At 42.6% G+C, this 144,179-nt stretch overlaps 2 protein-coding genes across 6 annotated transcripts; both read right to left on the bottom strand.

Annotated features, from left to right (window-relative positions):
* Positions 1-41,569: 41,569 nt before the first annotated feature.
* Positions 41,570-70,017, bottom strand: TCAF2 (TRPM8 channel associated factor 2). 2 transcript variants are annotated; one of them, XM_030854088.2, is made up of 8 exons: positions 69,792-70,017; positions 66,823-67,456; positions 48,775-49,766; positions 48,398-48,495; positions 47,213-47,426; positions 46,634-46,873; positions 44,796-45,133; positions 41,570-42,123 (listed from the first exon to the last, which is right to left on the bottom strand). In XM_030854088.2, exons 2-8 carry the CDS (start codon positions 67,443-67,445, stop codon positions 41,869-41,871), a joined length of 2,760 nt encoding a protein of 919 aa, XP_030709948.2. In that variant the 5' UTR covers positions 67,446-67,456; positions 69,792-70,017; the 3' UTR covers positions 41,570-41,868. The 2 variants fall into 2 exon arrangements, with proteins under 2 accessions (XP_030709948.2, XP_060160955.1); XM_060304972.1 differs by lacking the exon at positions 69,792-70,017 and having other exon boundaries at positions 66,823-67,670.
* Positions 70,018-83,897: 13,880 nt separating this feature from the next.
* TCAF1 (TRPM8 channel associated factor 1) lies at positions 83,898-129,336 on the bottom strand. Of its 4 annotated transcripts, none has more exons than XM_060305189.1 (9): positions 129,192-129,336; positions 103,456-104,089; positions 93,663-94,657; positions 93,276-93,373; positions 91,932-92,145; positions 91,377-91,616; positions 89,989-90,326; positions 88,018-88,294; positions 83,898-85,479 (listed from the first exon to the last, which is right to left on the bottom strand). In XM_060305189.1, the coding sequence occupies exons 2-8, from the start codon at positions 104,073-104,075 to the stop codon at positions 88,040-88,042; spliced, it is 2,760 nt and encodes a 919-aa protein (XP_060161172.1). In that variant the 5' UTR covers positions 104,076-104,089; positions 129,192-129,336; the 3' UTR covers positions 83,898-85,479; positions 88,018-88,039. The 4 variants fall into 4 exon arrangements, with proteins under 4 accessions (XP_060161172.1, XP_030709943.2, XP_030709944.2 ...); XM_030854083.2 differs by having other exon boundaries at positions 88,044-88,294; XM_030854084.2 differs by lacking the exon at positions 129,192-129,336 and adding an exon at positions 113,200-113,340 and having other exon boundaries at positions 88,044-88,294.
* Positions 129,337-144,179: the final 14,843 nt, after the last annotated feature.

Raw genomic sequence — 144,179 nt, 5'->3', positions numbered from 1 at the left:
GAAACCTTTCCTCCTTCACTGCTCCCTCCCACTGGTGCAGGTCCTGTCCCTTTCCTTTTGTCTCTGTTTTTCCTTTTTTCTTTTGCCCTACCCAGGTACGTGGGGAGCTTCTTGCCCTTTGGGAGGTCTGAGGTCTTCTGCCAGCGTTCAGTAGGTGTTCTGTAGGAGTTGTTCCATGTGTAGATGTATTTCTGATGTATCTGTGGGGAGGAAGGTGATCTCCACGTCTTACTCTTCCACCATCTTGAGCTCCTCTCCTTGGCCTTCATTTTATATCTTCACATTAACTTCTCAGGATCCAGATATCTTTTGTCAAGAAGCAAAACTGCCCTATTTCTCAAGGGATTTGTATAAAAATTACTAATCAGAGCAGGTATGATACCAACACTAGACATGGAGAATAAGGAAGCTGGGTTTACATGAGGACAGCAGCTCACATGTTTATCTTCATTGATTCCACATTCTTACTAGACAGCTCTGAGCCAAGGACCTTTCATGGTAACTAGTTGCAACTTGGTGGAAAACATAACTTGTTGTTTTCCCTGTTTTTTTGAAGTTTAGTAATAAATACATGTGATAACTTTTGAACTAATTTTATCCCTTAGTTTGTGAAATAACATATTTACCAAATGTGAGTTTGAGGCTACACCCCAACCTCACTCAGATGGTTTAATACATTGAATATCACACCTGACATTTACAAGATGCTAAACAAACTATTAAATGAAACAAGCAAGCAAAAACAAAAATCAACCAAGAATAAATGAGAAGCCCATTTTATAATCATCAAATTGGCAAAAATTAGAATGCCAGATGATATAAGGTCCTGGTGAGGTTGTGGAGAAATAGGAACCCTCCTGCACTGTGAGTGGAGGTATAATTAATGCAGTTTTTATGGAGAACAACTTAATATTAGTGAAATTGCATCATGTTAATGGTCTGTGTCTGTGCAGTTTCACCTCTGAGAATATATCCCACACTTACTCTTCTGGAGAGACAGGAAAGATAAATTCTCAGAAGTTTACTACACCACAGTTTGAACCAGCAAAGAGCTGGAAATAACAGGAGTGCCCAATAGTAGAGAAATAGGTAGGAAAATGTGCCACATGCAAATAATGGAATACCATGCAGGGGGTTAGAAGTAATGAGCTAGAATTAACTATGTCTACATTAATAACTCTCCAAATATAATGATGAGTGAAAACAGTAAGAAAAAGAAATGTAGCATAATGCCAGGTATCTTAATTAAACACATGAGTGAGTACCTGAATAGAATAAGAAAAGAAGAACCTTGCATGACTGATAATGTAATTGTGCCGGAAGGTGATTATAGCCAAGTTAGCATTTTGCGTCACTCCCTGAGGCTTAGTTTTTCCCTTTATCCCCTGAAATGAGTGGGAATGGGAAAGGATATAATTGTTATAGCTAATTAATATCAAATAATGATTGATCCTTTCCTTATTACCGAGTCTTCTCATTTGAGGTCTATGGTATCACCAATTCATATCAGAAATTATTGTCACCATTGTTTACAAATTTCTAAGATTACTTTTACCATCTTTGATGATTTCTCATAATAACGACTTCGAAATGTGGGGATGAGGACAATATTTTCAGCCTCCTTGCAGTCACATAATTCGTTCGTTAATGAAGCAGTACTGTCGAACCTTGTCCCTGATTTTCCTATCCATTCACCTTCTGCTGCATTTTCAGTGACTTCGGCACTTAAGTTGTAATATACTAACCATACTTCCCATCCTTGACTATTTCCACCTTTTTGCTTAACTAGTAGTGAGGAGATGATTTAAACTTCATTACTATCACTAACACTCCTCTAAGATAACATCTACTAAACCTTTTAACTAGTTGCACCCTTTTGTAGTATGACTGCCTACTTACTGAAATTTCACCCATTATACTAGCCTACTTTCTGACCAGGCACCTCCCAACCTTTCCCAATACCAATGCCTGGCTAAACTTCAAGTGGGTTCCTACAGATGCTTAATAATAGTTTGCTCATTTGCTGATGAAATCTCCACAGTTTCCCTGTCCACCAACCTTCTTCTATTTTTCTTAAGCTTACCTCTGCTCACTTTATTCTGAAACATATTTCTTATTGATTATTGCCACTGTTGCTCTAATTCCACCATCCCCACTATATAATAGCTTAGAAAAGTTCCTGGAATACAGTAAATGCTCAGTAAATGTGTCCTGCTGTTCTTACTACCACCACTCCTACCATCTACTGCTATTCAGTCTCCTAGGGTCACCATATGTCAAACGATTATTATACATTAAGCCTAGTGCCAAGGATTTTACGTATGTTATCTCACTTAATTTAATACGTTTTTACTGAGAACACTGAAACCGTTCAAGAAAAATCTTTAGGCTGTTCAAAATTGATCTCAAAATTTGAGCCCTCCTCTTATCCTTTTTATCTCAGAAAAAGAGGTGTGTTCCTCCTCTCCAGGGCCAACACTTCAATGTGTATTTCATTCTCAGTCCTTGTCTCTCACTCCCAAGACCATGTGTTCTTGTTTTCTGACTCCAGATTCTTTAGTCTCTCTCTTTCCACTGGCTCCTTTCTCAGACTTCAAATATGCTCAGGTCTGCCTAACTCGTCTTGAAAATCCCCAAGTTTGAACTGATTTCTGTATAAGATTCTATTATATCTTTCTCCTTCAGTTTTCACTATCTTAACACCTCTTCTTGCCTGAATTCTATGTTCCTAGAACCCACCTCTATTATTTCTGAACTAATCATAGTTGGTAATGATTTCCTAGTTACCAAATCCTCTTCTAAATTTTTAGTCTCATAGATTTTTCTAGTGCATTTGCCCCTTTGACTGCCGTATCCTTAAAACTCTTCTTTCATTTGTATTACAGGACAGATTCTTGATTCTTGCATACCTTTCTGTGCACATTTCCTGGCTCTCCTTGCCTCTTAAAGGCCAGATGGTGAGCATCATATGAGGGTACCACCTGAGGGATGTTGGAAACAGAGCATGCACAGAAGGTCAGGGTTGAGGCAGCAGCAGAGTCATTATTCACATTGTTGCAGAGAAACCAAGAGGACACAAGAAGGTAGAGAAAGCCAGAAGGTTCATATTCCTGGCACCAATTGAGAGCTGAGATAGCTGCAGTTGTAGGTGAAATATTATGAATGTCTGGGCATAGTTTGTCAAAGGGTTTACAAAAACTGATGGAGCTGGAGGAAGGAAGGGCAGAAGGTGTGCAGGGAGCAGTTGGTTGCAGGTGTGCAGGGTGACAGGCAAGTAGGTTGGTTGGTGGGCAGAAGAACAGATGGAAAGCAAAAAAAAAAGAGATAAAGAGAAGAAGTTTTGGCACCATTTACTTACCTCCTCCTAGTGAAGTTAATCTTGGCTTGACCTTGCTCAGAGGCCTGGGGGTAATTATAGCACGAAGCAGCAGACTGGGTGATCATGAGAGCAAGGTGAAGACCTGGGTTGGTCTGATTATTGGCAGTGGAAAGAGTAGAACCTGGCAGAGGTACAGATACAGTAAGCAAGGCACTCGGACCATCATCATCCTTCCTCTTTAGTAAACATCAGCCATCCACACATTTTATAGCTTTTTATTGTAGAAAGTTTCATATATACTTAAAAATAGAGAGAATAGTACAATAAGCCTGCATGCATTTATTATCCAGTTCAGCAGTTATCAACATTTTGCCAATCCTGTTTAATCTGTCTTTGCCCCACCCCCTTTGGATATTTGCTTTTGCTGCAGTGTTTTAAAGCAAATCCAGAGCATCCTGTTGTTTCACACACAGATAATTGAGTGCACTCATTTGTTTCGTATCTAAGCACCTGCACACACTGGTGCATTTTCTGCTCTGGAACCATTATTCATGTAGCTCTTCAGTTACGATATTTGAGTACCAGAGGAGTCTTAAGAAGGAGTAGTAGCCTAAAAGCCCAGTGGGTTCTGCAAATGGATGTCATAAGGACTCTGGAACTAGTATCTTCTGTCTCCTTTAAATTTTGTGGCTTTAAGAGGCCCCACTAAGGACTAGACCTTATTCCATAAATTAAAGCAGGTTATTCCTTTCTTAAGCAGTCTTTAAAGTTGAAATTTGTATTTTGGGTAAAAAGGATTTTGTTATTTGAAAGTCTTGAGCTAGTCTGATAAGCAACATCAGAATCATCATTATAATCAACCTGAGTTATAGAGCAGCTAACTCTGGGAGATAAATAAGTACTAGAGATAAATGAGCCAAACTATCAGGAGACATATGAAGGAATATAAAGCATAATTAACAACACAGTACTGCATACAGTGCCTCCAATAAGCAGTACAAAAATAGGTGTGCTCAATAATTATAGTGAACTAACTATAAGTCAGCAATCAGAACATATAATTTAATAAAGGATTTTTTTCCTAACATGTGAATTTACTTACCTTAGAGATCCCTTCAAAAAAAATCACATTTCATGCTATGTTTGAATCATCTTCATTTAGAAGAATAAATCATATAAGCCCAGGGCCATGTGGACAGTCTGGGACGAGTGAGCTGAGCACTCAACAGGCCTAAGGTAGTTAGAGAAGGGTAGTGTTGAGCTCAAAGGTGGGCTTGATCTTACTTGGTCAAGAGCCAATTTAAAGGCCAGGAGGGATTTGTACAGGGTACTAGTGGAAGGTAAGTTCAGAAAAGGATGTGGACCTGAGGAGGTAGATGTCATAAACTGTGTTTTGTGGAACGTTAGTGCCAAGCAGATGTTCTTAAGTTTTCATTGAAAAAAGTGTTCTTCTCAAGTGCATTTTGAAATGCAAATTTAAAAAAATGTTTCCGGTCTTGATCACATATTCAGGCTGTTAGCTAATGTTCATGTAAATGGAGAAGAGATGACGGTAGGTAGCATTTCTTTCTTTCCTTATTTTAAATGAAGTGTCTAGTATCCAAAGAGCATGTGTTTCTCAACACATGGTTTGGGAAACACCAAGGTAAGGAATTGATCTTATCTTAAAGGATATGAAGAGTCATGCAAAGTTTTTCTGCAGGAGACGAAGTGACATGTCACCAGGATTAATCTGGTGTGGTTTTAAGATGGAATGAAAAGGGAGAAAATGGAGACAAAGAGAACACTATAGTAATAGTTGAAAGGTGAAGTCATGAGGGCCTGGATTTGAGCAGTGGGTGTGTGAATAAAAGAGAAAGTTCACATACGGGAGAACCTTCAGGTTCAATAGATAACAGGATGAGAAAGGTGAGGGTAAGGGATAAGTCAAGTTATTCAGAGTTTTTGAGTGTAGGCAAAATTTGTGACCGTTGACAGAAATGGAGGCATACGCAGAGAGAGAGCTAGTGAGCTGGAAAGGATGCTGAGTCAGAACTGAGCTGCACGTGGCCATTCAGGTGATGATGCACAACAGCTGCTCATGTGGGTGTAAAGTTCAGGAGAGGGAGGGCAGGGCAGGACATGGAAGCTTGGAAATTTTTGTGGCTGGATTTTGAGTGGCGGAAGGCTGGTAGTAAGAGTCCATGCAGATTTTATAGGCAGTGTGGTACCCCAGAAAGAATAGACTCTGTCTGGAGTTAGAAAATCTGGTTTCTAGTTCTATCTCTGGCACTTTGCAACTTTGGACAAATTATTTATCTTTCCTGAACCTCAATAGATAGATAGATAGATAGATAGGTGATAGATAGATATACAATAAAAATGTCTGTCTTGAAGGATTGTTGTGAAGGTTGACTTAGATAATGTTTGTACAGTATAAACTGTAAAGGGCGGTACCAATATTAGTTACTGCTATGAGTGTTAGAGTTAGCAAACTAAAATGTAAACTCCAGATTCAGAGATCAGTCCCAGAATAAGTGGGCAGTGAGTAAAGACCATTATAGTTCACGTCTACACAAGTGCCAGGGGCTTCCCTGGTGGCGCAGTGGTTAAGAATCCGCCTGCCACTCCCTGACTTCAGACTATACTACAAAGTTACAGTAATCAAGACAGTATGGTACTGGCACAAAAACAGAAAGATAGATCAATGGAACAGGATAGAAAGGCCAGAGATAAACCCACGCACATATGGTCACCTTATCTTTGATAAAGGAGGCAGGAATGTACAGTGGAGAAAGGACAGCCTCTTCAATAAGTGGTGCTGGGAAAACTGGACAGGTACATGTAAAAGAATGAAATTAGAACACTACCTAACACCATACACAAAAATAAGCTCAAAATGGATTAAAGACCTAAATGTAAGGCCAGAAACTATCAAACTCTTAGAGGAAAACATAGGCAGAACACTCTATGACATAAATCACAGCAAGATCCTTTTTGACCCACCTCCTAGAGAAATGGAAATAAAAACAAAAATAAACAAATGGGACCTAATGAAACTTCAGAGCTTTTGCACAGCAAAGGAAACCATAAACAAGACCAAAAGACAACCCTCAGAATGGGACAAAATATTTGCAAATGAAGCAACTGACAAAGGATTAATCTCCAAAATTTACAAGCAGCTCATGCAGCTCAATAGCAAAAAAACAAACAACCCAATCCAAAAATGGGCAGAAGACCTAAATAGACATTTCTCCAAAGAAGATATACAGACTGGCAACAAACACATGAAAGGATGCTCAACATCATTCATCATTAGAGAAATGCAAATCAAAACTACAATGAGATATCATCTCACACCAGTCAGAATGGCCATCATGAAAATATTTAGAAACAATAAATGCTGGAGAGGGTGTGGAGAAAAGGGAACACTCTTGCACTACTGGTGGGAATGTGAATTGGTACAGCCACTATGGAGAACAGTACGGAGGTTCCTTAAAAAACTACAAATAGAACTACCATGTGACCCAGCAATCCCACTACTGGGCACATACCCTGAGAAAACCATAATTCAAAAAGAGTCATGTACCAAAATGTTCATTGCAGCTCTATTTACAATAGCCCGGAGGGAAACAACCTAAGTGTCCATCATCGGATGAATGGATAAAGAAGATGTGGAACATATATACAATGGAATATTACTCAGCCATAAAAAGAAACGAAATTGAGCTATTTGTAATGAGGTGGATAGACCTAGAGTCTGTCATACAGAGTGAAGTAAGTCAGAAAGAGAAAGACAAATACCATATGCTAACACATATATATGGAATTTAAGAAAAAAAAATGTCATGAAGAACCTAGGGGTAAGACAGGAATAAAGACACAGACCTACTAGAGAACGGACTTGAGGATATGGGGAGGGGGAAGGGTAAGCTGTGATAAAGCGAGAGAGAGGCATGGACATATATACACTACCAAACGTAAGGTAGATAGCTAGTGGGAAGCAGCCGCATAGCACAGGGAGATCAGCTTGGTGCTTTGTGACCGCCTGGAGGGGTGCGATAGGGAGGATGGGAGGGAGGGAGACGCAACAGGGAAGAGATATGGGAACATATGTATAACTGATTCAGTTTGTTATAAAGCAGAAACTAACACACCCCATTGTAAAGCAATTATACTCCAATAAAGATGTTAAAAAAAAAAGAATCCGCCTGCCAATGCAGGGGACACGGGTTCGAGCCCTGGTCCGGGAAGATCCCACATGCCGCGGAGCAGCTAAGCCCATGCACCACAACTACTAAAGCCCGTGTGCCTAGAGCCTGTGCTCCGCAACAAGAGAAGCCGCCACAATGAGAATCCCGCACACTGCAATGAGGAGTAGTCCCCGCTCGCCGCAACTAGAGAAAGCCTGTGCGCAGCAACAAAGACCCAACACAGCCACACACACACAAAAAGTGCCAGGATCTGAGGAACTGAACTGGTATGGGGGAGTAATGTAGGGTAAGAGTGGGCAAATAGTTTGTAACAAGGAATTCTGTTAGCAATTATTAGAGATCTACGCACTGGGAATCTGGGGCAGGTGGGGGCCAGCCCCTGGGCGCACTATATGAGGGAGGAAATCTAAGCAGCAGGCCTGGGGTGGAAGATAAGGACGCCCACTCCCTTGGAATGCCAAGAGCTCAGCATTAGCAAGAGCAAGGCTGGCAACAGTCAGAATTGGTCTCAGAGTTTGGAGCAGAGAATACTTACGGGGGTCCTTCGATAATAAAAATACAACAATAATAATTAACTCTCCAGCGCTTACTGTGTGCCAGACTCTATTATAAGCTGTCCTCATACTGACTGAATCATTTCGTCCTTAGAGACAACCCTAGGCTTATCAGTCTTTTGCAGATGAGGAAACTGAAGCCCAAAGCAGTGAAGTGACTTGCCCAGGTTCACACTGCTGGTTAGTAGCAGGGTCAGGATTCGCAGGGAGCGGGCTGGCTTCAGAGTCTGCCTTCTACCTTGGGCCACAGTTCTAGTGTTAGAAGGGAGAGGAGGTTTCCTAGAGGGTGGAGAATCCATTCAACAGCCCACATTCCCAGGGTCTGGAGCTTTTTACTGCTAATCCCTGTTCTTTACACCTCTGTACTCTCCATCGCCGCCATTAATTAGTGTATTCACAGTCACTGTATTAGTCCTGTGACAAAGGGTGGTGGCTTTTCTTAGTCTACTGGATTCTCTGTTATGGAGGCAGAGCAATGCGGGGTGGGCCCAGGGCTCTGAGAAGGCTGGGTTTGAGGCTGGCCCCACTCTGTGTGCCCTCGGCTGTTACTTAAATTCTCCAAGCCCCAGTTTTTTCATCTGTTGCTTTAGACTAGTATTGTGTGTGAGGAGTCCATGTACAGGCTTTGGAATCACACACTTTGAATCCTGACTTGGCCTCTTATTAGCTGTGTGCTGTTGGGAAAATGATGGACTTTTCTGTTTCTCTGCTTCCCCATGTATAATATTGGGGTAATAGCAATCATACCTGTGCCAGAGAGCTGTTCTGAGGATTTAATAGAATATTAGCCCCGATACCTGAGGCTCAGTCAGTGTTCTCTATATGCCAATTTATAGGGTTATGGAGAGGGTGCAAAGTGCTCATTCTGTGCAGTGGTGAGTACAGTACATGGCACAGAGTGAGTCCTCACTAGACCTCATATGTTATTATCTCCTTGTTTATCCTAATGCTTTTACCACAGAACAACAGCAGTGCACGGCCCTCATTCTTTTCCTTGAGGACTGCACCTCTGCGTGTTCTCAGGGGATGTATCTCTTGAATGTAGACGGCCTGTAGGTAGGATTGAATCTAAAATTCAGTCTTGTTACTGATTCCAGAATACAGAGAGATATTTTTGTCTTCGACTGCTGGCCGCAGGGCAACAACTTCCCAGCTCCTTTCCGTGGTCTCACCTGGAGCGCTCTCCTGCCCTTTGTCGCTCTCTGAAGGCTTCGCAGCAGGGCCCTTAGCCCTCCAGAAGAGCCCCCACAAGGCGTGGCTCTGTGGCTTCAGGAGTGATGGCTGCCAAGTCTGCTACCTCCACTTGCTTTTGGCTAGATGACCCCTTGTAAGCTTGCTTCATGAATCTTACCACATACCCTACCTCACCCTCAAGCTCCTGGCAGGAAAAAGCACTTCTGTTTTAGCTGGAGTTTTATTTTTATCAAAGTTAAAAAATAATTATGTAAGACTGAAAACAGTATTTCCCCTACTCTGCCCCTGTCTGCCTCTGACTTCTGCTCCTCAGTATCTTAGTCTATTATTGGTTGATTTTTTTTTTCTTTTTTTTTTTTAGTTTTACGTATTTCTCAACTTTCTATTGTGGAAGATGGGAATTTGGCTTTCTTACACTCCTCCCCAACACAAACACACACAAGACAAACACACATACTTCCTTTCCCCATAGAATAATTATATCATTATCTTGGTATAGGACAATATTCACTGTATCTATTATTGTAATTATGTTAAGCGTATTCATGGATGAGCCGTAGATGACACTATTACCACCAATTGTTAAATTTCCTTTCTTGTAAAACTTTCATTTCCCCTGGAGTTAATAATTACCTCATTTTTGTTTGTTTGCTTAGCTCTCTCTGTGGCTATTAGTACTTCACCCCAGAGCACTGAGCCAATAGTGTAAAGCTCTGAGTACACTTAAACATAGCAGCAATATGTCAGGTTCACCATTGTCATGGAGACATCCCCCCTGGAGTGGAAAACTACTGCTCCAGCGTGGCTGGTTGGTCTTTGCTCACTGTATGTACATCTGTCTTCCTCGCATTGATGGCCCCTTATGCACATCCTGGAGATTACCTTCACTTTCTCTGGGGTCCCTGTTTCCTGGATGCCCGATTTTTCTCTCTCTCATTTATTCCCTTATTTGTTGGAAAATATCCCCCTAGAAACTTCCTTAATAAAAGGAATATGAGAAAATAAAGTTGTTGTTGTCTTTAACATCTGTTAATGTCTATCGGTCCACCCAATGGATTCATACTTTGGATGGGTATAAGATTTTGTGCTGAAAATCATTATTCCTCAGAATTGTGAAGGATCATTCTATTGTTTCTGGCCTCCAGTGTTGCTTTTGAGAAGTCCAATCCCATTCTAAATCTCAACCCTTTTCATATAACCTATTTCCGTCTTTCTCTCTGAAAACATTTTGTGTCCTCTGTCCAGAATAACCTGACATATCATGGCACTGTGCCTGTGGGTGGGTCATTTTAAAATTGAATCATGAGTACTTCAGTGGGTTCAGTCTTGAAACTCAAGGCTTTCGCTTCTAGGAATACTCATTTATTATGTGTTAGATAATATTCTTCACTTTCTTCGTTCTTTCTTTTTGGAACTTCTGTTCAGGACCCTCTGGACCACTCCTCTTTCTTTTTTTTCAGGTATGATTTTTCTCTAGTTTTTCCTGTATGTTTTTTTCTTTACTTATATAAGGGAGATTTTCTTGAATATCTTCCTAAACTTTCATTGAATTTTTCATTTCTACTGTCAAAGTTCTGATTTTAAAGAGCACTTTATTCTCTGTTGTTTCTTTTTCTTGTGTGATATGATGTTCTATTTGTTTTCACTTGATAGATGGAATATCTTTTGTAATTTCTCTGGGGAGATGCATTATATATATTTTGTAATAATTTTCTTTCTCCTGAGAATTTTTTGTGTGCATATTTTCTCTAATGTTAGAGGTTTTTAAAATGAGTGGTGCTTCCTAGCTTTCTGTCATATTTATGAGTCAATAAAACTGTTTAGAAGCACAATATGTACAGACAATTCTTGCTGATTGGTGGGCTTCAGCAATTGAGTGGTGCCTCTGCTACTTCGACAGGGGACCTCTCAATGTCACGATCATAAATTTCTTCTACTGACTTGTCAGTATACTCAGAAAGCAATTCACATATCTCTAGCTGGTAGGGTGTAAGTCTGGCTGCCAACATCTCGGGTGAAAGGGGTTTGAGGGTGAAATGGGGAAGAAGCCTCACTCAGTGTCTGTAAACTACCCCTGTTCTCGGATGTGTATGGAGTCCCTGAGTACAGAGTTCCTCTAGTTCAACCTCTTCATCTTCACCTGGGGTAGAGTAGGGGCAGCTCACTGACTGTATGGATCTCACTGCTTTTGTGCAGACTTTTTAACCAGACCTTATTTCTTCAGCTTTCAAATCCCGACTCTTCCCCAATTCCAGAGACTTTCTAGTAATCTGCAGCATAAATCTAGCCTTTAAGAGCTACTATATTTCCAGCTTGGTTTCTGTTTCCCTTGATCCGCTAAGTTGGTTACCCATCAATTTGTTTTGCAAAGACTAAAATTGTGTTGCTCTCATCACCGCTCCTGTTTTCTTGATCCCCTTGAAGATTTACACCTTTTGTAATTCCTTAATTGTCATTTTAGTGAGGTATGAGAGGAAGAAGAGGTAAATCTCATGCATAAATGGAAGTTTCTTGAGAAGCACTTTCACCATCTTCTGCAGGGCACGTGTGGTTACCAAGCATGGAAGATAGTTTTGTTTTTGTTTTTTTCATTTATTTTCCTTCCTGACAGCAGCCAGATTTGGTTTTAGGATTTAACTCCTTCATAGTCAGATGAAACAATAACCACTGGTCCTGCTCTCTCCAGTCAGGGGCTGGGCATGTGGCCCATACTGAGCCAGACTGATTCTTTCCCTTAAGATTTCAATCTTCAGAAGATGTAAGACAAGTCTGAAGATATTTGCCATTCATCCGTCCCATCCATGGCATCCTAACTAGATTTCTTCTTCTATTAGACAATTTCTGGTTTTCTTGCCTTCTAGATTTCAGAAATGACTGCTGACTTTAAAAAATGCACAATGTGAGAGTTTCTAGTTAAGTTTTATTTGGGGCAAAATGAGTAATATAGCCTGGGAGACAGCATTTCAGATAGCTCTGAACAACTGCTCCAAAGAGGTGGGGGAAGGTCAGTATGTATTTGTGATTTTGGTGAAGGGGGTCCACGCAATCAAGCACACATTTTTTGCAGAAGGTGTTTGCTGGTCATGAGGAGCAGACGTCACCATGAAAGATTTTAGCGCTTTTCTAGATACGAGGAGATGCAAGAATTGGGATCATAAAATGGGCCCCTGAAAATATCTATCCGAAGACCTGTTCTGCCAGTTTTTCCCAGAGGCGCCTCACTTCTGCTCTCCACCCTGAACTCCTTTCAGGGGTGTTGAAAATCAGCAGCTGCAGCAGCACATGATTTAATCCTTGTAGAGGTAGATGGCAAGTGCCCATTTGTAGTTGACACGACTTTTATTACTGTTGGTTTCAAATCTGATTCTATGGGCTTCCAGTCAATTTTATTAGCTTCTGATAATGTTTCAGTAATTTCACACTAGATTTTGTCATTACTCTAAGGCTGTGTAAAAGTTGCCATAACTTTGATTTGGTGAGAGGCTGCTTCATTACCCAACCCTGCACGTTTCCAACTCACTAAATTTTCTCTAAATTCTTGCAAACTGACCAGTTCTTTTCTCAGTTCAGCTCTTTTAGGTAGCACCTCAATAATGTAGCTAGTAGCAGTCAGCTCATCTTTCAACATTCTTCTGCAAAACATCTTTGCTTAAAGTTATAATTTTGGTAAGGAATTTTTTTTTTTTCCCCGGTACGCGGGCCTCTCACTGTTGTGGCCTCTCCCGCCGCGGAGCACAGGCTCCAGACGTGCAGGTTCAGCGGCCATGGCTCACGGGCCCAGCCGCTCCGCAGCATGTGGGATCTTCCCCGACAGGGGCACGGACCCGTGTCCCCTGCACTGGCTGGCAGACTCTCAACCACTGCGCCACCAGGGAAGCCCAATGTTATAATTTTGTTAATGACAGTTTCTGTCTTACAAATTATCACAGTCACAGTTTATGCCAAATTTCTTGCCTCTATATAATACACACCAGCATTTTTTCCAGCTTCCACCAACAGTCTCCTTATAGCCTAAAGCTAATGCCACATATTCCAAGTTTTTGTTATGGCAGTACCTCACATCTGTGTTTTAATTTGTGTTTCAGTCAGCTATTGCTATGTAACAAACAACCACAAATCTCAATGTTATGTGACAAGATTATGCAGTCTTCATCAAGTTCCCTTTACATTCTTGTGAAAAATAAGTTGATCATTTATGTGTGAGTCTATATCTAAATTCTACGCTTTTACATTGATTTATGTGTCTGTCCTTCCACCAACACTACACTGTCTTGATTAATGCAGTTTTATAGTATGCCTTGATCTGAGGTAGTCCTCCAGATTTGTCTTTTTCAAAATTGTTTCAGCTCTTACAGTTCTTTTGATTTTTTTTCAATGTAAATTTTAGAACCAGCTTCTCAATTTGTACAAAAAATATCCCACTGTAACATTAGGATTGCATAGAATCTATAAAACAGTTGATGGGGAATTGACATCATAGCAACATCAAGACTTTCAACTCACGAACAAGGTAAATCTCCTATTTGTTTAGGTCGTTGATTTCTTTCACCACTTTTTTGGAGTTTTCAGTACAGAGATCATAAACACATTTTGCTAAAATTTTTGTGTTACAGTGCACCAAATTATTTTGTATTTTTTGGTGTTATTACAATGTTACTGTTTGTAATTTTCCAGTTTCCATGGGTAATATATAGAATATATACAGAAACATGATTGATTTTATACTATAAGTAAATTGAACTTATATTGGCCTAATATCCATTGACCTTGCTAAACTTATCTTTTAGCTCTATTAGCTTCCTTGTAAATTCTTTGGGATTTTCTCAGTATACAACCACATCATCTGTGAAGAGAAACATTTTTATTTCTTCCATTGCAAACTGTATGTCTTCATGTCTTCAAGTCTCTTATTTATATCTACTTATTGCAATGAGTAGAACTTCCAGTATGATGTCAAATGAGAGTGGTGAGAGTGGACCTCCTAGCCTTGTTCCTGATCTTAGGGGTAAAACATTCGATCTTTCACCATTAACTATGATGTTAACAGGTCTTTTGTAGATGTTCTTCCTTAGTTTTAAGAATTTCCATTCTGTTATTAACTCCCTGAGAGGTTTTTTTTGGTGAATAGATGCTGAATTCTGTCAGATGATTTTCTGCGTCTCTTGGAATGAGCATATGATTTTTTCCTTCTTTTGTGTACTGATGTGGTGAATTAATTCAGTTAACTTTGGAATGTTCAGCTATCCTTGCATGCTGAGACAAACCTCGCTTCATCATAATGTCTTTTTTTACATGTTGTTGGTTTGCAATTGCTAGTATTTTATTGAAGAGTTTTGGATCTTTTGTTGTGAGGGATATTTGGTCTGTAGTTTTCTAGTAATATCTGTTTTTAATATCAAGTAATGCCAGCCTCATAAAATGAGTTGGATAGCATTCCCTCCTTTTTATTTTCTGGAAAAAATTTGTGTAGAATTGGTATCATTTTTTGCAATGTTTGAGAAAACTTGATGGTACAGCAGTCTGGCCTGAAGAGCTCTTCTTGGAAGGTTTTTTAACCACATATTCTATTTCTAAAATACATATCAGATTATTGAATCTATATATTTCTTCATATCCATTTCATCTTTATAGTTATAAATGTCTGTAGGATCTGCAATGATGTCCCCTCCTTTGTTCCTCTAATTGGTAATTTATATCTTTTCTCTTTTTTTATCTTTGTCGATATAACTAGTCATTTAATAATTTTTAATTTTTTTCCAATGGAACCAGCTCTTTGGTTCATTGATTCTTTCAGTGTTTTTCCATTTTTTATCTGTTGCTATTTATATTATTTCCTGGGAATTCTGGAACAATTTCCATGAATCAACACTCTAGGTCACTGTGTTTAAAACTTAAAATAAATTGTGACTTATAAGAAATACTCTTTACATCATATCTTGATATGTGTACAAAAAGCCTACATACATATAATTACAACAAACTTTCTTGTATTACGTGTGATAAATTTCATTTTTCCCTAATTTAATTCCCTTCGGTTCCAACCTGGCTATATTCTCTTTTGTTAAGAAAAATTTGTTCACAACCTGCTAACTATATTCACTGACCGCTAATGGTTAGTGATCTACAATTTGAGAAACTTTGCTGAAGATTATTCTGTTAACAGGTCATATATACCACACTTTGTGAAACTGGTTACTATTTCTTGATCCATGTCATTGATAAAAATATAAAAATAAGATAAGATACATTATCTAGTCCAACAGCATATCCCTAGAAATCTATTGAGAGGTTGAAACAGAGCCATTAATGAATATATTGATACTTTGCATGTGGTGGTTTATATATCCATTTGACAAACACTGAACCCAGGTATCAATTTAGGTAATGTGAATACAGCAGTGAATAAAGCAGTCCTTTACCTATGATATTTCTATCTTAGTGGGTAAAGTAGTTAATAAACAGAATGTATAAATAAGTATGTCAAGTGATAATAAATGCAATGACGAAAAGTAAAGCAGGATAAATGAGAAAGACATGGGATGCCATGCTATTTTATTTGGCAGAATTAGTGACTATTTCTCTTAAAAGAGAAATGAAGAAATGAGAAATAGCTGGGGAATGAGTATTCTAAACGGGAAAGAGCAAGTGCAAAGGCCCTGAGGCAGGATCAAGGAGCTAGAGAGGAGAATATTGCGGGAGGAGAGTGGTAGAGATGGGAGCAGAGAGGTCGTAGAGTCCAGGCCATGGACTGCTTTACAGGCCTTGGCAATTACTGGATTTTACTCAGAGAAAGGGGAAGCTACTGAAGTGCTTTTGCAGCTGAGTTACATGATCTTATACACTTACATGCTAAAAGACTCAGACTGCTGTGGGGAGAGTAGAACACAGGGAAGTAAGATGGGGCAAAGGAAGGTATTGCAAAGGTCCAGGCAAAAGGGGGTGCTGACTTGCGTTAGGAAGATAACAACAAAGATGGTGAGAAGTGATGAATTCTGCTTCTATCTAGTAGGTAAGGCTGACCATACCTGCTGATAAATTGTATGGGGGTTCAAAAGAAGGGAAAAAGCCAACCCCCAGTCCCTATCATTCCATTTTATGTATTTTTATAACATTAGGTACCATTTATAATTACACTATGTATTTTTTATTTCTTGTTTATTGTCTTCCTTAACCCATAGATTAGGTATTGCATGAGATTAGAAGCCTTGTCTATCTGTTCACAGCCATATTCGAGCACCTAGAAGAGTGCCTGGCACTAAAGATGCTTATTACATATTTGCTTGTATGAACGAGTGAAAGGAAGGGAATTTGACATCCATATTGAGTCCTAAATATATTTTGGCCTTTTCACCTCTTAATTTCACTTATAGGAATCTATTTTGAGGAAATCTTCACAAATACAAAGACTTATCCCCATAGACACTCATCAGAGCAACTGCTGCTAATAGTGGAAAATCAAACACATCCTAATTGTTCAACAAGAAGAAAATCTGGGGCACTTCCCAAAGGTTTAAGGAAGACTTTGACCACTTTCAGGGCAGGACAGTGGATGGCAGGAAACAGCTGTCTCTGCCAGGGCTTTAGCACCAGAGCCCAGCAGACCCATGGACAGAGGACCATGCCAGCTGGATGGCAGGGTGATGTTAGTTCACTTCAAATCATGCATTCTAATCACAACTCTTAAAATCTCGAGGGTTTAATTTTAAAAGTTTTACAGCAGGCTTCGAGCCAGTTCCTGGGGCCTCACCATGGGCCTGTGTGGAGGGACTAAGTAGGGGGAAGGAGAGCAGTAACTAAGGGAGAAGTGTACATATAGAAAAACACGAGGGAAAGTGAGTGCAGAGCTTCAGTTAAAACCCAGCTGGGCAATTTGCATCAGTGAGTCTAACTCTGAGAAGGAAAAGGTAGTCTTAGGAAATGCTGTGGGACTATGGGTTTGCTTGGCCCCTCAGAGGTAACACTTCCCATAGACATTGCCAGTATAGCTCATGGCAGGAACTCGGCATCTTCCTGTGGGAACTCATGCTGCTGTGCTCAAACTTGACACACTGGCATGTACCATTTTACTAATTACTGAAACCTACACTTATTCTGAGTGCTGAGTGCTGGGGAAAATGAATGAGATCTATAACCCCATTTTTTCCTCACCAAAGAAAGAATCCTCTTTAAAAAAAACTTGCACACAACAGAGTTCTAGTATCCAATCTTCAGTATATTTATTCCCAAATCAAAGAATTTCTGAGCTGAAAGGTAATCTGAGCTATTTTGCCTCTTTATTTTACAAATAAGGAAAATGATGTCCAGAGAGTACCTCAAGGTAGTAGAGAAAAGAAGAGAATGCTTTGTTTTCTGACCCTTATTTCAGCTCTCTCCCCATGATTCTGTACTGTTTACTCATTTTTTAATGGATTTACTTATTCAACAAACATTTACTGAAAATTTATGTGCAGTGCACTGGTTAGCCATTGGGGAAAGATAAAAAGGAAATGAATTATATTTTCCAGGGATGTGTACTCTGCGTGTACATGTTCTTGTACTCATTCTTTCTCTCTTCCCTCTGCCTAACTCGAAAACCAACTTTAGGTGCCCAAGACTTTGATCATTGGGAGCCAAATGCAGGACCTAATGCAAAGGGGAAAATGTAGTTACTATTTGGGCTTCCAGAGACTCTAAGATTTGGGTGGAATTCTTGGAGGAAGAGGCTGTGAAGTTGGCCTGGGGATCCTACAGTTGTGGGTATGTCTAGTATAGCACTTGGGGATCTTGGCTGGATAGCAACAGAAAAGAAAGCCTTGGCTAAATTTTGCAGGAAGGAAATTTACTAGAAGTAATTTGGGTACTTCTCATAACTAATGTTATATATGGAGAACTGGGCCTGAATACCCTAGGCACCAAAATCTAGATGTTTGGAAGAGCAGCAAAAATTATGCCACAAGAAGAGTTTGGTTGACATGTGGCTGCTGTGGTCACTGGTCACTGGATGCCACCAACAGAATTAATTCCATACTTTACACTCCCCGTGTGTCAACTACTAGCTACAGGGTTGAGGGGAAATATATACGTATCTGGCATTTTTAGCACGTGTGTTGTGAAGAAGAACCTTGTCTTACACGGTGACTTGGACTATTTGAGAAGACCCCAAACAAAATGAGGGTCCAAATGCAGAGCAGCCAAACAAGAAAAAAACCCAAAACTCTAAAAAAGTCTGTTTAAAATTGAATATAATTGAGTTGAGACCAAAGAGGCAATCTGTATAAATTTAGTCAGATTTCCACTTTTTCATCCATAGAAGGTTTCTAGGTATGAATTAATAAATATTTTGTTAACATAGTTTATCCTAGATACCCAAAGATATATTGGGAAGTAAGGTGCTATGATTAGGGGGAAAGCTCCCAGATATTTTACTATAATGAAAATAATCTCTGAGCTAATTAGATATCTGTAAAAGAAAAACTGTCTTTTACACATTAGTCTCTTAAACGTCAAGCATATAACAAAATTTAAATCCAATTGAATTAATAGAGAATCACTTAGGCTGACTTACGGATCATGTTCTATCTAATCTCTTTCCTTTTACTTGAGAACTACTTCATAATTTCCTATAAAACTAAATTTAATTTACTTCCCCCCCCTTTCAAGCACATGTCAAAATTTCTCGCTCCATACTGGATTATTCACATCTTCATTGTAGAAATATTCTCTAGTATTTCATTATCTTCAAAAACAAATTTTTTCTTAGTCCTTTATCCCTCTAGTTACCACCCTTTTTCTTTGCTTCCATACCAAGAAAAATGTGTCAAAAGTGTTTCGAATACGGGTTGTCTCAAATCCCTCACCTCCCATTCTCCTCGACCTGTTTTCTGACTCAGCCACCACCCACAAGGACCGACCCCAGAATTGTCTCCACACTCGTTTTACGTGATTTTTTCACGAGCATTCAGCAACATGAACCGTTGACATCTCCCCCCTTCTTTGCTATAAAAAACTATTTTCTTCTCCACAGTTCTGTGACACTGTAATAAATTTGGGTTTTCTTCTTATCTCACCAAGCTAGTCTTTCCCAATCTCATTTGCTTTCACTAAAATAGTGGCTTGCAGCATACTAGTGTTCTTTTTCTTAAGGAATTCAGTGTGGCCTAAAGCTTTGAATACCGTCTATATTCTAATGAGTTCTAAATTTATATCTTCAGACTGGACCTCTGCTCTGAAGTCTAGACTCATCTATCAAACTGCCTATCTAATAACTCCTCTTAATTTTGTACTCCAAACCTCTAACGTCTAGACTCATATATCAAACTATTTCATGTTTTCTCTTAATCCCATACTCTCATTTCCCATCATCTCAGTTAAAGGTATGAAAAACACTGAGGGCTCATTTGCAGCAACATGGATGGACCTAGAGATTTCCATACTCAGTGAAGTAAACCAGATGGAGAAAGACAAATATATGATATCACTTCTATGTGGAATCTTAAAAAAAAGATACAAATGAACTTCTTTCCAAAACAGACGTAAAAAGCAAACTTATGGTTACCAAAGCAGAAAGGGGGCTGGGGGGAGGGATAGATTAGGAGGTTGGGATTAATATATATATACACACTACTATATATAAAATAGATAACCAACAAGGACCTACTCTATTGCACAGGGAACTATACTCAATATTTTGTAATGACCTACAAGGGAAAAGGACCTGAAAAAGAATCTATCTATCAATCTATCATCTACCTATCTACCTACCTACCTATCACCTATCTCTAAATTGGTGTGCAGTAAACTTGAAACTAACACGATATTGTAAATCAACTATATTTCAACAAAAAATTAAAACAAAACCCACTGAGGGCTCAAGCCAAGACCCTAGGTGTCATCCTCGATCTCTCTTTACCTGTCCCCATCACATCCACTTCATCAGCTGTCTATTATATACAATCCCAAAATATAGAGGGTCATATTTTCTGAAAATAATGACTGTTTTCCCCTTCCTTTGCAGTCTGTTTTTCTTGTCCAAATGCATTAATAAAGACCTCCAAGGATATGCTGAAGGTAGCACTAAGAGTGAACATTCTTTTCACATTCTTGAGTGTAATGTGAGTGCTTCTGCTTTTTAACTACTGAGTATAATGCTTGCTAAAGGTTTCTGGCGCATACACTACTTGTTATAGGAAGTTTCTACTTCACTGTCTTACAAAATGTTTAATCATGACTGTGTCTTGAATTTTTCAAACTATTTTTTGTCACGATTGTAAAGTTTTTCTCTTACGATCTGTAAATTCAGCGAACGTATTAGGTATACTATAAATGCATCATCCTTGCATTCTTGAGATGGATCTGTTCCCCCAAGCGACCTTCTCTGGATTTGGAGAATTCCTGTGGTTACTCCTCTCTGTAAAGCACTTTGCACTGAGCAGGTTCTTGGTTTTCTTTTACCATGTGATACCATCTCCCTGGATCTTTTAGGGGATGCTGTGTTAGAATTTTAGAAAAGATCTGGTCTTCCTAGTAATCTCTGGCCAGGAGTCGAAAGAGGCTGGAGCCTGTGCTCAGTGTGCCATCTTGAGGACAGACAGGAAAGGACTGGGTTACTTTGGTTGATGATATAGAAAGATTTGGGGATCATCCTGACTTAGAGGAATGCCCTTGATCCACAGTTTAACAGCATATAGCGGGACTAGGGGGAGTGATGATTCAGAGAAAAGGAAAACCTCTCCAAAATTAATGTTGGCTGAAGTTCAAGTGAAGCGAGAAAAGAAACAGGTATGCGAAGAAGTGAAGACAGAGACCATAAAATGTCAAGACCTAAGAAATTTATTTTAAAAATGATTACGTCCCTTGAAAGTTTCCATCTTCATTCCCCACAAAAATTTTGCTAAAAACAAACATTCTCATAAGTACTGAATCTTGAATATATGAGTGGTTGGGAGGAGACCAATGGAAAGTTCCCACTCATCCAGTCTGACCACAAATATGACCAAAATTTTTGTAGCCGGGTATGAGGTGTAAAAAAATAGAGGAAAGGCTAAAGTCATGTTACTGCTTCCTTCTAGAATAATGGAAGAATTTCTTTGAATTTCAGCACATATCATAGGGCTCTATAAGATACTCATTGTGGACAGGCGTGGGGAGTCCTTAATCAGTCTTGTCAGCCAACAAATACCTATCCATAAAAAACTTCCGATGCGTCAGGAACTGTGCTATTTATTGGGGATAAAGTCTGAGAAATATAGACGGCAGCCTTGCCTTCACGAAGTGTGCAGTCTGGTGAGGGAAGAGAACATTAAACACGCATTAAGTGTGAATGTGATGAGAAGTATTGAGTGAAGCCTGGGTGGTGTGGCTGCTGGTAAGCAGCGTGCATGGTCAGGACACAGCTGGGCATGGCGTTTCCTCTAAAAAACGACTTTTAGATTGAGACCCAAAAGAGAAGACAAAGAACCATTGTCAGCCTTTCTGACCAGATTCCTGTCTTTCCAAAGCTGGAAAATAAAACCCAAATTCTTTGTCTAGCCTCTCTGTCCAGAGGTACCTTTAAAAACAAGAGTGTATGGTTTCAGAATCATGGAATTCTAGAGGCGAAGGCTTTGGTGACTGTCGGTTATCTTTACCATCAGTGGAAAACTGGCTTGTGTTACCACTGTCTCAACTCATGTTATACTGCAGCTGCCCACTGTGAGTAGAGGAGAGGGATGTGAAAGCAGGAGGGTCTATTCCAGGTAAATCCTTCCCGAGAAAAGGCAGGAGTCACATTGCTCCGATAGCAAACTGGAGAGGACTTAAAAAGGGGAAAAATTTTATTTGGACATTTCTGATGACAGGTAACAGGAACTCAGCTCAAACTGGTAGAAGCAAAAGGAAGCAATTTATTGATTCAAGGAACAGAAGAGTCTGGGTGTTGCCATGGGACTTGCAGCGCTACGAGATCTAGATTCTTGAACAGTGTCCTTAAGGATATAGATCTTCGTCTTTGTCATTGTTTTTCTTTGTGTGGGTTTCATTGTCCATCAGCCTCTCTTTATGCAAAGATGATATTACAAGGCAGCTCCTGGCTTAAATGGCTCATGGAACCTGTGATCTCAGAAAAAAAATTGTTCTTCCTCACCAGTGACTTCATTACTTATCGAAAAAGGACACTGCCTGGTTCTACTTAAGTCATGTGACCATCCGCAGTCCAGTCACTAGGTCCAGAGGATGTAGCACTCTGGTTGTCCATGGTCTCGTGCCGGCTCTTATGATGGGAAGGCTGTGGTCCCTTGATTGACAACCCCATTCCAATCATGGAGAAGGTAGAGGCAGCTCTCAAGAGGAAGCGTCATAGAACAGATGAAAAAGTGAGTAAGTCCACTAAAGAAAGGCGCATTTATGTATTCTTCTCCTTTGAGCTTACATTTGGCTCCTGTAACTAGAGGAAGAGTAGCTATGATCATCTGTTCTTACAGTTAATCCAAATCAACTGTTCTTACAGTTAATCCTTGCTCTGCCACTTGTTAGTTTGTCACTTTGAAATTTAAGCATCCTTGTGTGCCAGTGAAGATTATATATGCATCCATGGCTTAGCAGTACTCCATTCAGCATGGATTTGCAGCAGCATTAATCCTCCAGCACAGAAGATACTGACCAAAACGCAACCACGTGCCTTGCAAAGGTTTCATTGATATGCATGGAACAAGCCAATATATATATATTTTTAACATCTTTATTGGAGTATAATTGCTTTACAGTGGTGTGTTAGTTTCTGCTGTATGACAAAGTGAATCAGCTTTATGTATATATATATCCCCATATCTCCTCCCTCTTGCGTCTCCCTATCCCACCCCTCTAGGTGGACACAAAGCACCGAGCTGATCTCCCTGTGCGATGCAGCTGCTTCCCACTAGCTATCTATTTTACATTTGGTAGTGTATGTATGTCAACGCTACTCTCTCACTTAGTCCCAGCTTACCCTTCCCCCTCCCTGTCCTCAAATCCATTCTCTACATCTGCGTCTTTATTCCTGTCCTGCTCCTAGGTTCATCAGAACTATTTTTTTTTCTTTTTTTTTTAGATTCCATATATATGTGTTAGCATACGGTATTTGTTTTTCTCTTTCTGACTTACTTCACTCAGTATGACAGACTCTAGGTCCATCCATGTCACTACAGATAACTCAGTTTCGTTTCTTTTTATCAAGCCAGTATTTCTTTCGTTTGCTTGCCTTGGTCAATCTTTCTGACACTAACATCAAATTTTCTCAGATAACAGGCTTTGAATTGTCAGCAAATTGTTTGATCATTTCCCAAAGGAACCACATGGGGTGTCTGGTAGGCCGTGTGGCAGCTCCCATCTGTAGAGGTGAAATGGATGTGCGTGGTCCTCTATGCTGCAGGAATAATTCTAAAGAATTTTGTGAAGTAGTAAATCAGCACCCCCTCCCCTATGCATATGAAATATATCTTCATGAAGTTTAACCTATTATAACGTTAGAGCTTTAATTTCCAGGAACACGTTTTCCTACTTGGAACAGGACCTGTAATAGTTCCTAACTCAGGGTCGCTGCAATCAGGAAATGACTTGGTCCAGTTAAAGCACTTGCTGGCTGGCACACAGTGAGTTCTCTATCATGTAGTTGTTATTATTCATTTTCTTTTTCTTCTTATTATTTATTTATATTTATTTTTAAAATTTAGTTACTTATTTTTGGCTGCATTGGGTCTTCGCTGCTGCACGCTGGCTTTCTCTAGTTGCGGTGCGCAGGCTTCTTACTGCGGTGGCCTCTCTCGTTGCGGAGCACGGGCTCCAGGCACGCGGGCTTCAGTAGTTGTGGCTCACGGGCTCTAGAGCGCAGGCTCAGTAGTTGTGGCGCACGGACTTAGTTGCTCCACGGCATGTGGGATCCTCCTGGACCAGGGCTCGAACCCATGTCCCCTGCATTGGCAGGTGGACTCTCAACCACTGCGCCACCGGGAAAGCCCCCATTATTCATTTTCATCAAGTATCTGTTGACCAACTACTGTGTTCAAACCATGCAGACAAAAGATATTTGTGAAACGTATGAAATAATTTTAGGATAAAGAGAAAGGTGCTCTAAAGGGATCCAAGGAAAGACATTCCTGGGGTTAAGTCTTTGGGTCTGAGCAGTTCCTGTCACCCAATAAAGCAAATGTAAAACACTAAACAAATCAAGAAAGAAATCTCTTAAGATTAAAAAATAAAACTAGAGAAAACATGGTTGAGTTATGCAAATTACTAATTTTGAAAAATCAGTGTCTAATTTAATCTCTATGTTGCAAATGAATTAGGATATTCTGAACAAGACTGAGAAAAAAAATAAAGCTGAAATTTGGGTTGATTATGTGAGGATTAGATCTGTTATATCCAATGATCTGTTTTAAAGTGAACATTTCTACAATTCTTCACTCCTTTCTGTAGTGTGCATATGATTTCATGGGATTTTCTTGCCACTCAGGCAGACAGGGCAGGCTATCAGCCACTTCCTTCTGGACAGGCCAGCCCCAGGCCTCAAAGGAAGGAGCCAGATTCTTCTGCACCTTTTCAGAGAACTTCTTCACCACAGATTCATCTTGCCAGTGTTGTCTTTGGGGATGCCAGAGAGGGTCTGGTACTCAGGAAAGAGCTGGACAAATGCCTCCCACCCAAAGGCCTCCTGGAGCTGGGAAGAGAAGGAAGGGGCAGGATGAGGTGTCTGGTCTACAAAAGCCACGCCCCTCCCCACACATACTCACATAAAATTACATGGTAATGCTTAGTTGTAAGCTATCTTTTAACACTGATTTAATTCTCAACAGTGGCTCTCTCCTTCTCCATTCTCTCATATGCTCATTCCAGTGACTGGTGTCGTATCTTATTCTGCCTCACTCCAGTCTCAGAGATGGAGTCTGTGCTTGCACTTTACTTGGTCTCTAATAAATGGTAGTTACTTTTAGTATTTTTCTCCTAAGCTTAGTGGTAGATAAAGATTTTAATCTGACATAGATGAGGATCATCTTGTGGAGCTGAAAAGTGGAATCCTTCCACTTGAAAACACAGATACCACCCAGATGTAAAGATATTTTTGTTCTTTGTTGAAGACTCGACTCTTAGTAAGTCTGCCACATTGTCTTATGGAGACAGGCAGATGTGTAAAAAGAATGCATTTTTTTGTGTGGGTAGAGCTAGGATGAACTCAGACATAGGGAGAGATGTGTACTCAGAGTCAGTTCCTGGAAGGCCCTCTGAAAAGGATAGTTGGGATTATAGAACTTGAGAGCTAGAAAGGACACAATCCTGGTCCATCATTTAGGAATCTATGACCCTGGAGAAGCACTGCCTTGAAGACAAGTTAAAGTAGAATGTCTCAGCCAACACCACTATCATTCTTTCATTATTGCTCAGCTGAGATCACAGACTGAGCCATTAGGAGATATCTAATACTAATTATAATCAACTTATTAAGTTACATTAAATTTTAATTGATTGAATTGAATTAAATAACTGACAACCTGGGGTCATTTCAACACAATTGTAACATGGGGGAGCAAGTAACTAATATCTCAAAGGAACATATTCAGGGAAGGCTTCTTGGAGAAGGTGACAATGGTCTGATTTTGAAAGACGGACAGTTTTCTTGGTATATAAAGAAGGCAAAACTATTTCGGTGAGAAAGAGCAATATTTGCAAATGTACAGAAACATGGGCCGTGGCAGTGTGTTCTGAAAACCGTAAACAGTTTGGATTTGCTGGCGAATGAGTAAGAAGGCAAGAATCTGGATCTCGAGGCAGGAGCAGAAGGCAGAGCCCGCTACTAAAGAGTGTGGCATTCTACTGGAGGCACCAGGGAGGTACTGAAGTTTTATCAGCTGAAATGTATGGTTTTTTGTCAGCACCTTTAGAAGACAGGGCAGTTGGGGTCCTGGATAGAAGCAGGGAGACTAGTGAAGAGGCTATTGGAATAGCTTGGATGACAGACGCGCGGGACTTGAATTTTGACCATGTGGTGGGAATGGAAGGTGAGGGGTCAGGGAGGTGGCCGCCTGGCCTGAATCCAGCCCCAGAGCTATGGAAGTCCAGGTAGAGAGCAGTGAAGGGAGTCTGCCCCCAAGGGCTTTGAATTGAACTTGTAGGTCAAGCTTCTGGGACACTGACTCTTTCATGCATGTGCTCAGACAGATTAGTTATTGCTAAGGAAAATGGAACAGTCCAAATTTATTGTGCGGCCTGAAGTAATCTCGGAATCTTTGGAATCGTGAACATCCAGACGGCGTGCGGTAGTGCCAAAGGCGCGGGGGTCTGGAGTCAGAACACCACACCTGAGTTCTAGGTCTTCCCCTTTCTCTCAGTTTTAAGGTCGATGACAGACTGCTTATGCCCTTTAACCTTCAGCTTCTGCACTTGCCAAATGAGGACTGTGATAATACGTCCTTAATGTGTTTCACGAGGCTGGCAAGGATTAGATGGGGGAAATGGAAGGGAAGGCTTTGAAAAGCTGAAAAACACTACACATGTTACTTCTTTTATAATGGAACTAGGACTTATCCACACTTGGGGTTTGAGTAAGAAGATACCATTTTGAGAAACTTGCTACCAGGTCACTTTCCCCAGCCTGTGTCCTCGTAATGCATTGTTGTGGTGAGGTGATGTTCTTGTCTTCTGAACTATAAAGATAACTCAGGAGAAACCACTCAATTTTGTATTTGGCAAAGCTGCGAGTCTACCTCAGTTTTCATGGCCAGAACTGTGTTATCGTGCTATACTTTTCACAGTGATTCTACCCACTTTCATTTATTTCCACAAAGTTCTGAGGTGGAGGGGAGGAGTAGGACACACATCATTATCCATTTTAGACATGTGAAACCTGAGCCACAGAGAGACACCACCATGCAGCCGTCTCCCATGTCCAGGGGAGGCGGAGCGCCCATGGCTGGTGGCGGTGTTGAAGGACTTGTAGTGTGGTCCCCGTTTCCCTCCATTTCTGCTCTGTACCTGAAGATATGTTTCCAGAGCCAGTCAGGGGGGTTCCCTTGTCCATGTGCATTTTGATCCTCTGCTCCCGATTTTGAGGACTCAGACGAGAGTGGGCCTGATTCCCAGGGATGTCCAGCACTGTCTCTCTCACATAGACTGACCAGAGGTTGCACAGGGCCTCACTGGTATGAGGATGGATAATCCATCCAGAATGCTTCAAGTTGCGGCCCATCTCGTGGAAGAGACCCCAGTGCCTTTGGATCTTATGATCGTCTCATCAAGGAACACAGGCACTGACTGCACGTGGCACATGATGGGGTATCCAGACTGCACCCAACCTGAAGGAAGCAATGAGGAAGAAGAACTGAGGTGATGAACGATGTTCTTTGTAGATTATATCTCTCCCACCATCCCAGGAAGCCCAGAACATTTTAAGTAGTCCCAGATTAATCAGAAAAGCATCCAACTTTACCCTCTTGTCCAAGCTTATTTGTAATCTAGCCGGTCTCCTTCCCAGTTTCTTGGACTTCTTCATTTTCATCCCTACTTGACCCCAGGGGTATACGTACATGTAATGTGACTATTAGTGTCATCATTCCTTTTTTTTTTTTTTTTTTTCCATTTTTGCATGGGTGACTATTCCCGTGAATTGCTATGTGGGTGATGTGTTTCAGTGCCATGATGTCCTGTGTCTGCATTTGGGACTATGAGGGAAAACACTATAATTTCTCCCTTCTCTAATTTAGTCTTAATCCATTTTATGGAATCATTTTGAGAGCCTGAGGACGGCAATCAGACTTCCTCATTTTTCTCTAAATACCTACCTTTACTCCAGGGTTTATTTTTTAAAACATCTTTACTGGAGTATAATAGTTTTACAATGGTGTGTTAGTTTCTGCTTTATAACAAAGTGAATCAGTTATACATATACATATGTCCCCATATCTCTTCCCTCTTGCATTTCCCACCCTCCCAACCCTCCCTATCACACCCCGCTAGGTGGTCACAAAGCACCAAGCTGATCTCCCTGTGCTATGCGGCTGCTTCCCACTAGCTATTTATTTTACGTTTGGTAGTGTATATATGTCCATGCCACTCTCACTTTGTCCCAGCTTACCCTTCCCCCTTCCCGTATCCTCAAGTCCATTCTCTAGTAGGTCTGCATCTTTATTCCCGTCTTGCCCCTAGGTTCATCTGACCATTTTTTTTTCTTTTTCTTTTCTAGATTCCATATATATGCGTTAGCATACAGTATTTGTTTTTCTCTTTCTGACTTACTTCACTCTGTATGACAGTCTGTAAGGTCCATCCACCTCACTACAAATAACTCAGTTCCGTTCCTTTTTATGGCTGAGTAATATTCCATTGTATATATGTGCCACATCTTCTTTATCCATTCATCAGATGATGGACACTTAGGTTGCTTCCATGTCCTGGCTATTGTAAATAGAGCTGCAATGAACATTTTGGTACATGACTCTTTTTGAATTATGGTTTTCTCAGGGTATGTGCCCAGTAGTGGGATTGCTGAGTCATAAGGAAGTTCTATTTTTAGTTTTTTAAGGAACCTCCATACTGTTCTCCATAGTGGCTGTATCAATTTACATTCCTACCAACAGAGCAAGAGGGTTCCCTTTTCTCCACACCCTCTCCAGCATTTATTGTTTGTAGAGTTTTTGATGATGGCCATTCTGACCGGTGTGAGATGATATCGCATTGTAGTTTTGATTTGCATTCCTCTAATGATTAATGATGTTGAGCATTCTTTCAGGTGTTAGTTGGCAATCTGTATATCTTCTTTGGAGAAATGTCTGTTTAGGTCTTCAGCCCATTTTTGGATTGGGTGTTTGTTTTTTTGATATTGAGCTGCATGAGTTGCTTGTATGTTTTGCAGATTAATCCTTTGTCAGTTGCTTCATTAGCAGATATTTTCTCCCATTCGGAGGGTTGTCTTTTGGTCTTGTTTATGGTTTCCTTTGCTGTGCAAAAGCTTTTAAGTTTCATTAGGTCTCATTTGTTTATTTTTGTTTTTATTTCCATTTCTCTATGAGGTGGGTCAAAAAGGATCTTGCTGTGATTTATGTCATAGAGTGTTCTGCCTATGTTTTCCCTCAGAGTTTGACGGTGTCTGGCCTTACATTTAGGTCTTTAATCTATTTTGAGTTTAGTTTTGGGTATGGTGTTAGGGAGTGTTCTAATTTCATTCTTTTACATGTACCTGTCCAGTTTTCCCAGCACCACCTATTGAAGAGGCTGTCTTTTCTCCACTGTATATTCTTGCCTCCTTTATCAAAGATAAGGTGACCATATGTGTGTGGGTTTATCTCTGGGCTTTCTATCCTGTTCCATTGATCTATAGTTCTGCTTTTGTGCCAGTACCATAATGTCTTGATTACTGTAGCTTTGTAGTATAGTCTGAAGTACAGGAGCCTGATTCCTCTTTGTTTTTCTTTCTCAAGATTGCTTTGGCTATTTGGGGTCTTTTGTGTTTCCATACAAATTGTGAAAATTTTTGTTCTAGTTCTGTGAAAAATGCCATTGGTAGTTTGATAGGGATTGCACTGAATCTGTAGATTGCTTTGGGTAGTATAATCATTTTCACAATGTTGATTCTTCCAATCCAAGAACATGGTATATCTCTCCATCTATTTGTATCATCTTTAATTTCTTTCATCAGTGTCTTATAATTTTCTGCACATAGGTCTTTTGTCTCCTTACCTAGGTTATTCCTAGATATCTTATTCTTTTTGTTGCAGTGGTAAATGGGAGTGTTTTCTTAATTTAACTTTCAGATTTTTCATCATTAGTGTACAGTAATGCTAGAGACTTCTGTGCATTAATTTTGTATCCTGCTACTTTACCAGATTCATTGATTAGCACTAGTAGTTTCCTGGTAGCATCTTTAGGATTCCCTATGTATAGCATCATGTCATCTGCAAACAGTGACAGCTTTACTTCTTCTTTTCCAATTTGGATTCCTTTAATTTCTTTTTCTTCTCAGATTGCTGTGGTTAAAACTTCCAAAACTACGTTGAATAATAGTGGTGAGAGTGGGAAACCTTGTCTTGTTCCTGATCTTAGTGGAAATGGTTTCAGTTTTTCACCATTGAGGACGATGTTGGCTGTGGGTTTGTCATATATGGCCTTTATTATGTTGAGGAAAGTTCCCTCTATGCCTACTTTCTGGAGGGTTTTTATCATAAATGGGTGTTGAATTTTGTCAAAAGCTTTCTCTGCATCTATTGAGATGATCATATGGTTTTTCTCCTTCAATTTCTTAATAAGGTGTATCACATTGATTGATTTGCGTATATTGAAGGATCCTTGTATTCCTGGGATAAACCCCACTTGATCATGGTGTGGTGTATGATCCATTTAATGTGCTGTTGGATTCTGTTTGCTAGTATTTTGTTGAGGATTTTTGCATCTATGTTCATCAGTGATATTGGCCTATAGTTTTCTTTTTTTGTGACATCTTTGTCTGGTTTTGGTATCAGGGTGATGGTGGCCTTGTAGAATGAGTTTACGAGTGTTCCTTCCTCTGCTATATTTTGGAAGAGTTTGAGAAGGATAGGTGTTAGCTCTTCTCTAAATGTTTGATAGAATTCACCTGTGAAGCCATCTGGTCCTGGGCTTTTGTTTGTTGGGAGATTTTTAATCAGTTTCAATTTCAGTGCTTGTGATTGGTCTGTTCATATTTTCTGTTTCTTCCTGGTTCAGTCTTGGCAGGTTGTGCATTTCTAAGAATTTGTCCATTTCTTCCAGGTTGTCCATTTTATTGGCATAGAGTTGCTTGTAGTAATCTCTCATGATCCTTTGTATTTCTGCAGTGTCAGTTGTTACTTCTCCTTTTTTGTTTCTAATTCTGTTGATTTGAGTCTTCTCCCCTTTTTTCTTGATGACTCTGGCTAATGGTTTATCAATTTTGTTTATCTTCTCAAAGAACCAGCTTTTAGTTTTATTGATCTTTGCTATCGTTTCCTTCATTTCTTTTTCATTTATTTCTTATCTGATCTTTATGATTTCTTTCCTTCTGCTAACTTTGGAGTTTTTTTGTTCTTCTCTCTCTAATTGCTTTGGGTGTAAGGTTAGGTTGTTTATTTGAGATGTTTCTTTTTTTTAAATTAATTTTTCTTTCTTTTTTTTTTTTTTTTGCGGTACATGGGTGTGGTACATGGGCCTCTCACTGTTGTGGCCTCTCCCGTTGCAGAGCACAGGCTCCAGACGTGCAGACTCAGTGGCTATGGCTCTCGGGCCCAGCCGCTCCGCGGCATGTGGGATCTTCCCTGACGGGGGCATGAACCCACATCCCCTGCATCGGCAGGCGGACTCTTAACCACTGCGCCACCAGGGAAGCCCTGTTTCTTGTTTCTTAAGGTAGGATTGTATTGCTATAAACTTCCCTCTTAAAACTGCTTGCTGCATCCCATAGGTTTTGGGTCATCGTGTTTTCATTGTCATTTGTTTTTAGGTATTTTTTGATTTCCTCTTTGATTTCTTCAGTGGTCTCTTAGTTATTAAGTAGTGTATTGTTTAACCTCCATATGCTTGTATTTTTTACAGATTTTTTTCTGTAATTGATATCTAGTCTCATAGCGTTGTGGTCAGAAAAGATCTTGATATGATTTCAATTTTATTAAATTTACCAAGGCTTGATTTTTGACCCAAGATATGATTTTAAAGTCCATTTTGTCTGATACGAGAATTGCTACTCCAGCTTTCATTTGCATGGAATATCTTTTTCAATCCCCTCACTTTCAGTCTGTATGTGTCCCTAGGTCTGAAGTGGGTCTCTTGTAGACAGCATATATATGGGTCTTCCATTCAGCCAGTCTAGGTCTTTTGGTTGGAGCATTTAATCCATTTACATTTAAGGTAATTATCGATATGTATGTTGCTATTTCCACTTTCTTAATTGTTTTGGGTTTGGTATTGTAGGTCTTTTCCTTGTCTTGTGTTTCCTGCCTAGAGAAGTTCCTTTAGCATTTGTTGTAAAGCTGGTTTGGTGGTGCTGAACTCTCTCAGCTTTTGCTTGTCTGTAAAGGTTTTAATTTCTCCATCAAATCTGAATGAGATCCTTGCTGGGTAGAGTAATCTTGGCTGTAGGTTTTTCTCCTTCATCACTTTAAATATGTCCTGCCACTCCGTCCTGGCTTGCAGAGTTTCTGCTGAAAGATCAGCTGTTAACCTTATGGAGATTCATTTGTATGTTATTTGTTGCTTTTCCCTTGCTGCTTTTAATATTTGTTATTTGTATTTAATTTTTGATAGTTTGATTAATATGTGTCTTGATGTGTTTCTCCTTGGATTTATCCTGTATGGGACTCTCTTGCTTCCTGCACTTGATTAACTATTTCCTTTCCCATATTAGGGAAGTTTTCAAGTATAATCTCTTCAAATATTTTCTCAGTCCCTATCTTTTTGTCTTCTTCTTCTGGAACCCCTATAATTCGAATGTTGGTGCATTTAATGTTGTCCTAGATGTCTCTGAGACTGTCCTCAGTTCTTTTCATTCTTTTTTCTTTATTCTGCTCTGCTGTAGTTATTTCCACTATTTTATCTTCCAGGTCACTTCTCCGTTCTTCTGCCTCAGTTATTCTGCTGTTGATCCCTTGTAGAGAATTTTTAGTTTCATTTATTGTGTTGTTCATCATTGTTTGTTTGCTCATCAATTCTTCTAGGTCCTTGTTAAACGTTTCTTGCATTTTGGCTATTCTATTTCCAAGATTTTGGATCCTCTTTACTGTCATTATTCCTATTCTTTTTCAGGTAGACTGCCTATTTCCTCTTCATTTGTTAGGTCTGGTGGGTTTTATCTTGCTCCTTCACCTGCTGTGTGTTTTTCTGTCTTCTCATTTTGCTTAACTTAGTGTGTTTGGAGTCTCCTTTTCGCACGCTACAGGTTTGTCGTTCCTGTTGTTTTTGGTGTCTATCCGCAGTGGCTAAGATTGGTTCAGTGGGTTGTGTAGGCTTCCTGGTGGAGGGGACTAGTGCCCGTGTTCTGGTGGATGAGGCTGGATCTTGTCTTTCTGGTGGGCAGGTCCATGTCCAGTGGTGTGTTTTGGGGTATCTGTGGCATTATTATGATTTTAGGCAGCCTCCCTGCTAATGGATGGGGTTGTGTTCCTGTCTTGCTAGTTGTTTGGCATGGGGTGTCCAGCACTGTAACTTGCTGGTCGTTGAGTGAAGCTGGGTCTTGGCGTTGAGATGGAGATCTCTGGGAGATTTTCGCCGTTGATATTACGTGGAGCTGGGAGGTCTCTTGTGCACCAGTGTCCTGAAGTTGGCTCTCTTCTCTCAGAGGCACAGTCCTGATGCCTGGCTGGAGCACCAAGAGCCTTTCATCCACACGGGTCAGAATAAAAGGCAGAAAAGAAGAAAGAAAGAGAGAAAGAAAGGAAGAAAGGAAGGAAGGAAGGAGATAAAATAAAGTAAAATATATAAAATAAAGTTATTAAAAATAATTAAGAAAAAAATTAAAAACAAACAAAAAAAATGGACGGACAGAACCCTAGGACAAATGGTAAAAGCAAAGCTGTACAGACAATATCTCACACAGAAGCATACACATACACACTCACAAAAAGAGAAAAAGGGGGAAAAAAATACATGTTTTCTCCCAAAGTCCACCTCCTCAATTTGGGATGATTCGTTGTCTATTCAGGTATTCCACAGATGCAGGGTACGTCAGGTTGATTGTGGAGATTTAATCCGCTGCTCCTGAGGCTGCTGGGAGAGATTTCCCTTTCTCTTCTTTGTTCGCTCAGCTCTTGGGGTTCAGCTTTGGATTTGGCCCTGCCTCTGCGTGTAGGTCGCCTGAGGGCATCTGTTCTTCGTCCAGACAGGACGGGGTTAAAGGAGCAGCTGATTTGGGGGCTCTGGCTCACTCAGGCCGGGGGGAGGGAGGGGTACGGATGTGGGGCGAGCCTGCGGCGGCAGAGGCCGGCGTGACGTGGCACCAGCCTGAGACGCGCCGTGCATTCTCCCGGGGAAGTTGTCCCTGGATCCCAGGACCCTGGCAGTGGCGGGCTGCACAGGCTCCCCGGAAGGGGGGTGTGGAGAGTGACCTGTGCTCGCACACAGGCTTCTTGGTGGCGGCAGCAGCAGCCTTAGCGTCTCATGCCCGTCTCTGGGGTCCGCGCTGTTAGCCGCGGCTCGCGCCCGTCTCTGAAGCTCCTTTAAGCGGCGCTCTTAATCCCCTCTCCTCGCGCACCAGGAAACAAAGAGGGAAGAAAAAGTCTCTTGCCTCTTCGGCAGGTCCAGACTTTTCCCCGGACTCCCTCCCGGCTAGCCGTGGTGCACTAACCCCCTGCAGGCTGTGTTCACGCCGCCAACCCCAGTTCTCTCCCTGCGCTCCGCCCGAAGCCCGAGCCTCAGCTCCCAGCCCCGCCCGCCCCGGCGTGTGAGCAGACAAGCCTCTCGGGCTGGTGAGTGCCGGTCGGCACCGATCCTCTGTGCGGGAATCTCTCAGCTTTGCCCTCCGCACCTCTGTGGCTGTTCTCTCCTCCACGGTCCCGAAGCACCCCCTCCGCCACCCACAGTCTCCGCCTGCGAAGGGGCTTCCTAGTGTGTGGAAACCTTTCCTCCTTCACGGCTCCCTCCCACTGGTGCAGGTCCTGTCCTTTTTCTTTTGTCTCTGTTTTTTCTGTTTTCTTTTGCCCTACCCAGGTACGTGGGGAGCTTCTTGCCCTTTGGGAGGTCTGAGGTCTTCTGCCAGCGTTCAGTAGGTGTTCTGTAGGAGCTGTTCCACATGTAGATGTATTTCTGATGTATCTGTGGGGAGGAAGGTGATCTCCACGTCTTACTCTTCCGCCATGTTGAAGCTCCTCCTGTATTTTTAAGAAGTTACTTAGAATCAAGTCCCAGCAGAGTTTATTGTTGTAGTTGTTCGCTTATTTGTTTCGGTGAAACGCAATGAGCTGATTCTAAAATTTAAATGAAAGCAACAAAGAACCAAGAATAGTTGAATGTTCCTGAAGGAAAAAAAAGGTAGAACAAATATCAAGATTTTTTGTAAAAGTATTGCAAAAGCATAGCATTGTCATAGAGATAGAAAAATTAATCAACAGAAAGGAAGAGAGAGCATCCAGGAAGGCCCACCCATATACAGACACTTGACCCTGTAGATGAGGAGGGGGGGAGCTTTTTAATGAACAGTGCTATGATAACTGGGAATCCATGTTTTTAAAAACTGAAATTGTGTTTCTACTTCACACTACACACAAAACTCATTCAAAGATCTAAAATTGAAAGAAAATTTATAAAACGTTAGAAGGATACTGTAGAAAAAATATCTACATGAAGTATGGGTAAACAAAAAAATTAATTAAGATACAGACAGCACTAACCATAAGGAAAAGATTACTAACTTTGACTACATAAACTTAAGAAACAATGTTTATCAAAAGATACCCTAAGAAGAAGGGCAACCCAGAGTGGGAGAAGTTATCAGCTACACAAAGAACTGACCACAGTTATATACACAAAATATCATGACACAGAAAATCCAACAGAAAAATGCATGAGAGACTTAAATGGGCACTTCAAAAACAAAACCAAAAAAAATCTAAATGTCTAATTAATATATGGAAACTGTTCGACCTCATTAGTGACCTCTGTGCTGGATCTCTGAACATGTGAGATTTTGCATGAGCCGTTTAAAAGCAGTCTCTGTTTCCTACAGCTCTCTGGCTCTCCTGTACACAGGCCCCACAGGCCTAAAAGCCAGCTGTTTTGGGGCTTATCTTCCCAGTGCAGGACCCCTGGGCTGGGAAGCTCCATGTGGCGCTTGAACCCCTGGCTCTTTTGCGAGAGCCTCTGCAGTTGTGATTATTCTTTCATTCAAGGGTCTTCTCCCCGGGGTGTGGGTGTTGACTGCACTGCATTCCCACTCCGCCTACCCATCCTGTGGTTCCTCTTTACAGCTTTAGTTGTGGAAAATCTTTTCTGCCATACTTAAGGTCATTCTCATTGATAGTTGCTCTGTAAGTAGTGTAATTCTGGTGCGCTCATGGGAGGAGGTGAGCTCAGGGTCTTCCTACTCTGCCATCTTGGCCACACCTCCTACAATTATTATTTGAATTGTGCATATGTTTTACACAATTTTTTTGTGAGCATGATGCATTTCATAATAATAAGAATATTGTTGGGTTGCTTATTGTGACTCTAAAAACTCCAAATTTAGTTATTAGAGCACATTCTAACTTGTGTGGAAGTCATGACAATGTTCATAAAAATACTTTTCCCCCATTGTTAAAGTCTGTGTTGTAACAGCAGGATCATGGCAAGTAAAGATGAAAGTCCTACTTGCTTCTCAGTTGTGTCTTATTGCTTCTTCATTCAAATTGTCTGTCCCTAGCACAGATTCAAAGAATTTCCATGTTTCCTCTAAATTTGATCTTTAAATGTCTTAAGACTATATCCCAACTCCCAACCCCTACTCCAAGGTCTCATTATCTCTGGAGGGGTTCCCAAGAGGTTTGAGTATTTTTGCTAGGAAATCATAATAGCCTAGTCAAATTAATTTAAATCACTATTGCCTTAAACTGAGAACTGTGTACATCAAGGAGTCTTGCTTCAAGTAAAGACAAAGAAAAATAGAGTAGAATCTCCCTCAGTACTATCTGTTCTTCTTTGTCCTTTTCCACTTGAGTGTAGGATTTTGGTAACAATTAAAGGAATACATTGACTCAGATCCTTCTAAGGGCAACCAGCTGTTCACATTCATACAACAATTTCTTGCCACTAGAGGAATAGCTAGAGCTCCCTAGAACATGAGTTCTGATTAAGATATCCACTGCATAATTCTGCTTAGAATCTTTTCATATATATATACACACACACATTTTTATGTATATTTGGTTGGTATCAATATATGAGACTAAAATTGTACTTAATCTGTATATTTGACCAGCGCTTTTCAGATTTACTTGTTCTATATTAGTTTGGATCCAGTATACTAATTGTCCCGCACACTAGCGCTTGATCCCAGGTTCCAGATCATCGGAGGTGGTGCAGGAATTTTCTTTGTACCTAAACATTTGATTCTGCAGCCTTTCAGGATCTTTGGGCAGGACATAGATGTTGCTTTCAGTGCTGTCTTAAGCAGGGCCACAAAGTTCTTGACAAAAAGTTTGAGAACAGAGAATCAAAACTAAAGACCCATGAGGTCAGAACTCTGCTCTTAAGAGTAGTGTTAGAACTCCCTGGTTATGGATCCTATTTTGATGAGGTGATGAATGACCAAGATATGGATGAAACTCCTCATGAATTTATTTCCAAATGTACTTGGACATTTTTTTGGCAGAGGTCTTATTAGCCTTAATTGTCCTGTGGCTGGAGATATTTTCGTTACTCAATTTTTAAAAATATATATTTATTTATTTATTTATTTTTGGCTGCGTTGGGTCTTTGTTGCTGCGCGCGGTCTTTGTTGCTGCTCGCTTTCTCTAGTTGCAGTGAGCAGGGGCTACTCTTCGTTGCAGTGCGTGGGCTTCTCATTGCGGTGGCTTCTCTTGTTGTGGAGCACGGGCTCTAGGCGCGTGGGCTCAGTAGTTGTGGCTCGCGGGCTGTAGAGCACAGGCTCAGTAGTTGTGGTGCACAGGCTTAGTTGCTCCACGGCATGTGGGATCTTCCCGGACCAGGGTTCGAACCCGTGTCCCCTGCATTGGCAGGTGGATTCTTAACCACTGCGCCACCAGGGAAGCCCCATTACTCAATTTTTAATAAGTAGTTTGTAGCACTTGACGTCCTCCTTTGAGTAGCTTTTTCCCCCCAAAAATTGGCCCTTAGAGGCACCAAGCGGCCAAGTTTCCTTTTCTCTGTGGCAATGAGACAAATGGAAAGGCAGCCTGTACTGTGACCTGAAAAACTTGTAAACATCTTACTACTTCTTTTCCCCAGTGGGAGGTCACTAATTTACACATGTCCCAAAGCATTAGGCTGGAGAAGCCTAACCAAATCTTGAATGGGCTACCACTAGTTATAAGGCTACTAATCTTTGTACCTCTTTCTTACAAGAGCTAGTGTAAATGAGAGAAAGGTAATGTTTATTTTGGGAGAATATTTCTCTGTGGTCTGGATGGCCCCAAAGGTATATTTTGGGAAGCCTCTTGGGCTTGTTCTAATAATCATTTGTTTTATGAAAGTCATAAATTTAGTAAAAAGTGTTAACTAAAACTTCATATGTGTAATTGATAACGGCAGTAACTCTTTTGTATGCCAAGAATCTAAATCCATTTTAACAACGTTATGAGCTAAAGAGTAGATGAATTTGTTTCCATTCCAGTTGAAGCAAATTGATTTGGGTGGTTTTTTTTATGGATATTAAAAGTGAAGAGCATATTGACCAATCTGTTTCTTCATGGGAAGAGTCACATGAATATGTCTTTTAAACTAAAACTAAGACAGAAACAGAGTTTGCCTCCATGGGAATAATTACACTGTTACAATTGATGGTCAGGAGCTGTAAGGTTTTCTAGGTGGCCATAAGGGGGAGACAAAGAGCAACATAGGCGACCAGGGAATGTACAATGCCAGAGATTAGTCAAGATAGAAGATCACTTTAATTCCCTTTAGAAGTGCTTGTTATTTTATTTCAGCAGTATTTGCCACAAGTATGAGGTGTTGTGGTTCCATTTAGTGTGACCAACCACTAATGCTTTAATTTTTTGAAATTAATTGTCCATTCTTCTAATAAGTCGCTGGCTATCTCGTGCTCAGGGGAGATAAGATAGAGGTATAGTCCTTTTTAATTTCCTTTAAAACTTTAAAGTAGCCATTATTACTTCCCTGAAGTATCCTATGGTGATTTCTTTCCTTAGAAAATTATCCAATTTGCTAGAAATTTCGGTATTTCAGATATTCGATCTAGTAACCTATAAGAATGCATGGGCTCCTTTGTCTAATAACAGTCTTAGACATGAGGATGGAAGTTTGGGTATCCTTAAGAAAGAGCAAAGGACACTTGGATACAAGCCCTGAGGTTAAGACAAGCTTCCTCCAGGACTCCACGAAGTTGTTATTTGAAGCATAGGATCTTTAAAACCTTTCAGACTTGGTAGGGCAGGGTCTTGGTATTGAGGGATGTGTGCCTTGGATGCATGACCCTAATGGTTAAATAATTCCTGTTTGAGTAACTAGAAGTAGTCTGTTTGGTTTTTAGTAGTTTTTATGTGGTCATTTGTGACGCAGTAGCCATACCCATAGTTCCATGCAAGTAGAGCTACAGGTTGTGGCAGACCCAGTAATATAGTGTACGGTAGTATATAGTGTGCTGGCTAAAGTGTGGGTCCTGAGTCCAACTTCCAGGGACAGAAATGTGGTTTCACCACTTGCTACCTCTGTATCTCTGCTTCTTTCTCTGAAAAATGGAGACAGTCATAGTACTTATTCCATAGGACTGTTGTGAGGTTAAACAAATAAAAAGCACTTATAACAGTTCCCTGGTAAATGGCATTCACCAGACCTGCACAGACATCCTTCGGAGCAAGTTTGCTCTGGAATACAGAATACTCTGAGAGTGTCACAGGTACACGCAATTAATTCTGAACTTAGAAACAAGCGGCAGAGCCACAGTCTCTCTGTAAGAGGGAGAAGGGCTCCAACTTCCACTACAGAGAATGTGGGGAAAAGTCAGGTTTTGTCTTTGTCTCTATGGCAACCTCTTAAACCCAGCATTATCCATTCATTTACTCATCCCTAGCATCACGGGTAAGAACACCAGTTCTGGAGTTGAGTTGCCTGCGTTCAAATCCTTTCTCTACCTATAGGGAAGCTAATCACATGCTGAAACAACCAGAAAATCAGGTACCAATATTTTCTTAGAGGTTAAATTTTGTATTTAATAAAAATTCAATAGTGAACATGGCATAAGTCAGAACTTTGTTGAACTTCCATTTTCTCGGTGAATTTGTTTCTAAATTGAAAATCATCCTTGGAGACAAGCTCTACAGTTTTTTCATTGCTGTGGGCTTCAGTCAAGCCCCGACTCTTTCTCTTATTAGCTTTGTGACTTCAGAAGCTATTTAATATCCTTAAGTGTTCACTTTCTCGTCTATGAAATGGGATAATAATATCCGTAAGATAACTCATAGGAAATAACCTCACACGATGTCTGGGACATAAAGACTGTTCATTATATGTTAGGTGTCTTTACTTTTCTTTCAATTAACAAATATTTACTGAGTACTTTTCATGTGAAAAGCACCTGACGAAGGACACTAGTGAAATAAAAGGAAATTATCCTAGAATTGGGAGAAGGATGTGCTGATGGGTTTCAGAAAAAGACATTCCCTAGGTTAGTTCTCCACCTGAGGAGTCTCTCTGTTCTCAACAAAGCTAATGGAATGATATTGAAAACAACAAAAATATGGTTTAAAAGCAAGCTAGAGGAAAATGGGTAGATGTACACCCATTAATCCTGAGGATGCATCTCTAATTGGAATGCCACCCAGCCAAAGAGCCGGGATGGGTTGGAATGAGATTATGAGAAAGCTTGGGGATGCTGGTTTGTGGGGTAATAAGTGAGTGTGGGTTAATTCGGTCTGCTGCACTCAGGAATCCTGTTCCATTGGAGCCTGTCCTGGCCATGGCCCTCTCAGCACAGTAGCTGTCGATAACTGACAGTGCCTTGATTCCAAGGTGACCAGAGGAGTCAGACACCTGTTTTGTACTAAGATCCAATGGGCTTATGGAGTTGGTAGGGCTGCTGGAATGATTTTTTCCTTTGGTCGAAGCAAATGTACTCGAAGATGAAACTAACCAAGAAGACCAAACCCCAATAGCTTTGTAACCTCCAGTTTGAGTTCATACCACATTCTTGGGCTTAGGTTATACCCAAGAATCTTTCCAGAGGCAGAAGAAAGGACACATAGGATGGGCTAGGATCGTGAGGACTATCACTGATATCATGTCTGGGAACAGCACTGGTGTTCACTGAATACTCTCACACAAGACTGAATGCTGACCTCAGGGAGGTTGACTCTGAAGGGAGATTCAGTTTTCAGGTTGTCCACATGAAAGTGGGCAGACAGGCTACTGTGGGGCCTGGTGAAAGCTGAAGAGCTCCCTTATATGCGTCTGCAGGTTGTGTTCAAAGACGTTCACCATCATCAAACAATAGATTTTTATCCCATGTCATGGATAAGAATCCAGATGCAGACGGAGTTCAGTGATTTTCCGTAGAACCAAAGCTGGTTCAGGGCTCTCTCCATCATACCAGCCTGTCTCGCTTGCTGTTAGAAAGCTTCTCAAAGCAGAAGTTAAGAGCTTTGTTCAGGGCTGGCTGGGGTGAGGGAGTGATACCAGATTATAATGGAATCCATGGTCTTTAGAACTACCAGTCATAAATAGAAGCAAAGAGCCTGCAGAAACTCAAGATGCCAAGACGAAACATCCTCTTCTGGAGGATGAGGATGGTGAAGCAAGGCTCTTGATGAGAGCAAGAGCACCAGCAGAGAAACAATAAAAGAAGCACAGCAGCCTGAGAAGGTTGGTCCCATTGTGTCTTAGGACCTTAAAGGCCTTCCTGAGGAAGGAAGTAGGAAGTAGGAGGTAGGAAGGAAGTAGGAAGTAGGATTCAGGCTCAGGGTACACTAGGCAAGAAAGAGGGTGGCAGAGTTGGTGAGTGATCACCCCCTGTCCCACACACACACCCCTTCGTGCACATCTTTTAGTCCTCAGTCTGGATGTACATCTGCATGGGGTTTTCCTGCCACTCAGGCAGACAGGCCAGGCTCGCAGCCACTTCCTTCTGGACAGGCCAGCCCCAGGCCTCAAAGAAAGGAGCCAGGTTCTTCTGTACCCTTTCAGAGAACTTCTTCACCCACAGATTCATCTTGCCAGTGTTGTCTTTGGGGATGCCAGAGAGGGTCTGGTACTCAGCAAAGAGCTGGGTGAATGGCTCCCATCCAAAGGCCTCCTGGAGCTGGAAGAGAAGGAAGGGGCAGGATGAGGTACAAGTTTGTGAAAATACCTGCAACATGCGTGTTCATGAGTGCATCTCATTTCTGGTGATTTCTTCCCCTTAATCATTCACTAGCTGCATTTCTCTGCTTGCCCTTATCTCCCCATCTCAACCCTGCACATAAACACAATCTTATTGGCTCATTCCACTTCTTGGCCACAAACTCTGTACCCCCTGAATGTAGTAGGGGACTACATGAAGACCCTAATGGGTGAAAAGAGGTAAATACTCAATAAATGACAGTTATCATTATTATCCCTATTTTAAAAAATTATATCCCCAGTTCCTAAGTGTTTCCCAGGCATCAGACAGGTTTGAGCCTGACTGAGATGGGGATTTTGGGAGCCAAAATCTGGGCACTTCCGACACCTTCCAGACATAATAAAACCTTCCAGACAGAATAAAACCCTTGTTTTTTTCTCTTTTTCAGCCGTCTCAGAGCTGTGACTATTTTCAAGGCTACTGTTTTTCTCTGTGGAACACTGCCTTTGGGACAAAACAAGGAAGAAGCAGGTATGTCACAAGGGGCTCAAAATGAGAGTGACTCATACTTTACAGGGAACAGCCCACCTGAAAGCCATGGGCAGGAGACTCTTTTCAAGATTATAGATTATAGAGATTTAGAATTAGCCGGGATCTTGAGGTTTCCGAGACCACCCCCTTTTGTGGAGGAGAATCCTCTGACTCTGAGGGGTAAAAGCCCGAGGACAGATGGCATTTGGATCAGCCTCCCTCTGCTCTCACTGCTGTGCTCTCACTGCTCATCTGCTCTCACTGCTTGGCCTTTGACGACCGTCCTGCTCATCTCTCCTAATTAGTACTCGACAGATTAAACATTTCTCACACACACAACACTAAAAGTGTCTGCAGTGTGCCGGGTACTTCACGAGGCAGAATGATGAAGGCTCTTGTTTATCTGGAGGTCACTGGTCAGTGGGAGAGACAGACGTGTAAGTAAACAAACTACAAAAAAAGTTGGCTTGTCAAGGAGGTGATGTCGGGAGAAGAGGACAAGAGAGCTGAATTTTGACAGGTGACTTGACAGGTAACAGACAAGGTGTTCAAGCACGTTGCAGCTGCAGGAAGGAAACGTGAGGAGGTATAGGAACAAAAACAGCAAGATGTGTTTATAGCGGGAAGCAGCTCGGTAAACTGCAGGATCATTATGGAGACGGGAAATTGGGAGATGGAGATGGAGGTGTTGGCCAAAGCCTGATGATAAAGGGCCTTCTGCACCCAGCTAAGCAGCTTCCATTGTATTCTGTGTGTGAAGGAGAACCCTTGACGAGCTTAAACATGGAATATTCAGATTATTTTGGAAGTGGTGTGGAAGATGGATTATAGGTGGTTGAAGCAAGATGCTGGAAAAACTGAGGAGGCTTGTAAAACCGAAGAGAGTCCTGAGGATCTGTGCTAAGGCAACAGCAGGAGGAATGATGGCGAGCAGACCTCCCACAGGTGAAGAAAACAGAAGGTATCTCTCTGTCCTGGGACCAAGTCTCAGGCTTCAAGGTGAGGGGTCTCCCTCCCTTGCAAATATCATTGCAAAATGATATTCATGGTGAGTGGGTCAGTAGGTAGGGTGGAATTAGGGCTTTGCCTTACACTTCAGTGGCAACTACCATGTAAGGTCCCTTTCCCTGTAGACCCTCAGACTGGCTCTAGGAGAATCCTGAGCTGATGCTACACAGTTATCTCATTGACTGGGGTTGTCTCACACTCACTCTTCAGAAAATGAGTGAAAAAAGAAAAAAAAATCAAAGGGAGGGTTCAGAAGTGCAAAAGCCTGGGCTTGTCATTAGCTCCTGATTTTAGGTTCTGGGTCCATCATTTAAATGTGTGACATTGGACAGGATGCTTAAACTCTCTAACTCAGTATGTGCCTATAAAAAGTGGGCAATACCCACTATCTAAAGAGTCATGGGAGACAGTATAGGAGATCTGATATGGGGAGTGGCTTTGACAACTTGAAAATATAAAAATTCAAAGCAGGATGGGGGAGGGGAAAGGAATTTATGCTTATTTTATAGGAAATCGACTCACTTTGGGACTTCGGTGTTCTTCTATTGGGTTGATTATTTACTTATTCATTCTAAAGACATTTTGGGTTCAAATGGGTGATGGAAATATGAGAATCTCGTTGACAGATATACCTCCTAAGAGGCCTTCTTGTAATGGAGTTGCCCCTAACACATCACTGTAATTATGAAGGGATGCAACACTCACTTGACGCATAAAACTAAGGTGAGGGAAAACGAAGCAAAGCAAAACGATCGCCATTTCCAAGGCACCTACTCGGGGACAAGGGACGGACGAGTGAGTGGGAGCGCTGTGACTCAGAGCTTCTGCTCTTGACCGATATACCCAGAGACTACATTCTCTGCTTCTTTTCTTTTCACAGTATTTTTCATTTCCTCTTACATATCATCACAAAACCACAGTACGTGAGTGGGACAGGCATCATTATCTCCATCTTAGAGATGTATGACCTGAGAAGCACCGCCATGCAGCCAGGGGAGGTGGTGGGCCCAGGCTGATGGGGGTGGTGAAGGAGTTGGAGAGCTCCTGGGATCCAGGATGCTACACGACTGAGGGTCTAGTGGCCCGCATCTCCCTGAATTTCTGTTCAGTACCTTTAGATACGTTTCCAGAGCTGTCCACACATTCCAGTCGTTCAGGGGCGCTCCCTTTCCCAGGTGTGTTTTGATCCTTTTCTCTCGTTCTGGAGGGCTCAGAGCTGGGTGGGCCTGAGCCCTGGGGATGTGCAGGACCGTCTCATGCACATAGACTGACCAGAGGTTACAGGTGGCCTCGGTGGTGTGTGGGGGGAACTCCCACCCGTGCCGCTGCTGGTTGTGGCCCAGCTCGTGGATGGCTCCCCACAGACCTCTGCTTCTCATGCCCATCTCACTGATGAGCTCCTGCACCGACTGCAGGTGGCACATGATAGGGTATCCTGAGTGCATCCAGCCTGGGAACGCAAAAGGAAGAGTGAGGCATGGTGGGCGTGGTCCACCCAAACCCATCTCCCTTCATTCCTCTCCATGGTGTATTTTTTTCTCGCCATCCTGGCTGCCATCATAATTCCAGAATCTCCATGCTGATTGGAAAGCAGATGCTTTCTTTGACTTGGTCTGAAAAGTCCCGACCCTTCTTCCCGGCCTCCACACTGGAGTTATGCCTCGCCTTCTCTCTGGCCCCCCAAATGTTAACACTTTATATAGTCATTCTCACTATAATTCAGTGCTTCCTTTTGTGTGAGTTTTCTTTGCATGTGAGTCTGCAACATTAGGTCCCGTGTCTGAATTTGAGATCCCTGAGGCTAGGGCAGTGCCGTTCCTTCTCCTGTGTACGCTACTGTTGGCCAGAGTTATACTTTTTAACAGTGAAAATCTTGTAGTTTTTTGAAGATTAGAAAACAGGTCCAGAGGAATTTTGCACATGTTGGAACCAGATTTCCGTGTTTTTTTTTTTTTTTTTTTAAAGATGGCCTTCTTTCCTCTAAACCACCGAATACTTAACATAAACCTCTTTACTCTCTCTTTTCATTGCCAACACGTTTGAAGGAGATATTTCTGTTTTAAACTCTCCTTGAAACAACGCTCACTGCCATCTTGAACTCCTGGTACCAATTTTTCTGAGACTGTTCTCCCTCCTGTGAAATCTTACGCTTTAGATGAACATGATTTACCTTTTCACATGTAAACATCTTTTCATCTCCATCAAAGTCCATGTCTTGAACATCTTTTTTTCCCTTACTTTACTGGTAAAATTATGCCTTACACATATTGGACATTTAAAAAGGGCAAAATAGATGTCAGCAGAAGGAAGGAAATAAAGATCAGACAGGGAATAAATAGAGATTAAAAAAACAATAGAAAAGATCAATAAAACCGACAGCCAGTTTTTTGAAAGGATAAACAAAATCAACAAACCCTGGCCAGGCTCACAAGAAGAAAAGAGAGGGGACTCCAATAAACAAAATAATAAATGAAAGAGGAGAAATAACAACTGATACCACAGAGATACAGAAAATCACAAGAGGATACTATGAACATATGCCAACAAATTGGACAACATAGGGGAAATGGATGAATTTCTAGAAACACACAGCCTGCCCAAATTGAGTCAAGAAAAAACAGATAATTTGAACAGACCAATTGCTAGAAGTGAAATAGAACCTGTAATTTAAAAAACTCCCTACAAACAAAAGTCCAGGACTGGACGGCTTCACAGGGAAATTCTACCAAACATACAAAGCAGAACTTATACCAATCCTTCTCAAACTCTTCCAAAAGACGGAAGAGGATAGAACACTCCCAAAGCCATTCTATGAAGCCGCCATCACCCTGATACCAGAACCAGACAAAGACACTACAAAAAATAAAAATAAAAAACTGCGGGCCAAAAAAAGGCAAAATAATAAATAAATGGTGTCCACAGACTAGGAGCATCCCTCTGGAGCACCCACCGGCTGAGATCTGCACATCAGCAACAATCCTCTCTGGACGGAGGAAAGGAAAGGGCTGGGCTGCCAGCCTGGCTATAGCCCGCATCATCTCATCCCAGAGGTGGAGTAAAGATTCAGGGTCCTCCAGGGCCTGGAGGTCTGCAGTTGGCACCGTCAAGATGATGTTGTCTGTTGCCAGCTCTCCCCAGGGAGCTGTGCTCTCCTGGATACGCCTCTTCCACTCCTCCAGGGATGTCTTACCTGGGAATAAAGGGCATGGAACCTGTCACCCACTTCCTCAACTTTCCTTGAGCTGAAAAACACAACTGGAACTCCAGGAGGAGGACAGTGAAATGATGAACTACTATCATGTGGGTCTATGTGCTGTGAAGTGAAGGACAGGCCCCCAGACCCTTCCCTCTGTTCTGCCCAGAAGTCTCCATGGACACAGGGAGTCCCTCATCTCCTACCTCCACTGGCACCTCAGACAGTCCCTCCTCCTTCTGTCCACCAATCCTCTTCCCTCCCCTCCTTCAACCAGCCCATCAACACCACAGCACCCCCGGCTCTCCCACTCCCCTCCACGTTCAGTCCACTCACCCAGCCTGTAATATGGGGCAGGCACAGCCCTCTTGATGGTGACGGACACGGGGCCCAGTTTACTGCCCTTGGGCACGATGACATAGAGAAGGCCGCCCCAGAGGCAGGAGACTGACAGTTTGGTCCTATCCATGCAGCACTGGTGAGTTACCACAGGGGCTCGAGACAGCTTGCTGGCACTCGTCAAGTCATCGGTGTGGCAGCCAATCTGTACCTGGAGAGGCGATTCCACCATGTGTGCTGTGGGTGTGTGGTACTGTGTGGATGGAGGGTATTAAAAAACTCTAGCTTCCCCTTTCTATGAGCAGTGCATGCAGACCTGTGAGCTTTTAGCACTCCAAAAACCATATGGACTGAAAGGTACGCAGAATCATTTTTCTAGGGATTTAAGCAGCTGCACAATGGACCACGATCAGGCAGACCAGGCATAACCCCGAGGCTGATATTGACCAGGGTCCGTGGTGCCTCTGTACCAGGCAGAACCTGGGCTCTCGCTCCAGGGTTCAAGTCCCTGACGTGATTCCGATGCTGGGAATGAGGCAGAGGGAATCTTCATCTGCCCTTTGTGCACAGACAGGAGGCCTATCCAGAGGCAGTGGGTTATGGGGTGACGGGGGAGAACTGGTTCTGTCTTCCCCCTTTGTCTCAGCCTCCCCTCCTGGTCAGGTAGATGGAGTGCATTTTGTCTGGAGTCCTGTGACTGCTTTTCTTAGGTTTAATGTAAGTGAGCTCGAGAAAGGAGACTAACCCAAAAGAGACCCTTACTGTGGTAGGAAGTGACCCTCAAAATCGAGGCAGGAAGAATTTTACTTCTGCATGACGGCCTATTTTTGTGAGTGACAGGGTTAAGTACACCCTTCAGCGATCAGGGTGAAGAGGTGAAACCCAGAAAGGCCGCGTTGGAGAAATGAGTGAGGTTCTGAATATGTAACAGGCGCTCCTTCGCCTCATAGCCCTGTCGGGAGGTGGAAACCTGCGGGCTTGTGTTTGAGGACTGGATCTGATGTTAGGAGCTCTGGCATCTTCAGTCACTCCCTTAGGCTCCGTGAAACTTAGCTGTTTCGTCTGTGAAATCTGTAACGTGGGCAGAACAATGCCTTCCTGCACTCCTGGAAGAAGTGTCGCGAGCTGGATGAGAATGAAGCTCTGTGGCTCTGAGATGTGGCAGTGGCATTCTGGCCTTACCTTCAGGCCAGCAAAAACTGCAGCTTCAGACAAGGAGACTTCTGCATTTTGTCCATTTGGGAGGTAGAGCCCTGTACTCACCCAGGAATCACCGCTGCCTGACAAAAGCCATAGGAAAGGCTGAGTTATTCCCCCACCTGACTCCACCCCACCTGGAACCTCACAGCCCCTCCCAGAGGTGCAGCCCTGCCCTGCGCACCTTATCTCATCCATGCTTCTTGCATCCATCCCACCTAATCCCTGAGCAGAAGCCCAACCCCCGTCTCCTGGGAAGAAGTACCTGTTAGAGAATGGAGCTGGCCTACCTGAGCTTCAGCACCTGCAATGTCCTGCAAATCTCGCTAGCCCCACCTTCCCCCAGGTCCCTCATTCTGTACCTGGGTTGCTTCCATCAATCTCCACTGTGATGGCGTGTTCTGAGGGGTACGAACTGGAGCTGCAAGACCAGGTTCCAAGCCCCTGTGCCAGCTGAGAGCAGTCTGTGCCGGAGCGTGCCAGCTCCGTGGCCAGGCAGAGCAGTGCAGCCTCATAGGAGTCACTGGCAACTGGCTTTTCCCTGCTCACAGCTGGGAGGCCTGACAGATGCAGCATCTTCCTCAGGAGCCGGTGCAAGGAAGCATAAGCAGGGACCCCCTCTGCAGGGATCTGCAGGAAGCTTGATGCATCTGCTCCCAGTTTGGCCAGCCAACTCTTTTCCAGGTTCCCACCCCCGCGGTTCACGATAAGCTGGAATTCAGACAGTGCCTTGCGGAAGTGGTAGCTCTGCTTCTCAGGGTTAGGGACAGGGAAACAGCCTGGCTCCAGAGTCCGAGCTAGGATACTGAGGCCAAAGCAGTTGAGTATGACGTTACCAGGGAAACTAGCCAAAGTGGAGCGGCCGGGGTTCTGGGAGGCCCACCACCAGGCCTGGCCCCCGATCAGCAAGCCCCCCCCCTCAGCCACAAACTCCTGCAGCTGCTTAGCCTCCTTGTCACTGTAAGCCACACAGCAGTAGACACTCAAGTCAGCAGTCAGACGGGGCTCCAGACTGCACTCCAGGCCATGTTCTGACAGCAGGGCACACAGATTTTTTAGACGTGTGGTCACCCCAACTTTGCGCATCTGGCCTCTGGCCAGCCAGCGCACAGCATTGAGCAAAAAGGGCCCCATCTTGGGCGTACAGAGCATGCCCTCGTGGGCAGCCAGAACCACGCGGCCCCGGCCATAGCGGGCAGCTGCCAGGAAGCAGCCAAGAGAAGCGTCTAAGCCCAGGGGGAAGGCCAGGGCCCCATGCACCAGCAGCTGCGAGGGGAGTCCCCCTGTTTTGATGTGCAGCTCTGAGATCCCTTCCAGGAGCTCCTGCTGATCCTGCCCGAGATCCTCCCCAAACCTGGAAAAGAGACAAAGGAAAAGGAACAAAGGGGCTACAGTCAGTGAGTGAACCACTGAAATGAGCTCACTGAATAGAGCAATCTGTGTGGGTACAGAGATACACAGTTCATGCCAATCTTCTTCTTCTCGCTAAGATTTGAGATTTGAATCACTCGTGTGACTCGCTTTATTGCAGTGGTCTGGAACTGAACTCGCAGTATCTCCGAAGTCTGCCTGTTACTAAACATATAAATGAATTGTTAGAAAAATGGATCTGTTATTCTTAGAGAAAGTAGTCCTACTTAGACATTTTTCAGAGTAACATTTCTGTAAAAGAAGGCAGTAAAAATCAAATCCCCCTCTCCACGTGCTAGCACTGATCTAGGAACATGTTACATGTAAACTATTTAATACTACACTTGAAGATTTATGCAAACTCTTTAAAAATTGTCACTGAGGTGATTCTAATGTGCAGCGCAGAAGGACAGCCACTGCAGGCCACCTTCTCCAACTCTGAAGGCACTCCAGCCATGTGGCTGACAGGGTCTTGGTGCTCCGGCCAGGTGTCAGGCCTGAGCCTCTGAGGTGGGAGAGCTGAATTCAGGATATTGGTCCACCAGAGACCTTCTGGCCCCACGTAATATCTGGGAGAGCTCTCCCAGAGATCTCCTCCGTCTCAGTGCTAAGACCCAGCTCCACTCAATGACCAGCAAGCTCCAGTGCTGGACACCCCATGCCAAACACCTAGCAAAAAGGAACACAACCCCACTCATTAGCAGAGAGGCTGCCTAAAATCATACTAAGTTCACAGACACCCCAAAACACACCACCGGATGCGGTTCTGCCCACCAGAAAGTCAGGACCCAGCTGCATGCACCAGAAGACAGGCACCAGTTCCCACCACCAGGAAGCCTACACAAGCCACTAAACCAACCTTACCCACAGGGGGCAGACACCAAAAAAAAATGGGAATTACGAACATGCAGCCTGCGAAAAGGAGACCCCAAACACAGTAAGTTAAGCAAAATGAGAAGACAGAGACCTATGCAGCAAATGAAGGAGCAGGGTAAAAACCCACCAGACCAAACAAATGAAGAGGAAATAGGCAGCCGACTTGAAAAAGAATTCAGAATAATGATAGTAAAGATGATCCAAAATCTTGGTAATAGAATGGAGATAATACAAGAAATATTTAACAAGGACCTAGAAGAACTAAAGAGCAAACAAACAATGATGAACAACACAATAAATGAAATAAAAAATTCTCTAGAAGGAATCAATAGCAGAATAACTGAGGCAGAAGAACGGAGAAGTGACCTGGAAGATAAAATAGTGGAAATAACTACAGCAGAGCAGAATAAAGAAAAAAGAATGAAAAGAATTGAGGATTGTCTCAGAGACCTCGGGGACAACATTAAATGTACCAACATTCGAATTACAGGGGTCCCAGAAAAGAAGACAAAAAGAAAGGGACTAAGAAAATATTTGAAAAGATTATAGTTGAAAACTTCTCAAACATGGGAAAGGAAATAGTCAAGTCCAGGAAACACAGAGAGTCCCATACAGGATAAATCCAAGGAGAAACATGCCAAGACACATATTAATCAAACTATCAAAAATTAAATACAAAGAACAAATTCTAAAAGCAGCAAGGGAAAAGCAACAAATAACATACAAATGAATCTCCATTTAACAGCTGATCTTTCAGCAGAAACTCTGCAAGCCAGGATGGAGTGGTAGGACATATTTAAAGTGATGATGGAGAAAAACCTACAACCAAGATTACTCTACCCAGCAAGGATCTCACTCAGATTTGACGGAGAAGTTAAAACCTTTACAGACAAGCAAAAGCTAAGAGAATTCTGCACCAACAAACCAGTTTTACAACAAATGCTAAAGGAACTTCTCTAGGCAGGAAACACAAGACAAGGAAAAGACCTACAATAACAAACCCAAAACAATTAAGAAAATGGTAGTAGGAACATACATATCGATAATTACCTTAAATGTAAATGGACTAAATGCTCAAATCAAAAGACCTAGACTGGGGCTTCCCTGGTGGCGCAGTGGTTGAGAGTCCACCTGCCGATGCAGGGGACACGGGTTCGTGCCCTGGTCCAGGAAGATCCCACATGCCGCAAAGCGGCTAGGCCCATAAGCCATGGCCGCTGAGCCAGCATGTCCGGAGCCTGTGCTCCGCAACGAGAGAGGCCACGACAGTGAGAGGCCCACATAACGCAAAAAAAAAAAAAAAAAAGACCTAGACTGGCTGAATGGATACAAAAACAAGACCCATATATATGTTGTCTACAAGAGACCCACTTCAGAACTAGGGACACATACAGACTGAAACTGAGGGGATGTAAAAAGATATTCCATGCAAATGGAAATCAAAAGAAAGCTGGAGTACCAATTCTCACATCAGACAAAATAGACTTTTAAACAAAGACTATTACAAGAGACAGAGGAGGACACTACATAATGATCAAGGGATCAATCCAAGAAGAAGATATAACAATTGTAAATATTTATGCACCCAACATAGGAGCATCTTAATACATAAGGCAAATGCTAACAGCCATAAAAGGGAAAATCGACAGTAACACAATCATAGTGGGGGACTTTAACACCCCACTTTCACCAATGGGCAGATCAACCAAAATGAAAATAAACAAGGAAACACAGGGTTTAAATGGTACATTAAACAGGATGAACTTAATTGATATTTGTAGGACATTCCATCCAAAAACAACAGAATACACATTTTTCTCAAGTGCTCATGGAACATTCCCCAGGAGAGATCATATTTTGGGTCACAAATCAAGCCTTGGTAAATTTAAGAAAATTGTAATTGTATCAAATATCTTTTCTGACCACAACGCTATGAGACTAGATATCAGTTACAGGAAAAAAACTGTTAAAAATACAAACACATGGAGGCTAAACAATATGCTACTAAATAACCAAGAGATCACTGAAGAAATCAAAGAGGAAATTTAAAAATACCTAGAAACAAATGACAAAACACGATGGCACAAAACCTATGGGATGCAGCAAAAGCAGTTCTAACAGGGAAGTTTATAGCAATACAATCCTACCTCAAGAAACAAGAAAAATCTCAAAAAAACAACCTAAAGCAATTAGACAAAGAAGAACAACAATAAAAAAAAAAACCCAAAGTTAGCAGAAGGAAAGAAATCATAAAGATCATATCAGAAATAAATGAAAAAGAAATGAAGGAAACGATAGCAAAGACAAATAAAACTAAAAGCTGGTTCTTTGAGAAAATAAACAAAATTGATAAACCATTAGCCAGACTCATCAAGAAAAAAAGGGAGAGGACTCAAATCAACAGAATTAGAAACGAAAAAGGAGAAGTAACAACTGACACTGCAGAAATACAAAGGATCATGAGAGATTACTACAAGCAACTATATGCCAATAAAATGGACAACCTGGAAGAAATGGACAATTTCTTAGAAAAGCACAACCTTCCGAGACTGAACCAGGAAGAAATAGAAAATATGAACAGACCAATCACAAGCACTGAAATTGAAACTGTGATTAAAAACCTTCCAACGAACAAAAGCCCAGGACCAGATGTCTTCACAGGCGAATTCTATCAAACATTTAGAGAAGAGCTAACACCGATCCTTCTCAAACCCTTCCAAAATATAGCAGAGGGAGGAACACTCCCAAACGCATTCTACGAGACCGCCATCACCCTAATACCAAAACCAGACAAAAATGTTACAAAAAAAAGAAAACTACAGGCCAATATCACTGATGAACATAGATGCAAAAATCCTCAACAAAATACTAGCAAACAGAATCTGACAGCACATTAAAAGGATCATACACCGTGATCAAGTGGGGTTTATCCCAGGAATGCAAGGATTCAATACGTGCAAATCAATCAACGTGATACACCATATTAACAAACTGAAGGATAAAAACCATATGATCATCTCAATAGACGCAGAGAAAGCTTTTGACAAAATTCAACACCCATTTATGATAAATACCCTGCAGAAAGTAGGCACAGAGGGAACTTACCTCAACATAATAAAGGTCATATATGACAAACCCACAGCCAACATCGTCCTCAATGGTGAAAAACTGAAACCATTTCCACTAAGATCAGGAACAAGACAAGGGTGCCCACTCTCACCACTATTATTCAGCATAGTTTTGGAAGTTTTATCCACAGTAATCAGAGTGGAAAAAGAAATAAAAGGAATCCAAATCAGAAAAGAAGAAGTAAAACTGTCACTGTTTGCAGATGACATGATACTGTACATAAGAATCCTAAAGATGCTACCAGAAAACTACTAGATCTAATCAATGACTTTGGTAAAGTAGCAGGATACAAAGGTAATGCACAGAAATCTCTTGCATTCCTATACACTAATGATGAAAAATCTGAAAGAGAAATTAAGGAAGCACCCCCATTTATCATTGCAACAAAAAGAATAAAATATCTAGCAATAAACCTACCTAAGGAGGCAGAAAACCTGTATGCAGAAAACTATAAGACACTGATGAAAGAAATTAAAGATGATACAAATAGATGGAGAGATATGCCATGTTCTTGGATTGGAAGAATCAACAGTGTGAAAATGACTCTACTTCCCAAAGCAATCTACAGATTCAGTGCAATCCCTATCAAACTACCACTGGCATTTTTCACAGAACTAGAACAAACAATTGCACAGTTTGTATGGAAACACAAACGACCCCGGGTAGCCAAAGCAATCTTGAGAAAGAAAAACAGAGCTGAGGGAATCAGGCTCCCTTACTTCAGACTATACTACAAAGCTACAGTAATCAAGACAGTATGGTACTGGCACAAAAACAGAAAAATAGATCAATGGAATAGGATAGAAAGCCCAGAGGTAAACCCACGCACATATAGTCACCTTATCTTTGATAAAGGAGGCAAGGATATACAATTGAGAAAAGACAGCCTCTTCAATAAGTGGTGCTGGGAAAACTGGACAGCTACATGTAAAAGAATGAAATTAGAACACTTCCTAACACCATATACAAAAATATACTCAAAATGGATTAAAGACTTAAATATAAGGCCATACACTATAAATCTCTTAGGGGAAAACATAGGCAGACACTCTATGACATAAATCACAGCAAGATCCTTTTTGACCCACGTCCTAGAGAAATGGTAATAAAAACGAAAACAGATGGGACCTAATGAAACTTGAAAGCTTTTGCACAGCAAAGGAAACTATAAGCAAGATGAAAAGACAACCCTCCAAATGGGAGAAAATATTTGCAAATGAAGCAACTGACAAAGGATTTATCTCCAAAATATACAAGCAGCTCATGCAGCTCAGTTCAAAAAAACAAACAACCCAACCCCAAATGGGCAGACGACATAAACAGATATTTCTTCAAAGAAGATACACAGATTGCCAACAAACACATGAAAGGATGCTCAACATCACTAATCATGAGAGACATGGAAATCAAAACTACAATGAGGTATCACCTCACACCAGTCAGAATGGCCATCATCAAAAAATCTACAAACAATAAATGCTGGAGAGGGTGTGGAGAAAAGGGAACCCTCTTGCACTGTTGGTGGGAATGTAAATTGATACAGCCACTATGGAGAACAGTACGGAGGTTCCTTAAAAAACCATAACTAGAACTACCATATGACCCAGCAGTCCCACTACTGGGCATATACCCTGAGAAAAGCATAATTCAAAAAGAGTCATGTACCACAATATTCATTGCAGCACTATTTACAATAGCCAGGACATGGAAGCAACCTAAGTGTCTATCGACAGATGAATGGATAAAGAAGATGTGGCATGTATATACAATGGAATATTACTCAACCATAAAAAGAAACGAAATTGAGTTATTTGTAGTCAGGTGGACGGACCTAGAGTCTGTTACACAGAGTGAAGTAAGTCAGAAAAAGAAAAACAAATACCATATGCTAACACATATATATGGAATCTTAAAAAAAAAAAAGTGGTTCTGAAGAACCTAGGGGTAGGACAGGAATAAAGTCGCAGATGTAGAGAATGCACTTGAGGACACGGGGAGTGGGAAGGGAAAGCTGAAACGAAGTGAGAGAGTGGCATGGACATACATACACTACCAAATGTAAAATAGCTAGCTAGTGGGAAGCAGCTGCATTTCATGGGAGATCAGCTCGATGTTTTGTGACCACCTAGAGGGGTGGGATAGGGAGGGTGGGAGGGAGACGCAAGAGGGAGGGGATATGGGGATATATGTATACGTATAGCTGATTCACTTTGTCATATAGCAGCAACTAACACAACAATGTAAAGCAATTATACTCCAATAAAGATGTTAAAATATTGTCACTTAAATCTGATGAGCATATTTACTACTTCTTATTGAGAAATGGTCAAAATGTAGTGAATTGAGGAAAGATTTTGTATTTCAAGAATTTTTAAAACCCATTTGTAGATACTTTGTCAAGCGACAGGAGATTGGTTAAATAAGTTATGGTTAACTGTAGATAGCATATCATATGGCAATGAAAATAATTACTGGAAAATGCTTCATAGAAAAAATTTTAAGTCAGATTCTAATATACTATGCTCTAAATAAGCCACATTTTGCACAACAAACTGCCAAGAACAAACAAACAAACAAAAAACAAAATCCACAAGACCAGAGAAACATTATCCAGAGTATGTTTATCAAAATGTCCTCAGTGATCATCTTGGCTAGTGGGATTTAGATGATTTTAATTACCTTTATAAAACTTTGTCTCATAATAAAAATCAAATGTTAATAAAAAGGTTTAGTCACTCAAGTAGCAAAACATTACTAAAGAAAATTCCTCCCGTACAGTTTCTCCTTAATTCCACTTTAGCATGAAAATGGAGACACACGTTTTAATTTTGTCATTCCGTTTTCAACTTACATGGCCAAATGTCAAGAGGGTTCTGGCATCAGTTTAGCTTGTACCTTTTTTCCACCTGTAGAGGCTTAAAGACTTATTTTGTGGGGCAATGACGTTGAGCCACAACACTTAGCTTATAGACGTAGCTTCCACACTAAGTGTTCTGCTGGAATCTTCTGACGGGCACCTTGTGAAGTCCAGCTACTGATAAAACACCTTCACTATGGAGAGATGTGATAATGAGACTGGGAACCTGAAGGTTTACACTCATGTGCTTATAAAAATGTCTAACCGCCGCTGTCCAGCTGAGCAGGTCATTGGTGGACTCTGGCTCTGACTGGTCAGGATGATCCTGCTTCCTCCCTTGGCAGAGTAGCTGGAAGAGCCTGTGAAATTTACATCCCCTCTCCAAGCCACCACTTGCTTATCACCACTTGTGTCTGGGAGTATTCAATAAAGACGACGTCCCTGAGTTGGCTAACATAGTATCTGATATATAGTAAGTCTTCAACACATGTTAGTGGGTATATAAAACACACAAATACACACAGAATATTTATCTGATAATGAAAGACTTCATATCTGATAGAAAGGGACCTTAATACCTAAAAGTATTAAGGGTATACAGGGTTATGGGTTGAGTTGTGTCTCCTCCAAATTCATTTGTTGAAGTCCTAACCCCCAGGACCTCAGAATGTGACCTTATTTGGAAATAGGATCATTGCAGATATAATTAGCTAAGTTAGGATACGGTGGGCCTAATCCATCATGACTGGTGTCCTTATAACAAGAGGAAGTTTGGCCACAGACACACACACACATAGGGAGAACGCCATGTAAAAATGAAGGCAGAGATCAGGGTGATGCTTCTGCAAGCCAGGGAAGGCTAAAGAGTGCCAGGAAACCACCAGAAGCAGGAGAGCGGCCTGGAGCTTATTCTCCCCACAACCTCAGAAGGAACCAACCTTGCCAACCCCTTGATCCCAGATTTTTAGCCTTCAGTGGTGCGGTGACAAAATTCTGCTGTTTAAGCCAGCCAATCTGTGGTACTTGGTTATGGCAGCCCTAGGACGTTAACCCAGTCACAATTCTGAAAACTGATCCACACAGGACACTCTGGGGGTAGGTGATCTGTAAAATTGGTCTGGATGTATCCTGACATTCTTGGACTAACGTTTTTTGTTTTTAATTAACTTTTGGCTGCGTTGGGTCTTGGTTGCTGCGCGCGGGCTTTTCTCTAGTTGCAGCGAGTGGGGGCTACTCTTTGTTGTGGTGCGCGGGCTTCTCATTGCGGTGGCTTCTCTTGTTGCGGAGCACGGGCTCTAGGCACGCGGGCTTCAGTAGTTGTGGCTCGCGGGCTCTAGAGCGCAGGCTCAGTAGTTGTGGTGCACGGCTTAGTTGCTCCGTGGCATGTGGGATCTTCCCGGACCAGGGCTTGAACCTGTGTCCCCTGCATTGGCGGGTGGATTCTCAACCACTGTGCCACCAGGGAAGCCCCTTGGACTTACTTTAAAAACACTGATAACTGAATCAGAAAGTTACCCAGGGGTAGGACCATATCTTGTGTGTCTCTAGTTCCAACAGCACCTAGTGTGGTGTCCGGTGGGAAGCACTACCTAGCGGTAGTAAGACATGCCACAGAAATGAGGGGGCAATCATGTAAAATTAACATGCAGTGGGCTGAGAGCAGCCTCTGAGCTGCAATGCCTCTCACCTTTCTTCTGAAAAAGGACTCACCCTTTCACTTATCCAGGAGTACATGTGTGTGTATGTATTTTTATGTGTTTATATATACACATAGGCATGCATATATACAGAGACATGTGTGCACACCCATGTATGTATACATATACTATATATGAAATGATTATATGGGCCTGAGGAAAACTATGGAAGATGACATCCTGGGTTGTCAACATGGTTCCTGGGGAAGGGGTGGGAAGATGGTGTGCAGAGTACCATGAAGGAGGAGCAAATAAAAGCCTGGCATTTAATCATACTACAGCTTACTATTTATCAGTTACAAACTACAGGGAGACCTCTGAGAACTAACGTGGTCAGATGTTCCAAAACAGTTTTTTGAGTAAAAATTTTAAAAATAAAAACTAACAATTTGGTGATACAATTTATATAAGACAAAAATAAAACAAAATAAATATATGTCAATATATATGTCAAAAAAGTCAGGACAAAAATCACAGGAGTGTAAGAAGTATTCTGAATTGTGTGATGGAGACAAGGGGTTGGTATTGAAAGAGCTGCTCAAAGGGGACTTGTCTCATCAGTATTTTTTTTTCAAATACGGAGAAGGTATGAATATATTTCTCAGGTAATTAAGAATTAAATTTTAAATGTTAAGGTAACTGATGGAAAAATAGAACTGAGAAGCATAATCTACAAATATGCTGGGAGAATTTAAGGAGTAGAGAAAACTAGGTCAAATACTGTAACGAAGAAAAAATGTAAAAAGAAACAAAGTATAAAAACAAAACCGGGAAACAACAAGGCAAGAGTAAGAAATACACTTGAATTATCACTATCTAGGACTGGATTAAATTTGTATACGAAGAGACAGATGCTCTCAGACTGGGCTAAAAACATCTAGGTATAAGCTGCTTACAAAAGACACAATTGAAACTATCAATAAATGGTACACAAAGATTGAAATGAGGAAATCAACAAAGGTATATCTGGAAGATACAACAAAAAGAAAGCAGAAGTGCCGGTATTAATATGAGATGCAATTGATTTCAAAGAGGAAAGAATTAAACAAAAGATGAATATTTTCTATGAATAGAAGTTAAGCCTTCCAAAGATATAATTTTCATTAATTTTTATGGGCCTAAAAACAAAGTGCTGAAAGCAAAAACTGCTACAAAGAAAATTAAAATTTGATGAATTCATAATCACATTTGAAAATAGTAACAGATCTCTCAGCATCCAATGGATCAATTAAAAAAAAAAAAAGAAAAAAAGGATAGAGATGATTTGAGCAGAATGACTGACAAACTTGATTAGAACCAGAACACAATGGTGCAATATCGCCTGGAATCTGAGGGTGAGAAAGTGAGAGCCTAGAATGCTGTGCTCTGTCAGTTCGTTGTGTACATATAACAGAAATGAAGACATCCTCAAATGTGATACATTAAAGATATAATGTTTTAGAACACACACACAGGCATAGACAAGCAATTGACAGGATCCGTATCAAACTTCTAAGAGCGGCTGCCTTAGTCCAGATGCATGAGACTGGGAACTGTGGTGTGGGATGAAAGACACTTGGCCACTCTCCTCTATACATTTTTTAATTTGAGTATAATTGCTTTACAATGTTGTGTTAGTTTCTGCTGTACAATGAGGTGAATCAGCTCTATGTATACCTGTATCCCCTCCCGCTTGGACCTCCCTCACCCCCCCATCCCACTCATCTAGGTCATCACAGAGCACCGAACTGAGCTCCCTGTGCTGTACAGCAGGTTCCCACTAGCTATCTATTTTACACATGGTATCTATGTATCTTATTTATGTCAAACCTAAGCTCCCAGTTCATCCCACCCGTCCGTCCCCTCCCGCCCCCCGACCCGTGTCCACACATCCATTCTCTACATTGCGTCTGTATTCCTGCCCTTGTATTTTTCATTATAAGCTTGAATTCATTTTGAAATATTTTTTGTAAAATGGTGAAATGTTTCGGGACTTCCCTGGCGTTTCAGTGGTTAAGACTTTGCCTTCCAGCGCAGGGGTTACGGGTTCAATCCCTGGTCAGCGAGCTAAGATCCCGCGTGCCTCGCGGCCAAAAAACCAAAACGGAAAACAGAAGCAATATTGTAACGAATTCAATAAAGACTTAAAAATTGGTCTACATCAAAAAGAAAAATCTTTAAAAAAATTTTTAAAAAAGGTGAAATGTTTCTCAAAAGAAAAGAAAGGAGCGAGAGAGGGAGGGAGGGAGGGAGGAGAGAAGGAAGAAAGGAAGGGAGGAAGGCTGGACAAGCAAGCATAGAGGATGGGATGGCAAGGAATTCTCAACAGATGTTTCTATTTACCAATATTTGAGTCTTGTATAATATCTATTTACAGTATTTAAGTTTGTATAATAACATAATGAAAGTAGCTATTATTTAATGAGGTTTAATATGTTCTAGGCATTTATTTACACATACAGATCATCTCGTTTAATCATTATAATAAACCTGAAAGTTATTATTCTTGCTTTATAGATGAGACAGAAAAGTTAGGCTATTTGCCCCATGTTTCTTAGCTAATAACTGGAAAGGACAGGAAACAAATCCAGGGTGGTTTGTCTCTAAAGCCAGTGATGTTGTCCACACACCAGTAATCTCTCAACTACTGAGTTTTGAATGAAGACCACAGTTGGGTATGCGGCAATCAACAGGTATATTTTGTGCAAAAGAGGCTTTAAGTAGACATGAAAGTGTGAATATACTGCATTTATGGAAAAGGAAAAGCATGTGCTCCTTCAGAGCTGGAAGTGCAAGAGAGGGCACTGAGGAAAGGAAGGGAGAGGTGGCAGTGCTCAGGTACCAAATCACACCTGAGCAAACAGGTGATACAGGAGATGGCTTTCTGATGGAGATTTAAAACCTGTCATAGTAACGACAGCAATGATCAGAGAGTTCAGTGTGAGGCGAGCTGCTGTCGTTGTCACCATGCATTGGCCTTGTCTCTTCTCTCCCGTGTGCTGGCTACTAGACCTATTTCACGTGGGGTGTTTGCTTCTTAATTTGTTTTCTTCACTCTGAAATTCCCCCTTTTCATCTCATTCTGTCTCTTGTTTTATATAACATACATTTTTAGAAAGTTCTGTTAGAGCATGAAGCATTCTCAAGGAGTGAATGTGTCCTCATTCATGTATTTATTCACTAATTATATAGTCTGCAAATATTCTGTTCTGTTCATTGGGTCATATTTTTCTTCCAGCCATGATTGATTCTGTTGTCTTTCCACACTAAATTTCTGTCTAATATTTCCCTTTTAAATTTAATATAGCCTTTTTATATAGTTATTACACAGTTGTTTTTTTTTTCACCATGGGCATGAGCAGATCTTTTGCATGTTCTGATATCGTGTGGGTGAGGTCCTCTTGATGTTCTTTCTAAGTTACCCCAGACCAGTTTGTTTGTAGACACGTACCACATCCACCACCTTCTCAAATTACATTGGGGTCTGTATAATGCTTCCTTCCACTTTCTTATTGCTTAACGTCTGTATCTCTCACTGAAGGGCAAAGATCAGCTGGGGCCTATTGCTGTCCTTACTGGGGGCGTGTCCCTCCCCTCTTTAGGGACCTAAAGCAAGGCCTACTCCACCCAGCCAGGCATGGAATGCACTGGAGGTGTTCAGCCCACCATTGTCTTTGGAAGATGGCGAACTCCAGCATCCCTTTCTGCCTCCACCAAATTCTGAAGGAGCTTTGCTGCTTTTACGTTTGAGGATTTTTTCCCTTAAGTGTCTACTCACCCAATTTGTTCATTCTTCTACAGCATGAGAAGGCATCAGTGATACTTCTTGGATTTGTTTCAACTTTTTCCTGTGGTTGTGCATCGTGGGTAGGTACAGTCTCAGGAGATACTGCACACTGTGCCACACATCAGTCAGCTGGCACTCCCACCGACTGTGCTTTCGCAGTACGTGGGATCAGCATCAGAACCTCCACATTTAGTTGTTTGCTTACTACTTTTCATTCACTTGGTCAGATTTGGTGGAGAGGGCAATTCTGGGCTCTAGGCTCATTTCACACCACCTTTACCTGGAAACTCTCTACATTTATGGGTCTTGAATATGAAAACAGAACAGTGCTGCTTACAAGCTGAGAGTCCTCAGACAAAGACCTTTGCACTCTGTGGGAATGTGGTGATGATCAAGAGAGGTAACACATCATCTTTAAGAGAGGCATAAACCTAAGCTACTAGTTTGTATTTACTTTTATATGAGCAGCTCCTAATACACTCTAGACCTTGTAGGTTATGCCATGTGTAAGAGTAATGAGGTGCTGATCTGAGATTAATTTTTCCCCAGACTCTCCTGTATCTTGGTATAAAAGCAGCAAATGCCTTTGGGTCTGGCTTTGCACGTTCAAGTACAGGCAGGACCTCCTCAGGTGTGTAAAACTAGGTGTGCAGGCAGCTTTTGCCCTTGGGGATAGGACCCTTGAGAGGATCTTTTGTTGGTTTTATGAGACTGCTCCTCCCCTGGGCAGACAGGGCAGTTCCCTTAAGGAGCTCCAGAGCCTCCTGCAGCAATTTAAAGTCAGCAAACCTGTTCGGTCAGCCCAGGAGCCATTGACCAAGATTTGTTGGCAGGAAAGTTCACTGAAAACCTCAAAGGAGACATGCGTGAAGGCGGCAGGAATCTGAGCTGAGGGCCTGGGCACCAACCATACAGGCCTTTTAAGACTTCAGAGTTGATGGGGTCAGTCAACTCCAGCTCAGTTTTGGGCTGAGGCTGGAAGCCTGAGACACAGCACATTCTATAACATGGAGCTGTCTGTAGGCTCAACCCTGGTACCCAGGCCACCCTTTCCTTTCTCGTGGTTTAGGATGTGTATTCGTTCATATATTTATTCATTAATTTACACAGTCTACAAATACCTGTTTCTCTCTACCATGTTTCACACATCAGGCACTGAGAATAACGCAGCACACGTGACAGGCAAGATCAGTGCATCCGTGGAACTTTAGTCTTTGGTTGGCTAGACAGGTACCAGCAAGCACACATGGGTATTTACAGATCATGATCACTGATGTTTAGGCAAGAGATGGAGAAAAGTGAAACTGGAAGTTTAGTCTTAGTTTCAAGAGTCATTGAGGAAGACTCCCCTGAGGAGGGTGTTTGAGCTGAAACTGAATAAGGAAAATAAATTGGCTTTTCAGGAGCTGAAGGAAGATCCAGAATAGGAAGAGAAATTTGAAAACCAAGTCTTACATTCAGCTTTGCCGGAGCTACCAGTGTAATTTTTTCGATTAACTGAATTTCCAAATATCTGATATTTTGTAAGACAAACTGTAAGGAAAAAATGTTGCCTGCCATCCCAGTTCTACAAGGATCAAGCCATTGGCCAGTGCGGTCACGCACTGACTTCTATAAAATTCGAACACGCATCTGATCAAGCCTCTCAACCAGGAGGTGGGAAACTTTTTCTGAGCAGCCCAATAATAACTATTTTAGGCTTGTGGGCCACATGTTTGCCACTGACACAACTCAACTCTGCCACTGTAACTCAAAAACAACCACAGGGCTTCCCTGGTGGCACAGTGGTTGGGAGTCTGCCTGCCGATGCAGGGGACACGGGTTCGTGCCCCGGTCCGGGAAGATCCCACATGCCGCGGAGCGGCTGGGCCCGTGAGCCATGGCCGCTGAACCTGCGCATCCGGAGCCTGTGCAAACAACCACAGACAATATGGACACAAATGGACACCGCTGTGTTCCAATAAAACTTTATTTATGTAAACGGGGCTGGCCCACAGGCCATAGTTTGCCAATCCCTGCTGTAGAATCCAGATTTAACTTCCAATTTACAAGAAATATAGAGAACAGAGGAATACATTTAATGACACCACAGGGATTCAATCAGCAAAACTCCGATTGTTTTGAAGGAAACACATTCTGTACTGTGGGGAAACTTCAGGACAAAGTACCTAGTTTCTTCAACAAAAAAGCAGCAAGAGATAAAAAGAACTGGAAAAGAAACTCAACATTATATGAGACATAAAATTCATATCAAGCAATCAAAATATTTGGGTTTTAATAAAAGACCAATTCCAACAAACAGTGAAAAAATAAGACAGTTATGGAAACGAATAATGACATTAAGAGAGTATTACTTCTTTCGGGTATGATAATGGTGCCTTGTGGTTATGTTTTCAAAACGATTTACATCGTTAGGGATACATATTAAAAAACAGATGGAATGATATGATGTCTGTGATTTGCTTCAAAATAATCTGGGGTGAAGCAAGGGTGTGGCTACAGATAAAATTAGATTGACTGAGTTGGCTGTTACTGAGCTTGGGTAATGGCTGCATGGGGGCTCTTTGTACTGTTCTACTTTTGCATATCTCTGAACTTTTCCATAATTAAAAGTTAAAACAAACATAAAACATACTTCACATTCAGTGGCAGAGATGACAAATGTAGGCGTGGATGAAGAAAAACAGGTTTAGTTTGATGAACAGGAGTCCTTTGGAACAATTAAGAGCAGTTAGGTTGATGGGATTTAACCTTGTTTGTCCCTTAGAATTAAAGAGAAGTTGGAGTGAATCAGATCCACCCTGCCTCTCTGAGTAACTCATCACCTCCCAACCCTCTCCGAGGGAAGGAAGACCAAGGGAGCCAGGACCTGGGGCTGAGGACACTGCTACATGCGTACTAAATATGTGTGCGCCCTTCCTTGTAGCAGAGTCTTGATTTCTTCAGAGATGCCAGGGCGCATTTAAAAATACTCGGCCCTTCAGACCCTCTGGCAGCTAGAGTTGGCCAGGTGAGCTAATTTTGGCCACTGAAATATAATAGAAGCCTAATGGTCAGGGCTCCCAGAAAATATATTATTTTCTGCATTAGAAGAGACATATTCAGCAGGTGTATTCATTCTAGCTTATTCTTGCGGAGGTGTAATTATAGTGCCTGAAGCAGTAGTACCAATCTTGTAACCATAAAGATAAAAGTGAAGTATTGTGATGGGAGGGGTGGGGGCCACGGGGGTGGGGAGAGAGCAAGAGAGAGATGGAGGGCGAGGGAGGAAGGGAGCGAATGGGTTTGCATGAACGAACCTGGTCATCATGAAGCAGGGACTCAGTGCCCCAGGCCTGATTATCTTGCCCGGATTTTGTTACATGAGAAAAATAAACTCCTACGTGGTCAATCCACTATGATAAGGCTCCTGTTACATGTGGCCAAGCACAGTGAGTTACTGATAACAAGTTACCTAGAACCCCAGATATCCAAAACTAAACTCCTGACCTCCTCTAATCTGTCTTCTCATAGACTTTCACAGCTCCTTACGTGGCAACACACTCACCTTTTTTTTTGCGATACGCAGGCCTCTCACTGTTGTGGCCTCTCCCGTTGCGGAGCACAGGCTCCGGACGCGCAGGCTCAGTGGCCATGGCTCACGGGCCCAGCCGCTCCGCGGCATGTGGGATCCTCCCGGACCGGGGCACGAACCCGCGTCCCCTGCATCGGCAGGCGGACTCTCAAACACTGCGCCACCAGGGAAGCCCCAACACTCACCTTTAAGGCATTCGACCACCAAAATGCTTGACTCCTCTTTCCCCCCCCCCCACTCCACATTCAGTCCATCAGCCAAGCCCGAAGGCAGGAAGGAGGAAGGAGCGGAGGTATGTGTCTCTCTCAGGCTGTGTCTCTGGCCATCACTGTGTCTTCTCTTAGGCTCCAGGTCCCATCAGACAGTCCCCGCATCTGGGGTCCTGGCTCCTGCTGGACAGGCCTCCACCAGGTGGCTACAGCCCCTGGGCTGCTGGACCACCACTGCCTCTGCCAGTCCTGCTGCTGCTCATCTCCTGGGTACCTCGCTGCCTCCTGTGCAGCTTTCAGCTATGTGTCGCCTGCTTAGTTAGCTACCCATATTAAATCCCTTCTGTTTGAAACACCAGTTAATGCCGACCAGGCCTGACTGATAAGCCTTCCCTGATGACCCTAACTAAAGCATTCTCCACTCCCCTCGCTGTCACTTTGTCACTTATCCTGCTTTACTTTCCTTGTAGCTCTTATCAATACGTGCTAGAGTATGTATCTGTTTCCTTAGTTGCCTAATTTTCCACTGGAATATAAGTGTCAAGACAGCAAGGGTCTTCTGCATGGGGCCTGGCACATGGTATGTGCCTCACACAAAGAAACAAATGCTTTTCCATTCCTTTAAGAGATATTGACACACACTCTCCAAGTCTCAGGCACTAGACAGATTGATGAATAAGACAAGTTTCAGACTGTCGCTTTGCCCACAGGTGGGAGTGGCAGTGAGAACCCAGCCGCTCTTGGGCTTCAGTGCATTTTAATTGTCCTATTTTCTATTTGTAGTGGTTCTGAAAAGCAGTGGAAAATCAGGTGTATTTGGAAGCTCACCGAAGAGGGGGCTCAAATCTATTGTGAACATACATCAGACTCCCCATAGGGAAACACCACTCACCTGACCTGGAGAGGGATCTTGGGCACCTTCTTAGAGACCTTGAACCGGCTTCTGTCCCCACAGGTATCAGTGAAGTACACACCAGCCACACTGGTCACCTGGTTCCCTGGGAACTTGGACAGCACCTTGTCACGACCATGCTGACTGGCCCAATACCAGGCTTGGCCCCCCATGAGCAGGCCCCCTCCACGTTTCACAAACTGGATCAGCTCTGCAGTCATGGTGTCATTGTAGGCATTGATGCAATAAACCCCCAGGGGTTCTCTCGGTTCTGGCTGAATCTGTGCCTCAACCCCAGAGCCCTGCAGGATGTTTGCTAGTGATGCCAGGGATGGGTGCACTCCAACGGGAGCCCCAGGAGAGGGACAGAGCCAGCCCACTGCATTGAGAAGAAATGGGGCCAAGCCGGCGTCCAGCAGGTAGCCCTCATGGGACACAACCACAAGGCGGCCTCGGCCATAGGAGGACGCAGCAATGAGGACCTGGCCCTGATCATTCACCATCACCGGGAAGGCAGCCTCTCCAGTTAGAAGGAGTTCGCTGGGGATGGGGCCTTTAGGGACATCCCAGCTTGTCACTCCATCCATGAGGGCCTCAAAGGCAGCAGCAGGAGTTGTCGCCATGGTTCAGTCAGCTGCAGGAGAAGAAAGCAAAGACTGAGCTTGGTCAGAACAAATGAAGGAATGAGTGAAAACAAAAACAACTGAATGCATTCAGATGAAAACTACTTGTCAGGTCCCCCACTGTGTGCCACGGCCTGGGGGTGCAGCAAGGAACACAACAGACAAGGTCCCTGCTTTCACGAATCTAGTATTTGAGAAGGGGAAGGACAATAATTAGGTAGATAAACAGATAAAATGCAGCAATTAATAAGTGTTAGATGAAAATAAAACATAGTGATATCGAGCAACCGGAAAATTACTTTAGATTGGATGACAGGAAAGGCCTACAGGAAAAAGTGACCTTGAAGCTGAAACGTGACATTTAAGTTGAGGCCTGAAATGCTGCAGGAGAGCATTTTAGCAGTGAGAAGCCCCAGGGTGGCTGGAGGAACACACAGGGAGGAGCAGGACCTGAATGGAGTGAGGGCGGGGCTGGATCCCACGGAGCAGGTAGATCGAGGTGAGACCTGAGCTGACTTAGCATTTTCCTCTCTGGAAGAAAAAGTCAGTTGACCTTTCAGAAACTAAATTTCTTCTGGTAGCTTTGACCAAATGAATTGGAAACGCCTCCCAATTTATCATATCTGCCCTAACTAGGGAGCTCCCCGCCTCTACTTGGGGAGCATCCTGAGGTTTACCACGTCTTTTAAAATTTGGTGTGCCTAGAACTGAGTTAATTATTCCCTTCAGAGCAGCTCCTCTTCGATAAATTACTTACACTTTAGTCTCTCCATTTACATAAGGAGAATAGTACAGCCCTTGGAGGATTGTTTTTGAAGATGAAGAGAATGCGAATAAAAATGCCTTGTCCAGTGTCAGGTGTACAATGAGCACTGAGAAAACTCTAGTGTCTGTTCCTCTGCTGTCTCTTCTAGCTTCCTAAGTGACAAGAGCCATGTAGTAGGTGCTCTGGGGGCCCCGGACCGCCTGTGACTCCAGCAACTGCCCTGGAGGACTTTCCTGGACACTGGGAAACCTTTCTCACCTGGCAGGTGCCCTGAAGTGGCGGTGAGCTGATACAGGGTAAGCTTCACCCGGGGGAGGGCGTCACGGATAAATGCCACAGGGCTGTCCTAGGTGCATTCTGGAGCCCCTCACGAGGTCACCCAAGGAACTGAGTTCCAGCTGCCCACAGCGGTAAAGAGCTCAGCGACAGCCCTTCCTTGCTGGCTTCCCCTCCTTCCTGGTCTCTTCCTCCCCATGTCTTCACTGTGCCGTACTGGGCTCACTTCCCAGATAAACCACCTGCACTCAGGTCCTTCTATCAGGTTTTGCTTTGGGGAACAATCTAAACTGACAGACACCAAACCCTTCCCTTCCACTACATCTGCCTCTGTCCTTCCTCCCTCCTGCTTCCGTACACCGTCAGCCACCTCATTTTGTTCATCTTCTTTCACGTATCTCTCAAATATCAGTCCCTTCAGTTTACATTCATATCTAGATGAAACCAATCTGGTTTCTGTCCCCAGGATACATTCCCACCAACAATCTCCCTCAAGCCATCCTACTCACACGTCTTCCTAATCAGATCTCTCAGGTTCATCCACTCCCCCAGGTAAAAACTGAGTGGCTCCCCCTGGATTTTAAGCCTCCAGGGTACGGGCTCTCCACAGTTTTTTAGACTTCTTCCCTTCACTTTCTCCACAAATCTCTGGTGCGCTTGGCTCCCTGAGCATGCCCTGTATTCCTTGTAGAATTCCAGCTCCTTTTTTTTTTTTTTGGTTTTAAACTGCCGTTCCCATCTACCACCTCTTAATATTGCCCCCAGTAAAGTGAATTCACAAAAAAGCACCAGTTCCCAGCTGGAGTATGGAGCCCGTGGGTGAGTGAGCTCAGCTTGCGGGTTTGGGGTAGGAAAAGGCAGCGAGAGATCAGGAAGCCTGAGGTCGAGCCAACCACCTCTGACAGGACAAGGGAGGTCTTTCACGAATCCGGGCCTCCCAAGTTTTACAGGAAAAGCACCAAAAAACCCAGGAGATGAGTAATATGTTCTCAGAACTTTGACCACAGCGTTCCATAACTACATGCCCGCGCGCGCGCACCCAGAATCACACCCACACACAATCACACATCTTTTGTCAAATTCTTGACTCACAAATTCAAAGAGGCGAGCGAAAAGTGTCTTGAGACAAACAGCAAATAGGGAAAGAAGGGCGAAACGGAACAAGAACGTGAACCTAAGAAGACAGACACCCCGATTGCCGGGAACCTTCTCGGATCTGTAACTGACACCTTGGGGCGTACCCGTGTCCCCAGGTGCTCGGCCCCCGGCCCACCCTACGGACCCGCTCGGATCGGCAAACTCACGATGGGGCGGCCGCGGTGCGCGATGCAGGCCAGAGCGTGGAGGTCGGAGCCGAGGTTCGGCAGGCGGTCCCGGCGCGGCAGGAGCTGTGGGGCGGTGCGGGGTGAGGGGGCGGTGCCCGGGAGGCTCCTCCCCGCCGCGCCAGGGGCGGGGCCGGGCTCCTGCGGGGTTCGCAGCCCGCCCCGCCCCCCCGGGAGGTGGGGCCTCTCGGCCCTCGGGTGTCCGGGCTGAAACCGGCTACCCCGGGCTCTCCGAGGGTCGCGTCGGAGCGAGAGGGAGCTCCGCAAAGTTGCTGTCACAGTTGGTGAGGAAAGCACACGCCAAGTCTCCAATAAGGCAGACTCGGGGCGAAGAATCCCCCAACAGCAACGTAACCCACGGCCGAGGCTCTGCTTGGGCCCCGCGTGGAATTGGGTCCCCTCCCCTCTGGTCCGGGGGTGCGGCGCCGGAGAATCCAGGCTGTCGTGTCACCGCCTCAGGGCGGCTCCTGAGTTGAGGGGCTGCCCCCTGGTGGCGAGCGACCGGCCTTGCACCCCGTGCCGGGCGGGATTCTCGGCGGTCCACGGAGCTCCCCCAAGAGAACTGAGTCTGGGAGTGTAGGCAGAAATGCCGCCCAGTGATGTGCTTGCTGGGAAGGAAACGTGCCCGTTACACCACCAGACACGTCCATTCCAGCTAAAGCTATAGAGTGGCTGCTGCTTGGATTTCTACCTAAAACTGGTGGGAAGGTCAAAATCAAGGTTAAAGAGTTCTAAATTTGCCGCGAATCTGATTTTGCACAGCTTTGTGCAGCAGAAGCGCTGTTATAACTTTTATGGAGTTTTTGTTTTGTTTTAGGGGGAGAGAGTAACAGGTAGGGGTGGGGACACGCGTGCGTACTTGAGAGTGATTATGGAGAAGGGGGCTTTAGATCCCTATTTTATAATCCCCCCACCCCCGTTTGGGGCTAACACTGGTTATACATGTAAATCATCGCACTGTTCATAAAGTTACCGGATGTATCTATTTTTCTTAAAGGTTCATGACTGTCTTTTTATAAGTATGAATTAAAAGTAGCAGTTAATCTTACATCCTCGTTGATTTTAACATGTTGTGGACACTTCACTCATATTCTCTTCTGTCTCGGGGCTTATCAAGGCCAGTGCCTTCACCAGATCTCGAGCCCATTCTCTTTGTAAAATAGGTAGCACCTCCTCCAGGATCTTGCTGTCGAGTTCCCTTTTATGTATTTTCATTTTTTAAATCTGTTTTTGACTTCTTCCTGGGTAAAAATATACTTTGGTAAATTCCATTTCTTGCCTATCTGTATAGAACATGTCATTTATTTCCTGCAGCTCACCCTCACCTTTGCCAAGAATGAAGTTCAAACCTTGCAATCCAGCTTCTGCTTCTTTCACTTCATTCCCTTCCCAAGTCCAGGCTCCACCCCTGCCTCCCCTTAAGTGTACACTGGGTAGTGCTGACTGACTCTTCATTTTCCCTCTTTGGTGTTAAACTAACATAATGCTAATTATTATTCTATTTTTCTTTGGATCTTTACAAAAATACACTTTCAGGATTTTAAAGCAGTTTTTTTTTTGTTTGTTTGAGAGTGGGGGCAATCAGGAATGAAGTGCTGATACTTATTTTAATATGTTGTGAAATGCTTTTTGTTATGGGCTGAATTGTGATTGAGTTAAAATGAGGCCAGTGAGGTGGGGCCCTAATCTAATAAGACTGGTGTCCCTGTGAGAAGAGGAAGAGACACTAGGGATGCCCTCGCAGAGAGGACAAGCCATATGAGGACACAGTGAGAAGGAGACATCCCTAAGCCACTGAGAGAGGCCTCAGGGAAACTGACCCCTGCTGGCACCTAGATCTTGAACTTCCAGTCTCCAGAACATGAGAAAGTAAATTTCTGTTCTTTAAGCCAAAGATAACTCAAAATTACCTAATCAGTAAATTCTAACAGTAAGTTAGTGGTTAAATTAAGCTACATCATACAGTGGAACACTTTTCAACTGTTAAAAGGAATGAAGTAACTCTGCAGGTACTAGTATGGAAATGTTTAAAAGTTTAATGTTTAAAATGTGTTGGTTAGTGTGTGTAATATTATCTTGTTTAATATAGAAAAAGATTTTATAGAGACACAGCTTCTTTGTGTGTGTGTGTGTGTGTGTGTGTGAAGAACTTGATAACCATAATTACCTCTGATAAGTGATTCCAGGGTGTTTGGGAATGGAGAATACTCTTCATCTACTGTAGTTCTTTTTTTAAAAAATATATTAATTATTTTATTTATTTATTTTTGGCTGTGTTGGGTCTTTGTTGCTGTGTGCGGGCTTTCTCTAGTTGTGGCGAGCAGGCGCTACTCCTCATTGCGGTGTGTGGGCTTCTCATTGCGTTGGCTTCTCTTATTGCAGAGCACAGGCTCTAGGCACACGGGCTTCAGTAGTTGTGGCATGCGGGCTCAGTAGTTGTGGCTCGCAGGGTCTACAGCGTAGGCTCAGTAGTTGTGGCGCACAGGCTTAGTTGCTCCGTGGCATGTGGGATCTTCCCGGACCAGGGCTCAAACCCGTGTCCCCTGCATTGGCAGGTGGATTCTTAACCACTGAGCTACCAGGGAAGTCCTTCTTTTTTTAAATATAACTTTTCTTTTTCTTTCTTTCTTTTTTCTTTTGGTTTTATTGAGTTATAATTGATGTACAGCACTATATAAGTTTAGGGTGTACAGCGTAATGATCTGACTTACATACATAAGGAAATGATTATCACAATAAGTTTAGTGATCGTCCATCGTCTCATATAGATGCAAGGTTAAAGAAACAGAAAAAAGTTTTCTTTGTGATGAGAACAGTTAGGATTTACTCTCTGAACAGCTTTTGTATATCAGGTACAGCATGTAAATTATCTTTATCACGTTGTACCTTACATCTCTAGAACTTATTTGTCTTATAACTGGAAGTTTGTACCTTTTGACTACCTTCCTCCAATTCACCCTCCTCCCACACCCAGCCTCTGGTAACCACAAATATCATCTCTTTTCCTAGGAGTTTGGTTTTGAAGTATCATTGGGCTACAACACTGTATTAGTTTTTTGTTACATAACACAGTGAGTTGATATTTCTGTACGTTTAAAAATGATCCCCTTGGTAAGTCTAGTTGTTGTCTACCACTGTACAAGGATATTACATAATTATTGACTATATTCCTCACACTGCACATTTCATACCTGTGACTGATTTAGTTTGTAACTAAAAGTTTGTACCTCTTAACGTCCCTCACCTCTTCACCACCACCACCACCCCCTCGGCAACCGCCGCCTGTTCGTTCTCTGTGCCTATGACTCTGTTTCTGTTTACTGTTCTTTTTTTTTTTTTTTTTTGCGGCGTGTGGGCCTCTCACTGTTGTGGCCTCTCCCGTTGCGGAGCACAGCCTGCAGAGCACGCAGGCTCAGCGGCCATGGCTCACGGGCCCAGCCGCTCCGCGGCATGTGGGATCTTCCCGGACCGGGGCACGAACCCGCGTCCCCCGCATCGGCAGGCGGACTCTCAACCACTGCGCCACCAGGGAAGCCCTCTGTTTAGTTTTGTGTGTTCATTTGTTTTGTTTTTTAGATTCCACATATAAGTGAAATCATAAAGTATTTGTCTTGTCTGGTTTATTTCAGTTAGCATAATACCCTCTAGGTCCGTCCATGTTGTCAAAAGTGACAGGATTTTATTCTTTTCTATGGCTGAGTAATACTCCATTGTGTGGGGCTGCAGGGCCTTGGTGGTACCAGGGCTAGTGCTGGCCTACTGGCAGGTGGGGCTGGGTTCTGGCCCCTCTGGTGGGTAGTGGCGTGTCCTGGGGTGACTGGGGGTTCAAGGGGTCCTATGGTAGCTGGCCTGCTGTCTGCTGGGGCTGTGTTTCTACCCAGCTAGCTACTTGGTCTGGGGTGTCTTAAGACTGGGCCTGGCTGGCTGGTCGGTGGGATCAGGTCCCAGTTCTAATAAGCTAGAGGACAGATCCCCAAATCGCACTTGCCAACACCAGTGCTTCACCGTGGGATGAGCACCCCAGAATGGCCGCTGCCAGCATCTGTGTCCCCAGAATGGGTCCCAGCTGCCGTCTGCCTCTTTTGGAGGCTCTCCAAGATGAGTAAGCAGGTCTGACCCTGGCTCGTTTCCTGTTACTGCTTTTGCCTTGGGTCCCGGAGTGGGTAAGATTTTGTGTGTGCCCTGTAAGAGTGACGTCTCTATTTCTTACAGCCCTTTGACTATTGCGAAAGTAAGCCATGCTAGCCTTCAAAGCCAAACATTCTGGGGCTTGTCTTCCCAGTGCAGAACCCCGAAGGCTGGGGAGTCCCAATGTGAGGCCCAGACCCCTCGCTCCTTGGGGAGAACCTCTGCAATTTTCATTATTCTCCTGTTTGTGGGTCACCTACAGGGGAGTATGGGTCTTGATTGTACCATGATTCTGTCCCGACTACCCCTTTTGTTGTGGTTCCTTCTTTATATCTTTAGTTGTAGAAGATCTTTTCTGGTAGATTCTGGTTTTTCTCATCAGTCCTTGCTCTACTATCCTTGTAAATAGTGTAATTTTGGTGTGGCCGTGAGAGGAGGTGAGCTCAGGGTCTTCCTACTCCACCTTCTTGGCCAAACTCCCCTCCAGGGGTTTTCTTTAAGGTTGAACAAAACTCCCTCCTACCAAAGTGCAATTTCCTTCTCCTAGAAAATGACTCTTTTTTCATATCTTAGCTCAGTCATCGCTTCCTTAGGAAAGACTGTCCTAACCTCCAGAACTGTACTAAATCGTCTTTCTGATAAACCTCTGTTCTTACCCAGGTTGTAATTTTACAGTTATTTGTATCTCATCTGATTAATGTTGTTCTCTCTCATAGGCTCTCATGGTATGAGTGTGGAGTCTGTCTCCTTTTTGCCCACCATTGATTTTGGTTCATTTCTGGAATGTAGTATCTTAATAAATATATAAATGTATGTTAAATAAATGAGTATATAGTGAATGTTCAAGAAATGTCTATTGAATTGGTGATTGGAGGATTAGTGCAAACCTGATTGGCAGAGAACCAAATGTTGCAGGAGGAAGGAGTATGGCGAAACCTATACAAGGAAGACAGTTTGGATACAACAGATCAGAATATCCGAATACTTCAGGATGGAAACCCAATGTGAGGTGAAGTTAGTTGAGTTCTTGGTCTCATACCAGCAAACAACTGACCTTTGAGAAGCAAAGTGGGAAACGAGCCCTGAGGGAGGGTCAAGCAAGTTCCATGTCAGCGCTGAGCTCAAGATCTCTTTTGAGAGTTTGTGCTCTTAGGTTTTAACCGGTTTCTACCTACATCAATCTCAGTCTTTATGGTAAAATACCATATTTACTTTACCATATTGTTCTAAAAGGACTCGTGAGCCTATTTCAGTGTTGATCTAACAGAAGAAGGGATTTCAAACAAAGGTGATTTTTCCAGGGTCAGAGAGCAGAAGCAGACCCACCATCAGTAACGTACCTGCCATTTGGGAGCAAGGGTTGGCTGAAGAATGGAGACAAAGCAACGTAAGGCACAGCATAAGGGTCCATTTAAAAAAATTGGGAAATGAAAGATGGTGACCAGCATGGATGTGACTAAGGATCATTGCTCATGTGAAGGTGTGAGCCCCCAGGCCTTTCCTCCCACCCAGGAGAACACAGAAACTAGTCCATGAAAGTCAGAATATTCTCACGGGGCACATATTCTGTGAGGCACTCTGGGAGATGACGGTGATACTGTGGTCAGTAAGTTGAGAGAGGAGAGGAGACACGAAACAACTATAGTGTCAGATGGATTTATGTAGATGCTGAATTGGCTGCAAATTAAGTGCAAGGGAACAGAAAGGAAGAAGCAATGATTTCTAATCAAGTTATCAGAGAAGAACTTACAGAGGTAACACTAAAACTTAGCCTTGGAGAACTATGTATGGTCTTTGTGGGCAGATGAGGGTGGCAGACGTTACAAAGCGAGGCTGTGTCATAGTCTGCAGCATGAAGATGTGTGTGTGAAAAGCTCGGTTTGAGAAAAAATGTTCATTGTGAGTGAAGCTTGGTAACAGGACTTGTATATATAGTGCTAGCTCTACGAGGCATTTGGGCCAGATTTTAAGGGACTTTGGCTGGTATACTAAGGAGCTTGGATTGTAGTCTCCAATTTGTAGGAAGGTTTTTAAGAAATGCCATGTAAGAAACACTGAGGTTACCTCCTCAACGTCTCTTTTCTACCTCACCTCTCTTGTCCTTTCTAACCAAATCGCAATTTTGTTCAGATAATCTACCTCTCCCCTACAAGATTCAGGGGGAAATGAAGCCATTTCCAGTTCCAAGGGTAGATACGAATTAGCTCAAGCCAAGCGTGCTAATCCACGCCCTTTGCACTGCAATGATGGGCTCCTTTTGGGTTATAAACAATGTAATAATTGTCTAGCGTACACAGATCAGAGTTTTCATTGTTACTAGTGTTACATCAGTCCATTTTTGTCAAATAGAGGAAAATCTCTGCAGTAATTCCGGTTTCTCACTAAGCCAAATGCAGGGCTTACTTTATACACATGCTTTCCAACTGTGGGCTAGCATTAATAGTCACTGGCCTCCTTCTTCAATTATTTTTAGTTACGAGTTAAACTTCATGTGGTCCCATATAGTCTTTCCCTAAAGGGCCTCAGGAATCTGGAAAGGATTAGCCACACTCTAATTTAGGAATAGAGATGGATGAATCCACCTATGTGCCTGTACTGGTATGAGTCACTGGCGAGGTTAATTAAGTCACCAAGATGATCCAGAACAGGTGTCTACAGCTGTTTTAAGAAGGAGTGTTTTTGTGGCTATGAAAATGCTCGGCTCAGATCTCCCAACTGCAGGGAGTGGGTATGCAGCTGACGGACGGACCCAGCTGCTGTGCTCTAGAATCCTTGGCGCCGAAGCCACGTGGCCCAGGAGCTTCTGCTGGCCAGTGATTAAGTATGGTGGGGGCACTAAGGAGACATGGGACTTTTTTGGTTTGTGACTTTGGCTCGCGGACTCTCCAGAGGCCTTGTCAAAACCTTCTGAGACCTACAGTGCAAACCATTCCCTCTTTCACTCTCTCCTCACAAAGGTTAAAACTACATCGCAGTCTGATGGCTCTTCCAGCCTCCTCTGGGTCTCTCTCCATCTTCTCTCACAAGTGTTTCCCTTAATAAACCTCTTGTACACCTGACCTCATCAGGCTTCTGCCTCTTGGAGGACCCAGGCTAATATAAGTACTGTTATATCTCCTAACATTAAAATGCTCAAGTGTATTCATTAAGATTGTGTTGTAGTGGGAGGAAAGAGCAAAGTCATCAACTTGAGAGTATTCAGGGAAGACTCATCCACACTTTTCATTCTGTAGTACATGTATGATAACCTTTATTCAAATTATAGCATGGTCTGTTTCCAGGGGCAAGTTCCTGCCTGCATGTTTATTTAAAGCAATAAGCTGGAGTTTGCTGGCCATCTTGACAGGTGGCCAGCCCTAATTCAGAGTTATAAAAGTTTTCATATTCTCCTTTGGTGCATTTGTGAAATTAATGTGGGGTGTTTTTTGGGTTATAAGTATATGGAATATATATGGTAGGAGCCAGTAATATTCCAACCACAGAAGATGTCTTGGAGAAAATCACTGCCACTCCAGAGATATCCAGGCTGAAACTTTCTCCCTCCATTGATGAATGAGGGAGGGGGCTTCTTACATTTCTAAACTCCTCCCATTTCCAGGTCAGACATAAACTTTGGTTTTGTACCGAAGAGTTCAGCCATCTGGGAACCAGTGGAGCTGACTTAGCCCAAGGCTGCGTGGATGTTCTTCCTCCAGCTCTAAAATATCAGACCCAACGGGTGGGCACACAACAGGTCCAAGTTCCTATAATTGCACCTACACCAGTGTGGTTTATACATCTTCATACACAATCCCACAAGGGTTGCAACTGTCAAGATGCCAGAGGGGCTGTTGTATGGGGATTGGGAATCATGGAAGGCCAAATATCTCCATAACAAAATTCCTACAGAGGAAGAGTGTGTCAAAGTTCCTACTCTTATAAAGACCAGCAACATAATTCTTTTTCCTGCAAATGTTATTTCAGAATCTATTCTGAAGTTCCTGTGACATGAAGGCCTTCCTTTTTAAGTCTTCCCGTTATATATTGAGACTTGTGATCCAAAGTGTCTTTTAATTTGAACTGAGGTCGAATGGACATCGTTCAGCTTGGGCAGGTGGGGGAAAGGGGGAAGGGTGGATATAGAATGACAAGCCAGGAGTAACTGAGTCTAAGGTTCCCGCTACTCTCTACACATTTGTCGTGATGGGCATCAACATATACGACTAAAATTTTCATTGCTATGCAAATTTTGTCAATTGTTTCCAGATCAATTTTCTCCGTATGAATTTGGTTCCAAATTCTACTTACAGGATCCATCGGGTCATTGACAGGGGCCCAGAAATTAGTATAGAAAAGTATAGAGTCATGTCTCCATTCAGTCCCTTTGGTGGAGGCCATAACAACTACTGAGATGAGCCCCTCTTTCTTTTTAGTCAGAGAAATTTCAGAGGGGAGCAGCTGCAAAATTTATTGTGAAATGTGGCTTGACTTTGAGGACAGACATTCAAAAGTTACAAGTGTCCATTAGGTTAATGGCCCCTAATAGAATGTTAAGGTCAGAAATCTGTGGTCAAGACTTACATCTGAGAAAGTAGCTATTGACTGTTCTAGGGATGAAACTCACGTCTGTCTTGCTGCTCTCAATATGCCAAATATAATTTTACCTCTCTTTGCCGTGAATTATCTGCAGGCTTTGCTCCATCATTTCCTTTAAGAATTTGCTCAAATGTCACCTTATCAGAGAGGCTTTCCTGGACCTCACTACCCATTGTCTACTCCTCTATCCCAGAACACTCTCTTCCCCATCCTTTGTTTTGTAATACTTCACAGGACTTAACATACCTGATATATGTTTATTTGTTCATTTTTATGTTTTAACTGGAACACGGGAAGGAGCTTTATTATGTTTACCTTGTATTTCCAGACCCTGTAACAGTAATTAGCATTGCAGTCTGTGTTCAATACATGTTTATTTAATGAATTTTTAGGTGACTTGGTGGCTAGACTAGAAGAGGATGCCCAAATGTGGGAAATGTATCTTTCAGAAACCAACATTTTATACTGGTTTTATGAATGTTTAAGAAACATGTTATGAATGTTTCTTAAAAGAGGGCAGATAAAACAAGAAGGTTGGGCTTCCCTGGTGGTGCAGTGGCTGAGAGTCCGCCTGCCAATGCAGGGGACACGGGTTCGTGCCCCGGTCCGGGAAGATCCCACATGCCGCGGAGCAGCTGGGCCCATGAGCCATGGCCGCTGAGCCTGCGCGTGCTCCACAGGCTGTGCTCCGCAACGGGAGAGGCCACAACAGTGAGAGGCCCGCGTACCGCAAAAAAAAAAAAAAAAAAAAGGTTTTTAATTTAACTTGGAGAAGTGTTTCTCTAGTGGCTTCATGTAGTTTAGTGCTAAAAAAATGTTGAAAATCTGGGTGAGGCCGTGGACCTTTACTACCTTAATCTCCTATCCCAACAGAGATTCTAAGTTTAGCAAGGGAAGTCTGAGCACTGGGGAAATGCATCTTCCAGTTTCCGTTTTAAATTTCAATTCCTTCTGTGTGCACCAATTATAGCAGTTAGCAAATGCAATTACATGAATTGTAAAGGTTTGTTGTTATCCCTCCTATGTAAAAGCAAACTGCTACTCTCATGACTGCTTCCTATTCCTCCTAGGCATGGCCCAGAACCTACATTTAAGGAGTGGGCATGTTTCAGACAATAAGTGAGTGCCCCTTGAGTATTGAGCACGGTCCCAACTTCATTTTGGTTTACAACCAAGACTTCCACCAAGTCTAGGGGATCATTAGGGAACCATCCTTTCCCAGGATATCTCTTGTGATATTAATTGTGATATTAATTTTTTTCTAACTTATCCCTTATGCTCAGTCAAGAGAAGTACAGTTTTGAATTTTCTGTAAGAGAAACAAAGGCTCTTTCTCTATTCTTTTGCGTTAGGAAAGAAAAAAAAAAAGCAGCCCCTGACACCCAGGAAGTTGTCTGACACTCACAGCTAGAACATGGCCATGTTTGCCCTGTCGGACATAAAAATTTCACAGAACATTGACCTCAGACAAGGTCACTCTGAGACTATGGTAAATAAAGTTAGATGGAAACAAGATCTCTGGGCAACCACAAAATACCAGACACATCTCTCTCTTGTCTAAAGTGAGTAACTGCTGCTCTTTTTAAAAAAGCCAATTCCAGCTTTAAGCTCACTTTAGTCAGCCCTCCTTAGAGATGAGATTTATTGAGAAACTCACTCAGAAGTGCCACTGCTTCTTGAGAGCATCCAATCCAGAACAAAGCCTTGCTTCCTTAGACCCTCCCTTAAACTGCCTACCCAAGCCCAAATCCTGTAACAGGTTCTTTCTAACACTCTTTTACTGAGACTCCCACAGTTCCCTGTGGTGTGCATTTCCCCCAGCTGCGATAAGTAATACGTCCAACTTGTTCAACTACAGGTGTGTTCCTGATGGTCTTTGGCTGGAGGGCATTAACACCATCACCGGCTATACCTGAGCATATTCTCTCCTCTCCACCCCATCAAAGGCCCTTTTTTTTTTTTTTTTTGCGGTACACGGGCCTCTCACTGTTGTGGCCTTTCCCGTTGCGGAGCACAGGCTCCGGACGCGCAGGCTCAGCGGCCACGGCTCACGGGCCCAGCTGCTCCGCGGCATGTGGGATCTTCGGGGACCGGGGCACGAACCCGTGTCCCCTGCATCGGCAGGCGGACTCTCAACCACTGCGCCACCAGGGAAGCCCCAAAGGCCCTTCTTTATCCAGTACCAGAGATCCACTGGGTTTTATCCAAAGGTCACTCAAACACTTCTGATAAGTCAGATCTTTGCCCTTTTATCGTTTATCTGAAAGTTTCCCTATGAGGACCTGAGATTTAAGTCTGCTCTAAGTTTTGATTAAGTTCGTCATCAATAAATAAGCTTATAGTGCCAATCATCCTGTGATTAAATGTCAAAAGCCTTAACTAAGGCTTGTTATTGTTTGCTTTGTAACCGTTTGGTTCCAAGGCTACACAGATAGCAAGAAAAGGAGAAACTATGAAAAAAAAAGTTGGAGTTTCCTCTTCTGTCTCTGTTAACCTTGACAAAGGGTGAGGAATGAGCTTATCATCTTTCCAGGTTCTTGGCTCCTGTTTACATCAGACACTTCCCAGATGAGAGGACTAGGCATAGGCAGAGCCTGCCGTATTGTTGAGAAGCGGAGAGGGGTCTTCTCTCTGTCTCTGGGGCCTCTTCCCAACCACTTGACTTGTTCTTATACTGTACATTTGATCATTTTGCCCTCCCTCCTACCCTTTCAGCACTATCTCCGTTCTCAAATTATACTGAATAATGTTGGCGATCTGTGAAAGTGCCTATGATGTCCAAATTTAGGCAGCTCATGCAAAGAAATGTTTAGCACCTCCACGCACATATTTCTCAACTAATTATATGTGAGTCCCTATCTAGCGCAGATGAGCAGGATTAACTCTCTGATGGCCCTCAGGTGCACATGTTTGTATTAACATAATCCTTGGCTTCTGACACTGTCATCACTGGTCGATGCATACCTTGTTTTTAATTTATTTATTTATTCTATTTATTTCTAATATAATGAGCACCTATGAAACCAACCACCTAACATGACACTAGAACATTGGAAATAAACTGCTCAAGCTTTCCTATCAAAGAAACGCTTCTCTTTACAGCATTTAAATGACAAGAATCCAAATAAGTAACATTTCTGTAACTCTCTCGAATTAGATGTGGAATTGTTTTTGTGTATCTGTAGCTAGATGTCTGAAAAGTTAAGGATAACCTCCACCCCTTCTGTACCACACTTGGAAGACTGACTCCAATTATGTGGGTCAATGAAAGAAATCTGTTTCAAAATGGAAGCCAAGTAGGGGTCCAGAATCTTTGAAGGCGTAAAGAACGTAGGCGTGAATTAGTCTTGAAAGAAGGGTGTGTTACTTTTGTCAGCAAGAATAGTCAATATCTAGGGCAGTATTTGATTACTTACTGGCCTGTTAAGTACATGTATTAGGTGAGGTTGTGACGTTGGGTGGGGACATTGGTTTAGGGACTAGGTAAATCAGAGAGTGATCTTGAGAGGAGATAGGAAAGATTTCCAATAAATGCAGTTGTTGAAGATTGGCAGGAAGGTCAGTCAATACTCATTAGAGAGCTCCAGTTGGCCTTGGAAGGTAGACAACAGAAGAGAGTAAATTAATGAAGAAGGAAGAGCCACCAAGAAGCTAGGCATAGCAGGACACATGAAACTTGGGAGCCTGAAGATGTCCACTAGACAGCTGGCTGTTTCTCCCAACTACAGGGGAAAAATAGCGGAAAATCGATTATGATATTGAGGCAGTTTGGCAAAGAACATACCAAAGAGACTAACAGATGGATAGAAATCCTCTGACATCACCTGGTCTCGTATATGACTAAAACTTACCAAAACTGTGAAATGAATAGTTCAGGAAAGCGTACATCATGGTCTTGAAATGCTCCTGGAATAGAGACAAACATCATGCGCCTTCTTGGGAAAGAACACTAGTTGGTGATTTTCACAAACACCCTGTTGCACATTCATTCACTCAACAGATACTGAAAACCTGCTAGACAGTAAGCTGAATCAGCAGACACGTGGTGAGATGGGGACAGGATTTGTCTTCTGTGGAACACCCGTAGAAACAAGAGAAGGGGAAGTGTGTCTGAATAGCTGGAGGGTATTTAGTGCGGTTAGAACTAGAGAGTGATGGGGAGATGTGATGAGCCTTGGACACACCGGGTGGATCCAAATACTTGAGGGCCTTATAAGCCATTTTAAGTGTTTTGATTGGACTGTATCTTAGTTAATATGAAGCCATTGAAGGGTTTTTATTTAAGTTTATTAAAAAATTTTCAAAGTAATACATGCACAAGGTAAAAAATTAAATAGTACAGAAGGACTTAAAATGAAAAACACAGTTTCCCACCCCACCCTTTTAACCCTAGTCCCATACCCTAGAGGCAATGCATTTAACAATTTCTATTTTTAGATATTCTGTTAACTAACTTCCTAACATTAAATAATGTTTGAACAATAATTTCTTGACTTATTAACTTTAGACAATCTTTAATAATCCCCCATTACAAAAGATAAGGATTTAACTTACACTATTCCCACCTTTCATTTGCCTATCCTTTTCCAAATTTTTGATAGATGTCATTTTTAATACTTCTATTGGTTTATAGTTTTGAACAGTAACAATCCTTTAGTCCTTGTTCCATTAACTGTAGACTTTATCTTTTCATCCCCATTTGGAATAGGTAAGTAATTCTAGTCTTCCCTCCACCTCTCTTCCCCCAACTAATTCTCAACCTCTTTCTGCTTTCTTTTTCCTTTTCAGGATTACTTTCCCTTTTATTTCTGAATAAAAGATTAAGCCTTTCATGTTTTACCTATAGGCTGATCAGAACACTGAATACCAATCAATAGTATCTACATTATTTTGGCTTTGTAAATACTGTTTACTGGGAGCTAAGTAGAAGCTAGGATATTTTCTTCCAAACATATCCAATGTCATGTTTCCTGTGTCACTTGAAATGAAATGTACCTACTGCCAATATCAAAATGAGTCTCTTCTTACATTCCATGATTTTTTTTATTATTGTCTCATAATTGAACCTGAATTTGACATTTCTATTTTGTTCTCTTGTTTACTAAAGAATGTATCTCCTCCACATTCTCAAACATTCCAGCTTCTCAAGGATATCTATGGCACAGAATGCATATTCTCCCCAGAGAGCCTGAGACTGTGTACTCTCATCTGAAATGGGGCTCTTGGGTAACTGTCACTCTAGAGTGAGCCATCCTATTGGATACCTGTCACTCTGGAGTGAGCCTTCTTGTTGGATAACTGTCACTCTGGAGTGAGCCTTCCTATTGGATAACTGTCACTCTGGAGTGAGCCATCCTATTGGATAACTGTCACTCTGGAGTGAGCCTTCTTGTTGGATAACTGTCACTCTGGAGTGAGCTATCCTATTGGATAATGGTCACTCTGGAGTGAGCTATCCTATTGGATAACTGTCACTCTGGAGTCAGCCATCCTGGGTGAGGTCCACTGTTTTCTGGATTCCATTTCTTTCTCTTTCCCGATTTTCATTCTCATTTTGCCGGAGAACTTCCTCAGTAGGTGAGAGAGAACTTCCTTTCCAGGTGCTAAGAGGGTAGACTTTCTGAAAACTCGCATGTTGGAAAATTCCTTTCGACTTGACTCTTGACAGTTTGGCTTGCTATGGAATTCTGGGTACAAAGATTTTCCATGTGTGAAGACACTTCTCTATTGGCTTCTAGCATTGTGTTGATGATGAAAAATCGGCTCCCAGTCTAGTTCTCATCCCTTTTTAGTTGAGCTAATTATGATGACCTAATTTTATTTTTTTCTCTTGGCACTTTCAGTATCTTCGCTCTATCCTTAATATATATCCAAAATTTCACAAGATTATGTCTAGATGTAGGTTGTATAGGGTCCTCTCAATTTGGAGACTTATTTCTGTTCAATTTTCTTTTCTTCACAACATTTCCTGTGTTCTCTCTTCCAGAAACTCATAACAGTTAGATATTGTCTGTGTCTCTTTTCTCTCTTTATATTTTCTATTTCTTTTTGCTCTATATCTAGGGAGATTCCCTCAAGCTTATTTTACAGCCTGTCTACTAAATATTTTTGGCAGTCCTATTTCAATTTAAGGGCTCCTCTTATTTTCAGCGTTTTCCCTTTCTTTGTAGCATCCTGTTTTTATCTTACAAATGCACCTTAGATGTCTCCGAAGATATTTAAGTCATTTTCTTCCATGTTAACTGTTGCCCCTAGAGTCTGTTATATTTTTCAAATCTCCTGATTGTTTATTTTTCTCACATGCTGCTCCCCTGGTCCCTCCCCCAACCCCTACCCGTAAGGCTCAATGTCTGGGAATTCCCAGCTGACCATTTGCATTGAAGAATCAGTATAACTGTTTTTATAGGAGTTGCCGTGGGTTCTCTCTGCCATTGTGTGGTCTGTCTGCTTCTCCAGTAAGCCTTTCTGTGACTAAAATCACTTGGTTACTTGAGTAGGGATCTCAGCCATCTGTAGAGAACTAACTGCTAGGGGCTCACTTTTCTCCCCAAAAGAGAAATTTATTTTGGAGCACCAACTCCTACCTTTCCTCAAGCAGTTTATTCGATTCCTTTACACAAACAACAACAATAAACAACAACAACAACAGACTTAACAGAAACCAGTGGTAGGTTGCCTGTATTCTGTGCAAAGGTTGGGGTAGAATGAGATGGGGTTCAATTTCACAACTGACATAATTCTTCAGTAGACAGACTTTTCAGGTGCCCAAATCTCTTTGGGGTTACATGTTCAGATCAGCTTATATTCCGTCTGAAAGGAGCTGCACTCTTTCATTATCACTTCTTCCACTTTCTCTCTTCCAGAAATGTGTTGAGATCTTCTTCACTTATAACCAAATTCCTTCAGTTTTCTTTGCTGAGATGTGTCAATTCTCTTTTACATTTCTTGACTTCGGTTTCAGTGGGGCCTGGGGAGGGAGGGAAGTAAACTTACATGTTCAGTTCATCATCTTAAATTCAAAGTCCCATTGGAAGCTTTTAGACAGGGGAGTGACATGGATAACTTGATATTTTTAAAAGGTCCCCGGGGCTGTACTGCTGAAAATGGACTAAGGAGGGCAAGAATGGGTATAAAAATTGTTCTAAACGACTGAGGATCTAATTTCCTTTCTGAAAACATACAGTGTCTGAGACTTTTGGGAGTCAGACACTTTACCAAAATAGCCCATCGTTCAAAATCCAATAAGCTAGTAGAATGCTTTCATGGTGCCCTGGAGATAAGGACTGAAACCCGAAGATCCCGGAACCCAGATGACTGGGACCGTACTAAAGGGACCATCCCAGCACTGTCCATTGGGAGCACCTCAGGAGCCAGCCTCAAAGTCTTCCTTTGAACTGGCATTCGGGGTAAACAAAAGGACTTTCTGTTCTGATAAAATTGGATGAGAGCTAAGTAAAAACAGCCAAATTGCTGGCGAGGAGGGACATAAAGTTCCTTCTGTTTGCTGGTTCATTTCTTCATATACTCATTTATTTGCTTGTTCAAAGCACTGTAGTTACTACAACTCATTTGTATTCAGAATGCCTGGGTTCAGATCCCAGATCTATCACTTATTACCAGTAAAGGCTTAGGCAATTTACCCAATCTCCATAAAATTCAGTTCACTCATTTGAAAAATGGGAGCTGTTCAGTTTCCATTCCATAGGTTACTGTGAAGATTAAATGAAACAGTCTATATACTTGGCACATACTCAACAACCCACTAATTGATAGCAATTATTTTCAATGCTGAATGAATATTTAACATCTATGTTTGAAGTACCTGGATGATAGATACTCATGAAATAAGGGAAAATAATTCTAGTATTAAGAAATGACACAATAAAAGAATCGAAAGAAAAACATTGTCTAGGTCAAATCTTATTGTCTGTGCATCCATCCAATTCCCAATTAAGCAAATAAAACAGTGCATTAAAGCAACTAAATCAAAAGAAGTGAGCTAAAGGAAAACTGGCTGGATGTACACAGCATTAATCCTGGAGCCCCAACTCTAGCTGAAACTACGAAGAATTGGGAGGTTCTGAATAAGACTGGAAGAAAAGTTAAAAATCTCTGAATGTACTGTAATTAAATGAAATTTGGGTCAGTTGCATCCAGTTATCTTGTTCCAGTGTAAAGGTTCTATTTGTGCATGGACTTTATCTGCCAAACAGCGACAGGAATCTGTGTCACTGCGGAAATATAAACACCATCACTCAGCCGGATGCTCCTTGTTTGCTAAGGATGAACATCCTCATGGAATTGTTCTGGTTTTCAAGCGACTTCCACTCTTAATCAAAGAAGGGATTTTACCTGAAAGATGGAATTGAAGAAGGAGACCAAACCCCAAGCAGCTTTTAAACCCCACTATAAATATAGAGACCTTCCTTTAGATCATAGGGCAATATACCAGAATCCTTTCAGAGTCAGCGTATAAAAGTGTAGGATGGGATAGGGTTAATTCACTGCATCTGTAAATGCCATCTGAAAGTGCAGTCCTGATCTAAAATGATACTGAGTTAATTTGACAGTAACAGTGGCAGCTGACAATTTCTCAGTACCTCCTAAATGCCAGGTACTGTCACTTTTAGAGGCACTAAAATTTAATCCTCACAATAGTCCTATGAAATAGATCCCATTTCATAGATGAGGAAATTGAGTCACAGAGAAGTTCAGGAGCTTGCCCAGAGTCTAACTGGTGAAAGAACCAGAACTTGGATGTGGTAAGTCAACTGTGAGAGATGATGACCTTAACCCCTGGGCTGTGGGAAGAGAATGGGGAGTAGGAAACTCACTACTCTGTGGACCATCATGAAATAAAACCACCCCTTAGAGTGCATGCCCAGTATCCACACTCCTCAGAATGACCGGTCTGTCTTCACCCACAACCCTGTGAGGCAGGGATCTTTACCCTCACCTTACACACAAAGAAATGGGAGTTCAGAGATAAAACGACTTTCCCAAGAGCTAACCCTAGTTATGGGCTCTTCATAATACACCAGACAGCTTTTGGAAAACTACCTAAGACATAAAATATATGAGTCATCAGGGAGCTGTCTGAATATCATGGTAAATTAGTATTTCATTTGGGTTCTATGGTCAGGTTTTTGGGGAAATGATCAAAATAAAAGCCCAGGGAGTCCTCAGGGTGAGAGCCACCCTCTGGGCTATGGCCCACGATGGTGAACCAAGGGCTGGCATAGGAGCAGGGGCCAAAGCTCTCAGCACTGGCCCAGCACAGGGTCAGGAGGGCATCTGCTGGCTGAGAGCAGAGGAATGAGCTCATAAACAGAAGGCTTTGCTCCTGAGGGATTATGATTCCACTTTTTTCTATGTTCTGAACCCACTCCCCAGAGATATGACTAAGATCTAGGGGCAGTGAGCTTGGGAGGGCAAGGCTAGAACCTAAGAGACAGAGGTCGAGGAGTGAATCCCCATCTCTGCCTAACTCCCCAAACCTCTCTACCTGCCACCTCGCTGGGCACTCCTTACATCTGTGTGAGGAGGTACAATTTCATAATATTTTCCTTCCACTCAGGCAGATAGGCCAGGCTGGTTGCCACTTCCTTCTGGATCGGCCAGGCCCAGGCCTCAAAGAACGGAGCCAGGTTCTTCTGCACTTGGTGGGAGAACATCTTCACCCACAGATTCATTTTGTCGACATTGTCTGTGGGCAAGTTGGTCTGGTTCCTATACTCAGTGAAGAGACGGATGAACGGCTCCCACCCAAAGGCCTCCTGGAGCTGGAAAGAGAAGGAAGGAGGAGGATGAGACATCTGATCTACAGGAGACCCAACAAACACTCTAAATGAGTTAACGCGTTTCACCCCTTAAACACCAGTTTCATGTCTATCACTGACCCTCTGCTGTTTTACCTGCCAGCCTCACGTGCTACTCTCATGTTCTGATGACGAGAAGGGCCTCTGAGCCGGCACAGGGCTCAACACAAAGCAGACACTCAAGACAGCTGTGGTGAAAACTGTAGGATTTACTACCAATATCATTATTCACCTATCTCACTAGACCATGAAAGTAGTCACAGGATATTACACGAGGATTTAAAATTGGTTGAAGTGAAAAAATCCACTGTTTTTCATAGTTGCAAAGTTAAACCCCAACAATTAGGGAACTCCCAGCCGTATCCTGACATAATCCACACTAACTGTAGGTCTATGTCAATTTGCAAGGCGACCAAAAACGGCCTTTGGGAAAAAAGGTGAGTCCAGTAGAAGCAGAAGACAATGTATAGTCTAGGTAGCTAGAATTAAGAGTAAGGCATAATTTTGGGAAAAGGCAGCCGTCCCGAGGCTGTTGGAAACAGCCCATGTTAATTTGTTTATTTTTGGCTGTGCTCGGTCTCTGTTGCTGTGTGCAGGCTTTCTCTAGTTGCGGCAAGCGGGGGCTACTCTTTGCTGTGGTGTGAGGGCTTCTCATTGCGGTGGCTTCTCTTGTTGTGGAGCGCGGGCTCCGTAGTTGCGGTGCACGGGCTTAGTTGCTCTGTGGCATGCGGGATCTTCCCGGACCAGGGCTCGAACCCGTGTCCCCTGCATTGGCACATGGATTCTTAACCACTGCGCCACCAGGGAAGCAGTTCCAACCTCAACTTGATTTCACAGAGGAGGAACTTCTGTCCCGATGACAAGGTTAAAGCAGTCTCCTAGCAGTGTCATCGTCATTCTTGTGGCGGAGGGGATCTGCAGTGAGAACTCCAGCAGGTGGAAGGGCCAGAATAGAGTGTGGCTGGCCTGAGACTGAGTTCCAGAATCCAAGGTGATGAAACTCTCCACAGTGAGCTGGGAACTAATCCAGGGACTGGGGGACTGGAACTGGGGTGTTGTGTGATAACTAAAAGGCAAAGGCCACCCCCATGTCCAGTTCAGTGAGGAAACCTGGCTTGCTTATAAGGTGGAAACCGAGGCACAGCCAGGTCATAATAAGAAGACGGTTTACTCACCTAGGGAAAAAACAGCTCCTTTCCCACATATTGTGTGTGCGTGTGCGTGTGTGTGTGTGTGTGTGCACGCGCGCGCACACGCGTCGGGGTGTGTTCAGCTTTAGGGAGCTATTTGAACAGCACAGTTTGGCTTCTGTCTCAGGTATGTCTAGGTTTAAAGCCAGTGACAGCAACTATATTTGTAGCATCACATTTGCCTCTACCAATTTTTAACCTTTCTCAGTGCTTTCTGTCTACTCTCAAAAATCTCTTCAGAGTCCTGGGGTGAAGGGCGGGGCTGAGGCAATTAAGTCCACCTTAGGGCCATGCAAAGTGATGCCCTGAGAAGCATCCTCAACCAGCACCTTCACACCTGGGCGCTGTCAGGACCTCCCCAACCTGGTGTGGGAGGCGGGTCAGCGGGAGGTCCCCCGGGCACCACGCTACCATCTGCTCAGGGTCCCCACTGCGGGGCTCCCACCACCGCCCACACTGGCCCAGCACCTGTAAGTACGTTTCCAGGGCCGTCCATGCGTTCCAGTTTTTCACATTGGGACCCTTGCCCAGGTAGATTCTGACTCTCTTCTCCCGAACTGGGGGCCACAGAGCAATATTGGCTCGTCCTCGAGGGATGCCCAGGACCGTCTCGTGCACATAGACACACCACAGGTTGCAGGTGGCCTCGGTGGTGTGCGGGGGGAACTCCCACTCCTGCCGCTGCTGGTTGCGGCCCAGCTCGTGCACAGGGCCCCACAGCCCCTTGGTTCTGATGAGTTTCTCACTGATGAGCTCCTGCACCGACTCCAGGTGACACATGATGGGGTAGCCTGCGTGCATCCAGCCTGGGAAATGCAGGAGGGGGAAAAGAAGGTTAGAGCGCTCCCCACCCATCTAACAAAATTATTCTCTCTGTTGTATCTCCCAAAACACCCAGTCCCCGCTGACCCCATGACTTCCAGAACCCTGTAATGCTCAGAAAGGCAAAACCCAGAGCCTCCCGGGCCTTCCTCCTTACGCTCTCATTTTGTAATAATGCTTTCATCGCTGCTCTGACTGGCTATGGGAGCCGAGGCAGGTTACAGATCGCCGTTCGTGTTACTATTCAATTTTTCTGTTTCTCTGAGAGTGCTCTGTCTGTGTGAACCCATCATTATACTCTTTTCTCAAAATTAAGAACTTGTGGTTCTCATTCTTTAGACATGGAATTGCCCACGTCGACACTACCTTATAGTGATCATCTACATAAGCCAAGAAAACTAAGGTCCAGAGACATTTCCTTGGTTCTTTAATTTCTATACACCCTTCATTTTTCAGGCCTCTTGACCTGCTGGCAAAGATCTCTTTATTCAGTGCTTTCTCCCAACACCTGTGACCTAGGAAGAGGCCCTCGGTCGGTTTTATCCACTCCTTGAAGTCCCCTGATGGAAGTCTGTGAAAACCCAGCATGTATTTTCTGCACCAGTCCAACTGTTTGATAACATCTCTTGACTAAAACTGTTACATATTTTAACATACTGTGTACATATAGTTCTACGGCCTGCTTTTTATGTGTCATATAAGCTCATCATATTTCCTTATGCCATCAAAATATCACTTTAAATGTCTTCCTTAATGTCCACTGAAGGTATACACAATACATTACTGAACCATTCCATAACCATTCCTAAGTGGGCACTTAGGTAGTTTCCAGTGTTTTGTTGGGGGACACAGCGAGTCTTTTTTTTTTTTTTTTGACGCATTTTTTCCCTTTCCATTTAAATAGCAAGGATTACATTTTATATGCCTTGCCATAAGAACATTTCTACCCTCCTGGCTGCCCACTGCATGGCTGTTGCAAGAAGGAAGGCCCTAAGTGGGGGCAGCATGCAGAGAGGTTCGCCCCAGGCACCTACCGACTGAGATCTGCACGTCGGCAACGATCCTCTGAGGCAGACGCAGGGGGAAAGGCTCAGCCCCTAGCCGGGCCACGGCCTGCATCACCTCGTCCCAGAGGCGTAGCAGCGGCTCAGGGTTCTCCAGAGTGCGAAGGTTTGCGGTTGGCACCGTCAAGATGATGTTGTCTGTAGCCAGCTCTCCCCAGGGACCTGGATTCTCCTGGATACGCCTCTTCCATTCCTCCTGGGATGTCTCCCCTGGAAGACAGGCCACAGCGCTTGAAACTTGTTTCCCCAAATCCCTGACATTAACACGTTCAACTTGAACCCCAGCAGGAGAATACCAATGCCATGAACAGCCACATACCTGCTCTATCCTCCTTCTACAAAGGTCCCATGGATGGGATACAGTTTGGTCTTTATCCCCTCAGCCTCAAAGCTGACTGTAAGGAAGCTTCCCTCCCTTCCCTCCACCAATCCGAATCGCCCTCTTCCCATACCAGGCAGCCCCAGATGACCTCCTCACCCCCAGCTCTCCCTGTCCCTCGGGCTCGCTCCAGGGCGTCCACTCACCTAGCCTGTAGTAGGGAGCATGCACAGCCCCCTTAACCGTGACAGGCACGGAGCCCAGCTTGCTGCCCTGCGGCACAATGATGTACAGGAGGCCCCCCCAGAGGCAGGTTATCGACTTCGTGGGCTTGTCCAGGCAGCAGCGGTTAATCACAAGGGGGCCTCGGAACAGCTTGCTGGCCCTGGTCAGGTCATCGGTGTGGCAGCCAATCTGCACCTGGAGCAGAGAGATCCTCCACCTAGTGACCCTGGGGCATGCACGAGCCAAAGGGGAGAGCGCCCAGGACATGGGGACAGGAAGGGTCACGGGGCCATGAGCCTAGGCGAGTCCAGGCATCCCACCATTTATAAGCCCTGTGCGCTAAACCCATGAAATTGTATCATCCCTCAAGGTCGTATGGACCAGATCGTGTAAATTCACTCTCGGGGCGGGTCAAACAGCTCCACAAAGGGTCACGCTGAGACGCTGATGCAGGGGCACCAGGTGTGGCCCAGATGCTAATTCTGAGGTGGGCGACTCCCACACAGAGTCCCTTGCTGTCTCTGTAACAGCCAGAATCCTGGGCTGCCTATTCCCCCGTGGTGATTCTGGCTCTGGGAAGGGGCAGAGGGGATCCTGCCTTTTGACCTGAGAGGCCCAGTGGGAGAAAACGTGACCGGCTGATGTGGAAGATTGATTCAGTTCCACCTGTTCTCCCAGGCCCCTATTCCTGCGCCAGTGGAGTCACCCCTGTCCTCAGAGGCATCCTGGGACTGCTCTCCCGGGTTTATGCTAAACAAGTTCCAGGACAGATACAGGCACAAAACAGACGCTAACCATCACGATGGCCCACAAGGGGGATGGAGCAGGACGGCAGCTTAACGTTGTGAATACCGTGTGTGCATGTGAAAGTGACAGAGCTGACGCGGACCGGGCAAGCTAGGAACAGTGTATGGTGTCACAGGGAAGAAGCTGGAGTCAGAAGGACCTCATGCTTTGATGTGAAATGTACACGGGGTGGAACGTGGAGTAAGATTTATTGGACTGTGTGCTACGGCACCAGCCATCTGGTACCTTTCTTATTCCCCACTCTATGACATAAGTTAAAAGCACAAAACTTGAGCCAGAGGCTGGTTAGGTTTGAGTCCTGGGCGCTGAAATGTATCAAATCCATACATTTCAATCAATCAGTTAGCTGTTCTGCACCTTAGCTGCTCCATCCTAAGCAACTAAGGGGGTAGAAGTACATGCCCTTAGTGCCAGCTGGTTTTGTAGGAAGGTCAGGTAAGATGCCCACTATGAAAGCAAGAGCATCTGGCTTCCGTATTTGGGTTCCACGTTACGTGGTGAGATGGGGCATGCCTTACCTTCAGGTCAGCAGAGGCAGCGGCTTCAGGCAGCGAGACCTCTATAATTTGCCTCCCGGGTATGTAGAGCCCGGTGCTCATCCAGCAATACCTGGTGCCTGCCAAAAGCAAAGGAAGAGTAGACGTTACCCTTCCTCCGTGATCCCATCGCCACCCAGCTTCCAGAGTCCCTTCACGAGCTCTGCACATCTTCCTGCCTCCGTGCCGCCCTGGCTCTACTCTTCCAAACATCACCGAAAACCTCAACCCCCATCTCCTTGAGAGTGCACGGCAGAGGACGGAGATGGCCTCCTGGGGGTGATCAGATCTGGAGCTGAGCTGCTGAAGTCATCACGACCCATTGCCCTCCAGTTCCCACCCGCCAGGCTCCCACCCCTCATTCCTTACCTGGATTGTTGCAGTTGACCTCAACAGTGATAGGAGATTCCGAGGGGCGCAGGTAGGGGCTGCTGTACATATCCTCAATTTCTGGGACTAACAGAGAGAGGTCGCTTCCAGAGTGGGCCAGCCCAGTGGCCAGGGAGAGCATAGCACCCCTGCAGCAGTCGTTGATGACAGGGTTCTCTCGGGTCGCTACTGGGAGCCGATAGCGACTCAGCAGCTTCCTCAGGAGCCGATGCACCGACATGTAGGCAGGGATCTCCTCTGCGGGGATCTGCAGGAAGGCTGCGCCATCCGGTCCCAGCTTTGCCAACCAGCCCTTCTCCACGTTCCCTCTCTTCCTGCCCATTATAACCTGGAACTCGGCCAGGGTGGAACGGAAGTGATAGGTCCTTATCCCTGCCTTAGGAGTACGAAAGGGCCCAGGGTTGAGGCTTTGGCTGGTGATGCTAATGCCAAAGGGGTTGAGGAGGAGGTTTCCTGGGAACCGAGCCAAAGGGGATACTCCTGGGTTCTTGAAGGCCCACCACCAGGCTTGGGCTCCAACAAACAGGCCCCCGCCCTCTGCTACAAACTCCTGCAGCTCCTTGACCCCCACATCACTCACGGGCTCAAAGCAATAGACACTGGCATCGCTGGTCAGATTGGGCTCAATGCTGCTGTCTATGCCCCCCACTGCAAGCAGCCCACTCAGAGTCCTCAGTTCTGTCTGCACCACGACCTTGCCTCTGCGGCCCGCGTCCAGCCAACGCACAGCATTGAGCAGAAAGGGGCCCAGTTTACCAACGGTGAAAAGGACCTTGTGGCCAGTCACGACCACCCGGCCCCGGCCGTAGCGGGCAGCCGCTATGACACAGCCATGGTAGGAATCTAGCCCCAGGGGAAAGGCTAAAGCCCCGTGCACTAGCAGCTGGGACGGGAAACAGTCCGAGTTGCTGATGTCCAGCTCAGAAATCCCGTGCAGGAGTTCATCTCTGTCCTCGGAGAGATCGTCTTCACAACTGCAAAAGACACACGTGTTCTCTATTACAAAGCGCTCAGAACAGCACCCAGCACATAGCAAGTGTCAGACTTACTAATACCATTTTTAGCTCTTACACGGGAACTGGGAGAACAAAGTGGGCAGACCCGGCCTCACTGGGTATGGAGACTTGTTGGAGGGAAGACAGAGGCACTCGGCATTAATTCTGCTCTTTGTGTGCAAACCCTCCAAAGGAAATCTCGAAAGAAGTCCTGCTGGGTGTACCCAATACCGTATCTTAAATATACTGGGTTTAAGTGTTGGTTTCAGCCTTTGAAACACTATACAAAGAACTGAATGGAAAATCATGGTTTCATCCTTATAAGGAGGCTTGTTTATAATTTCATGCATCGAATTTTCTACAAATAAAGGCAACAGAGAGCTGAGTCAGTCAGTGGCGTTAGTGAAGAATCACTATTATCTCAAAAGGTGGGGCAGGGAGCTGACCGGCCTCAACTCTAGTGGGACCCTCCTGTTACGTGAACCCAAGAGGATTGACTGCCTACACCCAGAATCCCACACATTCGTTGCCGGCTCAACAGGGGTGATACACATCTGTGCTATAAGGTTTTTCTCATCACCACCTGTTCCTATCTAAGGGTAACAAACTCCTATAAGACTATCAGGACACCTATAACCCCCAAAATGGGGGAAGCCCCAGGTAGTGGGATTATGAGGGGGTAAGAGGTAGAGTGATCTCTAAGCTTGAGGTCCCAGAGCTGGTTAAGTCACTCTCGTTAGGTAAATCTCTGGCAACCGTATGGTCAGAGGACGTTGTAAGGAAACACTGAAAAATTTACAGTATTTGTGTTGTACTCTCTGTGGTTGGCAGAGCTGTAATTAACTGATGGGGAAACTATAGTCCTCTTAGCAGGTACATACCTTTCCTGAAGATAAAGGTATCACCCTACAAGATGACTCTCCACCTCCTTGAAGCACTAGCCATTAAAATCATTCAACTAGCTGTTCGTGCCCTGATTCCAAATTTACCAAACAACCTTGTGATAATAATAGTACTTCCCAGGATCATCTGCCTAAAGAAAGAAGTCACTGGCCAGGAAAACCAAAATCTTCTATTTTTTTGTGACATTTATATTTCTCTAGCAACATCCTAGTATATCTTTAATTTGCTGATTCTAAAGCAAAAAACATTCATTTTTAAATTTAAGTACTTTATGCATACAAAATTAAATAGAAAATGTTTTAGTTCTTTTTTTTAATAGATCTTTATTGAAGGTGTGGCACATATATACAATGTAATATTACTCAGCCATAAAAAGAAACGAAACTGAGTTACTTGTAGTGAGGTGGATGGACCTAGAGTCTGTCATACAGACTGAAGTAAGTCAGAAAGAGAAAAACAAATACCGTATGCTAACGCATATATATGGAATCTAAAAAAAAAAAAAAAGGTTATGAAAAACCTAGGGGCAGGACAGGAATAGTGACACAGATGTAGAGAATGGACTTGAGGGCTTGGAGTGGGATGGGGAAGCTGGGGTGAAGTGAGAGTAGCATCGACATAAAAAATGTAAAATAGTATGTAAAATAGTTGGCTGGTGGGAAGCAGCAGCAGCATAGCACGGGGAGATTAGCTTGGTGCTTTGTGTTTTAGTTCTTATCACGAGTTCTGTTCATAAATTTCATGCAATTAATTGTTTTACAAGTGTAGTCAGTGAAGAGGTGATTTACGTTGGTATCAAGGTTTGTACATTAGCCTGTTACGACAAGATGAGCAATACTGAATGTGCAAAGTTAAGACCCAGACACTGCGTCACTAGCAGGACCCTAGATGCTCCCTGCTGAGTCGGAAGCATCGTCAGAGACCTGTCTGTTATTTCTGAGAGCCATGGCTTATATGCAGGGGGAGATAAATGTTTCATAAAAAACTTGAATTGGATTTTTACTTTTCTTTTCCCTCTCTGTTCTGAAATGAAACAAAAGTTATTAAAAAAAGACAATAAAATCATGATAGCACTACATTCACTATATTTCAAGAAGGGTGCAATCAGCAAGCTGGGACAGGAGGAATTTATAGGAAATATAAATCAAATGAAATCAGATTGATCAGAAACCCAAGAGAACAGAAGAGTCTGTAACTGCACATGTGTGAAAGAGAAGATCAAGAAAACAAAAGAACAGGGATTAATCGTCATTTGTGAAAACAGCTATCCTTCCTTGCCTTGTTCTCAATCTCAGGGTATTTCACCATTAAGTATGTTCTTAGCTATAGGTTTTTCAAAGAGGACTCATCACACTGAAGAAGTTCCCTTTTATTTCTAGTTAGCTGAAATTTTGTCATGATTTGACACTGAATTTTGTCAAAGGTTTTTTTTGGTCTGTGTACATCTATTGAATATATATGGTTTTTCTCATTTATTCTGTATTAACAGAATAATTAATTTGATATTTGAATGTTAAACCAGCCAAGCATTCCTAGAATAAGCCTTACTTGGTCATGATGTAGTATCCTTTTTATATATTGCAGTCTACTTACAATATTTTATTAAGAATTTTTGTATCTATGTTCATGAGGGACATTGTTCTGTAGTTTTCTTGTCTTGCAATGTCTTTTTCTGGTTTTAGCATCAGAGAAATAATGTTTTAATAAGTTACAAAAACTTTCCTCTCCTCTTATTTTCTGAAAGAGTTCATGTAGCGTCAGCATCAAAAAAGATACAGTCCAAACCGTAAGCAGTGATTACCTCTGGGAAGAATTAGTAAGAGGCAGAGGTGGAGGACGAAGATCTTTCACTTTTTACTTTGTATACTTTGGGACTATTTCTCTTTTTTCCTGTAAGCATATTATTTTGAAATTGAAAAAAGGAAAATGTGCATAAAAAGGAAAAGAAAACTGAATCGTGACTTAGCAATTTCTCTTCTAAAGTGGCATATCTTCCCACTTGAATTCACTCTCTAAAAACTTCTAATTTATTTTGTGAGAACCAGTTAATACAATTCTACTATACATGGCTAGGACTGTAGTAAGACGCTCAGAGTTAGGTAGGTATGCTCACCCCATCTCGCAGGGCCATGACCCTGACCAACACCTGCAGTTAGCATTCTATCTATCCTAGCAATGACCTCCAAAGACTTGTGGCTCCTTGTTACAAATAAGCTTATTAACATCTGTTCAGGTATTTTTGTTTTCCAAACTTGGGGAGTCACATACACGCTGATTATCTTCAGGAATTTGGCAGTTCTCTTGTTGCATTTCGGCTTATTTGAAGTAGTCAATTTTCAAAATCCTGAAATCTTCATAATCTGAAATTCAAAGACTTTTCTATATAATATCCCTTGGCCATCTTTCAAATTGAAGTAGAGATGTCTATATACATTTATATATGTGTGTGTATATATATACATACGGCATACGGCATCAATTTAGATAACGTTTGCCAATTCAGGTTTCACAGGGGTGTTTTCAAGCCAAGGAGTTTGGAGCATGTGGACATTTCAGAGCATGACCACTGTTCGACATGCTTTTCTCTGCATCTCTGATGACCGTGAATATACAGGGATTACTGAAGACTGAAAACCAGTCTCAATGGAGTAATGGCTGAAATGAGGGCAAGGACCTTCTACTCCAGCACTTCCCATTTAGAGGGAGAAAGAGAGTTGAAAGCACACGCTAAGGTCACGGCGTGCAGTTGCTGGCAGCAAGCCCAGGTTTCCAGGTTCTACCGAACCTTGATATCACAAGCCCTCTTCCTACAACAGTTACTTGGTATTTGTGACTTCCTCCAGGCCTGGTTATTGGAGACGTTTCTGCTCTTCTAATTCTCAGATCTTTGGAAATCATTTTTTTGAAATAAGAAATAAAGCCTGAGACATAGCATATACCGAATAAATTGCTGGCTAAATGAATGGATGAATGAACACACATAGAACTAGAACTCTAACAGAAGCCTGAGATTTGTGTTGAAATGAGACAAGGGCCTTCTTAGCCATAAAACAGATTAAACTATTGTGGTTGATTCTCCCCAAACCTCCCTCAGATCGGTTATCTAATGATATGTTTAATCAGCATCAAGTCCCTTTATCGGTAAAGCCAATTCAGTGTCTAGTCCCTGTTTTGTTAAATGTAGAAAGAGGGTAAAACATGGCAATCCATCATGATGCTGCTGCCTCAGTTTGGTGGATGAAGTAGGAAAAATACCAGTTAAAATATCAATAGCTGGGCTTCCCTGGTGGCGCAGTGGTTGAGAGTCCGCCTGCCGATGCGGGGGACACGGGTTCGTGCCCCGGTCTGGGAAGATCCCACATGCCGTGGAGCGGCTGGGTCTGTGAGCCATGGCTGCTGAGCCTGCGCGTCGGGAGCCTGTGCTCCGCAACGGGAGAGGCCACAACAGTGAGAGGCCCGCATACAGCCAAAAAAAAAAAAAAAAAAAAAAAATCAATAGCTTATACAACTGGAGAAACATACATGACTTGGGGCAAAGCAGCATAATGATGGCTGCCAAGTAATTTTCAGTGTTTGGAAATGATATTCATGACCTCATACGCTTACATTACCACAGCCTGAAGGGTGATGTCAAAATAATTAACGTGTTTTAGGTACTTTGAACATGTTTCTTAATTCATTTAATCCTCACAACCACCCTTAAAGGTAGTCATTGTTAATCCTGCTTTAGAGATGAGGCTTACTTGTGGCTCAAGGTTTTAGAGCAAGCACCAGACAGAGCTTGGGAACTTATTAAATTTGGCCTCCACTAAAATCTGTGCTTTTCCCAGTAGATATGAAATCTCTTACTAGAATCTAGAGTCTTGAAATGAGGCTGTGTTTATGACAATGGATCCAGTGTTTGTTCAAATGAAATACTTAATAGAAAGAAGGTGGGACTGGTTCTGCATTTAAAGTACAATAGCCATTGCCCTCAGATCTGGAGATACAGTGGAGACCTCTGAGGATAAGCGGACGGAAGATTAGAAATTGTTCAGGGAACAGAGTACAGGCAGTGTGGCCACAGAGACAACATGGTGCCAGTGCTCTAAGTGCAGATCATGGTGCTTTCCAGGCAGGAAGTGAGGGCAGTGCCTATGAGACTTGTGTCCTGATATCTGCAGGTATTCTCACCAGGCTAAGTAGATCATCTGGTTTTATTATTTAGGGTTTTATTTTTCCATCATAAAATTAGTAACTTCTTCTGATAAAAATTTGATTCATCTTGATAAGACCTGTGGACAGTTTATTCTTGGAAGGTTCATCCTAATATCTTCTTTAGAATTTAATTTAGTAAGAAATGCACAAGTAGCAAGGTTAAAGCTATCTTAATTCACTCTCACATGTTCAAATATGGGTTTAAAAATAAATAAGATATTTGGGCAGAGTAACTAAACCCACAGGGACTTTCAATGTGAACCTGACAGCCTGTGATGGAAATAATCTTCCTTCTTGAATTCTAATAGAAGCATGTTGGTGTCTAGTATTGCTGAAAATGCGTTGATGATAATGTTATACAGTATTACATAATTACAAGAACACTAAAGAAAGATCCAAATCTTCAACAGTAGGCAAATGATTAAATAAATGAGGTATATACACTGGCATTTGCATAAAATGAATCAAGTATAATTTTAAAGATTACATAGAATGAAAAAGTTTATGAGCAGAATTCAAAATAGTATGTATACTAAGATGACAAGGGAGCAAAATTATGAATGAGTGGGGAAAATAATGTGCAAAGGTGAAAAGAGAGTTGTATTGTGGGTTTATGATTTAATAATTTTAAAATGAAAATAAAAAAAGAGATCCAGCAATGTTGAAAAGGTAATCTAAAAGAGTATCCAATGAAGAAAAATCATAATTCAAAAGTACAGTTGACCCTTGAACAACATAGGTTTGAACTGTGCAGGTCCACTTCTACACAGGTTTTTTTTTTTTCAATACTAAATACCACAGTACTGCACGTTTCGCAGTTGGTTGAATCTAAGGATATGGAACCGAAGATACAGGGGGCTGACTGTATGTTATACGTAGATTTTCAACTGTGTAGAGGGATGACCCAAACCCTCAAGTTGTTCAAGGGTCAACTGTATTGGCAACACTGCACATGCATGTGTGTGTGCATGTTTCAGAAATATTAGAAAGGAAAGTGGAAAAAAAGTGATCTATTAACGAGTTAGAATTTTAAAAATATTTTCTGCTTATTAAATAAAAAAGCATTTGTGTGTCATAAAGATGTGGAAGATTTTAAATGTGATTTCTGAATTGCATGTGAAGCAAGGTAATGAAATATATGCCTTCTTAAAAAATTTGATAGGAAGTTTGAAAATTAAAGTTTATACCTGAAAATCATCTCTCAGTATCCCACAGTCAAGAGATCTACCTATTACTCACATTCGGGGCTTTCTTCTTATGTAATATTTTCTACATATAGCTATATTTTTTTTTAACAAAACTGGGAACATATTGAACCACCATTAGTATCCTATTTTATTTCACTTAATAGTATCCCCAAAGAGCTTTCCCTTGTCCTTAAATATTCTTGGAAACATAATATGTTTAATGGTTAGTTAATAATCCATTGTATAGTGTTCTATAATTTCTACTCTTCCCAATAACAAATAATGCTGAATTGCAATCCTTATACATGAATCTGATTATATCTCAGATTATTTATTTTTTAAAGTCCTATTTTAACAAATATATTTTCAAAGGTTGAGATTTAATTTACATAAAGTAAAATTCACACAATTTAGGTTTATAATTAATGAATTTGGATAAATGTATAGTTTGGTAACGACCACAACAGGAGGTGGGAGAAAGATAGGTTGATGCTGACCTTTCAGCATTGTTTTGATTTTTTGAACTCTGTGAATATATTACTTTGTAGAAGGAAGGAAATAAGGGATGAGCAAGGGAGAGGGAAGGAGGGAGGGATGGAACACACATACTGGGTGCTTGAGAGCTAATATTAAGGAAACTGGGGTGAGGAGGAGAGGTTTTTCTTTTCTGTTTTTCCCTACTCATCTCAACCTATGCATAGGTATTTCCTTTTTTTTTTTTTTTTTTTTTTTTTTTGCGGCGCACAGGCTCTGAACGCGCAGGCTTAGCGGCCATGGCTCACGGGCCCAGCCGCCTCCGCGGCATGTGGGATCTTCCCGGACTGGGGCACGAACCCACGTCCCCTGCATCGGCAGGCGGACTCCCAACCACTGCGCCACCAGGGAAGCCCCATAGGTATTTCTTAATGTAGATAAGTTAAGAAATGTATATATGTGACACACACACACAGACATATATTCTCTTGTACCTTTTCCTTCTCTTCATTTCTTCTCAGCCAATTAACTTAGGAAATCATTGCTGCCATCTTGAATCCATCCACAAGTCAAAAAATGACCCTCATAACATGTAAGTAATTCTATGATATACCTACCTGCACAAGCACGGAGTCAAGCGTTGCAGTGACGTCTTACCTAGTGAATAACCGACGCTAATAACCCATAATCTCCACAGGAGGTTCTATGCACGTCCCTTATTAAGTCTGATTTTTCCTCCTGCGTTAGCCTTCAAGTTGATTTCCCACGTGCACGCATGCACATACACACACACACACGATTTAACCAAAAGGCAAAAAATTCAGATTCAGTGATGATGAGAGATGATACAGGCATAGCCAAAGAAAAAAGAGGTATGATTTTGATAGCGAAAAACATCTTTTAAGGCAACTAAAGGGGATTACGTTGTTAAGAAATAGAATTACGCCCAAGTTTTACCTTCCTGGTCCTTAGAATGAAGATCACTAGTAAGCTGAAGTTTGAGCAATCTGATCAATCCCTGTGCCTCTGAACAGCTCTTTCCTCATTGCACATATGAGAATGGAGCTGTGTGGGGTGTTCCAGGAGTTCCATGCCAAGGAGAGGCCACAGCTCATTCCCTAAGTCTCTGTACTACCCTGGTGTACCGTCCTCACTCAGTCTACCTCGTTCTGCTCCCACCGGACAGAAATACCAATGCTCTTTGCTCCAAGGATGCTGAGAGTTTTCATGCACAATATAAGGTGTGGCCTCGTGTGATTTTTCTACTTCTGGGACTACTCCAGCTTCTCACCTCTCTCTTCATCCATCCAACACATGTTTACTGAGCACCTACTAACCTGCTCCATGTTCAGCACCATATGAGGTGCTGGAGCACAATGTGAAGGGAACAGGCTGGGCAAGGCCCTCAAAGAACTTTCTGTGTAGCCTGTCTTGGAACCCATCAGCTGCCTCCTTCATCCTCCATCAGCAGGTCTTTTGCTTCCAGAGATAAAAATCATCTCTGACTCCTAGATTTAAGACCTAGCACATAGAACTTATGCCATCTTTCTGGTATCTCAACTTCTAAATCCTCTAGTTTTTACTTCCATCCTAACCCTATCTGGCTGGACATTGCAAAACCTTTCGCACAGCTCTCTAGACTTTGTCTTACTGGACCCCTCGTGTCCGTCTTCCTTTGCCTTACACTTCAGTTGCAGGCAACCTTCACCTGTCACCTTCCTGGATTAGTCATGTGAACCCTGGGATTCAGCAATATATTTTACTAAACAAGATGCCGGGGGACATAATGGTCACTAAGATGTTTCTCCCCTCAAAGAGCTAAGTGATCTGGTCTGAGGAGGCAACAGGGATCCTGCCCCTCCTGCCCCTCAGGGTATTTTAATACTCTGGTTGATTTATGGCGAGTCCACGTTGAGTGCCAAATTCTCTTCTGTTAGCCTGGGAGTAGCCTGAAGACAAGAACCACCTTCTGCTTTTTAACCTGGGACCAGCTCCCCACTGGGGTGATGCACTCACCTAACTAAGACTGGGATCTTGGGCATCTTCTTAGAGACTTTAAAGAAACTCGTGTCCCCTTTATTGTCGGTGAAGTACACGCCGGCCACGCTGGTCACAAGGTTCCCAGGGAACGTGAACAGAACCCTTTCATCGTCGCCCTGGTTGGCCCAGTCCCAGGCTTGGCCTCCGATTAGCAAGCCCCCTCCACGTTTCATGAACTTGACCAACTTTTCAGTCATGGTTTCATTGTAGGCATCAATACAGTAAACCCCCAGGGAGTCTTTCACTTCTGGTTCAACCTTTGCCTCTACGCCAGAGCCCTCAAGGATTTTGGCCAGAGGTGCCAGGGATGGGTGTACACCAACAGAAGCCCCAGGGGAAGAGCAAAGCCAACCCACTGCATTGAGGAGGAAAGGAGTGAGCTGGGCCTCCACCAAGTAGTCCTCGTGGGACACCACCACCAGGCGGCCTCGGCCATAGGAAGAGGCAGCAATGAGGACCTGGCCCATGTCATTCACCATCACCGGGAAGGAGGCCTCTCCAATTAGAAGCAGTTCACATGGGATGGCATCTTCGGGGACATCCCAGCTTGTCACTCCATTCATAAGGGCCTCAAAGGCAGCAGACGGAGTCGCCATGGCTGGATCGGCTTCTGCAGAGAGGAAAGCAAAGACTCAGCCTGGTGAAGAATGGATAAACAAACAAGCCAAGAGTTCACTCCTCCAGTAGCTGGGGCAATTCTTCCCATTAAGCAGATGAGACCGACACTGTGAACTGACTCGAGCACTCTTCAGGGCCCTCAGTGTCTCCAATCCAGGAGACCCTGTTGTGCGCTGTCAGCTAACATTCTCATGGTCAGACTAAACAAGCTCGACATTTTGCATCACATAAGGAAGCAAACAGAAGTGAAGAATTCGGGCAGAATTGAGTCTCCAAAGACGTATATTTAAGTACTAATTCCCGGCGCCTGTGAGTGTGATCTTATTTGGAAATAGGTCTTTGCAGATGTAATCAAGTTAAGGTGTGGTCATACTGGATTTGAGTGGGCTCTAATCTAATGACTAGTGTCCTTGTAAGAAGAGGATATTTGGACACAGACACAGGTACACAGGGGAGAGACACACAGGCTACGAGAACATGTGGGCAGAGACTGGGGTGATGTCTCTATGAGCCAAGGAATGCCAAAGATTGCTGGTACACACCAGAAGGTAGGAGAGAGGCATGGAACAGACTCTCCTTCAGAACTTCCAGAAAGAACCAAACCTGTCAACACTTGGATTTCAAACTTCTAAGCCTCCAGAACTGTTAGAGCAGGGGTCCCCAACCCCTGGGCCGCGGATCGCTACTGGTCTGCAGCCTGTAAGGAACTGAGCCGCACAGCAGAGGTGAGCGGCGGGTGAAGCTGCATCTGCCGCTCCCCATCGCTCCCCATCTCTTGCATTACCGCCTGAACCATCCCCGCCCCCCTGCCCCCCCCCCCCCCCCCCCCCCGCCGCCGCCCGTCCGTGGAAAAATTGTCTTCCACGAAACTGGTCCCTGGTGCCAAAAAGGCTGGCGGCCGTTGTGTTAGAGAATACATTTCTGTTGTTGTAAGCTACCCAGTTTGTGGTACTTTGCTGCGGTAACCAGTGGAAACCAACGCAGTGGTGTAGCATGCTATCTCCCCACCCCCACTCCTCCCCATTTGGCTTCCACACTGATCGTATTAATCTCAGTTTGGGGCCAGAATTTCAGTCTGAAAAGTCTGGGTCCTCATAGAGGGTTCTCTGGTCACAGTCATAGGCTGGGTAAGAGGAAAGCAGAAGTCCTCTGGCTTGAGTCCAGGTCCCAGACAATCAGAAGCAGAGGTAACAATTTATGAACTTACGGCGGATTCTTACTTGCACCTGGACATAGCAGAGAAAGGTGTGTATGTCTGTGGATGCGTACTCACAAAACCCCTCTGCTTCTTCACCACAAGCTCCCTGCTCAAGGTCTCTCTGCAGCCTGAACTCCTCCATATGCACTTCACTGAAGCACTTCCCTCAAGGACAGACGTGTTGAATAGTCAGGACATCCAGGCCTCACTGACCACTCGGTGGGTCTGGACAGTGCTGCTCTCCTGGTCCTTGAGGCTATTACCACCTCCAACCTTACGGCCTGAGCCAACCTCATCATGTGTAACCTCTCAAACCGCTTCATTCCTATCCTTCTCTTCCCTCTTCTGAACATGCAGATATTCTTTAGGTGTTTATCTCTGGCCCTTACTGCTTTTTTCCCTGTGAAAGAATATGCTCACTCAAGGTACTACGGCACAGCAATTACGAGCTTAGGCTCTGCAGTTAGGCTGAACTTAGCTTCCTCGTTCATTAAGTAGGGATAATACTATCTACCACATAGGACTGTTCTGAAGATTAAAGGAATAGCATAGGCTAAGTGCCTTTCCATTACGTATTATATATGGATCTATAGATATGTAGACACATACACGTGTTCAATTATTACATATATATCTTTGCTTAAAATTACTTGGTTACGAATAAGCTATTTAAGTATGTGCAAAATAGGGAATTATTGTAAAGTGAAAACAAATCTAACTTCATGTTAGATTTTACCAACACTGGATTAAGCATTTGTCGACTCTCGATTTTACAGGTTTCATATTGTGGAGCCAGTACTAATACTGATGATTGTTTAGTTCTCAAGGATTTCTACGGGCCCTTGGCAGAGGCCTTCCCTGTGCCTTCCCCAGGCCACAGATGCAAAGGCCCTGGTCCTGACATAAGCCATAAACTCAAGACCCCTATTAAAAGCACACTCTGCCATTTGTAACTGTCTCTGAAACTGAAAAGTCTTAAATTTATTCTTTTCCCTCCAAGTTAGCTCCTCTTGGGTAAAAACATAAGCTCGAGGTCCCTAGTTGTTAAAGAGGGTAACCTCCACCCCAGAGAACTACTGAGAAGATACAATCAGCAAACAGTTGGTTAATAAGAATCTGTCACGTCCCTGGCTCCTCCTGGGGTCCACAAACAGCCAGGACAGCAAACGGCAAGGAGTCACAGTTGTGTCCCTTCTCTCTTCTGATCCATGTCCAGCTGGTCACAGTGTCGTTCGTCCTTCACGGTTTCCAATCGCACTGCCATTAACCTAGTTTGGGTCCTCAGCGATTCATTCCTGGACTAAATGGACCCGGCTTCTAAGTCACCAGCATCTGTTCTCGCCTTTATTCTTCTACAGCCACTGATTGTGTTATTTCCCAGAAAAGAACCCCCCAGAGCTTCGCCTTTGCCCCCCGGGGAAAATCTGAGCTTCCTCTTGGGGTTTAAGGCCCCCAGGGCTGCCTGCTTCTTACTTTCCAGCATATCTCTTGCAGCTTCCAGGATACTTGGCCTTCCTGGACATGCCCTGCTTTCATTTTAGATTCTCTTTCCGTTCTCTTTATTCCTGTTCCCTCTCCCACATCTTTCAGGCCACTGAAATCCTACCTTTCTGAGAGAAAATATTCACAGAAAAGGAAACTTAATAAATCTATGCAAATAGGTTCAATATCACTAATCAGGCAATTTAAATACAATGTACGTTGCCCCTAAGATTGTCCAGAAAGAAGGGGGCAAAAAAGAAAGAGGAAGAGGAGGAGAGAAAGGTAAAGATAATAATGTCCAATGCCCCAAGGCTGTGGAAACACTAGCACGATCTGTTAGAAGGACTGAGAATCTGAAAGCAATCTGACAGTGGCAACTCAGTTTCAAAGGTGTGCCCATCTTAAGATGAGCAGGCCTACTGATAACCTTTCTTACAAAATAAGAACAGCAGTATTAAAGATATACGCACAAGGATGGTCACTGCCCAGCAAAACTGCAAATGGAGATAGATAAGTGAAAATCTAGACAGGGAGATAGATAAGATGGCAAACAATATTCTCTAGAACCATTTTTGACTCCCGTGGGTACAGGATCACTAACCCAAAGTCACGGCTACCCAACTTCCATGTAACCCCCGGATAGGCCATGGCACCGAACTTGAGACCCTGGGGCACAGCCCCCAGGCGGCCACCCATACACACGCTGTGAACGACTGCCATGCTGCCCCCAGCGCTGATACTCCAGACACACCCAGAGCAGGGAACTCGCAGTTCTGCCTCACTAGTTGTACTCCGAGCTAGTTCATGGGAGAAGAAGTATCTGTAGAGAAGTGACAAAGGGATGGACAGGTGGCCTGGAGATTTGAAAAGTAGGGGACAAGGGAGAAGAGGGGTGCTTTTCCTGCTGAGTCTCCCACCTGGTTCCTGGGCTTGACGGGTGGCCTGAGGTGCGTGGGGTTTGGGTGGAACCACCTGAGCGCCCTTCTCTCTGCCGGTTTTCCTTGTTCCTTAGTCTGATAGCAAGGCTCTGAGTGTGGCAAGACAAGCTTTGAGAAGGAGAATGCTTGAGAAAAGCATGATAATCTGTATTATAGAATACCACGAGGCTTTCATAAAGAACAGCGTTAAACCTATTTTTCTTCTACCTAGAAGAATGTCCTAGATATATCTGAAGTGAAAATTTCAAATTGCTATAATATGTAGGACAAAAACCCACCTTTGTATGGACGAGGTTACTAACAATAGTAGTACTAGCAATTTTAGTAGTAGTGACGACAATATAGTGCTTACTAGGTTGCAGGCATCATTATAAGCGCTTTACATACATTATTTAATCCTGACAATAGACCTATGAGGTACGTACTATCACTATCCCAATTTTAAAAATGCGCAAGACCAAAAAACAAAACAAAAAACTCGATGGCCAGAGAATTTGTTACTTGCTTAAGTCACATAGGTGGTAAGTGGATCCTTCATTCAAACCCAGGAAATCTAGCACTGGAGTCCATGTTCTTAAGTACCAGAAATACATAAGCCTGTTACTAGGATTTTATATAAACAGAAAACTATGGAGGCCACATTTCAACAAGCTAACACTGACCGCATAGGAAAGGAAGAGGTGAACAGTATTCTTTCTCTTTATATAAGTCTGCACAACAATCTTTTGAATTGTTGCATGTATTTCTATTACAATTAAAAATAGCACAGGTGTCATGAAGAACCTAGGGGTAAGACAGGAATAAAGACGCAGACCTCCTAGAGAACGGACTTGAGGATATGGGGAGGGGAAGGGTGAGCTGTGACAGGGCGAGAGAGAGTCATGGACATATACACACTAACAACCGTAGTAAGGTAGATAGCTAGTGGGAAGCAGCCGCATGGCACAGGGATATTGGCTCGGTGCTTTGTGACAGCCTGGAGGGGTGGGATAGGGAGGGTGGGAGGGAGGGAGATGCAAGAGGGAAGACATATGGGAAATTATGTATATGTATAACTGATTCACTTTGTTATAAAGCAGAAACTAACACACCATTGTAAAGCAATTATACCCCAATAAAGATGTTAAAAAAAATAGCACAGGTAATATAAATTCAATCAAGTAAACACATTAAATGATTGAATATATAAATGATTGGATTCATCAACTGATCCTATCTCACTCATTCTAAAATGTCTTCCTTCATCTCCCAAGTTGTGCATTTGTCCACCAATAAATGTGAATTCCTCCTCTGTGGAGGTTCCCTGAACTTTGTAGCTGGTTCTGTCCCCACTTTAACCAGCTATCAATGACTCCCACACACAATTTTTCAACCAAATGCTGCTTCTTTGTGCCTGAATCCCTGTTTGCCCTCCTAGCTTGGTGAGCGCAGATGGACATAGCCTGGGGTAATCTCTTATTTCTCCCCTTAAGTTCTTCATCCTTGGTTCTCCTTCTGTGGATCCTGCTTTCTCTCCCCAGGCCCGCTAACTAATGGAACCCAAGGCACTTCGGGAGTAGAAGGCACCTCAGGCACGACCTGTAACTCAAGGAGAGAGCTTTACAGATCCCTTACCCCTTCCACAAAGAGGCCCCATGGCACCTAAACGGGGTCTCCCTTTAAGAGACGTACCTAGAAGGCAAGAAGGTAGTGGGCCTGCCTTGGATATGGCACCACATCCTGCACTGTAGCTTGATCTGAAATCCCCAAGGTAGAGTAAGTATCTGCAGGGGACGTGATTTATATATCTGGATTCCCCACAAGAATGAAGAGGTGCTCCACAGGTGGACGACTGAATCATGGATGTGAACGTAAGGGCAAACCTGGGATCAATTCTTCAGCATATAGCCACTCGGGCCTTGCAAAATGACCCATATCACAGACACCCAATCCTATAGGTCTTCTCATCTTCATGCCTTTTTTTCCATGAACGCTTTGTTTATTTTTCCTTATATGTCCAGTATCTTTTCCAGTGTCCACCATCTTCTGTTAATAGTAGCCAGAATTGGGGTGGGTTCATACCAGCCCAATCTTATTTTTCACTTAAAATGGTTTAATTCATACATTTAAAAGAATATGTAATGCACGTGGAAGAATTTGGATGGTAAAATAATAAAACAATTTAAAAATTAAACAAACTTCCATACACCAATCACCCAGATTAAACAACAGGCCATTACTAACATCTTTGAAGGCCCTCTTGTGGCCCTCCAGAATCAGTTCCCCCCCCCATCCCCATAAAAACAGGCAGGATGCAGAACTCTGCTTTTTCTATTCCTCTAGTTTAATCTTAATGCGCTCCCTTCTTAATTCCTAAGTTCCCCCTGGGTTCTCTGTCTTTCACTCATATTTGCTCACTTTTCTCACTAGGTAAATCCCAGGAAAATAGCATAATGTAGGAGTATGAGCGCATAAGTGAGACCTGAGTTAAAAAAAAAAAATCCAGGTGTTGCCTCTTCCTAGCTGTTGATCATCTGGCTTCAGAGGGTGTCCTATCAAATGGACAATATGGGAGAGGGCCGGCCTTGACTCCGAGGGGCTGTCAGGACTAAGTTCTGGTGTGGGATCCTCCTTCCTCCTTTCCTCTCCAGGCCTTCACCAGGCCAGACTTTCCTCCCCAGGCCCAGAGCCAGTCTGCAAAGAGCATGTCGGTGACGTCAGAGGAGTGGAGAGGGGGCTGAGGTGGGGGGAAGCAGCAGAAGGAGGGGTGAGAGGAGGGAAGACAGCGGAAAAGCTCGCGTGCGTTGGCAGGGAAATCTCCAGGCCCGCTGGCACGGAGGTCTGGGTTGGTTGGAGGTACACAGACCATCGGCTCCTCTTAGACACACACACACATTCCCTAGTCTCGGTGGGGGCAATGCAAGTGGGCGAGGGATCTCAGTCCCAGAGAGTGTTTGCAAAGATCAAAGGGCAGTAGGACAGAAGTGATGCTCTACCACCAGCTCCCCGTGTGACCCTGAGCAAGTCCTGCCACCTCCCTGGGCTACGGTAGTCTCACCCGATAAAGCTGCGAATTAGATGCTGTTTCTCTAGGCCATGTTTGTGCGCAACTCGACAACACAAAGCAATTAAACATCAGATGTTAGAACCCCAAGAGGAGGAGCAATGCGGCAGGAGGGATGCAGAGCCGGAGAACACAGAACAATCTGTCACAGGAAGGCGGACACAACAGCGAGGGATTGTGCCCCTATCTGGGAACCGGCAACCCTGCCGCTCGCCGGGGCCCACAGGTCCGCCCGCGCCCCCCTCGCGCCCCCTCGGCCTCCGGCACCGCCCTCTCCCTACCCGAGCTCAGTCCACGGCCACCCGCCCCTGATCCAGCCTGCGGGGCATTCGGAGAGGGCCACTCACCAGGTCGCCCTGCAACTTCCAAGGCGGCAGCTGGAAGAAGGAGGGCTGGGGGCAGAGGGAGACGCAGGGTTTTGCGGGGAAGGGGCGTCCTAGCAAGCGGCGCTGGGCGAGCGAGCTGGGCGGAGACGAAGCGGGGGTGGGGTTCCGGACTAGTCTCCTCCTCCCCGCTTCCTCCTGGGCGGGACCGCGACCCCGAGAGGCGGCGCTTGGCAGGGGACAGCACTTCTTTGTGTCGCCGGCCCTGTCGGCTCGGCATTCCGGTGGCCCCCATTCTGGCAGTGGGGACGGCCGTCTAATTAAAGACAAAACTTCTCTGACTAGTCATTAGTAAAGGAAATGGCTGAACAAACCATAGACACAGTCTACAGAGTATTATTCAATTCTCATGAAGAGGTTAGATCTCCATTTCGTTGGAGGAATGTACTTGACATATTGCCTAGGGGAAAATAAAAATTGCAGAAATTGTGGAATATGCTTTCATTTTTATAATAAGCATCCCTCCATATATTTGTATTATGGTGGGTGAAAGGATAGCTACATCTCTACCTGCTAATATTTGTTTAATTTGAGGAATAGTGCAGGGCAACTTTTATATAGCGCTGCATTATTTGCACTGTTACTGTGTTGTTTGGTAAATTAAAAATAAGAATATATTATATCTCAAGCAAACAATAGGTGGCTAAAATTGATTCTTCTGTGTACTTTTCAAATCCTCTTTCTTTCCTAAAGTCCTTTCTGATGACCAGTTGACAGTTGCTCCTCCCTTCTCTGAATTCCAAGTTCCTACTTTGTGTGGTGACTACACCTAGCTCAGGTGCTACGGTAGTATAATGTAGGATAATGGTTAGGAACTCAGACTGTCACCAGATAACCTGGATTCAGATCTTAGTGCTATTCTTTAGGGGCTGAGTGACTTTGCACAAGTTACTTAATTCCTCTGTTCCTCGGCTTAAGCCTGGTGAGTGAATACAAAGTTCTTAGATCAGTGTCTGGCATGTACAGTAAGACTGTAATGACTGCTTGTTAAATAAAATAAATATTCCGGTCATCCTACGATTTAATAAATATGTTTCAAGAAAATGCATACTTTTTCATCTTGACTAGGCTTTTGGTCCAAATCCAAGACATATTTCCTTTCTTCATCTCCCTTCAATCCTCTTTCCCCAAACTGAATCATATGAACAATAATTCAATAGGAGCATGTGGGCAGGTGAGCTCACTGGCAGGGTTTACATAGAGGAAATGCCAGGAACAGAAATCAAGAGGACCTGAATTCAGGATCCTGCTCGGTGAAGGAGTGACGGTGAGGCTGTCTTTTATCTTCTCCAGGGGTCAGGGTCCTCTTCTAAACAAAGAGGGCTGGTGACTTGCTTGCTAAGACCCTTTTGGGTCTGAAATGCCAAGACTAGTAGCACCAAAGTAAAACCTGAAACATTGTTTCATGAAAAATTTAAACTTCAAAACAAAAATGCATATACTGCATACATAAAAATAATAGGACAAAAATATACATGGGAGGGATACAACCTAACTTACCTCTCAGGATGGTGGCATGAGACTTGGTGGGGAAAAGGTTTCAAATGTCAGATTTTGTTTCTTAAAAAGGAGGAGAGACACACACAGAGGGAGAGAGGGGGAGTGACGCTGAGAGAGAAAGAGGGAGCTGAAGGAAAGGTGATAAAATGTCAACACCTGATAAATCTGTTATATTATTTTCTGTACTTATCTGTAGCTTTGACAGATTTTATTATGAAAAATGTTTAGCAAGGGCAAGAATGCATTAGACTTTTGATGGTTACCTTCCCGGAGGAGAAGAAATAACAGAACTAAAGAAATAAAAGCCAGAGTGGTGGAAAAAAAAGCAGAGCCAGAAACAGACATGGAGAAACCGCAGGGAATCCTCTTTGAAAGACATCTGCCTCCTTAGGCCCAACTGGTCTCAGACCAAAAACCCGACCACTTTCTCAGTCCCGCAGGGCCCACTCCCCTGGGACCCTGGCCGCGTCCCTCCCTCTCGAAGCCCGGCCGCAGGGAACTCGGTTGGTGCTCCGTGGCCTGCTCTGGTCCCAGAAACCATCTTTGTACAAGACTCACCCGTCGTCCAGCAATATCCACACCCGCTACTTCAAAGGGGAAGGGACTCCTCTGCAGAGACGTGACAAGGAGAAGGGGCACACAACCCGGGATTTGAAAATTGGTGGAGGTGGTGGTGGACGCTGCGGGTAGAGGTGAGCAGCGGCGGGGGTGGGGGAGGGAGAAGGCGGCCGTCCCGGGAGCTGATTGGCTGACGCAGCGGTGGGGGCGGAGCCTGGCCGGCAGCCCACAAACCGCAGAGGCCCCGCTTTGTGTCAGTTTCTGCGCGCAGATGCCCCCAGCAAATGCAGGACGGAGAACCGCCGCCCCCGCCTTGGCAGTGCTGCAGGGCAGTTTGCGGAAAAAGAAATCCGTGATACTATTTACCAGCAAACGAGTTGGTGGATAGTGATAGTTCTTTATATAAAATAATACAACTATTTCCAAGGATGTGTTAAATCTATATATATTTGCCAGGAGTTTGGCTATATTTATTTATTTATTTTTATCACAGCTAATAAAGGTTTTTTTAAATTATTTTTTTTACATCTTTATTGGAGTATAATTGCTCTACAATGGTGTGTTAGTTTCTGCTTTATAACAAAGTGAATCAGTTATACATATACATATGTTCCCGTATCTCTTCCCTCTTGCGTCTCCCTCCCTCCCACCCTCCCTATCCCACCCCTCTAGGTGGTCACAAAGCACCGAGCTGATCTCCCTGTGCTATGCGGCTGCTTCCCACTAGCTATCTATTTTACGTTTGGTAGTGTATATATGTCCATGCCACTCTTTCACTTTGTCACAGCTTACCCTTCCTCCTCCCCATATCCTCAAGTCCATTCTCTAGTAGGTCTGTGTCTTTATTCCTGTCTTACTATATTTATATTTTTAATAAACATTTAACGTGGTAGTAAAACGGAGATTTTGCAATTTTGTACAAATAAATTTAAAAATATTTTTATATGCTTATATAAACACAAATTTTATGGAAGACATACATCAAACTATAAGAATTGGACAGTAAAGAGAAGATTATTTGTATTTTTTCTTCATACACCTCATTAACGTTTCAACGGTAATATATATTATTTTGTGATAAAAATAGATAAATTTAATCAAGGAAATAGATAAAATATCCTTGCTCAAGCAGCCGGTAGTGACCCTCCTATAAAAATGATTTCTCCCTGTGTATGGGTTTCCTGAATTTCGTTCCTAGTCCTGACTCATTTTAATCAAGGAAGAGTGGGATGCAACACTTGACTTTTGAGCCAGGATCTGGCTTTATGCCTGACCACGTGTTGTCTTGAATCAGGTGTCTGCTCATCTAGCTTGGTGAGCTCAACATTAGAAACCAGGGTGAAAACCACAGCCCCTTTTTATGGCTGGCCCCAAAGGCCTACAAGACCTGTGGGGCCTCTGTATACTGTCCTGTTTCCTCACCCCTCACCCATCACCACCCTGGTCCCTATACACTGGGTACCTAAGGAGAAGATGTCCCCAGACCAAACTATCCTCAGGAAGAGACAATTTTAAAGCTTTCTCCCCTAGCACAAAACAGTGTCCAGGCTGGACCTTCCACAGGAATGTGGATTCATGGTAAAGTGGATAGAGTACCACACCTTGTACTACTTCAGGGTTTCATTACAACTCCCCAAACCAGAGTAAGCCCAAGCCAAGAACTCTGTCATTCTTTTCCAGATTCTCCACTTCATGTGGCCGTAAACAGGTGATCCGTGATGTCCAACTGATGGTTGAATGGACAAGACAGATGATTGTGGGGTGAGGAAAGCAATCCTAGGATCACTCCTCTATGAAACAAATAGGACCGTGACATAGAAAACTGACCAAACTGCAAATTTTCTGTATTGTAAGTTTTCTCCTCATCTTCGTGCTCTTTTAATTTTCTCCCTTAAGCCTTTTGTTTTCTGTGTCTCCCAAAATTTCAACGGGTTCTATCCTCTCTTTCTCTGTTTCAGACTCTACCTTACTAGCTCAAGTATAAGTATAAATCCTGTATCCTTTCTTTTTTTTTTTTTTTTTTTTTTTTTGCGGTACACGGGCCTCTCACTGTCGCGGCCTCTCCCGTTGCGGAGCACAGGCTCCAGACGCGCAGGCTCAGCGGCCATGGATCACGGGCCCAGCCGCTCCGCGGCATGTGGGATCTTCCCGGACCTGGTCACGAACCCGTGTCCCCTGCATCGGCAGGCGGACCCTCAACCACTGCGCCACCAGGGAAGCCCCCTGATTCCTTTCTTATTTCTACTTCCCCTAGAGGTTCTGTTTTACTTTCCAGTTTCTGCCCTGAGTAATAGAGACTGCCATGAAATCCTGAAAGCACTGAAATAACTTTTGAGATATTAAGTTCTGTAGATACTCAGCAACATAGGAATGAATGAAGAAGTTATTAACAGTCCATACTACAAAATGTTACGCAGTTTTTAAAAAGATGAGCTCAAGTCAAACCTCGAGGAATGCTCTCAACATATATTTTTAGTGAAAAATTAATGATCCTACTTTTGTATGTTTCTGTTTATCTAACAGGAAAAATAAGGATATATTTGGCTACCTCAGGAAGTGGGAAGGGTTGACCAGTAATTTTTTCTTTAGATATTTTGTATTTTTAAAATGTTACAAAAATTATTTTGAAATAAAATATAAGACTTCAGTAATACCACTCTTAAGTATATATCCAACAGAAATGCATACACACATCACCAAAAGACATGTACTAGAATGTTCAAAGCAGCACCATCCTTAATAGTCTGGAAGTGACCCAAAAGCTACCCTCACTGCTTTCTCATGCCTAGTGCCACCGCGGCACTACCTTCTTTAAACTACTTTTTATTTTTTGGCCGCGCTGAGGCATGTGGGATCTTAGTTCCCCGACCAGGGATGGAAGCTGCGTCCCCTGCATTGGAAGCACAGAATCTTAACCACTGGACCGCCAGGGAAGTCCCCTACTTTCTATTATAAGAGTCTTAAATGTTACTTTCAGACCCACAAATATTGAGAATTTATTATCAAAATGTCTGCTTTAACAGAAATTCTAAAGGGTAGATCTCAAGAAGAAATAAAATAATCTTAGATAAACAATCTGAGATGTAAGACAAAATGGTGAGAGACTTCCAATTCTGTCATTGAGAAAATACTTTGTTTAGAACAATGCTTCCACTAAAAACAGCAATAAAAGTTAGATAAAATGTAGGAAACAAGGGAAGACTTTGAAGAGCAAACAATATAAGCAGGATGAGAGAAGCTACAATCCTGAGGGAAGGAAAACTCAGGACATGAACTGCACATTCACTGTGGCTTCTTCTTTTAGGGCATTTTCCAGTTCACAATGCAGGATAACTGAGGCCAAGCAGGAAGTGTCAGCATTACTGGTTCAAGATTACCAAACCAGTTAAAACTCAAAGGAGTGAAATTTCAGACAAGAAGAAACCTCAGAGAAGTGAATCTAAAAATCTATGTACAAATTCCCCTTAAGTCACTGGCTGACTCCTAAGCTATGCATGCACAGGGAGAGACCCAAAAAACCTGCAGAAAATAATGGCTAAAATGCCAATCAATTGAGCAGTCATTTCAGTAGCTGTACTATTATGGAAATATGGAGGTCCAGTCCCACCAAAGTAACTGATTTTTATCAACACTATCTGCTTTCAGTTGAGACATGAGAAAAACCATGGCATATGAATAAAAATAATGCCTGAGAAGTAAGGTCTATGCTCTTGGATAAAGGAAAAACCTGAAAGGGACCAGTTCTAAGAAAGCTTAAAGCTAATCTCTGATAGTATTAAAGTAATCTGCTGGTACTTTATCTGTCCCCCACGCCAGAAAAATCCTCTTTGATAAACAATAACATCAACCAGAACTTTCTGATTTTTCATTCATGATGTCCTGCATCCAATCAAAAATTTAGAAGGAGGCTAAAAATAAGGATGAATTATCAAGAACTCAAGAGAAACAACAAAAAATAGAAACAGACAAGTGGTTCAGACATTTGAGTTCTTAGACAGGGACTGATTTTAAAATAACTGTGATTAATGTGTTCAAAAATAACAAACAGGTTGGAGAATACCAGTATAGAATTAAAACGTAAAATATTAAAATAGAAATTTTAGAAATAAAACATAATCATTGAAATCAGGAATTCAATAGTTGGTTGTAATACCATATTAGACACAAATGACCAAAGAATTGATGAACTGCAACAAGAATCAGTAGAAAGTATCTAAAAATAACACACAGAGGAAAGAAAGGATGCATAAGGAGATGAAAGAATACAGTAAAACTATAATAGGAATTATGAGACATAGTAAAAAGTCTTGACATATGTGTAATTAGACTCCCAGAAGAAGAGGAGAGACAGTGAAACAGAAGCAATATGCTAATAATTAATGATTGAAAATTCTCAAGAGATGAAAAACATCAAAACTCAAATTAAAAAAAAAAACCCTCAGGCTTCCCTGGTGGCACAGTGATTGAGAGTCCGCCTGCCTATGCAGGGGACACAGGTTCGTGCCCCGGTCCAGGAAGATCCCACATGCCGCGGAGTGGCTGGGCCCGTGAGCCATGGCTGCTGAGCCTGCGCGTCCGGAGCCTGTGCTCCACAACGGGAGAGGCCACAACAGTGAGAGGCCCGCGTACTGCAAAAAAAAACAACAAGAAAAACAAAACAAAAAAACCCTCCTCATTCCCTAAGCAGAATAAATACAAAGAAAACTACACCTAGGCACATTATAGTCAAATGCTAAGAAACAAATTCAGAGAGGAAATCTGAAAGTCAGCAAGAAATAAAGGATACTTTCCATTTAGAGGAACAATAATACATCTGGCTTTTCAAAAGAAAATGATAGAAACCAGAACATAGTGGTATTGGTTAAAAAAAAAAAAGAGAAGACAATCTGCCAACCTATGTGCCAACCTCTATGCACAACAAAAATATCCCTCAAAAAATGAAGGCAAAATAAAGACAATTTTAGATAAACAAAAGCTGAGAGAATTTGCTAGCATTACAGTATAAAAAGCAGTACTTCAAAATTAAGAAAAATGATCCCAGATGGGAGTACATAACTATAGGAGGAATTGAGAATACTGGAAAGAGTAAATACCTGGGCAAATATCAATATTGATATTTAAATAAACAAAGATGTCTTGTGGGATATAAAAGCATAATAAACATACAATAACAAGAGCACAGCTGCAAGATGGTGGTTAATGAAGATAAGTGGTTTTAAATTTATTGCATTGTTTGAGCCTTACCCATACCCTGACACCAAAGTCAGACAAGGAGACTATAAGAAAGGAAATTACAGACCAACATCCCTGATGAATATAGATGCAAAAATCCTCAACAAAATATTACCAAAGTGAATTCAACAGTACATTAAAAAAATCATATACCATGATCAGGTGGGATTTATTCCAGGGATGCAAGGATGGTTCAACATCTGCAAATCAATAAATGTGCTACCACATTAACAAAATGAAGGATAAAATCATCTCAGCAGATGCAGAAAAAGCATTTGACAAAATACAACTCCCTTCCATGACAAAAAATTGTCAACAGATTGGATATAGAAGGAATGTACCTCAACAAAATAAAGGCCACATATGGCAAGCCTACAGTTAACATCACACTCAAGAGTGAAGGCTGAAAGCTTCTCCTCTAGGATCAGGGACAAGACAAGGGGTCCCCCTTTCACTTTTTTTCAACATAGTACTGGAAGTTCTAGCCAGAGCAATGAGGCAAGAAAAAAGAAATGCCATCCAAAATGGAAAGAAGGAAGTTAAATTGCCTTTGTTTGCAGATATCTCTGTTTGCAGATGACTAACTTCTTTTATTACGCTTTTCTATATATAAACTTGCAGAGACAATTCAACATTATTACTTCTTCCAATCCATGAACAGAATAGCTTTTAATTTGTGTCTTCAGTTACTTTCATCAATGTTTTATAGTTTTCAGTGTACAGGTCTTTTACCTTCTTGGTTAAATTGGTTCCTAAGTATTTATTGTTTTTGATGCTATTGTAAATGGGATTCTTGTTTTAAATTTCCCTTTCAGGAAATTGCTAAATTGCTGTTAGTGTATAGAAACACAACTGATTTTTTTTTTTTTAATTTAGGTCCTGACTAACTGGTACTCACTTATTTATTTAAATTTATTTATTTTTGGCTGCGTTGGGTCTTCACGGCAGTGCGCGGGCTTCCCCTTGCGGTGGCCTCTCTTGTTGCACAGCCCGGGCTCTAGGTACGTGGGCTTCAGTAGTTGTGGCACGTGGGCTCAGTAGCTCTGCAGCATGTGGGATCCTCCCTGACCAGGGCCCGAACCCTTGTCCCCTGCATTGGCAGGCAGACTCTCAACCACCGCGCCACCAGGGATGTCCCCACAACTGATTTTTGTAAGTTGACTTTATATCCTGTAACCATACATTCAACTGATCTCTGACAAATGTGCAAAGCACACACAATGGGGAAAGGATAGTGTCTTCAATAAATGGTGTTGGAATAACTGGATATCCACATGCAGAATAACGAAAGTGAATTCTTCCCTCATACCATTATATAAAAAGCAATTCAAAATGCATTAAATACTTAAACATAAGATCTGAAACTGTAAAGCTACTAGAAGAAAACATTGGAAAAAAGCTTAACACTGGGCTGGGAAATAAATTTTTGGATATGACCCCAAAAACACATGCAATAAAAGCAAAAATAAACAAGTGGGGCTACATCAAACTAAAGTTTCTGCACAGGGAAGGAAACAACAGAGTAAAGGGACAACCCACAGAATGGGAGAAAATATTTACAAACCATATATCCAATAAGGAGTTAATAATATCCAAAATATATGAGGAACTCAAACAACTCAATAGCAAGAAAACAAATAATCCAATTAAAAATAAGCAAAGGACCTGAATAGACATTTCACAAAAGAAGATATACAAATGGCCAACAGGTATATGGGAAAGTACTCAAATCCACTAATCATCATGGAGATGCAAATCTAAACCACAAGATATCACTTCACACCTGTTAGAAGGGCTAATATCAAAAAGAGAAAAAATAGCAAGTGTTGGTGAGGATGTGGAGAAAAGGAAACCCTTGCACATTGTTGATGTGAATGTAATTGGTACAGTCATTATAGAAAACAATATAGAGATTCATCAAAAAATTAAAATTAGAACTACCATATTATCTAACAATCCTAGTTCTGGGTATATATTCAAAGGACATGAAATCAGTAACTGGAAATAATATCTGCACTGCCATGTTCATTGCAGCATTATTCACAGTAGCCAAGATATGGAAACAACCTAAGTGACTAACAAATGGATTCATGAATAAAGAAATTGTGGCATATATACACAATGGAATTTATATATCCATTAAAAAGAAGGAAATCCTGCCATTTGTGACAACATGGATGAACCTCAAGGCATTATGCTAAGTTTTGAAATAATTCAGAAAGAGAAAGACAAATACTGTACAACTTCACTTATATGTGGAATCTAAAAAAGTTGAACTTATAGAAGCAGAGAGTAGCATGGTCGTTACCAGGAGTTGGGGAGAGGTTGGAAATGGGGAAATATTGAGCAAAGGTTGCAAAGTTTCAGCTATGCAGGCTGAATAAGTTCTGGAGCGCTAATGTATAGCACAATGACTGTCGTTAACAATATTGTATTATATACTTGAAATTTGCTAAGATAGTATATCTCAATTGTTCTCACCAAAAAACGGTAAACTATGCAAGGTGATCAATATGTTAATTAGCTTGATTGTGGTAATCATTTCACAATGTATACATATATCTAAACATCACATTGTACACCTTAGATATATGCAAGTTTTATTTCTCAATTATACTTCAATAAATGTTATGAGTTAAGTGTGCTATACTACTAGAATTACTGCTAAAACATTTGACCTAAAACATTAGAACATGTAACTTCCAAATAAGAGAAGGAGTAAAATGGGGAATAAAAGAGAAAAAAGAAAGAGTGGTTAGGAATGAAAGAGACAGATAAAGCAGAAAAAATTAAAAGCAAATATAAGATGGTAAAAATAAATCCAATTGTATTACTAATCACAGTAAATATAACTGGATTAAATTATTCAATGATGTTATAAATTGTCTAACAAAAATTTTAAAAACCTAGGATTTAAAGAAATACACATAAGTTTATGACATATATGCTTTTTTATGTACTGGTATCTCATTGTGGTTTTTATTTCTTTATTTTTAAATTTTTAGTTTACATTGGACTATAGTTGATTTACAGTGTTGTGTTAGTTTCAGGTGTACAGCAAAGTGATTCAGTTATACATATACATATACCTATTCTTTTTCAAATTATTTTCCCATTTAGGTTATTACAGAATATTGGGCAGAGTTCCCTGTGCTATACAGTAGGTCCTTGTTGCTTATCTATTTAAAATACAGTAGTCTGTATATGTCAATCCCAAATTCCCAATCTATCCCTCCCCACAACCTTTCCCCATAAATTTGTTTTCTGTGAGTCTGTTCTGTTTTGTAAATATTTTCATTTGTATCTTTTTTTTTTTAGGTTCCACATATAAGCAATATCACAAGATATCTGTCTTTCTGTCTAACCTACTTCACTTAGTATGATAATCTCCATGTCCATCCATGTTGCTCCAAATGGCATTATTTCATTCTTTTTAATGGCTGAGTAATATTCAATTGTATATGTGTACTACATCTTCTCCATCCATTCATCTGTCGATGGACATTTAGGCTGATTCCATGTCTTGGCTATTGTGAACAGTGCTGCAATGAACACTGGGGTGCATGTATCCTTTCAAACCATGGTTTTCTCTGGATATATGTCCAGGAGTGAGATTACTGGATCATACGGTACTCTAGTTTTAGTTTTTTAAGGAATTTCCATATTGTTCTCCATAGTGCCTATACCAATTTACATTCCCACCAACAGCGTAGAAGGGTCCTCTTTTCTCCACACCCTTTCCAGCATTTATTGTTTGTAGACTTTTTAATGATGGCCATTCTGACTGGTGTGAGGTGATATCTCATTGTAGTTTTGATTTGCATTTCTCTAATAATCAGTGATGTTGAGCATCTTCATGTGCCTGTTTGCCATCTGTATGTCTTGTTTGGAGAAATGTCTATTTAGGTCTTCTGCCATTTTTTGATTGGGTTGTTTGTTTTTTGGTATTAAGCTGTGTGAGCTGTTTGTAAATTTTGGAGATTAATCTCTTGTCGGTAGCAGCGTTTGCAAATATCTTCTCCCATTCTGTGGACTGTCTTTTCGTTTTGTTTATGGTTTCCTTTGCTGTGTAAAAGCTTTCGAGTTTTATTAGGTCCCATTTGCTTATTTTTGTTTTTATTTCCATTACTCTAGGAGACAGATTGAAGAAGATCTGTGATTTATGTCAGAGAGTGTTCTGCCTACATTTTCCACTAAGAGTTTTATAGTATCTGCTCTTAAATTTAGGTCTTTAATCCATTTTGAGTTTATTTTTGTGTGGTCTTAGATAATTTTCTAATTTCATTCTTTCACATTTAGCTGTCCAGTTTTCCCAGCACCATTTATTGAAGGGACTGTCTTTTCTCCATTGTATAGTCTTCCTTCCTTTGTCATAGATTGATTGACCATAGATGCATGGGCTTATTTCTGGGCTTTCTATCCTGTTCCATTGATCTATATTTCTGTTTTTGTGAAAGTACCACACTGTTTTGATGACTGTAGCTTTGTATTGTAGCCTGAAGTCAGGGAGCCTGATTCTTCCAGCTCTGTTTTTCTTTCTTAAGATTGCTTTGGCTATTCAGGGTCTTTTGTGTTTCCATTCAAATTAAAATTTTTTTGTTCTAGTTCTGTGAAAAATGCCATTGGTAATTTGATAGGGATTGCATTGAATCTGTAGATTGCCTTGGGTAGTACAGTCATTTTGACAATATTGATTCTTCCAATCCAAGAACATGGTATATCTTTTCATCTGTTTGTGTTAGCTTCAATTTCTTTCATCAGGGTCTTATAGTTTTTAGAGTACAGGTCTCTTGCATCCTTAGGTAGGTTTATCCCTAGGTATTTTATTCTTTTTGATGAGATGGTAAATGGGATTGTTTCTTTAATTTCTCTTTCTGGCCTTTCATTGTTAGTGTATAGAAATGCAACACATTTCTGTATATTAATTTTGTATCCTGCAACATTACCAAATTTATTGATGAGCTCTAGTAGTTTTCTGGTAACTTCTTTAGGATTTTCTAGGTATAGTATCATGTCATCTGCAAACAGTGACAGTTTTACTTCTTCTTTTCCAATTTGGATTCCTTTTTATTTCTTTTTCCTCTCTGACTGCTGTGGCTAGGACTTCCTAAACTATGCTGAGTAAAAGTGGTGAGAGTGGACATCCTTGCCTGGTTTCTGATCTTAGAGGAAATGCTTTCAGCTTTTCACCACTGAGTATGATGTTGGCTGTAGGTTTGTCATATATGGGCTTTATTATGTTGAGGTATGTTCCCTCTATGCCCACTTTCTGGAGAGTTTTCATCATAAATTGGTGTTGAATTTTGTCAAACGCTTTTGGCAATTTCTATCAAACATTTAAAGAATTGTTAACACCTAGGCTTCTGAAACTCTTCCAAAAAATTGCAGAGGAAGGAACACTCCTAAACTCATTCTATGAGGCCACCATTACCCTGATACCAAAACCAGACAAAGGTGCCACAAAAAAAGAAAATTACAGGCCAATATCACTGATGAACATAGATGTAAAAATCCTCAACAAAATACTAGCAGATCAAATCCAAGAATACATTAAAAGGATAATACACCATGATCAAGTGGGATTTATCCCAGGGATGCAATGATTTTTCAATATCCACAAATCAATCAGTGTGATACACCACATTAACTAATTGAAAAATAAAAACCATATAATCATCTCAATAGATGCAGAAGAGCTTTTGACAAAATTCAACATATATATTTAAAACACAGATTTAGAAAGATTTAAAGTGAAAGGATGAAAGAATGATAAATGAGGTAAACACCAATCAAGAAACTCTTGATTTGATGATATATGAACACATTAAGAATTCAAAACAAAAGCATTAATATTTTATTTTATTTTAGCCATAATATTTTATATCCCTACATTATGATAAAATTTTCAATTTATTCCAATTCCCTAATAGCATTGCCTCAAAATATATAAAGTAAAAATAAACAGATCTACAATGAGAAATTTCAAAATTCACCATCATAGTGAGAGATTTTAATGTATCTATTTTTGTATTGATAATTTAAGCTGATAAAAATTGGTGAAGATATGGCAGCTCTGGATTTCATAATTAACACACTTGTTTTAAAGGTATATACAGGACATTATATAATTAGAGACTACACATTATTTTCAAGCACACAAAACTGACAGTGTGCTAGGATGTAAAGCTAGATTCAATAATCCAAAGGAATTGGTATCATAATTCTCTGAATTAATTATAAATTAGCTAGGCAACATTTACTAGAAGATAATAAAATATTCTTTATGGACTGACTGGAAATTCAAATACACATTTCTTAAAATTTCATGGCTCAAACAAGAAACCATAATAGAAATGAAAAATATTTAAAGTATGATAGCAAAATATTCATATCAAATCTTGTGCGATAAAGCTAAAGAGCAGTGACACAAATTTATAGCCTGAAGAGCTTATGTAAGAATGATAGCTCAAAATTAATGAGTTAAGCATATACCTTAAGAGCTTAGAAAAGAAATAACAGAAAAATTCTAAGAAAGCAGAAAGAAGTAATAAAATAAATAATAATGAAGAAAACAAACAGTTTGTGTGTGTGTGTGTGTGTGTGAAAGAGTTAACAAAGTAGTCCAAGTTCTGGCAAAATTAATCAAGCCAAAAAGAGAAAGAAATTATACACACATTAGTAATGAAAAGGGGGTCATAATAATAGAAAATATTTAAACGGATAATGAGAGAATATTGTGAACAAGTTTGTTCCATTAATTTTGGTTAAATATCTTGGAAAATGCAAGTTATGAAAACTGATTCCATAAGAAAACCTAAATAGTCCTATAATCTTTAAAATAATTGGACCAACAGGTTTAATATCCTCTGACAAACTAAACTCTAAACCCTGAGTGTTGTGATTTAAAGTAATATTTGACCAGATAATTCCAATCTTGCACAAATTCTTCCAGAGAATAGCAACAGTGAGAATACTACTCATCTTATTTTATGAAATGATATTAACGACAGATAAGGTTAGTACCATAAAGAATACTTACAGGCCAATCTTAATTCACATATATAGATACAAATATTTAATGCTTATCCTTATATCTGTATCTAAAAGTTATTAGATATTTATCATAGAGAGTTTATTCCAGGAATGTAAAGTTGATTTAATATTACTTTGAATAAACTAAACTTCACCACATTAACATACTTAAAGAAAAAAATCATATGAGAAAATCAATAGCTATAGGAGAAGCATTCAATGAAACATTTACTCATAATAAAAGTGCTTACCAAAAGAAGAACTGAATTTTCTTATCATGGGACAAAGCATTTACAAAATAACCATCATGAATGCAATATTTAAAGTTGATATAGTGAAATCTTTTTCTTTATTATCTTAGGGATAAAACAAGACACCCCTCCCTACTTTTATTTAACATTATGCTGGGGTTCCTAGCCAATGCAGTAAGACAGGAAAAAGAAATTAAAAGTGTAAAGATTAGAAAGGAAGAAACAAAACTGTCATTATTTTCAGATGATATAACTGCCTTTTTAGCAAATCTGACTCTATAGGTAATTTAGAATTATTAATGGAGCTTATCAAGTTTGATATATAATCAATATATAAAAGACAATTGGATTTCTATACACCAGCAACAAACAATAAGCTACAAAATATAATTTTTATAAAAGAAAACATTTACAATAGCAATAAGAATATAATGTACTTAGAAATAAAGTCAACAGAAACGAGCAAAAGGAAAACAATGAAAGATACTATAAAACATTACAAAACATTAAAAAATATTAATGGTAAGCTAAATAAATGGCATTATATACCAAGTTCACAGATGGAAAAATTCACCTTGAAGAGAACATTTCTTCCAAAATTGATACATAGAATTAATTCAGTATCAATAAAAATTCCAGCAAGTTTGTTTCTTTGCTTGTTTCCTGTTTTGAAAAATTTGACAAGTTTATTTAAATATTTATATGGAAGATCAAAGGTCCAAGAATTGCTAAAAAAAACTCTTGAATTAGAATGAAGAGGTGGGAGAATCTTTCCTACCAGATTTAAAGACTTATTATAAAACTATAGTAGTTAAAAACAATTTTGTATTGATGTAGAGTTAGACAAATAGATAATCAGAGAGAGCAGGGAGCTTAAAACTAATTCATGCACATATGAAAAACTTGATTCATGCAGATCACTGGTGCTAGGACAGTTGATTATTCATATGGACTAAATAGTATAACAAGAAACTTCCAGGTGGATTAAGACATTGCCAAATACAAAACTTTAAAAACGTTTAGAGGAAAGTATAGTAAAAGTGAAATTAAAATTCAGAACGTAATTCATTGGCAGAGATAGGCAGACATATGGAGAAAGAAAAGCTAAGCACCAAAGTGAAAGCAGATATTTGCAGCATATGTGGTTAACTAGGGATTGACTAGCATCCAGGTTATGTAAAGAAAGCATTCCAATAGACAATATGAAAAATACAAACAACCCAACCTGAAAATGAATGAAAGAGAGGAAGCAGATTTCTCAGACAGAAAGGAAAATAGCTCATCGTTATATGAAAATATGGTCAGTTTCATTAGTTATCAGAGAAATGTTAATCAGAATCAAAACTGAATGCTATTTCGTGCCTGCTCGACTGGCTAAAAATGAAGTTTGATAATACCAAATTGTGACAGGTATATGTAAAAACAGGAACTCTCATCTGTTGCTGGAGAGAGTGCAAACTGGCTCAACACTTTGGAAACAGTTTAGCAATAACCTAAGAAAGTTGAACATACACAAATCTTAAAACCCAGTATTCTACACCTAGGTGTACACTCCAAGGAACCAGAGTGAATGGGTGCACGTGAACCAGAAGGCATGTACAAGATAGTTAGAGGACATTATTTGTTAATATCCCGGGTAGTAGGCAGCCTTTAAAATGGCCCCCAATAATCGCTGCCTCTAGATATTCATGGTCTTGTTTAACCCCCTTCCTTTGAGTGTGGACTGGAACTAGTGACTCACTTCTAATGAACAGAAGACGGCAAAAATGATGGGATGTCACTTTTGAGATTAAGTTACAAAAAGCCTCTGGCTTTCGTCTTTCTCTGTCTCTGGAAGCCTTCACTCTGGTGGAAGCAAGCTGCCATGCTGATCTTATACAGAGGCCCATGTGGCAAAGAAGTGAGGCCAACCAAAGCCAGTGAGGCCAAGAGGCCTGCCAACAGTCATGTGAGTGAGCCTGAAAGGGGTTCCCTCCACCCAGCCTTGAAATGACTGTAGCCCTAGCCAATACCTTGCTTAGCGCCTGAGAAAGACACTGAGTCAGCTCCCAGCAAAGCTCCTCCTGGATTCTTGACCCACTGAAACTGTGAGATAATATGCTTTTTGTTTGTTTGTTTTGTTTTAAGCTGCTAAGTGTTGGGGTAATTTGTTACACAGCAATAGATAACTAATATAAACCCCAAAGGAGCAACAACTAACGAACGTAGAATGAATGAATTATAGTAGACTCAAGCCATAAACAGTGAAAATGAAGGAATCATCAACTGGCGTGAACTTCAAAAACTTAAGAATACGTATGGTACAATGCCATTAATACTAAAGTAAAAAATAGGGAAAGCCAACATATATATGTTTTTGGAATATACACACAAATGGTAAAATTATAAAGGAAAGCAAAGGCATGATTAATACAAAAAATCAGGATAGATGTTATCTCTCAGGGAAGGGAGAAGGATGAGCATGACCTAGGATACAAAGGGGCTTCTAGGGTACTGCTATGTCCTATTTCTTGACCTAGGAGATGGTCAGGCACTCACTTTATTAGCGTATATACCTTTTATTAATAAATTAAAAAAAATCAAACCAAAGAAAAAAAGAAAGCAAAGTACTGCAGTGAAGTCAATTCACAAATAAATATTTCGGGGTACAGAAGGATGAATGGATGGATGGATGGTCAGCTAGCCATACGTTCTGTCCTTTATGTCTAGTTAGACCTGCACGTCCTCCAAGAAGTTTCCATGATTAACTGATTCGTAAATTTTTTTCTCCTATACATAAGGCCTTCTCCCTCCATTTCAGGTTGAGCCAAGTCAGTGGCCAGCTCGGGTCTGTTTACCTGGGAACCGTTCAATCCAACCCTGACTGCCTCAGGCCAAAGGCACTGCATTCTGAAGAGTCCGCCCGACGCCCCGCACCCACTCTCCCGCACCTTGCCCCTCAGTCCCCCACCGCAGGCACACTCAGACCCTGAGGGCGCGTAGAGCACTTGGGGAGGAAAGCACTTTCACCTTGCGCGCTCTGCAGAAGCAAGCCACCCGCAAAGAATTCAAGAGCAAGTCCCTGGGAGGTGAAATGACATCGCCTCCACGGTTCCTTTCAGCTGAAATCTCGACGGCTCCCAGCGGAGCACAAAAAAAGCACAAGAAAACAGGGGGTCCCGCGCCTCCAGACCAGCAAGGGTGAGTAACAACGAAGCAAGAAGGGAACAGAGATGGAGCTGCAGGGAGACACCAGACAAGGAGCCGAGAAATAAACAGCAAGCAATCCTCTGTGGCACCCACCTGCTGCCTCCCCTTGGGTACCGCAGAGGCCCCACGGCAGCCCTCACGCCTCCCGGACCCCACACAAACGCACGTCCGGAGCATCCGCATCGCCCACGTCGCCCGTCTCCCCGCCCGGCCACCCGCGCTGCGGACCGTGGCCTGTGTCATCGCCAGGCCTCTCCTGTCCAGAACCCATCGCGGGCCCACACTCACCCTTAGCCCCGCTATTCCCTGCAGCGCGGGTTGGGGGCAAAGAACACCAGCTAGGCGGGGGCGGCGTTGGTTCCCAAGGGGCAGGAGTTCCTCAGGCGAAAAGGGACTGGGCGGCTGACTGAGGACTGGGACGTAGAAAGGACGGGGGTTGGGGGTGGCTAAGAGGGGGGCGGTTCCGGGATCTGACTGGTGGCCGCGCTGGTGGGGGCGGAGCCTGGCCGGCCGCCCCAATTGCAGAGGCCCCGCTTTGTGTCAGTTTTTGCACGAAGATGCAGCCTTAAATCCGCCTTAAATCCAGGATGCAGACCCCAGCCCCTGCGCTGGGAGTTCAGGAGGGCCATTTGTCGAAAAAGAAATCCGTCAGACTATGAACAAGTGAACGGTTGAAAATAATAATGTATTTTCATATAGTATAATGCACAATTATTTCCAAGGACGAGTTAAGTCTATGGGTCCTAGACATATTTTGAATTAAAAGAATGAAGTTGCCTTAAAATGGAGGGTATGGTTACATGCTTATATAAGAGAAGACGATCTCACGGTGCTTATATAGGGCGAAGGGCTAAGAATGAAGAAGTTGGCTATTGATATTTCATAACCGCTGAATTTTTAAAAAATATCACATGTATTGTTCTATAAACCAAAGAAAACAGGAAGGTGTTAAAATTTTTTGCTGGCCAACAAATAGGTGACAGGTATTGGGCATGAGGGAGAGACAGAAAGGTGCAGCTGTTGAAAGCCTGGGCCCTGAAGCCCCTGCCACATCTGCTTACCAGCTGGCGAGTGCATTCCTTTCTGTGGGTGCCCCGACAAAGGACCACGAACTTGGTGCCTTGAAATCACATTTGCTGTCCTGCAGCTCTGTGGGTCAGAAGTCCAGCGAGTGAGCATCTCACGGGGTACATCAGGGTGTAGGCAGGGCTCCCAGTTCCTTCTGGGAGAATCCATTTCCTTGCCTTCTCCGGCTTCAGGAGGCTGCCCGAATTCTTTGGCTTGGGCCCCTTGCTCCATCTGCAAAGCCAACAGTCTCATCCCTTGGATCTCTGTTTCTGTCATCACATCCCATTCTCTGCTTCTCCTCTTTCATTTGTTTCTGGGTGAGTTTGACCTGTTAGTTCCTTTGTGTCCTGGACCCAGCAGGCCTCCCTCAGTTCTAAATCTACTGCCCTTTTTATGCTCATTTCCTTCGGTCTTTCTGTTCCTCTTGTCCCTTTTACATTGTTCATCTTTGTCCCCCAGATAATTTAGTTTTTTACAGGTAGGAAGTGTTGTGGGTAGAACATCTTATCACCAGAGCACTTGCATTGTTCTACTGCTGCTGAAAAGTCTGCTGCTTCTCAGAGTTGTTGACACACATGTGACATGTGTGAGAAGGACGTTCTAAACTCCCAGGGGCTGTCAGGCAAGTTCCCAGTCTTCGTTGTCTCCTCTCTCCCTCCTTTCTTCTCCAGGCCCGCCCCAAGGCCAGACTCTCCTCCCCAGGCCCAGAGCCAGTCTGCAAAGAGCATGTTGGTGACGTCAGAGGAGGAGGGGCGAGGGGTCCGGGGGTGGGGGGAGGCAGCAGGGGGAGGAGAGGAGCTGTCCCCACTGGCAGGGAATTTGCTGGCTGAAGTCCACGTAGTCTGCTTGTGTTTGCAGGCTGGAGGAGGTTCACAGGCTGCGCTGGCCTTGTCTCCTGCCAGCCCCCAACACACACACACACACACACACACACACACACACTCTCTCTCTCTCTCTCTCTCTCTCTCTCTCTCTCTCTCTCTCTCTCTCTCTCTCTCTCTCTCCCCCCAGCAAAGCCTAAAGGACCTAAAGGACTGGGCTGGTGATCCTCACGGATTTTGTACTGAAACCACTGGAGCCTAATTAGACATCTGAATGTCAAGGGCATGCTGCATGTCCACCTGTGCTCACCCTTTCTGCTGCCTGTGTTTCAGTATTCCTTTTTTGATAAAGGTGGAACCTGGAGGAGATGTTTTAGCTCTGGAACTCTGTGACCAGTTGCACAGCAAAAACAACCCCAGCTGAAAATGGTGGGCTCTACTGCTGTCTGGGAAGAGAGTGTGGGCGGGCAGGCATGTGCTTGCCTTCTGACTGTCAGTTTTTGAGAGGAGGAGGGATATGGCAAGAGAGAAACGCAGCTGTCTTGGCGGAGAGAACGAGAGAGAGAGCTCAAGGCCAAGGAACCCGGGTCTTTTAGCAACACTCAGTCTGCAATCCCTCGACACCCACCTGCATCCACCCGGTCCCCCAGGATGCCCCACTCAACTGCACAAACATTGGCTTTTCCCTTCACCTTCAAAGGACTTTGTAGTCAGAAACTACCCCTCTGTGCCTGGGTTGCCGGGTTGCTCACTTCTGGAAACCTCTGAGAAGTGAACCCCATTGTCTGCCCTCCAATCCCAGGTCAGGCCTGGTAGGGTAGCTCTGAGGGAGATCAGACTTTGCAGGGAAGTGAGGGGACTCATGACATGCCGGGGTTTCGAGGAAAGGAGGTATGGGAGAAGGGAGCAGAGGTCGTGCTATGAACACAAAGGCTGACCCTCCCCTGAGTAAGAGGGAATTCTTCCTGCCTTCAAACTGGGACGTGGCCTTTTGTCCTGCCTGCAAACTCCAGCTGAACCATGGGTTCTTCCTGAGTGTTGTGCCTGTTGACCTTCAGACTGGAGTTACCCCATCTGCTTTCCTGGGCCTGCAGCTTGCAGACAATCCCTGCAGATTTTGAGACTTGCCAGCCTCCATAATTGTGGGAGCCAATTCCTGATAATATCAATAGATCTCTCCCTATCTATCTATCTATCTATCTATTCATCCATCTATCCTGTTGGTTCTGTTTCTCTGGAGAACTCTAATACGGCCCCCACCTTCTCCTGGGTTATTCACTTGGAACTTGCTGACCAGCACTATGTACACCCCCCGTGCCCCCCGCACTGCTCCCAGCCTCTACATGGCTCTGCTGCTGGTCACTCCTGTTAACTCCTGAATACAAGCCCCTCACAGGGGCTCCTCTTTATTCACAGAAGCAAAGGGTGAACTCAGGACAGGCCTTACTCCACGTGGTTCCTCGTGCTTTTTTTCTCCTCACCACCCATTAGAGATCTATGTTGTACAGCAAACGGACTTCCAGTGTGGAAGGGGGAGATTTCAGTACACTGATTGTTAACTCTTCACCCTAGTCTGGGATAAAACCCCAAGGGAATCTGCTACAGGAGAGTCTTTATGGTTGCTTCCTTCTCTCCCCATTTTTTTCCTCATCTCCTCATACGTCCCTCCCTGTGGACTTTTATAGGGACTAAAATAGATGTTTAAAATGGAATTATTACAAACACCAACGCAAAGAAGAAAATTTTTAAAGCTCAAGCTTGGAATATTTTGTGTTTGGAAATCAAGTTTGCTCAGTCTTAAGTAGGAACTTCACTGAGAAATAAATATAATCAAATTAGGAACAGTGGGAGGACAGGAGGAAACTGGAGGAAGACGGATTAAGCTGGAGAATTTTTTTAAAAAGAAAAGTTAAGTGCTATCTCTTTTTTTTTTAGGATAATGACTTCCTCATTTTTATGAAAGCAATACAATGCATAAATAGATGGGGAAAAAAGGGAAAACATAAAGAGGACCATACTGTACATACTATTTAATTTAAAAGGTATCTGTCTTAGATAGTTTGGGCTGTTACAACAAAAATATATAGACTGGGTGAATTAAACAAGAAATATTTATTTCTCACAGTACTGGAGGCTGGGAAATCCATGATCAAGTTGCCAGCAGATTTGGTGTCAGGCAAGAACCCTCTTCCTGGTTCATAGATGGTGTCTTCTTGATGTTCTCACATGGCAGAGAAAGAGAGCTCAGATTTCTTTATCCACTTGCTAGGGCACTAATCCCATTCTTGAGGGCTTCAACCTCATGACCTAATGACCTCCATCACATTAGCGTTTAAGATTTCAACATATGAATTCTGGGGGACACGTTCATTCCATGACAGTATTACTTTTTTTTTTTTTTTTTTTTTTTGCAGTACGCGGGCCTCTCACTGCTGTGGCTTCTCCCGTTGTGGAGCACAGGCTCCGGACGCGCAGGCTCAGTGGCCATGGCTCACGGACCCAGCCGCTCCGCGGCATGTGGTATGTTCCCAGACTGGGGCACAAACCCATGTCCCCTGCATCGGCAGGCGGACTCCCAACCACTGCGCCACCAGGGAAGCCCGACAGTATTACTTTTAAGCTAACTTGAATTAAACAAAGAAGATGAAGAATTGCTCAGGTAAATGTTTCTCTACAACAAGAACATCTGAAATAATGTTAAGTGTTCTGCACCAGGGTTTTCTCCACTGGGCTGGGTGTGTCCTCTACTCATGGCATGATACTGTTGAACCCTGGGAAACCATGAGTGCTGCAGGTTTCCCTGTTCTCTGCCAAGACCATGATGGAGGTAGAGAGAAGTTTCTACACCTGAAAGATTGTACTCTGACTTTTTCCAGGGCTACTCACCATGTCACTCCACTGTCTCAGGACTGGATGATAGCAGTGAGAATTCTTAGCATTTTATACACTCGCCTTCTTCCCTCAGTACAATTTCTCAGCCTCTGCTGGGGCTGTTAGCAACATGAGTGAGGGTAGTGTTTAAACATTATTCTAGGATGAACCAAAACCTAATTTTTTGTAGAGGCAGGATCTGGAAGCTGGCTTCAAATACCCATTTTTATATAAGACATGGCTAGAAGAGAGCCTGGTATATAGCAAGGCCCATGCATTTATTATTAAATTATATTCACTTTCAGAAGTTTATGAAATGAGGTTGTGCCCCCATTCCTTCTTTGCTGTACGATAAGAAATATTTCTTTTGAGCTCTTACACCTTTCTTTAAATTAATTTCATTACATTTGATGGAAGGGAATTTTGTGATCTGGCCTCCTTCTGCCATCTTTACCTGGAGATTCCTACAGCTGCCATCTAACAGAAAAGTAAGCATTTATGCTAAGCAACACGTTTCTGGAAAGATTTCATCTATTTTATTTTATAGAATTCTCAAGTGATCACACTTTTTACATTAACTTAGAAAAGTTTTATGGGTCATTTTTCTCCTAGTCTCTCAAATAAATAGTCTCTCTACCCTAAATCTGCAGTCTCTTTCTCTTGCTCTCTGTCTGTCTGTCTGTCTTTAAATCCCATTTAGAAATTCAAATAAGGTGTTTTGAAGAAAGAAAAAATAATAACCTAACATCCTTCTAAGGGAAGAAAAACAATCTATTTTAAAGCAGGATCCAAAAACAACAAAAAAAGTCTTGACACTTTTTTTGGTCCAGGCTCAGGCTGGGACACTCTTGGGGAGGCACTCTCAGACACTCCTTGGCTTATAGAAGTTACTGATGATGGCACTACCAGAGCCTGGGGGCATGGGAGCCTCCAAATCCACTCATTTTCCTCTAGCTAGCTTCTTCCCAGGCCCCCATTCCCTCAGATTCAGGGCCTGGATTTTAGGCATGTGACCCTGGGCAAGTCAGATTTAGGCTGGCCATTACTGGAGAAAGCTCCCAGATCCTGAAGACACTAGGGGTCTGCCTCAGCAGAGCTTGGGGCAGGGGAAGCCTCCCAACCCATCCATTCATCTTGAGCTAGCCAGCTGCTCTACCCTCATCCCTTTAAACCAGGGCCTGAATACTAGGTCAGCAAGTCCCAGAGGGGCTGGAAGCTGACCTAGACTTGTGTGTTCTGAAAGGCAGGAGACTCAAACAGACCCTTGGTTGTAAGGGAAGCCTGTTTTCTCAACCCACCCACAACCCTTAAGTTAACTGCAAGTTCTTCCCCGAACCCATCACACTCTAGGGTCTCCATGCCTGGTCTAGTAATGGTCAATCCATGTTCATAGTGACCCTCTTTATCTAGAAGGTATCCTCTGCCCTCAATCTCTGCTGTTGCCCAAAACAGAACAAAACCCCAAACCTCTATGTTTTGATTTGCTTATGGATAGAAAAATTAACATCCTCACTAAGTTAGATACCCATGTGGATTAACTAAAAAACATCCCTTAGAAATGGTGCAACCTACCAATGTGACTGATGCACTTCCAATGGCAGGTGCAGCAGGGCTGAAGAGGTCAAACCCAAACCTGGGTATGCAAACACTGTGATTATGTGAGGGTTTGGCTTCAGGGTATAAATCCTATTTATATCCTGCTTTTTTCCCAACTAAAATAGTGTGTGTGTGTGTGTGTGTGTGTGTGTTTTCATTACATTTTCTGACTGGTCATTGCTAGTCTGAAGGAATGCTACTGATTTTTTTTTTAAAGAAACTATCAAGAATGATATTAGTTATTGATTTAAAATTGATATAATATTTATCAGGTTAAGGAAATATCTTTTTATTTCTTAGTGTACCCAAATATATAAAATCTGGAATGGGTGAAGCATCTTATTGAACTTTTTCTCTTTTCTTTCTTAGTGATCCAGTAGATTTCTAGATTTTAACTTCTTACATTGGAGGAATGTATGTACTTGGTTATAGTAAATTCTGTTTTCATTAAGCTGTTATACATTTATTAAGCTATTTATATTTATTTAGAAATGAAACTTTTTTTCTGGGATATCTAGGGACAGAGTTCTGTGGAATACCAACTGGGGACAAATTGGTCTATGGGTTTGTTTTCTTGTTCTAACTTTGCCAGGTTTACTACCAAAGCTATGTTAACTTTATAGAATCTAGACATGAATAAAGCTTTGTCAATATTTTGGTTTATTTATAAAATACTAAAATAACATATTTTTCATGATTATAAAACTACCACATGTTCATTACAGAAAATTGGGACAATACCAAAAATCAGCGAACAAAAATATTTGTCACCTATATATGCATTCCCAATATTAGAGATAATTGTGGTTAACATTCTAATCAATTTTAATTTATCTATATCTATATAGGTATCTATCTTAGATTTATGTATATTCAGATATTTATAAAATTGAAATTATCGTGTGTATTGTGTACAGTTCTATGTTGTATTCTTTTCGCCATGATTTATATTTTGGACATTTTACCATGTCATTAAATATTCTTTAAACATATTCTTTTAATAGCTGTATAACAGTTCAACTCATTTACTGAAATTATACTTATTTTCCATTTTGAAATTAGGTTATTCCAGAAATTTGCTAGTCAAAAGCGTCTGGTTAAAAGCATCTGTTTTACTTACATCTTGATCTGCATTCTGATTATAGGATGGATTCCTTGAAGCAGAAGTAATGAGCCCAAAGACATAGCCTTTGGAAGATTTTTGATACATAGTGCCAAATTATCCTCTAGAAATGTTTGATATATTTCAGCTCAACATAAATGTATCCATCTGGACTTCCAATGGACTGAATATCTTCTTTTCTAAACATTATGTAGTATTTCCACATGTTGATTGAAATCCGTTTTGGTATAGTTTGAAACATGTGTGGCCTAATGGGCTTTTCTCTACTTTGTCTCCTTCCCGGAGTCCAACACATGTAGAGCCTAAAACGAGAGAGAGGCATATTTTGAAATATAAGCTAGTGTATGGGGACGTTAGGAAGATTTACTAGCTTAAAATCAGATTTGCGGTTGATATATCTGCTGCTCACGACTGCAGATGACAGTGCCGGGCACAGCAATCTCTGCACACGCCCGCTGCCGCCGTCTTGAATTGCAGTGTCCCGTGCAGCCTCTCTGCACACGCCCGCTGCCGCCATCTTGGATGACAGCGTCACGTGCAGCCTCTCTGCACACGGCCCCGGTCGCCATCTTGGATGCAGTGTCGTTCGCCTCACTTCTGCAACACGCCCGCCAGAGGCGAGGTGCCGGCGGCAGTCATTCCGCCCTAGGAACTCCGGTCGGAAGAGCCGGGTGCGAGGCCTCACCACGTAGACCACTGTGAGCAAGGGAAACCCGACTAAGTACAAAGGAAAAAAAAAGGTTAGACCTTATTTTATTACCCAGATTTTATTTTTATTGCCAGGAAATAGTTAATGAGCTTAACCTGGTGACGCTTCTGGGGCAGAACATTGGTTAACAACGGCCCAGATACTTCAAGGGGACATTTGTGACGCTGTGCAGTGAGGTGTGATGGGGGATGTAGCCGCCGCCTCTGCCTCCCCAGAGAGGCTCTGTCCAAACGAAGTCATGCTGTGGGGCTCTGGAGTCAGACCTCGGTTTTCTTGGGAGGAGCGGGTGCCGGTGCCGAGGACACTTACCCGTGAGCAGGCCAGTCTTGTTTGCCGTGTTGCTGGGCGCCTGGTAGGAGAATGAAGCGAGTGGAAATTCCAAGCACACGATGATATGTTCTCTGTCTAATGTGTCCTTTCCTGCTGCTGCTCTGCGGCGGAGGTTTTGCTTCTGTCTCCCAGCAGCCCAGCTGGATTGAAAATGAAGGTCACTCTTTGCCGCCCCTTTGCCCTCCAGCTCGCTCCCTCGGGCCGGGTCTTCTGCCCAGAGCGGGGATTTGTCCCAAGAGGCACCGAAGCTCACTTTGTCCTTTACTTGTCTTTTATTTCCTGGTGAGGATTTGTTTCTGTTCCCTCTTCCTTTGTCACTTTTCCAGCTTGAAATACATCCCTCGCTGTCATTTTGCAATTCTCAGAACTAGAAAGAAAACCAGTAGGAAAATCGAAAAACAGCATTAACCTGTTATTATCATAATTATTGTTCCTTTTATAGCTAAGTGTGGAGGAAGCATCTAATTGTAACTGGCCTTTGGGGACAGCAGTGAACAAGCATAGTTTTTGTATAGAAGTGCCCTTGGTTCTTAGGAAGTTGAGGGTTTGACACCAAGAACCACAGACACTTGCATACAATGGAAGTGACCAAGTGTCCTAATTTTTAAAAAATTTTTATTTAGTTAGTTTTGGCTGTGTTCGGGTCTTTGTTGCTGTGCTCGGGCTTTCTCTAGTTGTGCGGCGAGCAGGGGCTACTTTTTGTTGCAGAGCACGGGCTCTAGGTGCGCGGGCTTCAAGTAGAGCTTGCGAGCTCTAGAGCACAGGCTCAGTAGTTGTGGTGCACGGGCTTAGTTGCTCCTTGGCATGTGGGATCTTCCCGGACCAGGGCTCGAACCCATGTCCCCTGCATTGGCAGGCGGATTCTTAACCACTGTGCCACCAGACAAGTCCCCTAAGTGTCCTAATTTTATTGGGTAAATCCTAACTTCCTTCTGCCTTTGATCCCCCCATCTGTTCTATGAGACCCTAGGCAGGTCTCTTGAGCTGTCTTGGCTTCAGGTGGGGCTAGTAAGATCTTACCTGAAGTCAGGAGCAGGACCACATCATCTCTGAAGGCCCCTCAGTGCTAAGATCTACAATTCTGTGAGTACTCTTTACTCAAAGATCCCAGAAACAAAGTCACAATCCAGCAAAATTTCAGAATTCCCGCTCTCCACAGAAGTGTTCTGAGATAAGAAGAAATGCTAAAGAAATGAGATCGTATGTAAGTCAGAATACAGATCTCTAAAATAGAGAGGACTGAGAAAATGTATACCAGATTTCTGACTGTCTGTCAGACAATGGGCAAAAAATTCTAATTATGCAATGAGGTTATACAGAGTTTTCTGTAAGGCAATAATAAAGTCCCTAAAAATGTGACCTGGTTCAGCTAAGGCACAGACAGGAGGCATTTAGAGTAAAACACAACTGACTGACTCACTGGCATAACCAGGCTCAGAGCCATTTGGGGTTCTTTTTACTAATGTATAATTGAAATGGAAGAGGAGGAAAGCAAAGCCAGGAAGAAATATGAGACTCAAGATAGAACGGCTGAGACTGCATCTTAGACCCAAGCTTAAGTCTCAGAGTATGATGGACAAGGTGACAGGTTGAACTGATGGTGGCTCTTTGCTTCTAAAGGCAGAGAGGACTGAGATGCAGCAAACCCCACCTTGGCTGGGGGAGGATTCAGGTGGAAAGGACATCTCAAATTTTGTTATTCGTGAAGACTGGATGGGCATGAGATCACAGACTTTACTCTCCTGTAGGGATTTCACTTTAGTACTGAATTTAAACAAAGTGTCTTAATAGTCATTTGGATGATTTTGTTAAATAGATGTCGGGCATTTGGATCAGAGACTGGCCCAATTCATTATTGATCACACAACTTCCCTGACCTTTGGAGATTCCATTATCTCCTCTGAAGGATTTGGCACTACCTATGCTTCTAAATGGAATTACCTAGAATCTGTGGCTGGAAATGGTTTTGCATGCATCTTGATGACAAAATGAAATGCATCTCTATCTGTGCAAGTCTACCTGTATTAGGTCCTATAAAGCACTTGGCTGTTGCTTTACAAGAAAATATGGGAGTTTGTGAGTTTTTCTTGTTATGAACACTTGCTTCATTTATGATCAATTTATACTCCACACCTTAAGTGTTATTCTATATACAAACACTTCAATTAGACTTTTTATTGAAAGTTGAATTTCAGAGCAATATCTCTGCAGAAAATTTAACTACAATTAGGCTTCCAAATTAAATGTAAAATTCAACTGCTTGTGTTATTTTCTATGTGAAAAACTCAACAAAGATGGCAAGACGATTAAGGCCTATATTTCAGATGGTTAAATTTACATATGCCCAGGCAATAGTGACTCCATCATGATTCACTCCTCTGCCTAGAAGACAGTAGTTTCTTTTGATATTGGATACTTTAAAATGTAGAGAAAACCAACATCATTTTATTAGAAATATAAAAGACAAAGGAATATGTAAAATGGCAACAGGTGTTGCATTTAATTGTCATTATCTCTTTAGTCTGCTTCAGTCTAGAACAGTTCATGTGTAGGAACATTGTACCGTTGGTTTCTAATATCTCACTTTGAACATACAAATTAATGTGCAGAAAGGATATTTCTTCAATTTATACAACCCTTTATAAGGAAGACTAGATAAATCCTTTTATTCTATATAAAAACAAAATATATGTGTTAGAATTATTTGTCTAAATTAGGTTGTTAGGGAATCATATATAAAATGCAATTTTGATTTTCAAAAGAGGAGAAGGACTTGACGGGAGGATAGGAAGAAAGTGAGATGGCAAAAGTAGACGGGAGAGGAGAGCTGCGTCCACATCTGCCATCGTGAGTGGAGACTGCACCCGGGTCTGCATGCCACATGTATTAGTGCTGCGTGGCGGATTGCCATCTCCAGTCCCTCCAACATGTGTAAACTGGAGTGCGTATATTCGGCTCCAGGGGTTATGTAGCAGAAGAGCAGATGGAAGGTAGCAAACTTGGGAACTTCGGCCTGTGCTCCATCCTTAATTCCTTATGTGATGCTCTCTGTTTTCTTCTCTGGACCTCAGTTTTCATGCCTTAGGGGGAAAAAAGGGATATGTCAGGACTGTGAAATTCTGAGATGAGAAATAAGGCGCAAGAGTAACACACATGGAGTACAACAGAAACAGATAATCGTCAAGAAAACTTCTGCCCACTTCGGGCTCACAGTCTCTAACCCAGAGACACACCTTCCCACGTTCCACACATTTACAAAGATCCGAGACTCCAACCACGCGAGTGCCCAGAGACTGCCTTCCTCCCCACCCGCACCCACGGACCTTTCCATCTGTCCTCTCATCCTTGACGCCTGTTAAGCGAAATTTGCCACATTCCTGAAACTCTGAGAGGTACAATCTCCCTCTTCTGTGCTACTCTTCCCACTCAGAATGTGCTTAGAAGGAGATTCATTGTCAGGGGAGTGATGAAGAGACAGGTAAACAGCCTGCAGTTTTAAAAAGTAGGAAAAGAGAGTTAAAAAGGAGAGTTATTATCCATAGAAGCCTCTTTTGTTCCTGCCGGGCTTCACTGGAGGCCCGAGGAGCTGGCGTTCTCTGTGGAGACACTTCTGATTCAACAAGATTTATAGACACAGCTCATGGGGCTCCTATGCTTAAGAAACTCATAAAGCTGGGTGCAAAGAAATTACAAAACTCTTAAAAATATTTTAATCTTATTAAAATGTGATTTTTCTTCTTTTAAAGGATCAAGTCTGACGTAGCTTTCTCACTGAAGTGCTGTCAGACACATCCTGCACAGCTGGAGGTGGCGAGTTCCAACAGGGTTTTGAAAATTATCACCAAGGGGCTTTCAGGTAAAGGAGCATACAGGAGAAGGAAGAAGGTTGTTTTGCATTAAAATACATACATACAATTAAAAAGCTGAGCTGCCTTCTGGGAATGGAAAGAATTAGTCATGGACGTGGGCTCTCCAGTGGCATTAGGAACACCGTGCTTCTACCTGCCCTCAGAACTTCTCTGTTTCAGGGGATGGGGCAAGCAGAAAATATTTCCTTTAGTCATACTAACAAAATCAAACCTGTTCTTTCAGTGAACTTCAAATACCAACAAGACAAATTGATGACTGCAGTGGCAGAGGAAGGAGAACAGTTTAAAAAGGCTGTCTAAAGAGATTATAATTAACAGCTTCCAGAATTATCCATGTGGTTCACCATGTTCCGTGGATGGTCTTCCACCTTAGCGCACATTTGGGGCTCAGTTTAGGGGCTGTGGGTGAGGGAAGGTTGATATCTTTAAATTTCAAAGATTATTTAAAGGCCTCCTTCTGTGGTAGGAGACTGCAAGAATATCTAAAGGAATAAGAAAGGTATGGACCAAAAATTAAAGTCGAAAGTGAAATATTTCCATTAAGAATTTAAACAGATAGGTAGAAAGATAAAAATAAACCTCCCATCATTACAAGATCCAAAGAAAGCTACTCTTAACCTTAAATATTTTCTTCCTTTTCCTGTTTTTAAAAACATAGTTGCAAATTGGGTTTAATTAATTAAATGGCTCAACAATTATTAAAAAAATTTTTTTTGAAATGTAGATTCATAGGAAGTTGTAAAAAGATGTACAGAGAGTTTCTGTGTACCCTTCACCTAGTTTTCCCTAATGGTAACATCTTGTATAATTATATTACAGTATCACAGCCAGGAAACAGACATTGGTACAATCCACAGAGTTTGTTCAGATGTCACCAGTTTTATATTCACTTATTTGTGTGTATGTACAGTATAAATAGTTCTGTGCTGTTTTTTTTTTATTTTTTTGTTTTTGGCTGCGTTCGGTCTTTGTTGCTGCGCACGGGCTTTCTCTACTTGTGGCGAGGGGGGGCTACACTTCGTTGAGGTGCGCGGACTTCTCACTGCAGTGGCTTGTCTTGTTGCGGAGCACTGGGCTCTAGGCGCGTGGGCTTCAGTAGTTGTGACACATGGGCTCAGTAGTTGTGGCGCATGGGCTTAGTTGCTCCGTGGCATGTGGGATATTCCCAGACCAGGGCTCGAACCCGTGTCTCCCGCATTGGCAGGCGGATTCTTAACCACTGCACCACCAGGGAAGCCCTCTGTGCTGTTTTTATCACATGTGTACATTTGTGTAACCACCACAGTCAAGGTACAGAACTGTTCCATCACCACAAAGCTTCCTCATGCCACCCCTTTATAGCCGCATGCACCCTAACAACATACAATTTTAATTTTTGCACAGTATCACTGTTATGGCCCTAGAAAAATATTATTGAACAAGCAAAAGTCCCTGCTCTATTGAGAAGAGACAGAAAATAAACAATCTTTAAAAATGAATACAGGCATACCTTGGGAATATTGCATGTTCAGTTCCAGACCACCACAATAAAGTGAGCATTGAAATAAAGGGAGTCACATGAAGTGTTTGGTTTCCAGTGCACATAAAAGTTAATGTTTACCCTATACTGTAGTCTTTTAAGTGTGCAATAGCACTATGTCTAGAAAAATTACATACCTTAATTAAAAAATATTGCTTAAAAATGCTAATCATCATCTGAGTCTTTAGCGAGTCATAATATTTTTGCAATAGGAACATCAAAGATCACTAATCGCAGATCCCCATAACAAATATAGTAATAATGAACAATTTTGAAATACTGCAAGAATTACCAAAATGTGACACAGAGACACAAAGTGAGCAATTGCTGTTGGAAAAATGACGCTGATAGATTTGCTTGATGCAGGGTTGCCACCAAAACTTAAATTTGTAAAAAATGCGGTAACTGGGAAGCTCAGTAAAATGAGGTATGCCTGTAGAAAAAAAAAATCAAAAGGCTTTTAGGACTGGAAAGAACTAGTCATGGGTGTTTTCATGGTTTTAGGAAAGGCATGCCTCTATGAATCTAAAGCTGTATTCTGGGTTTCAAGTGGATGGGACAAAAAGATTGAGGAGGTTGAGAGCAGGAAATACTGAAGATTTTTCCAGATAATGAAGGTAGATAGAAAAACAAACCAAATATATCTTCTCAATTGGCTCTGGATGCTTAAGCTAGGAAATTGACTCAGGCAGGGACAGAAGGCAGGCATTGAAAACTATCAGAGGCAATTGCTGACATAGCTTGAAGTAATTTTCCTGATTATCTGTGGTGAGTCATCCATTTATAGGGCAAAGCTGTCCTGTTGGTGCATTCAGGTCACGGCAAGACAGTGAACTGAGATTGCTGCCTTGAAGTTTCAAGGGTTAATCTTTGCAACATTTCTTTGAGGGTCTCCTCCCTGTGGTTATAGCCTGGGTCCAAGCTTTTTAAAGAAAAATCAGAGGGCAAACAAAAAAGGAAACTTGCTCTTTTTCTTTCTCCTCTTAGGGCATTTTAACAGATAATTGGAAAGAAGGAAAAACCCAGTCATTATACCACTCCTGTTATTTATCAAGTTTCCACATGTATCATCATCATCCAGTGTTCATAGTTGCAAGCAATAGATGCAGACTTTGGCTAATTAAAGCAGAAAACATTTATTAAGGGGTACAAAGTAGCTCACATAGTCTCTGAGAATCAGGCTTGGAGTTGACCAGCGTCATGCAAAATGGTCAAAAATCATTCTGCAGAACTGATTCCATGAGGACACCACCCCAAAAAGCCTTTCGTGGGCCTGGACAGTGTGGTGTGTGCTGGACTTGCTACAGCTTATAGTGCCAGCCTTATCACGTTTAATTCTGGGTGGCTCCTCCCTCTACCATTACTGGTCT

This window comes from Globicephala melas, chromosome 9 (genome assembly GCF_963455315.2).
Source record: "Globicephala melas chromosome 9, mGloMel1.2, whole genome shotgun sequence".
NCBI lineage: Eukaryota > Metazoa > Chordata > Mammalia > Artiodactyla > Delphinidae > Globicephala > Globicephala melas.
The sequence above is the reverse complement of the archived record's forward strand: the minus strand, read 5'-3'. Positions and strand labels throughout refer to the sequence as shown.

Excerpts from the sequence above, each read along its gene's own strand:
- TCAF2 (XM_030854088.2), bottom strand. The coding sequence starts at position 67,445 with ATGGCGACAACTCCTGCTGCTGCCTTTGAGGCCCTCATGGATGGAGTG. Across the intron at positions 48,496-48,774 it reads GATTGATGGAAGCAACCCAG|GCAGCGGTGATTCCTGGGTG; the intron begins GTACAGAATGAG and ends GGCTTTTGTCAG. Across the intron at positions 47,427-48,397 it reads CAGTTTTTGCTGGCCTGAAG|GTACAGATTGGCTGCCACAC; the intron begins GTAAGGCCAGAA and ends TCGCCTCTCCAG.
- TCAF1 (XM_030854083.2), bottom strand. The coding sequence starts at position 104,075 with ATGGCGACTCCGTCTGCTGCCTTTGAGGCCCTTATGAATGGAGTGACA. Across the intron at positions 92,146-93,275 it reads CTGCCTCTGCTGACCTGAAG|GTGCAGATTGGCTGCCACAC; the intron begins GTAAGGCATGCC and ends TCTCTGCTCCAG. Across the intron at positions 91,617-91,931 it reads TGCTCCCTACTACAGGCTAG|GGGAGACATCCCAGGAGGAA; the intron begins GTGAGTGGACGC and ends CCTGTCTTCCAG.